General features: G+C 37.5%; 3 protein-coding genes and 1 pseudogene across 5 annotated transcripts; 2 read left to right on the top strand and 2 right to left on the bottom strand.

The window, feature by feature from the left end:
* Window positions 1-36,605: 36,605 nt before the first annotated feature.
* Window positions 36,606-37,148, top strand: LOC137765920 (protein Cripto-like; annotated as a pseudogene).
* A 5,110-nt stretch (window positions 37,149-42,258) lies between these two features.
* LOC137765744 (cell surface glycoprotein CD200 receptor 1-like) lies at window positions 42,259-74,333 on the bottom strand. Of its 2 annotated transcripts, XM_068545531.1 has the most exons (8): window positions 74,071-74,333; window positions 54,431-54,514; window positions 53,335-53,394; window positions 48,201-48,518; window positions 47,834-48,085; window positions 43,953-44,058; window positions 43,186-43,231; window positions 42,259-42,516 (listed from the first exon to the last, which is right to left on the bottom strand). In XM_068545531.1, the coding sequence occupies exons 1-8, from the start codon at window positions 74,135-74,137 to the stop codon at window positions 42,376-42,378; spliced, it is 1,074 nt and encodes a 357-aa protein (XP_068401632.1). In that variant the 5' UTR covers window positions 74,138-74,333; the 3' UTR covers window positions 42,259-42,375. The 2 variants fall into 2 exon arrangements, with proteins under 2 accessions (XP_068401632.1, XP_068401633.1); XM_068545532.1 differs by lacking the exon at window positions 54,431-54,514.
* Window positions 74,334-92,265: 17,932 nt separating this feature from the next.
* On the top strand, window positions 92,266-106,887 carry GTPBP8 (GTP binding protein 8). Of its 2 annotated transcripts, none has more exons than XM_068546752.1 (6): window positions 92,266-92,601; window positions 94,212-94,310; window positions 96,001-96,131; window positions 97,138-97,237; window positions 99,407-99,525; window positions 104,820-106,887. In XM_068546752.1, the coding sequence occupies exons 1-6, from the start codon at window positions 92,266-92,268 to the stop codon at window positions 104,908-104,910; spliced, it is 876 nt and encodes a 291-aa protein (XP_068402853.1). In that variant the 3' UTR covers window positions 104,911-106,887. The 2 variants fall into 2 exon arrangements, with proteins under 2 accessions (XP_068402853.1, XP_068402852.1); XM_068546751.1 differs by lacking the exon at window positions 104,820-106,887 and adding an exon at window positions 99,715-100,158.
* A 1,340-nt stretch (window positions 106,888-108,227) lies between these two features.
* Window positions 108,228-120,353, bottom strand: NEPRO (nucleolus and neural progenitor protein). The gene is made up of 9 exons (XM_068546750.1): window positions 120,178-120,353; window positions 118,394-118,548; window positions 116,426-116,505; window positions 115,909-116,040; window positions 115,357-115,434; window positions 113,835-114,196; window positions 113,439-113,500; window positions 110,965-111,224; window positions 108,228-109,270 (listed from the first exon to the last, which is right to left on the bottom strand). Exons 1-9 carry the CDS (start codon window positions 120,278-120,280, stop codon window positions 108,808-108,810), a joined length of 1,695 nt encoding a protein of 564 aa, XP_068402851.1. The 5' UTR covers window positions 120,281-120,353; the 3' UTR covers window positions 108,228-108,807.
* Between the last annotated feature and the right edge of the window lie 23,826 nt (window positions 120,354-144,179).

Raw genomic sequence — 144,179 nt, 5'->3', positions numbered from 1 at the left:
TTTGTACTTACTCTACATAAATTATATCATCCTATATGTATTATTCTATAACTTGCTTTTCCTTAATCAATATGCCTTGACGTTATTTCCATGTTGCTATACATAGCCCTATGTTATTCTTTCAATGATCATTTATTGAGCCTCTATTGTGTGCCAGAGTCTGCATATATGGCACTGGAAAAACAAAGTGTCTATTCTCATTGGTCTTACATGTTAGGGGAAAGATAACAGTCAACTGTACATGTGCATAAGTAATATAATATGAAGTGACTGGAATTAAGAAAAAGAAAATGGGGTAATAGGATAGAGACAGGGGTGGTTTTTTAGATAGAGGGGACCTCTCTGCAGAGGCAACTTCATTCTTTTCAGCTTCTACATAGCATTACATCCCCCTAAAGAAGGATAGTGAGGTTTGTTTCCCATTTTATTACAAACCATGTTGTAATATTTACTTCCTTGTGCACATGAACAATAGTCTTTGAATAGATACTGAAAACTAGAATCACTGGGTCATGCTTGCAAACTGCTCTCTGAAATGGCTGTATGATTTATACTCCCATCACAAACTGCTTGTTCCCTGTAACTCTCTTAGTTGAGTCTATCAAAATTGTTAATTTCACCAATCTGATATGTGAAAAAAAATGGTATCTTAGATTTTTTAGTAATTGGCACTTTGCTGATTCTTACTTAGGTTGAATATCATTTCATATGTTTATCAGACATTTATATTTCCTGTCTTGTAAAATGGCTTTTCGTATCCTATGTCCATATATCTATAGGATTTTTGTCTTTTTCTTTTGATTTTTTGGCACTAATGTGTTCAGGGTAGTAATATTTTATCTTATATATGTAGCAAATATTTTCTCCCATTATTTGTCTTTATCTTCATCATATAAAGCTTCTTTTATTCATGTAGTCGAATATATCCATATATCCCTATAATAATCATACCTCTTTTATTATTTTGAGTTTGTAAATTCAAATTCAGCATTCATTTATTGAGTATTCAGTGTGTGTAACTCACTGTGCTAGGCAGTTTAGAAGATATAAAAATAATAGAGACTTGACATCTGCCTTCATGGGTCTCACAATTTAGTGTTTATAGGCATTTGTATGCCTATAAAGCCAATCTGAAAAGTCCTATAAAAAGAATTAATTTGGTGGAGCAATGCCTAGCTCAGAACAAGGCACCTGGAAAGGTTTCACAGGTGCAGTAGCATTGAAAGGCAGGACTGGGCATAAAGGAGAAAGGCACAAGCCAGGCAGAAAATGCAGCCAGGAAGTGCTGGGGAGAAATTTCTGGGAAAGCTGGATAGTGGGTATGTGGGTAGGAATAAGAGAAGTAAACATAGTGGAAGACCAGATTGAAAAGGTAGGGTGGAACTATCCTAATCTTTTACCCATAAATAGGAAATATAGTAATAAATTCGACAACTCCTAGTTTCCTTGAAAAGTAGCCATTAAATAAAAGAAGAAGACTGTCGACTATGAGAATTGAAGTAAAGATTTGTAGTGATTGGCTGAACATAGATAGCCTCGCCCTCTGGCTTGATGACAGCCTGCAGATGGATTGTTCTGTGAACCTTCAGCATGTGCGTGTGCACTGCCAGTGTATCTGCTGCTTTTCGCTGGCCTGAGCCCTTACCTGCTACAGTTTGCAAGTCTTAAGTCTGTTTTACCATCCTGCAGAGGTAAGAGTTGGATAGTTTATGCATTATGACCTCACAGTCCTCTGGGGAAGCTGCCAAAGAAAGCATGTTTTGGATAGAAATCTGAAAAAAAAGGAAAAATTAAAAAAAAACCCCAAATTTAAATGCCCAAAATGAATTTGGCATAGGGATAAGGTTTCATATTCAGCTCCTCTCTAGGCTCTGCCATTTAATCATCCTCCAGGATGCAGGGGCTGCCACGGGGAACCATGGATAGAGATTAGGCCTCCTTGGGCCGCATCAGCAAACACCCTCCTCTGATAGGCAGTTGGAAAGTAATGGGATTTGGGTTTTCGTTGTAAGGGAACAGTGGAAAATGTTACAAACAGCTGACCTCCTTCGCCCCCACTGAAATGACTGCCTTCCTCTGCATATTTTATGTTGCTTTGGGGAGAATGACAAAAGACAGATGCTTCTTGCTGGAATGCTAGTTGTTTAATCATTCTTTCTAGTCCCAAGACATTTACTGTAGTTTCTTGGAGCTGACATCTTGGGCAGTTCCTTGGTTTTCAATATCTTGTAAATGTGTTGTGTTGTGATTTTCCATCACATGGAATATAAGAAAGTCTGTGGGTGAGTTTTCTTTAAAAGGTGTTATGTAGCAGATGGTGTCCTCGAGTCAAAAGCCTTAAACTGGGAGTGCATGAACTGTAAACAAACTGTAAGCTCTTGTATTCAGACACAAAATACACAACCTGGTCCATCTCCTGTCTCCCACAGTGCATTATTCAGGTCTACAGAGATGCTCCCGTCCTTTCCAAGGGTCAGCAGCAACATATAAAATTCGTCTTTCCAGTAGCATGACCTGTCCACACAGCACCAACAAAGGAGGAGACCTGCTTCCTTCCCAGGTTCTGTGGCCCCCATAGAACCCCAGGAAGCTTCAGAGTAGACACAATGCCCTTCGGAAACAAAGTAAAACTCTTGTGTTAGCCACAAACCACCTGTTCAATAGGTCTCTTGCTCCTGTTTTCATAAAGGTAACATAGAAGAGAAGCTGAAAAGATGCGCATTTTCATCATCTTAAGGAAAAAGGTAAATGATTAATCTCATAATCATATACAACTTTTTCCAGGAGGATCACATTCTTAACAACAAGCAAGTCATAATAGCAATTTGGAAAATGATTCATTTCTCCTCCCCTAAGAATCTTAATATTTGTTTTAGTGTATCTTGTTTAAATTTATTTTTTTCTGATTTGGGGCCTGTGTATTTTTTTCACTCTCTCTTGTTAAATTTGCGATTTCTCTTGATTAGTCCCATGGCCTCCTTCTACCTGTAGAGAGGTGATCATTTCTTTCCTCTCTGGTGATTACCATACCTTTGAGGAGCTCTCCTCCATATGTGGGAAGCTTAGTGTAGAGAGGACATGATTGGAAATGGGAATCTATGTCTGAGGTGTCCCTGTGTGGGGCCTCTATGTCTTAGGTAGAAGAAAAGTTTCAGGGAAGGCTACTTCATTCAATCTTTTCTACATACCAATGTGTGCATAAGGACCATTTGAAAGCAGGTAGAATGAATAATAAGAATTTGTGTTTCTATAGCACCTTTCCCAAGGACATATATAAATATAGAAGGATTATGCTCAAAACCCTCTCTTCAACTGTGTTAAAAGCAAGAATTATTTTCAGAGATTGGTTCAAGATGGTGGAGTAGAAGGACATGTGCTCACTCCCTCTTACAAGAGCACCGGAATCGCAACTAACTGCTGAACAATCATCAACAAGCAGACACTGGAACTCACCAAAAAATATACCCCACATCCAAAGACAAAGAAGAAGCCCAATGAGATGATAGGAGGGGCGCATTCACAATAAAATCAAATCCCATAACTGCTGGGTGGGTGACTCACAAACTAGAGAACACACCACAGAAGTCCACTGACTGGAGTGAAGGTTCTGAGCCCCACGTCAGGCTTCCCAACCTGGGGGTCCGGCAAAGGGAGGAGGAATTCCTAGAGAATCAGACTTTGAAGGCTAGCGGGGTTTGATTGCAGGACTTCGACAGGACTGGGGAAGACAGAGACTCCACTCTTAGAGGGCACACACAGGAGGAGTGACCCTGTAGGAGACTGAACCAGACCCACCTGCTAGTGTTGGAGGGTCTCCTGCAGAGGCGGGGGGTGGCTCTGTCTCACTGTGAGGACAAGGACACTGGCAGCAGAAGTTCTGGGAAGTACTCCTTGGTGACAGCCCTCCCAGAATCTGCCATTAGCCCCACCAAAGAGCTGGGTAGCCTCCAGTGCTGGGTCACCTCAGGCCAAACAACCAACAGGAGGGAACCCAGCCTCACCCATCAGCAGACAACCAGATTAAAGTTTTACTGAGCTCTGCCCACCAGAGCAACAGCCAGCTCTACCCACCACCAGTCCCTCCCATCAGGAAGCTTGCACAAGCCTCTTAGATAGCCTCATCTATCAGAGAGCAGACAGCAGAAGCAAGAAGAACTACAATCCTGCAGCCTGTGGAATGAAAACCACATTCACAGAAAGACATACAAAAGGAAAAGGCAGAGGGCTATGTACCACATGAAGGAAAAAGATAAAACCCCAGAAAAACAATTAAATGAAGTGGAGATAGGCAACCTTCCAGAAAAGGAATTTAGAATACTGATAGAGAAGATGATCCAGGACCTTGAAAAAAGAATGGAGGTAAAGATTGAGAAGATGCAAGAAATGTTTAACAAAGACCTAGAAAATTAAAGAACAAGCACCTAGAAGAATTAAAGAACAAACAAATTCAGGTGAACAATACAATAACTGAAATGAAAACTACACTAGAAGGAATCAATAGCAGAATAACTGAGGCAGAAGAACGGGTAAGTGACCTGGAAGACGAAATGGTGGAATTCACTGCTGCGGAACAGACTAAAGAAAAAAGAATGAAAAGAAATGAAGACAGCGTAAGAGATCTCTGGGACAACATTAAACGCAACAACATTCGCATTATAGGGGTCCCAGAAGGAGAAGAGAGAGTGAAAGTACCTGAGAAAATATTTGAAGAGATTATACTCGAAGACTTCCCTAACATGGGAAAGGAAATAGCCACCCAAGTCCAGGAAGTGCAGAGAGTCCCAGGCAGGATAAACCCAAGGAGAAACATGCCAAGACACATAGTAATCAAACTGACAAAGATTAAAGACAAAGAAAAATTATTAAAAGCAACAAGAGAAAAATGACAAATAACATACAAGGGAACTCCCATAAGGTTAACAGCTGATTTTTCAGCAGAAACTCTAGAAGCCAGAAGGGAGTGACACGATATATTTAAAGTGATGAAAGGGAAGAACTTACAGCCAAAATTACTCTACCCAGCAAAGATCTCATTCAGATTCGATGGAGAAATCAAAAGCTTTACAGACAAGCAAAAGCTAAGAGAATTCAGCACCACCAAACCAGCTCTGCAACAAATGCTAAAGGAACTTCTCTAAGTGGGAAACACAAGAGAAGAAAAGGACCTACAATAAACAACCCCAAACAATTAAGAAAATGGTAATGGTATCGATAATCAAACCCAACACAGGAGCACCTCAATACATAAGGTAAGTGCTAACAGGTATAAGAGGAAATCAACAGTAACACAATAATAGTGGGAGACTTTAACACCTCACTTACACCAGTGGACAGACCATCCAGACAGAAAATTAAAAAGGAAACACAAGCTTTAAATGACACAATAGACCAGATAGATTTAATTGATATTTATAGGACATTCCATCCAAAAACAGCAGATTACACTTTCTTCTCAAGTGCACACAGAACATTCTCCAGGATAGATCACATCTTAGGTCACAGATCAAGCCTCAGTAAATTTAAGAAAATTGAAATCATATCAAGTATCTTTTCCAACCACAACGCTATGAGATTAGAAATCAGTTACAAGATAAAAAACGTAAAAAACACAAACACATGGACGCTAAACAATGCATTACTAAATAACCAAGAGATCACTGAAGAAATCAAAGAGGAAATAAAAAAATACCTAGAGACAAAGACAACAAAAACACGATGATCCAAAACCTATGGGATGCAGCAAAAACCATTCTAAGAGGGAAGTTTATAGCAATGCAATCCTACCTCAAGAAACAAGAAAAATCTCAAATAAACAATCTAACCTTACACCTAAAGGAACTAGAGAAAGAAGAACAAACAAAACCCAAAGTTAGCAGAAGGAAAGAAGTCATAAAGATCAGAGCAGAAATAAATGAAATAGAAACAAAGAAAACAATAGCAAAGATCAATACAACTAGAAGCTGGTTCTTTGAGAAGATAAACAAAATTGAGAAACCTTTAGCCAGACTCATCAAGAAAAAGAGGGAGAGGACTCAAATCAATAAAATTAGAAATGAAAAAGGAGAAGTTACAACACCACAGAAATACAAAACATCCTAAGAGACTACTACAAGCAACTCTATGCCAATAAAATGGACAACCTGGAAGAAATGGACAAATTTCTAGAAAGGTATAACCTTTAAAACTGAACCAGGAAGAAATAGAAAATATGAACAGACCAATCACACGTAATGAAATTGAAACTGTGATTAAAAATCTTCCAACAAACAAAAATCCAGGACCACATGGCTTCACAGGTGAATTCTAACAAACATTCAGAGAAGAGTTAACACCCATCCTTCGCAAACTCTTCCCAAAAATTGCAGAGGAAGGAACACTCCCAAACTCATTCTACGAGGCTACCATCACCCTGATACCAAAACCGGACAAAGATACTACAAAAAAAGAAAATTACAGACCAATATCACTGATGAATATAGATGCAAAAATCCTCAACAAAATACTAGCAAACAGAATCCAACAACACATTAAAAGGATCATACACCATGATCAAGTGAGGTTTATCCCAGGGATGCAAGGATTCTTCAGTATATGCAAATCAATCAATGTGATACATCATATTAACATATTGAAGAATAAAAACCATATGATCATCTCAACTGATGCAGAAAAAGCTTTTGACAAAATTCAACACCTATTTGTGATAAAAACTCTCCAGAAAGTGGGCATAGAGGGAACCTACCTCAATATCATAAAGGCCATATATGAAAAACACACAGCAAACATCATTTTCAATGGTGAAAAACTGAAAGCATTTCCTCTAAGATCAGGAAAAAGACTTGGATGTCCACTCTCACTACTATTATTCAACATAGTTTTGGCAGTCCTAGCCACAGCAATCAGAGAAGAAAAAGAAATAAAAGGAATACAAATTGAAACAGAAGAAGTAAAACTGTCACTGTTTGCAGATGACATGATACTATACATAGATAATCCTAAAGATGCCACCAGAAAACTACTAGAGCTGATCAATGATTTTGGTAAAGTTGCAGGATACAAAATTAATGCACAGAAGTCTCTTGCATTCCTATACACTAACAAGAAAGATCAGAAAGAGAAATTAAGGAAGCAATCCCATTCACCATTGCAACAAAAAGAATAAAATACCTAGGAATAAACCTACCTAAGGAGGTAAAAGACCTGTACTCAGAAAATTATAAGACACTGATGAAAGAAATCAAAGGTGACACAAACAGATGGAGAGATATGCTGTGTTCTTGGATTGGAAGAATCAACATTGTAAAAATGACTATACTACCCAAAGCAATCTACAGATTCAATGCAATCCCTATCAAACTACCAATGGCATTTTTTACAGAACTAGAACAAAAAATCTTAAAATGTGTATGGAGACACAAAAGACCCTGAATAGCCAAAGCAATCTTGAGGGGAAAAAATGGAGCTGGAGGAATCAGACTCCCTGACTTCAGACTATACTACAAAGCTACAGTAATCAAAGCCGTATGGTACCAGCTCAAAAACAGAAATATAGATCAGTGGAACAGGATAGAAAGCCCAGAGATAAGCCCATGCACCTATGGTCAACTAATCTATGACAAAGGATATACAATGGAGAAAAGACAGTCTCTTCAATAAGTGGTGCTGGGAAAACTGGACAGCCACATGTAAAAGAATGAAATTAGAACACTCCCTAACACCATACACAAAAATAAACTCAAAATGGATTAAAGACCTAAATGTAATACCAGACACTATAAAACTCTTAGAGGAAAACATAGGTAGGAAGAACACTCTTTGACATAAATCACAGCAAGATCTTTTTTGACCCATCTCCTAGAGTAATGGAAATAAAAACAAAAATAAACAAATGGGACCTAATGAAACTTAAAAGCTTTTGCACAGCAAAGGAAACTGTAAAGAAGACGAAAAGGCAACCCTCAGAATGGGAGAAAATATTTGCAAACGAATCAAAGGACAAGAGATTAATCTCCCAAATATATAAATAGCACATGCAGCTCAGTGTTAAAAAAACAAACAACCCGATCCAAAAATGGGCAGAACACCTAAATAGACATTTCTCCAAAGAAGACATACAGATGGCCAAGAGGCACATGAAAAGCTGCTCAACATCACTAATTATTTGATAAATGCAAATCAAACTACAGTGAGGTATCACCTCACACCAGTTAGAATGGGCATCATCAGGAAATCTACAAACAACAAATGCTGGAGAGGGTGTGGAGAAAAAGGAACTCTCTTGCACTTTTTGTGGGAATGTAAACTGATACAGCCACTATGGAGAACAGTATGGAGGGTCCTTAAAAAACTAAGAATAGAATTACATATGACCCAGCAATCCCACTACTGGACATATACCCAGAGAAAACCATAATTCAAAAAGACACGTACACCTCAGTGTTCATTGCAGCACTACTTACAATAGCCAGGTCATGGAAGCAACCTAAATGCCCATCGACAGATGAATGGATAAACATGTGGTAATATATACAATGGAATATTACTCAGCCATAAAAAGGAATGATATTGGGTCATTTGCAGAGACGTGGATGGACCCAGATACTGTCATACAGAGTGAAGTAAGTCAGAAAGAGAAAAACAAATATAGTATATTAACATATATATGTGGAATCTAGAAAAATGGTACAGATGAACAAGTTTGCAAGGCAGAAATAGAGACACAGATGTAGAGAACAAACGTATGGACACCAAGGGGGGAAGCGTGGGGGCGATGGTGGTGGTGGTGGGATGAATTGGGAGATTGGGATTGACATATATACACTAATATGTATAAAATAGATAACTAATAAAAACCTGCTGTATAAAAAATTAAATTTAATTAAATTTAAAAATAAAGAGTTATTTTCATATTTCATGAGGGGACACCAGAATAAGGAGAAGTGCCTCAACTCTGCCAGCTTCACCCAGCTCGGAAACCAAGTCCCACCCTTCAGAGGTGAGGGACATCAATCAGTTGACCCACTGCTGCTCCAGCCTGAGGTCCCCTGCCTCTCTTTGGTTCTCCACTGTGTATAACCAATGTTCTTGGCTCCTTGTTTGATCTTAAAATCAGTGTTGGGTGAATCAGTCAGAAGACTTGGACATTCTGTTCAGAAAACAAGTTTATAAATTCATCAGGTTTTGCTGGATCTGCAAAAGTATCCTGGCATTCTCAATAGAATAGCAATCTTCTGTCCCCAGATGACTTCATGAAATGTGGGGCTTGTGTGAGGAGATGATACAGGCAGTTTCCCATTGCCCTGAAAGAGACACACCCTGTCACAGCTCTCTGCCTTTACCCATGCTGTCCTCTCTTCCCTGCCCTTGTCCACATGTAGCATTCCTGTGCATTTTTTAGAACTCATTGTGACTGTTATCATCTCCTTTATCAAGGCTTCACATGCATTCTCAAGTTCTGCTTTCTTAACAAAGTCCCAGTTTTGTTCAGGTCTCTCCACTCACTCCTCTCCCACCAGCATGAGTACCTTGTGAAAGGCACTGACTTTAGCCCAGATCCCTGGAAGGCCTCATCAGTGTAAGCATAATCTCAGCCCCTTTGCCAGAGATTGGATCTGTAGCTTTGACCAATCAGACAAGAGTGGAAACATATAAGGGCTCTTGGTCCTCACGAGTACGGTGGGATTTGAGGAAGAAATGCTCAGCCCTCTTCCTCTGGACATGCTGTGTCTGGCTGTGGCCTTGGGGTGGCTGCCATCTTCTCACTTCCAGCCTGAGGATGAAGCAAATACTGATGATAACAGAGCAGAGACAAGGACAAAAATCCGAGTTCTTCAAGGCTTTGTAGAGCCATTGAAGCAACCAGACTTGAGGTTGGACCTACTTCTGGATGCCTTCATATATAAGATAGTAAATGGCCTTATTAACTGCCAGAGCCCTACTTTCTGTTTCTTGCAGCAGCTGAAAGCCTCCTAATTTATCCAATGCTTTTCCTTAACTACAAGCCACACCTTCAGTCAGAATTGGGTATTTCTTCCTTTGATTGCTATAGCACTGTGTATATACCTCTATCAATACATCAATTCTGGGTTTTAATGATCCTCTTATATGTCTATCTTCCTTACTATGAAATCTTCAAGGATCATATTTTTATTTGATTCACATTTTACTTATTTATTTTTAGAGTTTAGTGTTACGGCTGACACATATCAAGTAATTAATGAATATTTAATGGATGAAGGAATGAATTTACTCAGAATATGTCAAGTGAGTGCCATAGGCAGCCTTAGGCATAAGCAATTTAAATAACTCCTTGAGGTCCTAGCCCTTTAGACCCTGCTTCCAGGACTGACTGATTTTTCCATCATCTGTCCATCTATCCATCCAATCCACAGAAATGCCAGGCACCATGCCAACCCCTAGGAATTCAGAGAGATACCCTGTCCGCTGCTGGTATAGATTCCATTCTGCCCTCCACAATGTAAATTGGGGGCCCTTTGGCCCTTTGATACCACTTCAGGTATAAACTCTTTCTGGGGGCATGTGGGAAGCTGGCAATGGACAGAACTATAGTTCTCAGTATAAACATATAGGTCAGCACTGACAAGGAAATGCTTAGTTTTCTGTCTAGGAAGTACAGGTGGACACACATCCAAGAGAGAAAAATAGCAGAGGGTGCTGCTTCCCATCTGAGAACTGGGGGCCCTGATTCTCACTGGGCCTGGTTACAGAGTCACTGGGCACATCTGCTGAATTGTCTTTCTGGCCGATTGTGGCTGTTTAGTAATGGAGAGAGCTTGCAGCTTCCTAAGAGAACACTCTCTAGAAATTTAAAGATTTCTGAGTATTCCTATTTGATTCCCTGTTTTTTCTTCTAGTCCAGAAAATTACATGCTACAAGCCACTGGGAAGAAGGCAGGAGAAGGCCAGACTCTAGATATAGCCAGGACCTTCAAAGATTCTGGAGTTCCTCTCCTTGTTATCAGGACATAATATGTTTAAGTGTTCAGAGTTCAAGTAGTATCTCTATTGGTAGACTGTGAACTTCTCCTAATCATCCTTGCAATTCCCAATGGTCCCTAAGAGTTCCAGTCTTCTGGGAAAATCTTTTCCTTTAATGTCCAAATAAAATAATGCAAAATAACTCAAATAACTGGCCACTGTAGTTTGGGGAAGTACAACACCCTCTCCAGCATTCTGAAAATACCTAATGGAGTACTTGCCTTCCTCTGCTGGCTTCTTGTCATCTCTCTCCCTAAACTTCGAATTCCAACTAATTCTTGGTCATCCTTGGTTTCTCACCACCACGCCTGCCAACTGCTGCCCTCTTTGTTCTGTTTCCCCCAGGATGTGGGCAGAGTTCCCTCTTCCTTCATTTCTAAAGCACTGTTAATCACATGAAGGCTATTGTATATAACAGATTTTAACTAAATATTAACAGAGAGGCATCTTTAATTCTAAAATTCTTTAACTATCCCTTCACAGAGAATTTATGACCAACCAATTCTCTTGTTGTTGCTAAGACCTGTTCTATTTCTTCTTTTACCTGATTCCTCAGGAGATTCCAAAATTCCTATTACTGGATCTCAGAAAGAACACTTTTTAAATTATGCTGATCATTTTAGTTCCCTTTATTTTGGTATTTCCAATGCAATCTACAACCTGAGCCCTACCTTCCCTGTCTAAACTGTTGGTGTATTTCCCTAAAAAGACAAATTTTTCTCTCATGTCTCTTTTCTTGCATCCAGATTGTAGAAAAGACTAAAGTAAGATTTAAATGAGCAATTTTTAAATCTCCTCATTGCACTTGTTTCTCAGTTTATATGCAATATACTCGGCATGTGAGGTTCTTGGCATGTGGCAAAACTCAGTCTTTAACAAGAGTAATATTCAATATTTCCTTGAAGATAGTGATTAATCTCATCAATATTTCATGTGTTGTTTCCCTTTTTCATCTTGTGATCCTTTTGAAGACTCCCATAAATTCTCTCTTGAACCCTAATTCTCAATCCAAACAAAACAAACTGCAAAGTCCACTTTGTGAATGCTCTCATCAGCAAGCAAAGCAATTTCACACTCCAGCTGGCTTCTGAGTAACACCCAATTGTCACTTTACACTGAGAGTCTTAGCTTCCTCTTTCGTAAAATGAGGAAGTTTGCCTACTTTTTCTGTAGCTTCCTTCCAGCTTTAGAATACCATGTATGCCTCTTAAAGATGATGGGGGAGGAGATAAGGGGTTGGATCCAGGAAGTGGAAAAGACCAGCTAATCTTATTTGTATCTCCGACCATCTGCTGCCATTAACACTAACAGCCGCTATTTGTTTTTTTTTTTGTTTGTTTGTTTGTTTTTAAATATAAAAAGATATATCTATTAGATGTGCAAGGATAAATTACAAAACTACAGTTATAATGGGTTACCTTAAAATACCCATTTTTAGAATTATATGAGATTATAAGGGAATTGAATAATGATATCAACACATTTTCTTGTATAGAGAGAGCAAGACAGAAAGAAAAATTCAGAAACATGTATCTCTCTTTTTTTTTTTTAAGTTTTTAGTAAATGAGTGATCTCAACTCTCCAGTTTAAGAAATAAGTGAGTACTAATCTTGATTTAAGCGCTAAGAGATCCTCGTATTTCCCCTTTCCCTGAAATAAGACTATTAATACTGACCCCTATCTGGTTTGATAAACAAAATGTTTCAACTAAAATTAAGTGATAGGGGTAATACAATTCAAGTTTGAAAAAAAGTTTTTTCTCCTTAATTTTAATTTAAACCATTTTCCCTTTCTTCTGTAACTGTTTCAAAACTACCCAAGAAGACCTAAGAATTAGTAAATGGAGGGAGAGTTGTATGGAAAAATTAAAGAAAAAAATGCAGGATTAATGTCTGAGGTTAGATTTTAGCTTGCTTGGAAATGTTAAAAAAAATTAAGTTGAAGCACCATCTAGTGGCTCTCAATTGTGTTCTATAAAAGTTGCTCCCAATTTCCCTCAGTTTAGGACCACAATTAATTTGTTGTGCATGTATATGTGTATGCACATATGTGTTCAGAAAAGAAAAAAATGTTTTTTGTCTTATGTAGGGGTAAGAGGTTGAGAGGGAGTAGCTTAGCTTTTTACTCTGCCCAGAAAATCTTGGCAGTGAGAATGGAACAGACAAGAAGCATGAACTTAGATTAATCTCTTCAGGGAATGATGGAGTCTTTTTCGTGGAAAAAGAATTAACACAATAAAGTCCCATAGATTTTAGTCCCTCTGTTTTTCCTGCTCACATCCTCTCTAAGAGCCCACAACAGTATCTTTATCTTCCCAATCCTATAATGCAGACATGTCCTTGCATGTCTAGGGATTAGCTGACTATTAGGTCATCTTTGCACACCCCCAGATTCCCACGTCCTTTCCTGTCACAAGCCTACAGCATTCCTTGAGCTTACACAGCCAGCAATTCCTCTGGAACTGTCATAGAGATGGCTCTCATACCTATGATTACTATATTCTGAAGTTACATCTGTTTCATTATCTCTATGGGAAGAATGAAAATAGACCATGACAATGCACGTGAATAGAATATAACTTGCTTCCTAATCTCTAGGGGAAGAACAAAAATAGGCCATGATAATGCACATGAATAGAACATAATCCATGTTGCAAGATTGACAGCAAACCTTATGATTGGTAAACTAGATATTTGTATCAATCAGATTAAGTTCAACTACACATGGAGTAAAACCCAAAATGACAGTGCCATGAAAAAAATAGCTTATTCTCTCTCACACAAAAGTTTAGAGGTAGGTAGTCTATGGCTACTCCATGCTCATCAGGGACCAGGATCCTTCCATCTTTCTTTTCCACCATCTTAATGAGTAGCTTCCATCCTCAATGTTACCTAAGACCCATGTTGGCTGCTGGACTTCCAGTCATCACACCAATGCTGCAGTCCAGGAGATAATAAGAAAAAGCAAAAGAGAACCTCTTCTTTCTCTTTAAAGAGCTTTCCTAAAAATATCACACAAAATGTTTGCTTACACTTCATTTTTGAACACTTTTGTGGGTGGTCATACTGAGTTGCAAGGGAAACTGAGAAATATCTTTTAGCTAAGTATGTCTCCACACTAAATAAAATTGGAGTTATATTATTAAGCAGTGTATCAGAAACCTAATGTCTCAATAATGCTCTGTAACAAACAACCACAAAAACCACTGTGACAATTGCTCAAATGATTAACTGGGGGGTCAGGTAGGCAGCTCCTCTGATCTTGACTGAGCTTCTTCTCACTTCTGGGAGATGGCTGATGACTATTGGATTGTGTAGGCTGGCCTCAACAGTGAAGTGGAGGATGAGCCTGGGGTGTCTCAGCTCTGTTCTGCATGTTTCTCATCCTCCAGAAGACTAGCTCAGGCATGTTCGTGTGGACTAACAATAGAAACTTGCAGGACTTCTTGAGACCTAGGCTCAAAACTGGTACATGCCACTTCTGCCTCATTTGATTGGCTAATGCAAATTACATGGGGTGGAAAAATACGCACTTTCTTTATGAAAAGAACTCTAAGGTTATTGACAAATTACATGAGTAGAGGGAGAAGAGAAAATCTGGAATCATGAATACAATCATTTACTGTGAGGAGAAAAGAGAAAATGAGCATTGAACCAGGCAGCTAGCAATCTGTGCAACAGTATCTTTGAGTCTGTGATTGAATTGTGGTACTAGGCTTTTTTCCATTTTATGCCCTGTCTTAAACGTGAGGGAATTATGATTTAAAAAGAAAGAGAAAAGAGCAAATATGTTATACATGACATTATTTACTAATTTATTTCTTGACTCATGTTCAGTTAACTAATGGAGTAGGTATTAATCTTAGCATTTGTCTTACTGTTTACTGTAGGCAGAGACTGGATGTATAATATATGTGCCCAAAACCTGATTCTATTTCTTCCAAGGTAGCTACACTACATTTTTCAGCTTCCATAGAAGTTGTGTGGCTATGTAACAAGCACCAGCCAATGGAATGTGACCAGAACCGATTACTACTAAAATCCTCCATCTCTCTCCCTTTCTCTCTCTCTCTCTCTTTCTCTCCATCTCTCTCCCATTCACCAGCTGAACGGAAAATACTCTGAGAAGGGCAGAGCCATAGGATAAAATGCTAGCTTACAGCAGAATTCTTCCTGCCACCCGCCTTAGCCCCACCAACCTGAATTGGAATGTGAAGTGAGCAACAATTAAATTTTTGTGTATGAATACACTGAGATTTGGGGGTTGTTTGTCAACATCTAGACTATCCTGCTTACGTTAGTATCCTCCAGGTAGTATGCATTCATTTTCTCTCTTAGAGTTTTGCTTAAAATAAAAGTAACAACCCAAACCACCTGCCACTTTACACAATACAATTTTCCTTTAACTAAAAGGACCTTTTTTTACTGTAGGATTGCCATAAATATCAATGAAGTTAAGGTTCTAGTTTACAGTGGCCCTAGAATATGTTAGAGTTTCACCAAGCACTCTTACTCTTACCACAGTTAACCCATTGTGTAGTGCAGACAAGAAACTGAGACACTGGAGCTCTAAAAGGTGAGGTGACATTCAGCACTGTCTCCAGTGATTCTAACAGTTCCTTATGTGGGATCATCTTATAATTTCTGCAAATATGCAGGTGCTGCTAAAAACGACTCCTGGCCATTTATTTAATGATCAGGTCAAACATGCAATACAAATACCTCAGTAATTGCTAGCAAGCGAGAAAAGGATGTGAGGTCAGCTATGGGCTGACTTGAAAGCAGTGTTTGTAGTGGTTCCAGCCATTGCAACGTTGATTAACATCTCAAGTGGGTAGAGGAAACAACTAGATAGGATGAAAGCACCATCCAAAGAATCCAATGAGTGTAGAAAAACTGCACAGCACTGTTATTTGCCTTTTGCTGAGCCATCTTCCTCTTTCGGCTGAGAAGCAGGGTTGTTTCTCGTTTGCAAATAAGAACTCAGTAGGGCAAGGGGAAAGTAGATGAGTCATCCTAGGCATTTATAATGGCAGGCGACAAGCTTTTGCATGTGTATATACATATACACTAAGAATTTGAAACAGGTTTGACACCTATCACACGAATTCTAAACACAAATGTATCTAACAGTAACAGGAGCAGTTGAGCTAGATGTTGAACCCGAAGACTGATCTCAACTGGCTGCTTTTTTGTGATATCAAGCCTAAATTAACTTCCAGATTTTTTTATTTTCTTGCTCTAGGAAAAAACATAAAATATAAAATTAAGCAGAAATGAATGCAAGCCTTCAGAAGTATAGAAACTGGAAGTATACACTGAAGGAGCCCCAGCTAAACTTCATTTCCCCCACAGAATTTTCAAAGGATGGTCTAGGACAGGTCTTTTCTCAGGAAAAAACTACAATGAAGCAGACTCTCTTGCCCCAGCGATGCAAGCATTTCTGCCTGGGATCTCAGTTGTTAACAAGGCTTTTATGTCAAAGAAGGAGCTGGGGCACAAACAGTGTGCCAAAAAATGGGTCAAGCTTTTCCCACGACATTGTAAACACAAAGTCTTATAATAATGTTTTCTTTCTAATGAGTCTGTATTTTTCACTCTTCATCTCCTACCTGCAATCATTTGTTCTCTGGAAGTAGATGAAGCCCACAGTGACTAGGATAACCAAGAAAAGAGAGAATTTCACGTAGAGAATGATCAGTAAGCCTGATGCTGGAAATCTCAGGGTTCTGACACCTTTAAGCATAGGCAACACAGACAGGGGTGAAGAGCCATTTGAAAAATTCTTCTAATGAAAAAATTAGAGTCTATAGTTTAAAAGAGCCTTTTACAATATTCCTAAAAGTTCACAGACTATCATAATCAAAACCCCTTCTAAATTACAATTTGAATTCTGCTAGTGTATAATTCTTTCAGGACAGAATTTAGGAATGGTGTCTTTGTTTTTGTACATGGTATTTTTTTTTATAGTTTAGACTGTTATATTATTTATTACTTCTTGATATCATTCTTTATCAGATAATCTTTCCCAACTCCAGACATTTGAAGAATAGCAATTGTTTATAGCTTGATTGATTAAAATGTCTTATAGGACAAAGAAGATGTTTTAAAATCACATTTCCATTTGCAATTTGAAACTTTTCTGCCAACTGGGTTTTTCCAAAGGACCTGCCTCTCTGAAATTCTGTTTCCTTTTCTATTAACTTTTGTAATAATCACATTGCAAAGAATTAATGAGATTAATTGAGGCATGTTTAAATAATCTTGTATAGTACCTCATTTGTTAATTTCCCTTCCTCTTGCTTTTCTTCAAAACCAAATTTAGGGCAATTTTAATTTAATAGCAAATCCAAGAGTTACCCTGAGTTCATTTAAAATGCTAATTAGATAACATTTTGTACACACAATCAGCATTATATTAATATTTTATTTTTATGGTATTAGAGTCAGCATGAGTCATTAACATAGTATGTTTTTAGTAAATATTTTCTGAATGAATAAATGCACAGTAAGCATTGTAAAAACGTCCCAGTTTTATAAAAAGGAAATGTACCTTCTAACTTCCTGTGTAAATGTTAGTCTTTTGGGGCATTATTCTTAAATATTTTGAGTACCATTTTATGGTACTTTCTACACAGTGAAGTGGTTTTGTTACTGAGTTGCTGTCACCCCTTTAGCAGGGTATTTTATGTCTTCCTACTTTCATTTATCCATCTGTGAAATGGCCCCAAGAACTGCTGAAAAGATAAAATGGGACTAATTAGGACCATCATTCTTAAGTCTTTACTCCTATGAAAATGGCAGCCAAAGAGTGTGTGAACTCTAAGTACTAGTCTGACTCTTCACTCAAAAGGTCATGTCATCCTGGTAAATAATCTGCTCAAGGTCTAAACTAGAAGACTATCTCCTAGGCACTGTCAGGGAAGAAGAAGAAGACACGTCACATCCCTCAAAAACCTCACAATCCAATTGGAGAGTCAGACCCAGACAAATGAAAAGATAACTTACAAGACACTGAACAGCGCTAAGTGAGCCTTACGGATTGTAAATCATCTAAGGAATAAGAAAGCTTAATCAACTCTAACTGGGAGGTCAAGGTGAAGTGGAATTTGAACTGAGCCTTACCGATAACAGGATTAAATAGGTTAAGAGATGAAAAAAAGACTTTTCAAGGGAAAGAAACAATATGAGCAAAGTTTTGAAGATGAGTTAACTTTAACCATATTTGGAGCATAGAGTGGGATATATAGAGATGAACTCTGTGATGATCTGAACTTAAGTCTGCAGTTATTTGTGTCAGGCACTGTGCCAAACTCTGGGGATATAGAAATGAATGATATGGTTCCCATTCTCAAGGAGCTTACCCAATACTGGGAGTTAGAGAAGTGGGCAGTCAATTAAAGGGCTATAGAAGTACTCAGACAGAGGCATGCATGAGGCTTTATGTGAGCACAGAGAAGGAACAGCTAACCAAACTTCAGGGCAAGAGAAAATTATCCCAGAGGAATTATATCAAACTAAGTCTTAAAACTTCAATAGGAATTGATCAAATGGAATGGAAGAAGAGAGTTGGGGAAAGAAGTATACTATGAAGAAGTAGAAATTACTTGTAAAAGAGAAAGAAGACCAAAAGAGGATAACACTTTTGAGGAGCCCAAAGAGGCCCATATGCACGGGGTACAGGCTGGAGAATAGCAAGACACAAGGCAAGGAGAGCAGCAGGCCAAAGTGATTTAGCTTTCCATGAGGCAAAGAGACGCCACTGGAGGCACTTAAATAGGGGAGCAGCATGTTTTTCAATTTGGAAGTCACTGGCCACAGTATAGGGGAATGGAGGGAGGTAAGCTGGGGGACAGAAGACCTGTTTAAAGGACACTGAAATAACCCTGGTGAGAGATGATCGTGTGCTTAAGTAGTGCAGTCAGGAGAAAGAAAAAGGTCTAGATTTAAGAAAGAATTTAAGGTAAAATCAGCATAACATAGTAACTGATTTTCATTATGGGAAATAAGAAAAAGTGCTATTGTGGGATATTTTTAATTTTCTGGCTTGGGTCATTTATCAAGACATAAAATATAGGTATGGAGCTACAGAATGAGTAGAGGAGAGGAATTATGTTTCAGAAATATGCACATTGGGGTGTCTCTGATGCATTCAGATGAACCTTTTCAATTGGAAATTGATTTTGATCATGGGGTAGCCAAGGAGAGAAATCTGGGCTAAAAATATAGATTTAAGAGTCAAGAATTAGACAATGGCAGAAGCCATGGGTAAGGATGAGATCTCTCAAGGAACAGGGGTAAAGGTGAAAAGAGAGTCAGTGATGGAACTCATAGAAATGCCTTCCTTCATGGAATGAGTAGTTGAAAAGGTATCTATTAAAGAAGACTAAGAAGTTGGCTGAAAGTTAATAAGAGAACCAAGTGAATATGGGAGGAAAACAGATGAGAAGGGAGGAGAGACCGCATCAAATATCACAGAGAAGCTAAATAATAACAAGGAATTTAAAAATTTATATTTTATTTGGCATCTGGGAGAACTTCAGTGCTTTTTGTTAGAACATTTTATGTGCAGAGAGATGCATGTGAGTTAAGGAGTAGATGTGAGGTGGCGTAGAAAAGACAGTGAATATAGAATCCTCCTTTTTTTTTTTAGATTTTTTAAATTGAAGTATAGTTGATTTACAATGTTGTGTTAGTTTCAGGTGTACAGCAAAGTGACTCAGTTTTAAATATATACTTTTTGAGATTCTTTTCCATTATAGGTTATTACATGATATTGAATATAGTTCTCTGTTATATACAGTAGGTCCTTCTTGTTTATCTATTTTATATATAGTAGTCTGTATCTGTATCTGTTAATCCCAAACTCCTAATTTATCCCTCCTCCTTGCTTTCCCCTTTGGTAACCATAAATTTGTTTTCTGTGTCTGTGAGTCTATTCCTGTTTCGTAAATAAGTTCATCTGTATCATTTTTTAAGATTCTACATATACGTGATATCATATATTTGTCTTTCTCTGTCTGACTTACTTCACTTAGTATGACAATCTCTAAGTCCATCCATGTTGCTACAAGTAGCATTATTTCATTCTTTTTTGTGGCTGAATGGTATTCCATTGTATATATGTATTTAGGTTGCTTCCACGTCTTGGCTATTGTGAATAGTGCTGCTGTGAACATTGGGATGCATGTAACTTTGGGCTTTTGTGAGATAGTTGGATCTGAAGTGAGCATGGGTCACATCTACCCCCAGGGTATGCTGGCAGCCACCACCTTGGTGGGAGGTAGGACTGGAGGTGGAGGGGTAGAGCCAGAGCCAGATGTGAGCCGGAGTTTCTCCTGTGCCCAATGGCAGTCACCACCGTATCAGGGGCAGGGGCAGGGCCCAAGGGTTTGGAGCAGAAGCCCTGAGGGAGCTGGGTTTCTTCCCATGTGTGATGGCAGTCTCTGCCTTGGTTGGGGTACTGGAAAGGGCCTGAGGGCTTGAGACTGCATATCAGTGCTGGGTCACTTTTTCCCCATTGTGCACTTTGGTTAGAGGCTGGGTCAGGCCAGAGGGTTTGGTGCCTCACTACTGAGCTGATTTTACTCCTGCTGGCAATGTCAGTCTCTACCCTGGAACTAGTTTAGCTCCTCCTAAAGGTGTACCAGAACATGTGTGCTGGCAAAGGCTGCCTCCACCCTTGTCCGAGGCAGGGTTGGGTCCGAGCTGGTTCTGTTTCCTCTAAGTGTACATACTCTCCTTGGTAAAGGCAGCCTTCACCCTAATGGAGAGCAGGACCAGAGCAGGAGGGGCTACAGCAGGCACCCAGTGTGGCTACGGTGCACACTGGGGCTGCCCTGGCAAGCTGACCAGAGCCCCGGCAGTTTTCAATCTGCTTCTTCCATGCTGTTCCCGGGAGTAAGCAAGCATGTGCAGCGCTTTTCAAGAGTGTTATCTTGGTTTCTTTCAGCTCTCTAGTAAGTCCCACTGGTTTTCAAAGAGGATTCATCTTCCCGGTGTTGGACACTTGTGCTAGGGTACCTCAAAATCCTTGCTCCCCAGGGAGGATCCCTGAGCCCATGATGTCCCCCTCCTCTTCTGTTTCCCTGCTAAGGGTTGGGTCCTGAACTGATAGCTTCTCCTCCCTTCCTAACCAACTTCATGGGGATCTTTCTTTACAGTGTTGGTTGTAGAAGAGCCTTTCTACTGGTCTCCAAGTTGTTTTCAGTAAGAGTTGTTCCACGTGTAATGGTATTTCTGATGTGTTCACAGGGGAGGTGAGTGCAGCATCCTCCTATTCCACCATCTTGATCTCCCTCTTCATGTTTAACTTATTGAAGACTCACCAAACTGCTGTTAACAGTGACTGCACCATTATACATTTCTACGAGCAATATGTAAGTGTTCCAATTCCTGGGACTTCCCTGGTGGTCGAGTGGGTAAGACTACATGCTCCCAATGCAAGGGGCCCAGGTTCGATCCCTGGTCAGGGAACTAGATCCCGCATGCATGTGGCAGCTAAGAAGCCCGCATGCCGGAACTAAAGATTCCGCATGACGCAACAAAGATCCTGCATATCACAACTAAGACCCGGCACAGCCAAAATAAATAAATAAATAATTTTTAAAAAGAGTTCCAATTCCTCTACAACCTTGCCTACACCTGTTTTCCATTTCAGTAGTAGTAGTAGTAGTAGCATCCTAGTGGGTGTTAAGTGGTATCTCATTGTGGTTTTGATTTGCATTTCCCTAGTGACTAGTGACATTGACCATCCTATCATGTGCTTGTGCCTACTTGTATATCTACCTTGGGAAAATGCCTATTCAAGTCTTTTACCCATTTTTAAATTGGGTTGTTTGGTTTTGAGTAGTACAAATTGTTTATATATTCTGAATACTTAAACCTTATCAGATATATGATTTGCAGTTTTTTTTCACATTCTATGCATTGTTTTTCACTCTTTTGGTAGTATATTTTGACATAAAACTTTGTGTACAAAGTTTTTAATTTTGGTAAACTCTGATTTCTCTATATTTTCTTTGGATACTTGTGCTCCTGATGTCATATCTAAAAATTATTGCCAAATCTAAGGGGATTGAAGATGTTTTCTTCTCAGAGTTTTATAGTTTTAGTGCTCATACTTAGGTTTTTAAAATCTACTTGGGGTTAATTTTTTAATATGATGTGAAATAGGGATCCAAGTTTATTCTTTTTCATGTGGTGATCCATTTGTCCCAGAACAACTTGTTGAAGAGACTTTTCTTATGTACAGTGAATGGTCTTTGCACTTTTGTTGACAATCAATGGGCCATGGCAGAATGGTTTTATTTCTGGACTCTCAATTCTTTTCCATTGGTCTACATGTTTATTCTTTGGCCAGTTCCAAACTGTTTCAATTACTGTAAACCTGTAGGAAGTTTTAAAATTGGGAATGTCAGTTCTCCAACTTTATTCCTTTCTCTCAATATTGTTTAGATTATTTGGGGTCCCTTGCAATTCCATATGAATTTGAGGTTTTTACATTTCTGGAAAAAAAAAAGAGGCTACTGGAATTTTGATAGAGATTACATTAAATATGTAGATGTCTTTGAAGAGTATTGTCATTTTAACAGTTACTACATCTCTTATACATGAATACAGAATGTCTTTCCATTTATTTAGATCTTTAATTTCTTTGGGCAGTTTTACAGTTTTCAGTGTACAAGTCTTGCAACTCCTTGATTAAGTTTATTCCTCAATATTATATTCTTTTTGATGTTATTGTAAATAAAATTGTTTCCTTAGTTTTCTTTTAAGATTGTTCATTGCTAGTGCATAGAGATACAATTCATTTTTGCATGTTGATTTTGTACTGTGCAACTTTGCTGAATTTGTTTATTAGCCCTAATTGTACTGGTGGTGGAGTACTACGTTTAGGATTTTCTACATATAAGAAGATCATGTCATATGTGAATGGAGATAGTTTTATATCTTCCTCTCCAATGTGGACATCTTTCATTTCTTTTACTTGTTTAATTGCCCTGGCTAGAACTTCTGGTATAATGTTGAAATTCCAAAAAATAGAAGTAGCAAAAGTGGGCATTCTTGTCTTGCTCCTGATCTTAGGGATAAAGCTTCCAGTTTTCATCACTAAATATGATATTAGCTCTGGGGGAGGGGTTATAAATTCCCTTAATTATGTTAAGGAACTTTCCTTCCATTCCTAGGTTGTTGAGTGTTCTTATCATGAAAGAGTGTTGGATTTTGTCACATGCTTTTTCTATATCAATTCAGATGATCATGTGGGTTTTTTTCCTTCAATCTAATCAAATGATGAATTACATTGATTGATTTTCATGTATTGAACTAACCTTGCATTCCTAAGATAAATCCCACTTGAACATGGTGTATCATTCTTTTAACATGCTACTGGATTCAGTTTGATAGTATTTTGATGGGGATTTTTACATCTATATCCATAAAGAATATTGGTCTGTAGTTTTCTTTATTTGTGATGTCTATGTCTGGTTTAGATATCAGGGTAATGCTGTCCTCATAGAATGAGTTGGTAAGTGTTTCCTTCTTTTCTGTTTATTAAAAAAAAAAAAATTGAGAAACATTGGCATTAATTCTCCCTTAAATGTTTAGTAGAATTCACCAATGAAGCCATTTGGCCCTGGACTCTTATTTGTTGAGAGGTTTTATATTACTGATTCAATCTTTTTACTTATTATGGATGCTCAGATCTTCTATTTCTTCTTGAGTCAGTTTTGGTAATGTGTGTGTTTCTAAGGGTTTATCAATTTCATGTACGTTATCCAATTTGTTGGTACACCATTGTTCATAGTATTCTATAAATAGTAATACTTTTTATGTCTGTAAGTTTGGTAATACTGTCCCTTTCATTCCTGACTTTAGTAACTTGAGTTTTCTCTCTCTTATTTTTTAGTCAACTGGCTAATTTTATTGATCTTTTTAAAAAACTACCTTTTGGTTTTACTGACTCTATTGTTTTCCTATTCTTTATTTTGTTTATCTCCACTCTAATCTTTATAATTTCCTTCTTCGGTTAGCTTTGGGTTTAGTTTGCTCTTCTTGTCTTGTTCCTTAAGGTGTACATTTAGGTTATTGATTTGAGATTTTCTTCTTTTTAAACATAGGGTTTTACAGCTATAAATTTGCCTCTGAGCACTGTTTTCATTTTCCATAAGTTTTGGTATCTTATGTTTTTATTTTTATTCATCTCAATGTATTTTATAATCTCCCTTGTGATTTCTTTTCTGTCCCATTACTAGTTTTAAAAAATGATGTTTAATTTCCACATATCTTTGAATTCTCTAGTTTCATTCAGTGATGGTGGTCAGAGAAGATACTTCGTATGATTTCAATCTTTTTAAATATTGAGACTTGACTTGTGGCCTAACACATAGTCTATCCTGGAGAATGTCCCATGTACACTCAACAAAAAATGTGTATTCTGCTTTTTGGGGGTGGAGTGTTCTGTATTTCTGCTAGGTCTAGTTGGTGTATAGTATTGTTCAAGTCTTCTGTTTCCTTATTGGTTATCTGTTTAGTTGTTGTATTCATCATTGAAAGTGGGTTATTGAAGTCTCCAGCTATTATTGTAGAACAGCCTATTTCTCCTTTCAATTCTGTCAAATTGTGTATATGTTTATAATAATTATATCCTGCATATGTTATATCCCACATACTGACTTTGTTCTCAAAACTTAGACATTTTTATTTGCATTGGAGGTAACCTATTTCCTATGTGCCAAAATCTGTTCACTTTCAAGGTCACTTTTGGAGACTCTACAGTCTTTCATCAACATGGCTTAAGCTGCTTCTGCTTGGACCTATCTGGGGCTCCAGGTAGTCTGTCACCCTCCACAATCAGCTTGCCTCCCTGCACTTCTTCCCCAATTCTCTGGACAGCCTTTCTCATCTTTCTCTTCTACCTGCCTTTCTAAAGTGCATATTTAACACTGAAATAGTTACTTACATGAATTTCCTGTTCAGGTTGATTCTTATCACAGATATTTCCACCACTAATACAAACATTTTATCTAATAGCTTTAAACACATGAATGGAAATATACCACATACGCACAAACCAAATATTAGGTTTTCACAGTGTGGTCAGTTGTGGTTATCATAAACATCATGGCTCAGAAGAAATTGTTCTTTGCTTATTTCTCATCTGAACCACAGGCAAGGTGGTTGGTTATGTTAACGCTATAATTGCTATAACTGTTCTAACATTTTAGCAATATATTATTTAATCAGTAGTCTCTAAATTGTTGTGACTATGAATAAGACTTTGTTAGTATGTTTTATTTTATTTTGATCCTGAGAGGGTTTGTTTTTTTTTATCTCTTTTTCTCAGAATGAAAACTAGCTCTGCTAATAACTCCATGATTACACTGTCAGATATAATAGATCCTACCACACATTCAGTGAGTGGCATGACAGAGAGATAGACATATTCTGGACTAGGGTGAGCTACAATGGGTTATTGTAGATGGTGATATCCCACCAAAAAAAATATAAATAAAAATTTTAAGTCATGATTGGTTGATGAACAATAAATCCATTTAAATATATAGTTAAAACTAAATACTTGAGAGAATTATGTATAAAGAACACAAGTGTTTTAAACCTTCAAAATGTAAAAATAATATATAACCAACAAATCAGAAAGTGGGAAGAAAGGCTGTTTGAAGAAGTGTAAAGTTGGTCTTTATCTTATCTCCCTGTTGGCAGGGAGTCAACAGACACAGTGACAGTGAAAATACAGGTTTAAAATGTACAGTTACATCATCCTCTTAATATTGTTCACAATCTTTTTTTAACTTACAGAACTCCTTTAGAAATGAGTGTCTCATCTGGTAAGGATATTTTTTTTCAGCATGTAGGGGGCAATAGTCCAAACTCATTGGAATAGACACTTTCTCTACTTGGCATGCTGTGCTTTTGTTTTGGTTTTTAGTTTATTGGCTGCCTTATACATCATTATGATACACCAGAAAATACTGCTTCTGAAAAGGAGCTTACTTTTTTATATTTAAGCTAAATTTTTTTAGAGCAGTTTGAGATTCACAGAAAAATTAAGAAGAAAGTACAAGGAGTTCCCGTTTGCCCTCTACTCCCACACGTGCATAGCCTCCCTGATCGCAAATATCCCCAGCAGAGTGGTACATTTGTTACAATCAGTGAACCAATAATGATGCAGCATTATCACTCAAAGATCATAATTCACATTAATGTTCACTTTTGTATGTGGTAGAGACATTTTTATCTCACATTCAGTAATGACTTCTGCTTCTTTCACTAGCTTAAAGTAACAATAAACATAATAATTTTTATTTAAAGTAACTAATTTTTATTTAAACATGCTTATATGAAATAATTTTTATAAAATAATTTCTGTCTTTCTTTCTTTTTGCATATAGTCATAGAAAAGTGTTCAGCTATTGTTAACACTGGTTGTTTTGAGTGGTGGAATTTGAAGAAATTACATTTTTCTATATTGCCTGAATGTCCTATAATAATGTGTTTCATCTCACAAAAATAAAATGTCATTATTCAAAAAAAAACTAAAGAGAAAATTATACACCTTAGGGACCACTGATAAATATTTCCACAGTAAGTGTTAATGCTGATTTATAACGTATTTGGCAGAATTGACTTAGAAAGCTATCTTGAAAAACAGCAGGAGACTTGAAAACAAAAGAGAAAGATATAGTAAACAATTCGATTTAGGAAGATAAGAATAAGTGGGATAAATGGAATACTTCAAATGTTTATTTAGGCTAAAAATGGAAAGTATTTACATCAAACATAACCCATCCTTAAGGCAGGTTAGACCAAGTCCCATAGTGTACTCGTCTGCTATGGCAGCAGTAACAAAACACCACAGACTGACTGTTTGGCTTAACCACATGGTGTTTGTCCAAAAGGCAGGTTATTAAGGTTGGAAGGTGTGTTTGTTGGTAGTCAACAAAAACTGAAGTTATGCTTGTGTTAATTTTAAAGAAAGTGGCCAATAAAAATCTAAATGTTTATTTATAAAACACGACAAAAACAAAGAAAGAGAGGAAGCTCTGAAGCTAAGGAATGAGTTTTAGTCTTTAACTACCAGAACCTGTTATAACTCTAAAAAAAAAAAAAGAGAGAGAGACTCACAGCCAGGAACTCAGTAATTTACAATCAATTCAGGTAAACCAAATGATACAGCTTATGAATTTTCATTATTTTTTCACACTTGATAATATTTTATAATTTTATATAATTTTCTAAAGTTATGTTTTCCAAACTTAAAACTAATTCAGTCATAAGTGATCCTAATATGTATTTCATATCGGCTAAAACAGCAATTCTCAGGCTTTTTGGTCTCAGGATTTCTTTATACCCTTAAAAATTGTTGAGAATCCCAAAGAATTTGCCTTAGAAAAATTTGGAAACACACACACACAAATACACAAATACTCCATAAGCCATTAAGGCAATATTATCAACATATGCCACGTAGCATCTAGAAAACTAATGTGCACTCATGCAAGATAATGTAAGCACCAAAAGCAAATAACATATTAGTATTATTATGAAAATATAAACAACCTTGAAGACCTCCTGCAAGGGTTCCTTGGACCACATTTCAACTAGAGCTAAGCTAAAACAAGCTTGAAAGCTCAAAGATTATTCTTCTTTTATCCATTTGTGTGCCAAAAAATGTTAGGGAGGAGGAAAATGTAGAAAAAAGAAAAATGTGATTTGATTTATTTAGTCCCGTTATTTTTCATTTAACAATTCTAGTTGGCAAAGCAACTGTGAATAAAAAGCTATTTACACTTTGAAAGAGAAACCTGCTTTTTTTTATTATATGTTCTTTTCCCCCACAAAGATCACTGCTGTACCTTGACATATCCAAAAATGCATGCATATGAGACATAAAAGCTTTTCACATAAATGGTCAGTTACCCCCAATATTTAGTTCCATCCTTGTCAATAAGAAAAAAATAGTTTAAGTGACATGTGAGGCATATGGTATAGTGCCTGGCAGAGTAGTAAACATTCAAATAATGACAGCTATTGCTGTTTGCTGTAAGTATTGAATACTGAGACTACAGGGGTAGCATAGCAGGATCACAAATTTTGTTGCCTATGAGTTTCCCATTTAAATAAACGTACTTTTAATTCACAGTCCATTTTAATTAACTAATAGATAACTTGCATCCAGTAAACTTCCAGAAAGCAATGGATCCCACAACAGGCAGAATGCCCAGAAGGAAAGAGAGACTTATGCAGAGTCCAGTGGGTGGAATAACCTGGAGGCTCAAGACCTTTAAATACAAGCACAAGTAATGCCTTAAAGGTACATTCCTTACTGACAAGTCAGGTGGTTCTATAGTGTATTATTGATACTAATAATGCTTTTTGCTCAGAGTAGCAAAGGAATCTGGAAAAAGGTGTTTTGCTTTTCTCTTAAAAATTTAAGAATTTCTAGTGAAATTTTGCCTAATGTTCCACAAAAGTTCCTTGGAAAGGAGTCTGTAAATAAGACATCAATTGTTAGCATTCTGATCAAAATATTTTTGACCAATGTGCTATTTAAAATTATTTAAAGAGTTTTATTCTTAGAAAATGAATATTATGATATTATACAAAAGAACATCAGTAAGGTATTTTGGGATATTTCCTGATATGATTCACAATATTTTTTTAAAAAAATAATCAAAAGCTGCCTGAAAAGCTAGCCCTCTCCATTCCTACACAGTTCCTCTACTCTTTCCACCACCCCCCAAAACTGCTTTTATGACAGTCATCAGTGATCCACTGATTGATTCAAAGAACATTTAAAATTCCTATTCCACCTGACATCTTGAAGGAACGTGAAATTTTTGCTTCTTCCTCCCTCAAACTCTTCTGTTGGTTTCCATAGATTTTCTTTCCCCATGGACTGCATTCTGCCTCTTTTATTAGATTCTATTCTTTGGCCCACTCCTAAAAATGTGGTGTTCCCCAGATTCCATCTTGTGCTTGCTTCTCTATCCAACTCAACATCCTTCCCTAAAAAAATTTGATTCATTCCCATTGGCTTATCCATTGCTTGAAAGATGATGACTCCTAATCTGAATCCCACTTTAACTTCCTATGTTTCAAACCTGTGTTTCCAACTCATCTGTAAAACAGATTGAATCCAAACAAATCATCTTCACTTCCTTCTTTGCATTCCTTATGTAAGCAATGGCATCATCATGTACATTTACTGACATAAAATACCCAGTCATGTAACTCCTACTTAAGTCCCGTATTTAATTGATATAAAAATCCTATTGATCCTGCAACCAAAATACCTTCCAAATATTTTATATTACCATTATTTATGTCCAAGTCTAGCCCTTATTATCTATGTCCTAGACTATTAAAATAGACTGCAAACTGATCTCCTTGCCACTAACTTCTTTTAATCCTAGTCCATGAAAACCATATCATGTCATTCCCTTATTTGAGAACCCCTGTTGCCTTTCTATTGCTTATTGAATAAAATATAAATTCCTTAGAATGGCATAGAAGGCTCTTCACAACTGGGCCTTAGTTTATTTTTCAAGACTTACATCTAGTCGAGAGATTAGAAACACTGGTCAAATCTAAACTGCAGATACTTGAATTTGTTTTGAGCTCATACAACAACATTTTTCAAATGAGAAAATTTTACATAAAAATCTAGGTGTCAAGCTCTTTTGAGAAATTTTAAGATGTGGCAATATTGAGCCCTCATTTTCTAATGGAAATCATCTGCTGGACCTGAAGTGTTAAATTATTCTTATACATTCTCACATGCTTTACATGGAATATTGCTCTCCATTTTGCCACAGTTTACCATCTAGCTCACTTAGACTCCTCTATGTTAGCTGTCTGTCTCCTAAAACTCCTTAACACCGCTTCCCTAGTCACCATCCACTCTCCCCACACTGCATTTCTTTCAAGTGATTTCAAGTAATTTGATGATTCTAAGTCTTCGTATATTCAGTCATCTTTATTTAAAATGCCCTCAAACAGATGGAGAGATAAACCATGTTCTTGGATTGGAAGAATCAATATTGTCAAAATGCAATCTACAGATTCAATTCAATCTCTATTAAATTACCAATAGCATTTTTCACAAAATTAGAACAAAAAATTTTATAATTTGTATGGAAACACAAAAGACCCCAAATAGCCAAAGCAAACTTGAGAAAGAAAAAATGAGCTGAAAGAATCGGGCTCCGTGACTTCAGACTATACTACAAAGCTACAGTAATCAAAACAGTATGGTACTGGCACAATAACAGATCAATGCAGCAGTATAGAAAGTCCAGAGATAAACCCACACACCTATGGTCACCTAATCTATGACAAAGGAGGGAAGAATATATAATGGAGAAAAGACACCCTCTTTGATAAGTGGTGCTGGGAAAACTGTACCGCTACATGTAAAAGAATGAAATTAAAACATTCTCTAACACCAAACACAAAAATAAACTCAGAATGGATTAAAGACCTAAATGGGGGCTTCCCTGGTGGCACAGTGGTTGAGAATCTGCCTGCCAATGCAGGGGACACGGGTTCAAGCCCTGGTCCGGGAAGATCCCACATGCCGCGGAGCAACTAAGCCCGTGAGCCACAACTACTGAGCCTGCGTGCCACAACTACTGAAGCCGGTGCGCCTAGAATCCATGCTCCACAACAAGAGAAGCCACCGCAGTGAGAAGCCCGCGCACTGAAATGAAGAGTAGACCCCACTCACTGCAACTAAAGAAAGCCCGCACATAGCAATGAAGACCCAACACAGCCAAAAAAAAAAAAAGTAATTTTAAATAAATAAATAAATAAAAGGAAGCAACACCTAAATATTGGTATATAAGAAAATTTGAATTTGTATATGCTGAAAAAATTCATTTAAAAAAAAAGGGGTAGGGGAAGGGATAAATTGGGAGATTGGGATTGACATATACACACTACTATATATAAAATACATAACTAACAATAACCTGTATAGCGCAGGGAACTCTACTCAGTACTCTGTAATGACCTATATGGGAACAAAGTCTAAAAAAGAGTGGATATATGTATATGTATAATTGATTCACTTTTCTGTACACCTGAAACTAATACAACATTGTAAATCGACTATACTCCAATAAAAATTAACTGAAAGTAAAATAAAATGCCCTCTTTTTACTTTGTCAGCCTAATTAACTTTTTAAACTCTTATCTATCCTCCAGGCCTCATTCAAATTTTATCCCTTGTATAAAGTACTCTCTAAATTCTCCCCACTCCCATTTACCATTTAAGGGTCACTGTTTCTTCTATAATTCTGTAATTTTTTACAGCAACCAACAGGAGAATTGGCAACACAATAACTAGAAATAATAGGATAGTACCAAAACCACCATAAAATAACATAAGGTTAACAAGGTTAAAAAGGGAAAAGAGGAAACAGAAAATAAAATGAAAGAACTGAACTTTTAAAATGAAAAATACAATTATTGGCATTAAATCTCAGTGGGTGGATTAAAAAGCAGATTAGACACAATTGAAAAGAAAAATTCTAAAGTGGTAACATAACCTGATAATTAAAATGCATTGTCAGAATGCACTAAGAATTGATAAACAGATAAAAAATTAAAGTGGAAAATTGTTCTGAGAAAATCAACCTCAGTCCAGTAATAAGACATAAGGCCAAGTAAAACATGAAAGAGGGAATAAAGTAAATGGAAGACAGAATGAAAAAATTCAATGTAAGTCAATTAGAATTTCCTGAGGAGATAACCGAGTACATAAATAGGTGATGACTTGTTTGGTAAGAAGTTTTGATAATCAGATCAGTTGCTGCAAGCCTACTCACCTATGGTTAGACTCTTATTCCCATACAACTGTAAAACAAAGCAGGTCACATAAGATACATTGTTGCCTACCCAGTGGCATGTGCTCTGGACAGTCACTCCTGTTAATCTGAGATTCATACTCAGTGATGCAATCTCCTTCTGGGGCTCAGAAAATCTGTGCTGCTGGCTTCCCTGCAAGTGCTTTGCACACTGAAGTTTTATTCTTCCCCAGAAGAAGGGTCACCTCTGGAGATGCTGTAGGTGAGGACAGAAAAAAATTGTTCAAGTTTAATATTAAAAAAGCAACAAAGTTTTATCCATGAATATTTATTAAGGATCTACTTATAGTGCATGTTGGTTAAGGGCATGGGCTCTGGAGTTAGATTATCTGGGTCCAAATTCTGCCACAACTGTTTCCTAACTGTGTAACCTTGAACAAGTTTCTGTGCTTACCAAATAAAAGAATGATACTAATTTGTAATGTATTAATTATGTAACAGTAGGAAACAAAAATTCTGCCAATTACTCATGACATATTCTCTACTGTAAGATGCATCTTGTGCTGGTATATCCTCCATATTCTCCTCCAGATCAGTCTCCAATCTCTTCTGCCATTCTCTGGGTCCTAAGAGGCTGACTTATTGGAGGAATTGGCAGTAAATGTAGGTCAGAGGTGGGAGGAAAGTGAGGTCAGGGTATTATATCTTTCCTGTGGTGGTGTCAGGGTTTGCCTATATACCACTACAACAGCCATAGTCCTCTAGGCAGCCCTCTCAAAACCACTGCTTTCTTCAGGTTCCTTCATCGTGTAACTTCAGGCCAAGGAGCAGAATGTCTTCCAGAGGGTGCAAGCCACCAGGTCCTTCATTATCTCTTATTGGTTAGGGAAACCACATCTTTTTAAAGCATGCATACTTTTATAAAACTCTCCTCAAGTTACTCAAAGTGTGCTGTTTGTTTACTGCTGCTGCTCTGACTGATACACATCCCACTTTGGAGATATTAAAATGTGAAAAAAATATTGCAGCTAAGATATAGTGAAACATATCACTTAGCTTCTCTGTGCCTCAGTTTCATTTCTCTTAAATAGGAATAATATTCCTCTTAGAATTATTATGACTAAATGCACTAATGCATGTAGAGTACTTAGAAGAGCATGTAGCATGTAATAAGTTCTCAATAAATATCATCATTAGTATATTTAAAACATTGTGATAGGTGCCATGAATTATACAAAGATGGGTAAAAGACAAAGCATCCTGGTCATCTTAGTAAGTGACAGCTTTAAGTCAGTTATTTTGACCTAAAGCCCAGTATTCTTCTATCAAAACTTCCTTGATAATCCAAAATAACTGGAAAGAAGATCACTCTACCTTAGTGCAAAAGCACTTTTAAAACACTTTTTAGAATAAATGGTGTTATTAGTTTTAATTATGTACAGTAACACAATGTAATAATTAAAATGCATTGTCAGAATGCACTAAGAATTGATAAAAAGATAAGAAATTAAAATTATCTTGAATGTAAAAATGGTAGTTATTTATAAATAAATAGATTCTTCAAAAGATTAGATAGAAAAGAGATTAGAAAACTAATCTTCATTGAGCATCCACTATGTGAGAGGCACTTCAAGACTGAGTACTTACAAACTGTCTAACAGGGAGAAACGGCTGTCCCGGTTGTACAGATGAGGAATCTACCTCTGAAGGGCAGAGCAGAGACTCAAACCCAAAGCTTCCACAGACAGCAGGGGGGAGCACAGGGAACAACCATGACTTTTCTATATCACACTGCCTCTGGAATGCTTCAAAAAATAAAAATCCCCTAACATGGCTTAAATAACACATACCCACTTATAAGGAGATGTACGTTTATGTGTGAGTTTGTTCTTAGACTCCTTTTTGGGGTTTCTGTTTGTTTCTTTGTTTTTGCAAATGGCACAAAGATGCAGTCTAAGAATTATCACAGGTGTCTTTTTTCAAAAAACATGACTTCTTTAACGCCTTGCTACTGATTATGATCTACAGACCAACAGCAGCAGTCTCACCTGGAAGCTTGTTAGAAATGCAGAACATTAGGCACCCAGACAAGGACTGTTATAAAATTGCTAGCCAAGGAAACTAGAAAGAGAAGAATAAAACTGAGCATTTTCAAAGACAGAAAAATTCTAGTGGAAAACAATCTAAAGTATCTTTCTCATCATGGTTTCCTCTACTTCACTCCAATACCTTTCACCCTTCCCCCCACCACTCCCAACAGACTTACCAGCTGTGAAAGGGAGAAAAATTGTGAAAAGTATCCCAAAAGCTGAAGACATATTCTGAAGGGGGTCCCCGCCTTCTTTTTTTTTTTTTCCTATCCCTACCTCTCTGTTTTCCTTCCACCATACCATTACCTAGCTGTGGTCTTTTTCTTCTCCTGATCGCTCCCATAAGCACTGATGAGAAATCCCCTACTGTCTTACTCCACTGTCTTTCTGGCTCGTGAGCAATTTAAGAAGAAGCATTTCCTGTTTGGAGAGTTGAGGTGATAATGACTGAACTTCCTGGTTTGTGCTTTTATACATTTATTTCTCTCCAGCGAAGCATATATATTTGACCCACTATTCAGATCCAATGGTAATCACTTGAGTTATATCCCAGATAATGTTAAAATGATTCTTGGGGCTTCCCTGGTGTCACAGTGGTTAAGAATCTGCCTGCCAGTGCAGGAGACACGGGTTCGAGCCCTGGTCCAGGAAGTTCCCACATGCCGTGGAGCAACTAAGCCCATGCACCACAACTACTGAGCCCGTGAGCCACAACTACTGAGCCCGTGTGCCACAACTACGGAAGCCTGCGTGCCTAGAGCCCGTGCTCCCAACAAGAGAAGCCACCACAATGAGAAGCCTGTGCACCGCAACAAAGAGTAGCTGCAACCAGAGAAAAGCCCGCGTGCAGCAATGAAGACCCAACACAGCCAAAAATAAAATAAAATAGATAAATTTATTTTAAAAAATGATTCTTATGAAGTATGTATCAGTATATTCTTTTTTTTTTAATTAATTAATTAATTTATTTATTTATTTATTTTTGGCTGCGTTGGGTCTTCGCTGCTGTGCACGGGCTTTCGCTAGTTGCGGCGAGTGGGGGCTACTCTTACTTGCAGTGCGCGGGCTTCTCATTACAGTGGCTTCTCTTGTTGCAGAGCACAGGGTCTAGGTGCACAGGCTTCAGTAGTTGTGGCTCGCGGGCTCTAGAGCACAGGCTCAGTAGTTGTGGCGCACGGGCTTCGTTGCTCCGTGGCATGTGGGATCTTCCCGGACCAGTGCTCGAACCCATGTCCCCTGTATTGCAGGCGGATTCTTAACCACTGCACCATCAGGGAAGTCCCAGTATATTCATTTTTATAAATAAAGAAGTAGAGAAGTTAAGTAACTTATCCTAACTTGATTAATGACAGAGCTATATAACCCGGATAGAAACCGTGATCTTTTCATGGATAGTTTTCCTTCCCTTGCATTGTATTGTGTGTGTGTGAGTGTGTGCATGTGTCTGTGTGTGTCTATATATATTTGGTAATTTGTTGTGTCGTTTATGAGAGACGACAAACATGATCTCTTCCTCTAGAAGTATGCACTTTAATACAAAAAACACTGAGGCAGAGAGTATTTAAAAGTAAAACACTCCAAAAAACCATAATACAAATAGTTCTCCACTCATATGACCCCCTTCCAAGTAAAAAGCTTGGGCTGGGGCTAGAGGTCAGTCTGCATTCAGGAATTAAAGCCCAGCTGGGGAAATTTTACTTTGATCCATCCAAGAAATCCTATGCACAAGCCCTGGACTTCTGTCTTCCACAGGTGAGGAGGGGACCAGGTACCATGATAATGCTGCATCTGGCATTTCTGAGGCACCTCCAACCTGGCTCCAGCGCAGCTGCCCCCTTGCTGTTTCTGAACATGGCCCTAGTGGAATGTCATCCCTGCCACAAACTAACAGAGGACACCACTGCCCACTGCACAAGCTCAGACCTTTTGTGGGAGAGGCCAGGTCCTCCTTGCCTCCACCCGACCTGCCTAAACATTCACCCTTACGCTTTCACACCCTGCTGATGATGTTACCCTCTTCTACTTCATAATTTCCACTTTATTTCTTTTTTCTTCTTTATTCTGTTTGTTTCTGGCTAAGGCATTTTAGGATATGCTGTCTTCTGCCACAAAATAGAGGGTGGCGGGGTAGGGGAATCAATCTACAGATTCAATGCAATGTTAACCTGGGTTTTCTATGTGGAAGGAGACAGTGAAGACTGAGGGGCTGGACTGGTAGGCAGAAGTTTCTGCTTATAAATTCTCCTCACATCTTCTTGAACAGATGATAATCCTTCCCTTTGGGTTTGTTCTATTAACAAATGGTTAACATAGGTTTCAGTTTGATTATCCAAAGGAACGATTAATGAAAACTTCTTGTGAAAAACATCAGGATCAGCTTCTTGTCACCAGATAGATAATTCCTCTACATATTTGAAGATGAAAGTTGGGATTCTTTTAATTGGTGAACTTTATTACTGTCAATATCTTGGTTACTGTCAATATAGTATAATTTAGCAGAATGTTATCATTGGGGTAAACTGAGAATGGTGCACAGGGATCTCTTGTGTTATTTCTTACACTTACATGTGAATCTATAATTATTTAATTATTTCCATTAAAAAAAATTGAAAGTCAGGTGTGGCTGAGGGAGGAGAATCTCCCTGAAGGTTGTAGTCAAAGCGTTTATTAAGACTGACCTGTGAGACATGGACTGAAGGAAGATGGCACGCTTCTCTTCCAGTGTGATTTTGATCATGGCCTTTTCCAGAGCATTTGAACTAGTTGCTGGATTGGGCCACCGTGAACTTGCCCATCCATCACGGGGAGACCTGGCCTTCAGAGATGACGGCCTTCAGTCCTGGGAGGAGCCTGCAATTCATCATCAGCCTTCCCAGTTTGTACCATCCATGGGAATCCAGGACAGTAAGGAGCTAAACAGAACCTGCTGTCTGTGTGGGGAGACCTGCATCCCGGGGTCCTTTTTGCCTGCCCTCCCTCTTTCTATGGACGGAACTGTGAGCATGACTTGCACAAAGAGAACTGTGGACCTGTGCCCCGTCACACCTGGTTGCCCAGGAAGTGTTCCATGTGTAAGTGCTGGCATGGCCAGCTTTGCTGCCTTCCTCAGTCATTCCTATCTGGTTGTGATGGATGACCACCTCACAGCTTCTGGGACTCCAGAATTAACACTGTCTGCATGTGCTCTTATGCTACCTGGCATCTGCCTTGCTGTACAAAGTTATAATTAACCCATATTTGCATGAAACATTTGTCATGCAAATTTCATGACCTGTAAAAGCTGTCCTTCCAACGTCCCACCTGAGAGATGATGATTTGTTAGTTGCATTGAAATAGTGAATAGATTTCCCTAACACAGTGAAATAGTGAATAGATGGTCCCTAACATTTCCTTACAGTACCAACTACTTTCCTCTGCCCTGGCCTCTCCAAAAAACTACTTAAAAAAAAAAGTAACCCATATCTTGTGCCCAAGTCCTATGTTTCTTGATACATGTAACTCTAGCAAGGGCTTATTAATAGTTTCCTTTAAACAATTGAATTCTATCTTCAGATTATTAAAGGTTACTCCCAGTGTGGAACTGAGTATAAAGCACTGAATAGAGTTGATCAAAATCAATTAAGATAATATCTTGAAAAGGAAAGGAAAGGAAGTATCTGTAAAGGGAGCAAAGGAGAAGAGAGGGGCAGATATCAGAGGTGAGAGACAGGGTGCTGGAGAAACTGAAGTGTGCATGTGTCCCTAGGAGACTAGACATTAAAGTGGGAACAAATGAGAAAGAGTTGAGAAAATAAAATGGATTACTTGGTTGATCGGATGGGTATAGAGAAGCAAGTTAAAAAGCTAAGTTGAAGGACAAGTTTCTATCATCTATAGGAAGCTGTATAAGACAAGGGCACCTGTTTTCTCAAGGATTTGAAAAGAGAATAAAGTCTCCTTGAAAAAAAATTCTATGTAAATTCCCCCAATGTATTAAGAGTGCTTAATACATTATGATTTCTCCATACTATGCAATTATTTTAACGGTGGTAAAAGATAAAATGTTCACAATATATTTAATTATAAACGAGGTGATAAAACTATACATTGTAAAGCCCATTTTAAAAATATGTATCTGGTGTGTATCTGGTGTGCCTAGTAAAAGTGGGAAGTACGCTGAAAAAAAATTGAAACTGGGGTCTATATCTTGAATCTAGATGTTAGTAAATTTAGGATAATAGAAAGGAAGTTGGTTGCAAACTTACAGACCTTACTGGCCTAATTTCAGAAGCTGCAACACATGGATGGAATAAAATAATTTGAGGTATTATTATATACATGATCCATCCATAAGGGATACCTCTAATTAATTAGGATATTCTGTAGTTCATCACTACACCTAAGTTTTAGGGGAATTCACACCCTTTCAAAATTGTTCTTTAGTATCTCTGACAGAGATTTAATATAGTATTTGGGAGTTGGTGGTTGTCATTTCTAACATCAGTCATAGGAAGTTTTTTAAAAACAAACCCATCACCTCACATGGTACCTTTCTTTGTATACTTGAAATTAGCAAGTTTATAGTATACAATATAGTATCATTAACTATAGTCACCACGCTGTACATTAGATTCCCAGAACTTATTCATCTTATAATTGAAAGTGTGTACCCTTTGACCAGCATTTCTCCATTTCCCCAACATCCCAACCCCTGATAATCACCATTCTACTCTGTTTCTATGATTTTGACTTTTTTTCCCTTAGATTCCACATATAAGTGATACCATGCAACATTCGTCTTTCTCTCTCCGGCCTACTTCACTTAGCATAATACCTTCCAGCTTCATCCACATTGTCACAGATGATAGGATTTCCTTTCTTTTTAAAGGCTGAATAATAATCCATTACATGTATATACCACGTTTTCTTGATCCATTCATCCGCCAACACACTCTTAGGTTATTTCCATACCTTGGCTATTATGAATAATGCTTCAGTGAAAATGAAAGTACAGATATCTCTTCAAGATAATAGTTTCATTTCCTTTGGATATATACTTAGAAGTAGGATTAGTGAATCATGTGGTAGTTCTAGTTTTAATTTCTTGAGGAATCTCCATACTGTTTTACATAGTGGTTTACCAGTTTACATTCCCACCAGCAGTGCACAAGGGTTCCCTTTTCTTCACATCCTTGCCAGCATTTGTTACCTCTTTTCTTGTTGATGATAGCCATCCTAAAAGGTACAAGGTGATAGCTCATCATGACTTTGATTCGCATCTCCTTGATGACTAGTGATGTTGAGCACCTTTTCGTGTACTTGTTGGCCATTTATATGTCTTCTTTGGAAAAATGTCTACTCATGTCCTTTGTCCAGTTTTAAATTAGAGTATTTGGTTTTGTTTTGTTTTGTTTTATTTTTGCTATTGGGTTGTATGAGTTCCTTATATATTTTGGATATTGACCTCCTATAGATATATGGTTTGCAAATATTTTGTTCCATTTTATAGGTTGCCTTTTCATTTTTTAGTGAGGCATAATTAACTCATATAACATTATATTAGTTTCAGGTGTACAACATAATGATTTGTTACTTGAATATATTATAAAATGATTATCACAATAAGTCCAGGTAACACATGTCACCACACAGTTACAATTTTTTTCCTTATGATGAGAACTTTTAAGATTTACTCTATTGGCATCTTTCAAATGTGCAACACAGGGTATCATTAACTATAGTCACCATGCTGTACATTATATCCCCATGACTTATTTATTTTATAACTGGAAGTTTGTACCTTTTGAATCCCATCACCCATTTCACCCATCCCCTACCCCCCATCTCTGGCAACCACCAATCTATCCTCTGTATCTGTGAACTTGTTTGGGGGTTTTTTGTTTGTTTTCTTTGTTTTGTTTTGTTTTAGATTCTACATAAGTGAGTTCATATGGTATTTATCTTTCTTTGTCTGACTTATTCCACTCAGCATAATGCCCTCAAAGTCCACCCATGTTGTCACAAATAGCAAGATTTCATTCTTTTTTTATGGCTGAATTATAGTCCATTGTAGGTATTTACCACATTTTCTTTATCCATGCATCCACCAATGGACACTCAGATTGTTTCCATGTCTTGGCTATTGTAAATAATCAATCCAGCAAAGCAGAGTAAAAGAAAAAATAAAACAGAGCTGGGGGAGGAAACATAGTAAATGAGACATGTAAAGTAAGATTGTAGAAATATGGCCAAATATGTAAGTAATCACAACAGATGCGAATGGTTTAAATTCTCTTATTAAAAGTTTAAATTCGCCCTCACACTGGTCAGAATGTCCGTCATCAAAAAATCTACAAACAATAAATGCTGGAGAGGGTGTGGAGAAAAGGGAACCCTCCTACACTGTTGGTGAGAATGTAAATTGGTACAGCCTCTATGGAGAACAGTATGGAGGTTCCTTAAAAAACTAAAAATGGAATTACCATATGACCCAGCAATCCCACTCCTAGGCATATACCCTGAGAAAACCATAATTCAAAAAGATACATGCGCCACAATGTTCATTGCAGCACCATTTACAATAGCCAGGACATGGAAGCAACCTAAATGCCCATCAACAGAGGAACGGATAAAGAAGATGTGGTACATATATACACAAAATATCATGTGTCAGGTGTCATCATTAGTTTTACATCCAAAATAGACTAAAAGTCCTTTTAAGGATAAAGCCTAGAGGAACCAAAATGTCTTCAGGGAGACAAACATATTAACAAAACAAAATAGCTGTCTTAAACGTTTCAAATGGCACAATTAAAGAATGAAATGGATTTTGTTTTAATTTCTACCATGTTGAAAATTTTTAATTTTCAGTATCATTTTTTCCTGTTATGGAGTAAATAGACATATTTTTCAAAATTAAAACATATATTTAATAATATTAAAAATGATTAATAAACACATTCCCAATATATTGTTCCATAGAAAAATGTAGAAAAGGGTCATGTCATCCCATGGCTATTCCCTTAGCACATATCATATTTTATAAATATCCCAAGTCCTCCATAATGCATATTTAGCTGGTTATAAAAATTTGTTATTTGATAAATGCATCACAATAAAGTGCACATCATAAAAATACACATTTCCAATTTATCACATCTGCAAAACTATTAGGGATTAGATAGCAATACCTCTATAGAGATATAAGTTCAGAAGAAGCTAATGTCCTCACATGTCTGTCCTCCCTCTCTCCCTCCCTCCATCCCTCTCTCCCTCTCCCTCTCTCCCTCTATCTCTCACACACACACACACACACACACAAGCATGAAAGAAAAATATAAATTCAGTTTTATTAAATAGTGAAATTCTTATTATAATCTTATATCATATTAGCTAACAGTAGGTGGCATTTTACGGATATTAAAATAACAGAAAAGGCACATTCAAACAGGGTTGGAGGGGATGTAAATTGACACAGTTTGACGTATTAGTCAATAAAAGAAATGCACAAACCCTTTGACCTGGCAATTTCACTCAAGGAAATTATCTTACAGATATATTCAAACACATACAAAGAGATATAGTCACAAGAAACATTCTATGTAGTATTGTTTATAATAGCAAAACAAACAAAACAATCTAAATGTCACTCAAGGAAATTATCTTACAAATATATTCAAACACAAAGAGATATAGTCACAAGAAACATTCTATGTAGTATTGTTTATAATAGCAAAACAAACAAAACAATCTAAATGTCACTCAAGGAAATTATCTTACAAATATATTCAAACACAAAGAGATATAGTCACAAGAAACATTCTATGTAGTATTGTTTATAATAGCAAAACAAACAAAACTTAATCTAAATGTCCACCACTAGAGTTGTGGTTAATTAAATTAAATTCCATTACATACAATGGAATTTTTTGTAACCATTAGGAAGAATGAGGTAGTTCTGCTTGTGTTGATATAAAAGATCTTCAGGATATATTATATTATTAGCTTTCTGTAAGTACAGAACAAAACTACGGTATGTTCCCATTTGTGTCTTGACAAGGATATGTGTATGTATATGTAAATGGACATATAAGTGTACACATATACCATGCACATATAGATATGACATATGCACATAGAAATTTTCTAGAAGATTACATAAAAACTGTTGGTTAATTGTTCCTTCTGTGGAGTTACTTGAGGTAACTCAGTTTTCATCACCTACTGTATTGAACAATTTGAATATCTTATCATGAGCATGAGCTTTCTTTGTAATAATATCAGTTCTTCAAAGAACTACCTAGTAACAGCTAAAATTCTAAAATTTCAAATGTATAAGGATATGAATGCAAATCCTCTAGAATGTCTCTGTCTTCTAAGAATCTTTGAAAAGCTAATTTCAAACTAGTTCTTCCATTCCAGAACTCCAAGAAAATCAAAACAGTATCTGTACTGTATCTTGATTCATTTGTCCTGGTGCTACACTTCAGGAACATATACAGTATGGAGACTCATCCCATCAACTTCACTTTGTAACACCTTAGACATCTTCACCCTGTTTGTAGTATCATAAAGTGGATTGTTCTTCTCTGTGTAGCTGGCATAAGGCTGCATTTCATCCTAAGAAATAACCCAAAGTTAAAATCAATTCAAAAAAGCCAGAAATCAGTAACCACCTATGTTTTTCTAACAAGGGCCCACAGCTTTAGTGTCTACCAATAGTAGTCTCTGGGCTTACATGAACATAAGAGCAAGACTTTTCTAATATTTTATCAAAAAATTATTGATTATTTAAGTCTCAGTGTGACATGATAACAGTTGTCTGAAAGTAGGAGTGGAGAAGAATGGAGTGATATGAGAAGTATTTCAGAGGAGAGTGTCAAAGACTTAGTAAGCTATTGGCTATAAGAGATTATAGAGCTGGATAGGTTTTAAGCTTGGATAAGAGAGAAATGATGATGTTATTGAAAAAAGGAAGTCAAGAATTAGAGATGGTTTAATGGGAGAGGAAATACCAATTCAACTTCTCCAAAGATTACAGCCCAAATGAGGCAAACATTATGTCTTTTGTAGGATGCAGTTCTTGAAATAAAAATATGGATTTGGAGTGTATATAAATAGTACTTGGTGGATAATTAACAAAATAAGTACACCTGACAGCACTGTAAAGTTAGAATTTTTGCTTTTCAACTAAAATACTAATAATGATGCAAATTACAAATTATGTGACTAGATTTTCAGACTACATAGCTTAAAAGTTTGTAAATATTCTTTTTAATCTTATCTTACCTCCTCAACAACTGAAGTATGTTCTGTTTCTTTCAATTTACGTTTTCTGCAAAAATAAAAATTAGCTGGAGTGAATGTCAGAACATTATTATTCAGATTGAAAATGGAAAAACAAAACAGTATGCTATTGACAATTGTGGTTCATTTTGATAGAAACTTTAATAAATCAGAAATGCACTACCAGAAATGAGTGAAGAATGCTGCTTGTAAGTTAATTCATCCAAATAAGATAATTCTGGATTTTGGAAAGGGAAGTGAAATTATGCAAAGAAGCTTGATATAATAGAATATATGTGACACCTCATATTTGGTGTATGAAATGAATTATTATAATTCTTTTCTCAAATAGAAAATAGCATGCACTGTCTCTCCCAAGATCCTGCCCTAAGTGGGCTATGCTTGCATGTCTAATTCACTATGCTTGCATGTCTAAGTAACCTAGAAAAATCTCCCTGGTCATTAGCGTAGTCCAAGTCCGTTATCTTCAGGACACACTTATTGATTATGAGAGAACTGAGGTTAACATCTTTTTTTTTAATTTTTATTTTATGTTGGACTATAGTTGGTTTACAATGTTGTGTTAGTTTCAGGTGTACAGCAAAGTGATTCAGTTATACATGTACATATATCGATTCTTTTTTACATTCTTTTCCCATTTAGGTTATTACAGAATATTGAGCAGAGTTCCTTTTTTACCCAGTCAATTCCATTTTTCTGACTCTTTTCTAATCCAATAACGCTGGAGAAGAGAAAGCATCAGTCAGTACCTGCAGCCGCTGATTTTCAAAAGCCAAATGGATCCAACGATGACCAAGATAATAAAAATAGGGGGGACGATACGTAAAATTCTTAAGGGTGCTGATGTTTTGGCATCTGTAAACGTAGACACAAAAATATATGATTTACTATTATTCAGCAGTAGAAAGAAATGAGCTATCAAGCCATGAAATCACTGAGGAAAATTAAAAGCATATTACTAAGTGAAAGGAACCAATTTGAAAAGGCTAAATACTGTATGATTCCAACCATATGACATTCTGGAAAAGACAAAACTATGGAGTAAAAAGATCAGGGGTTGTTAGAAGCTAAGGTGGAAGGAGAGATAAATAGGTGGAACATAGAGGACTTTTATGGCAGTGAAACTACACTATATGATACTATAACGGTGAATACATGGCATTTATACATTTGCCAAAACTCATAGAATATGCACCTAGAATGAACCCTAATGTAAACTATGGACTTTGAGTGATAATGATGTGTTAAGGTAGGGTCATTCATTATAACAAAGGTACAACCGCGGTGCGGGAGATTTAGATAGACAGGGAGACCATGCATGTGTAGGGTCAAGGGTTATATGGGAACTCTGTACTATCCACTCAATACTGCCATCATCATAAAACTGCTCTAAAAAATAAACTCTGTTTAAAAATTATATATATAGCATGGTTCAAGAATGTCTCACAGTACATGACATTCATTTCTGTGATTTTATTTGAAAAATTTTGATCCATTTATAGTTCAAATAATTGTTATAATTAAATTGCTTTATCATTTCAGACTCTTAAGTTTTCAACAAGACATCATCTTGTATCACTATTTTGTTGCTTTAAGGATTCATGTGGCGAATTCCTGTAAGAGAGATGTGAAATTCAGACCTCTCTGTTATAGTAATAGAGTGTTTCTCATCTCCAATATTCAGAAATAAATAGAGTTGTAAGGAAGGTATTTGGAAAAATAACCCTAATTCTGAAGTCACCTTTCTTCCAGGGCATTGAAACTGAAATGAATGCATGGCAGCAACTTTAAACTATTCACTGACTGCTGGCAGCAATACAAAGCTCAATCTGATAGGAGGACAAGTCAACCAAGGAATTGCCAGCTCTGAGAGGTTTTGAGACTGTGCTCCTGGTGTTTCATGAACGCGGCTGGGGCAGCAGAGAGAGGTGAGTGGAGGCCTCATCCAGTCCCTCCACCTTCCTTCAATACTTTGTTTTTAAACATTGGATTTTTATTTGAAAAAGAGTTTGGTTTTGCATTTAAAAATGACAACATTGTTTTGAAACCCTCTCTTTCAAACTAATGGGCTCTTTTATTGGAAGTGCACTAGCACAGGTGAAGGTCCACCCTGCAAGGAAGACATATCTGCACTGGGTAGGAGTGGACTAGAGAGTCCCTCCAGTTCTGAGATTCTATAAATATGACATCATATTGTAATACTGGGTGGCCGGACTTCATACATAACCAGTGGCAATTACTCTTCTCAGTAAATACTGCTAAACTATTAATATGTATATAAAACTTTAAGAATAGATATTAGAAAATTGTGGTTTAAACCCACGCGTTCTCCTCTTCTCCTTTCTTAACACTTACTAAAATATCAGCAGAGAATTTTTTAAAGTATAGACTTGAAAGGACAAAGAGAACATGGATGAAGACAAGAGCAGATGAAAGATTGCAACTTGTTTTTAGGGTGAAAAATGAACAGAAGAATGGCCAATAATTCAGAGTGAAATAAGTATAAACCTTAGTGAACTCCAGGAAGGCTAGGAAAGACCAAAAATAGGGAAGGGGGAATGTAGGGAGTGAACTGTGGAGCTAAAGTTGGAAACTTCCTTGAAGGTCTGTGTTAAGAACAGATGGGCTGCCAAGTCTCCTCCCACCCCATGCAACCAGGTCATCACACCTTCCCCGACCAGCAGAAAACAGGAAGTGTGGCCCAAAGAAGATGAACTGGAGAAACTCCAGAGTGTCAAGGATCCAGACATAATGGAGGGTGAAGATGAAGTGTCATTAAAAGAAAGTTGAGTTCTGAACAGGCATACACACACACACACACACACACACACACACACACACACACACACACACACTCTCTCTCTCCCTCTCTCTCTCTCTCTCTCTCTCTCTCTCTCTCTCTCTCTCTCTCTCTCTCTCTCCCCTCTCCTCCCTGCTCCCAGAACACTGATAGTCAGGATTATCCCTCCCAGGCAAGAGACTGGAGAGTTATTTTCTGCAGAGTCTGAATAGCCTCAGAGAAAAGACCTTCAGGTACATAAGGAAATAAGGAATCCCCAATTTTAAAACAATCACCTGTTTTCACCCTATAGAAACCTACTAGCGAACAAACCCACTCACAGATAATATAGCTTCCGATCAGCTCCTTAGTGCTCACTTTGAAGTGAACGGATAGCCAAGGAGTTAAGGAAAGCCTTGTATGTGGAAGAAAGATGAAAACAAACAAATGTCAGGAAGGCAGAAGGAACTCAGATTACACAGACGTGGCATCAACCAGAGGACTGAGGGAAAGGGAACATCCAGGACAATAGCTATGCAGCATGTCTCGTGACCAACCAGGCCAGATTAGAACAAGAGTGTGTAAAAACTCAAGAAAGAATGTCTTCAAGAAAAAAAAAATGGAACTGAAATTACCTAACAAATCTGACCATGTGGAAAGCAGTATTAAGAGGCGTTTTCTAGGGTTTTGTTTTGTTTTGTTTTTAGTGTTAGTGATAATTAATAATAGGTACATGCATTATTAAGGAAATGAAAAAGGAAAGCAATTAAGGCCAGGAAAAACAAAAAGTTATTCAAAAATGAAAGTATGAGTTTATTTCTTGATTCAGAGCTTAACAAAACATACGTGTTCAAAATAATGTAAACACTGGCTATTTAATTTAACCAAAAATTGCTGTTTTACTCCATATGAATGGTGAGGGAAGAGAAGGTAAAGTTAAATCCTCATCTACCATAAGAGGAAGTGGGTACACTAGGTTTAAATTTGCTATATTAAGAAATAGCAGCACAACCATGTTGTTTATAAAAACTGAGTCAATTACTAGAAGAAACACTTAAAGATCTGAAAGTACTTGTCTCTAGAGAGTTGTGTAAGAATGGAGAGGTGGGGTTGGAGAGGCAGAGAGATAGCTAACGTTTTTCATGGTAGCCTTATAGAACGACATAGACTTTAAACTATATGAGTTATGTTGATTAGAATAATATTTTTTATAACAAGAAATAAGAGTAGATGGGAGCAGAGAGTAGAGAAACTAAACTGTAATGAACTGAATCATAGATGCTATTATAAGACATTAAAGAAATTTCCCTGGAAGAGCCTGGAGGAGAAAATTCTACCAGACTGAAAATTCATGAAGATAATTTATGAGCAACGTTATTCTTCTAATAAAATAATAATTATTTGTTTAAAATTACCCGTTATCCTTCTATTAAAACCATAAGTATTTATGTAAAAGTACACTACACAAGCCAATTTAGTAGTACAGAAGAGAACATTAAAAGAATAATAAATTGGGAAGTTCACTAGTGGCCTAGTGGTTAGGATTCGGGCTTTCACTACCATGGCCCGGTTCGAATCCCTGGTCCCGGAACTGAGATCCTGGAAGCTGCGCAGCATGGCCGAAAAAAAAAAGAAGTAGAATAAACTGCATTCGATAATATGGCTTTTTACAATACATTTTTGTATTATTCTTCCAGACAATCTCTTTACTTTAAGGAGGAAAGGGAGATAAAGTGGAGGGTGGAAAGGACATCCTTCAATGAAATTTCTCTGCACACTCCTTTTTCCTTCTTAAGGTAACTCTTCTGAAAGAATGGGAAAATCAAAAACAAAACTAGAAAAATTACTAACCTTGATCCAGCTCTATGGACAGACTCCTGTTGCCAGTCAAGTGGGAGACAGAGCAGGACACATTAGGTACATGGCGGCCCTCCCAGTGGCATGTACTCTGGATGGTCACTGTGCCATTGCCCCAATGACGTTTTTGCTCAGTGACACAATCTCCCTCTGGGGTCCAGGAGATCTGTGCAGCTGGCTTCCCTGCAACTGCCTTGCACACTGCAGTTCCATTCTCAGTTTGAACCAGGGTCACCTCAGGGGGCACTGCAGAAATGTAGGGGAAATGCTTCAGTCTTAACACATGGGACATGGAATTTAGAGATTTGTTTCAGCCCAAAATCTGGTTATCTGAAACACCACAATATATGACATTCCTTACCTAACACTTGGAGGTGATATCCACGATGGAAATTCCCATCAGGTGTTACCATTTGACACCTGTAATACCCATCATGAGTGATGGCCACTGGATCAATCTGAAGGGCAGGATTCTCATCAAGTCTGGAGGCCCAGGTTATTCTCTCGTCGGTACAGTTTCCTCCCTTGGTCTCATTTGTATCACCCCTGAAGGCTCTGAAGCAGGGCAACTTGTCTCTGAGGACTATTTCCCATGTTGTTAGCAGCATACTTGTCCACAGCACAGGAGGGCAAGAGAGCACAGCCTTTGTACCCACTAGTACTGATAGTGAAGTGTTAACTGTACACACACACACACACAGACACACATGCACAAGCACAGAGAATAATAAGAGAAAAGCTTGATATAGAATTTCAGTGTTAAAATATATTCACAGCATATTACCTGAAATTGTACTTGAACATTACTTTGCTGTGGTCTTATTCCAGAAATATTAGACTTACGTAAGAAATTAACATTCATGAAATATACATAAAGTATTAAACCCATCCAAAGATTAACCAACTTCCTCCAGTATTATGCATCATTAGGAAAACAACATGAATTATATATGTGACAAAATTGTTTAAAGTGTTATGAAATTAATTCAGGAGATTTGATATCTATAAGACAAACAGATGAGAATGCAGAATCTAAATTAAAAGACAAAGGCAGTTTTCTAAATCTAATCTTTTGGCTTCAGAGACTATTAGATTTATCATACAACTCATGCTCCTCAGGGGGAAAAAAAATGGAATAATTAGTGATGTGGTTTTCTCCTCCTAAGTTTTGATGAAAGTGAAAAATCGGTAACATCAGAACTAAAAACCTATCCTTAAGGGTGGCAATTCAGACAAACATAAATGTGGAAAGATATGGTACTTTCATTAAAAATAGCTAAGATGGCAATCAGGTTGAACAAGTTGGAAATTATTTTGTTTAATTTTTATTCAGAGAATCACAAAATCAGTTAAATCAACAGATTTTATTTATTTATGTAAAGAATAAAAATTTCCTTTATTCTTCCTAACACCTCAGATGTACTTCCTAAGTCTACAAAACAACACTGAAAAGCACTTGCTCTGTCTTTCAGATGTAAATATGCACACTTAAGTATGTATTACATACAAACATGCATATTTTAATTTATATATATATATATAAATGGAGAGGTATATTGCATATCATACTGTGTATATTGTCCTAAGTCTTTTGCTTTTTTGTTGATATATAATAGACCTATCACCATATCAGTATACCTACATCGATCTCACTCTTTTTTTTATTAATTAAGTTTTATTGGCGTATAGTTGCTTTACAATGTTGTGTTAGGAAAACTGGACAGCTACATGTACAAGAATGAAATTAGAACCCTCCCTAACACCATACACAAAAATAAACTCAAAGTGGATTAAAGACCTAAATGTAAGGCCAGACACTATCAAACTCTTAGAGGAAAACATAGGCAGAACAATGTTTGACATAAATCGCAGCAAGATCTTTTTTGATCCACCTTCTAGAGTAGTGGAAATAAAAACAAAAATAAACAAGTGGGACCTAATTAAACTTAAAAGCTTTTGCACAACAAAGGAAACCATAAACAAGACAAATAAACAACCCTCAGAATGGGAGAAAATATTTCCCATGTCAGATGAAGCAACTGACAAAGGATTAATCTTCAAACATACAAGAAGCTCATGCAGCTCAACATCAAAAAAACAAACAACCCAATCCAAAAATGGGCGGAAGACCTACATAGACATTTCTCCAAAGAAGACGTACAGATGGCCGACAAACACATGAAAAGATACTCAACATCACTAATTATTAGAGAAATGCAAATCAAAACTACGATGAGGTATCACTTCACACCGGTCAGAATGGTCATCATCAAAAAATCTACAAACAGTAATTTCTGGAGAGGGTGTGGAGAAAAGAGAACCCTCTTACACTGTTGGTGGGAATGAAAATTGATACAGCCACTATGGAAAATAATATGAAGCTTCCTTAAAAAACTAAAAATAGAACTACCATATGACCCAGCAATCCCACTACTGAGCACATACCCAGAGAAAACCATAATTCAAAAAGACACATGCTCCCCAATGTTCATAGCAGCACTATTTACAATAGCCAGGACATGGAAGCAGCCTAAATGTCCATCAACAGAGGAATGGATAAAGAAGATGTGGTACATATATACAATTGAATATTACTCAGCCATAAAAAGGAACGAAATTGGGTCATTTGTGGAGACATGGGTGGACCTAGAGAGTGTCATACAGAGTGAAGTAAGTCAGAAAGAGAAAAATAAATATCATATATTAATGCATATATGTGGAATCTAGAAAAATGGTATAGATGACCTTATTTGCAAAGCAGAAATAGAAATACAGAGGTAGAGAACAAATGTTTGGATACCAAGGGGGAAAGGGGTGGGGTGGGAGGAATTGGGAGATTGGGATTGACACATATATACTATTGATACTATGTATAAAATAGACAGCTGATGGGAACATATTGTAAAGCACAGGGAACTCTGCTTAATGCACTGTGGTGTCCTAAATGAGAGGGAAATCCAAAAGGGAGGGGATATATGTATATGTATGGCTGATTCATTTTGATGTACAGTAGAAGCTAACACAACATTGTAAAGCAACTATAATCCAATAAAAATTAACTAATAAAAATAAATAAATAAATAAACAGATTTTAAAATAATCTGTAATTTCTTTAGTTGGACCACCTCACAAAAATGAAAAATGATGATGCCAAGTGGTAAGAGATGCTTAGAAGTATTTTTCTAGAAAAAAAGTACTATAGTATATAAATACAAATCAATGCAAAAACAAGGATTATTTTCCTCTGTAAATTTTCTATAAAAAGAATTTTATTGCAAGCATGTAATAGTATCAAATATGGCCTTTCAATGAGTTCCTCTTCCTTCCTATTCATTCACACATATACTCCCTGACAGTTTGCTGTGAACCTTGCTCACAGATTTTGTTTCCATACGTTCAATATTATTATCAGTATTAAATATAGCATTGACCTATTTTTCCATATTTTAAAGTACAAATTAAGACCGGCAAGTATCTCCTAATGTAGAAGCTCACACTTTCCCATAAGCTGACATGTGTCCCTGACAGAAAGGGGTTTGCTGACAGGTGATTAGGTGTATCTGTCACAAGTCACCTGTAACAAAGGAGAGTGTCATTGATTTCATCAGTTTAACATGAACAGAACCAGCTGTGGTATGGCAAAATTTTTATGTGGATGAAGCTTATTTTTTCTAAACTTTGCATTTAATATTTCTCCTCTCCTCTTTTCGTGCCATCTGCCTCCTCTGTGATGTACTCAACCCTTTGCATTTCATGGCCAAATAAAGATCATATTACTAGATGAAGGAAGAGGGAGGATTTTAATGCAGATCTAAGAGGGCAGGTAAATCCATGCTCTTTCCATCACTCCAAGTGGCATCCCCTCATAGTGAGAAACTCCAATTTGGCAAAGGCTTGGAGAGAAGCAAGAACATGGCTTGTGAGAGAACTGCTAGAGGTTGGGTGTGGGAAGCATATATGTGCATAAGGGAATCGTGATTAAGATAAAACCAGAAAAATAAGAGACTGGCGAGACAGCAAGTTGTGAATGTCCTGGTGTTCTTGGGATTTGGAAGTTTAGCTTATAAGCAGTATAAGGCTTTAATGTTTTGCCTAATATTTAACCTCAATATCTGACTCATTTTTGTAAAAGAAAGTTTGTGCTAATCAAATAAACATGTATTTGAACAGGGGCTCAGTATCCAAAGAAGTAACTCTGATGGTGAGGATTCCAAGCACTGCAGATAGTCTCTGTTCTTTCACCTTCCTACATTCTATAAACTTCAGTCAATCACCCTACACCTATAATGATAGTTCTTATGTTATTGTTATTTTTTCACCCTTTCTTCATCCTCTTTTTTCCTTTTTCATACCTGTTGTGATAAGTTACACAATGGCCAGTACCTCTACAACACTCAGTGGGTTTGGCACCTGTCTGACAGATATATTCTCCATATGCTCCTGTGATCAGCTAGGGTGATTTCACTTCTTGCTTCACTGAGAAGATAGTAGATTCTCATCTCTGCTCCCAAACCAGCAGTCACATCCCATCTTTTCTGCATCCTTTGTCTACAAATATCTTCCAGTCTCATCCAGCCTTATGCACACTGACAAATTCTTATTAGCTTTGGGGCATTTCCTTTCTTTTCTCACAACCATAACCTAGATTAAGTCCTCATTGCCATGTACCTGGATTGCTGCAAAGGCCTCCTAACTTCTTTCTCTGTCTCAAAACTCTTCTCCTTTCAGTTCATACCTTACACTGCAGCCAGTACATCATTCTGCAACACAGATGTGATTCCCTCAACTCTAAAACCCTCCAGAGATCTCTCACTGCCTGAAGAATAAGTTTAAATGTCTTCGTATTGGCTTTGAAAGCCCTCGTTTTCACATTGACTCACTTTGCAATCTTATCACCCACTACATTCCCCCAAACTGCAGAAAAAAGCACCGAGCACAATTCCATTTCTATGTCATTTCTCACATCGTTTTCACTCTCTAAGGTGCCCTACGCGATGCTCTTTTTCTATTAAGATACTCTACCTTTAAGACCTGATTCACATGCTACATCATCTGTGAGGCCTTCTCTAAGCCTTGGTGCTTAATCACTCCCTCCGTACACTCCTGGTACACTCGATGTGAGTGCTTACCTCCTCTGCCTGTGTGATAACTGTGCTCCTGTCGGGGTTCCCCCACAAAACTGAGCTCCCTGGGGGCTCTCTGATCGTCTTGCTCATCTTGCTCATCTTTATGTTCCCCACAAAGCCCAGCACAGTGCCTGATAGAGAAAGCTCCACAGTCTTCCAGTGGAATTGAACTGTTTTAGGGGTAGATGGGTGAGGTCATTCAGGTCCCTCATCCCACAGCATTCAGATCACCATATTCTTCAACTGGGCACGAGGCTGGCACTTGGTCCAGACCATCGACTATGTTTCTAAGGAAGCTCAACATTCCATGCTTCAGTACTGGCCTCAAAAAAACAAACAAACAAACAAAAACCAAAAACAGCATACTACCTTCTGCAGGAGGTGTTACAGTGCTCTGCTTTCTGTCCATAGATGAAGTAATTGTTGAAGCTAGAAAATATTCAGAGGAAAGTAGGTGAAATCAATCTTAGATATTTAAATGGAGTGAAAACTATTATTTCTCCACAAGAGCTTGTATACAACATAATGGAAAATCAATGAACCATAACTAAAATTACACAAAAATCCTTGAAAAAGAGAAATTAGAAGCTGTTCCATCACTATATGGAAAAAAACATGTGAACATTTGAAAATTACATTTATAAGCTGTTAATCAATGATTCCCCATTTATGTGACACCTCATTTTATATGTAAAACTATTCTGTACAAGGTAACGCAGCCTCCACCCGTTCCCTAGCCATAATGGATTCGTCCATCATGGGCACCTCACATGATCTGGGCTGATGATAGTCCTTCCAGATGCCACACCCTGATTAAAATTGTCTGGTCCAGTGGTAGGCACCTCACCCAGCAGGACAAATCAGAGTACATTCTCAAGAATTTGGAAACCAGAATTGAGAAGAATAGTTCATCCCTCTTTCTTCCCCATTTTTCTACTGTGACGGTTAATTTTCTGTGACAACTTGGCTAGGGCACAGTACCCAGGTACTTGGTCAAACATTATTTGAGATTTTTCTGTGAAGGTATCTTTTATCAGTAGACTTTGAGTAAAGTAAATTACCCTCCATAATGTAGGTGGGTCTCATCCAATCAGTTGAAGGTTTTAATAGAAAAAGACTAACCTTCTGGGAAAGGGAATTCTGCCAGCAGTCTGCCTTCAGACTCAAACTGCAACTCTTCCCTGGGTCTCTAGCCTGCTGGCCTACCCTGCATATTTTGGACTTGCCAAGCCTCTGCAATCGTGTGAGCCGATTCCTTAAAGTAACACAACCTCTCTCTCTCTATCTCTCTCTGAATCTCTCTCTACAGGATGTATGCCCAACACACATGTACATCCTGTTCTGTTTCTCTCAGGAACCCTGACTAATACACCTACCTTGGGGTTAAAAAGTAAAACTATACATAAAAACTATACAAGCATCAAGCATTCTTCTATTAATATTATCATTAAAAGGTGAGCATTACCCCAACTGTAATTGTCCTTGCCCATCTCCTGCATTAATGAGTTGTTTGATGTAACAAGATCTTCCATTACTGCACTTATGCATTCTGAAAAGATATATGGAGTAAAGAGAGGAATATGCATTAGTATTTCTGACTCCTACCTAAAATCACATTTTTTTCACATCCTTTGGGCTATTTTAGGGTTGCAGTTGCCAATAAATAATGTAAATTATGACAGGCAAGCAAAAGTCTCAGAAAAATTTGTCTCAGTATGACCTTTTGACTTGATCTTCCTACCTGTTTGGCATACCCCTACTTTCAGTCCAGAGTGCCCCTTACCACCCTCCTGTCTTTATATTCAAGTCAAAGTATTTCTTCTCCCAGGCTTATACGCATTTAATCTATCTCCAATTGTGAAAAAGTGTTGTACTATCTGGTACAGATTTTTTCAGGCACCAGTGATGAGGTAGAAGAAGTTTAGAAGTGATGTGTTGGTTGGATGCTGGTATAGAGCAAAAAAAGGAGCTTCCTAAACATTGTTGAGATCACATCACATAGACAACTGTCTATTAAGTTCAAATTTTATCAGGTGAGCTCTAAGTGAGAATAAGCATTTTTAGGGTATCAACTCCTGGCAAATACTCACTAGGCATAGAGACATCATAATAAACAATACCTTCTTCCCTCCATGAGCCTAAGGTCCAGGCGAGAAATTAGCTATGTAAACAATAATAACATAAAGTTGTTGGTATGATGATAGCAGTATACATAATGTCCAGAAGATAAAAAGAGATGTTTCATTCTAAGAGTGCAGTAGTAAGAGATTAGGAAAGACTCTACAATAGATGATATTTGAGCTGGATCTTAGAAGATCAGTTTTCCAGGAAGGTAGAAGGAAAAAGAAAATTGCACAAAGAATGACATTTAGAAGAAGGCATGAAGCCATGGGATCTTCAAGGAACTACACATTATGTATTGTATTGCCATTATGTGAGAAAAACTGGATGTGTGATTAGAATTGAGGTTGGATCTTGGCGGGCTCTAACTGTGGAAGACACAACACTCCTAAAAGTTTTCACGAGGAAATGATACACTTCTAATGCATCTACAATGGACGTATCTGTCCAGCAAAGAGAAACATTTTACAGTAAAATTCAGTGCACAGTGTTTTTCTGGAGAAATTTTGAATACACTACTTCTCTTAGCTACCATTTTCTTTTACAAAACATTGATAAATAATAATTTTTGAACACTCACGTTAGAAACAGATTTTTGGTAATTTGCACATGTTATTCATTTTAGTCTCTCCCATTGACAGGTATTATCATCCTCATTTTAGAGATGAAGAAATATATATTCACAGTGATGAAGCAATTTGGCCAAGGCCGCCCAACTTGTAAGCTGCTCCAATTGCCCAATTATTTTCGTGCGAGTAGTTCTTCCTGCAGTGAGTAGGAACCAAGGGTTGGATCCTAAGAAGTATACCAGGATAAATACACTACCCAAATTAACCCAAATTGAGAGAGTTGGAGAAGAAAGTCCAAGCCATGTTTCTGAAGAAATACTGATAGACAACGGTCTGAAAGAGCACATCAAAAGGCAAGTCCATAAAATCAGGATTATAATGGCACATGGATACAAGCATTATGAATGCTGGATCTGAATGGGAATAGTTAAGCTAAGGAGGAAGATTTGAGACAATTGCCAAAATTCATGGGCCGAACCCACCACTCCCTCACAAGATTGTAAGCTCCAGGAGGGCAGGGATTTTCATCTATGTTGTTCATTCTTCATCCTCAGTGCTTAAAAGAGTGATTTGCACAGCTTCCTGGCATGTGGCTGGCTCAAGGTGGGTTAAAAATAAAGGTCAACACAACCCTATAGCAAGCTGGGCTAAAGATACGGAAAGTTAGTTTACAGAAAAAGAAGTATACATGTCTCTTAGTCATTTAGAAAGAAGCACAGCATCATTTATGTAAAAGAAACGCAAATTAAAACTATGCAGAAATGCCATTTCTCACCAATAAGATAGTCAAAACCCAAAAGTTTGACAACATACTCTGTTTTGCACAACTGTAGAGAGATAGGCATGCCAATATACTGCTGGTGGGAATGTAAAATGTTACCGATTCGATAATGGAAAATATGACAGTAAATAGCAAAGTTACATATGCATTTTCCTTTTGACGCAGCCATATCACTTCTCAGAATCTATCCCAAAGATATGCAGGCAACAGTATGAAAATATATATATACAGAAGACTCGTCATCACAACATTGTAATAGCAAGGCTTTTAGAAATAACCCAAATAGCCACCCATAGGGAACTAGTTGTCTAAATTATGGGACATCCACAAAATGAAGTATAATGAAACTACTAAAAAGAATGAGAGATATCTTTATATTACTATTATGGAGTGATCTCCAGGGCATATTGCTAAGTGAAAGAAGAGGGACAGATAAAAGTGTATACAGTATCACATTTTGTGATATGCAGCTAAAGCAATGCTTACAGAAAAATTAATAGCTTTAAATACTAATTACAAAACAAGAAATATCTAAAATCCACTTGAAGAAGCTAAAAACAAAAGAGAAAGAAGAAAATAATAAAAGGAAGAGCAGAAATCAACAAAACAGAAAACAAGCAAGACAAAAATTAGCAAAATCAAAAGCTGGTTCTTTGGGAGTTTCCTGGTGGTCCAGTGGTTAGGACTCGGTGCTTTCACTACCAGGGGCCGGATTCAATCCCTGGTCGGGGAACTAAGATCCTGCAAGCCGTGGCGTGACAAAAAAAAAAAAGAAAAAAAAAAGCTGGTTCTTTGAAAAGTTCTTCAATATTTATAAACCAATAGCCATATTTATCAAGAAAAAAACAGAACACAAATATCAGGAATGAAAGAAGGGACGTTAACATAGATACTACATTCATGAAAAGAATAACAAGCAAATATTAACTACTTTATGCTAATCAAATTCAGTAACAGATGAAATGGACAAATTCATTGAAAGACACAGCTTTCAAACCTCATTTGGGATTAAATTGATAATCTGAAAAGCCTTATACTTATTAAAGAAATTAAATTTGTTGATAAAAATCTTCCCGTCAGATTGGTTACACTGACAAATTTAAGCAAACATTTAATAAAGAAGAAATATCAGTTCTACACACAAACTCCCTTCAGAAAATACACAAGGAGGGAACACTTCCCTACTCATTTTATGAGTGTAGAATAAACTGTTCACCAAAACCAGGCAAACACATTACAAATAAGAAGGAGACAGCAGTAACCCTTAAAAACTTTAAGACACAAAAATTTTTCACAAAGTATTAACAAATCAAATCTAGCACTTGTAATACAACATGATCATATAAGGTTTCTCTCAAGAATGCATGTGGATTGAATACTCAAAAATCAATGAAATTGACCACATTAACACAATAAGGGAGAAAAAACATATGATCATTTCAGCAGATGTAGAAAAAGCGTTTGACAGAACTCACCATGCATTCACGATTTTTAAAACTCTAGGAATAGAAATAAACTTCCTCAAACAGTTAAAGAGCATCTATGAAAATCCTATAGCTAACATCATACTAATAACGAAATATTTCCCCTCTAAAATCAAGAACAAAGCAAGAATTTCTGCTCTTACTTCTTTTCAATTTTGTACTACAGGTTCTAGCAATTGCAATAAAGCAAGAGAAAAAAAAGGCATATAGATCAGAAACAGAAACATAAAACTGTCTTTATTTGCAGATGACATGATTGTTAGAAATCTATAAAACAGCTCCTAGAATTAATTGAAATTAGCAAGGTCATAGTATTAAAATAATATTTTAAAAAAATATATTTTTATATACTAGCAACACATAATTAGAAAATAAAATTTTTACATCAATTCTATTTATAGTAATGTAAAAGAAAAAACTTAGGAATAAATTTAACAAAAGATGCACAAGGCTTATACACTGAAAACTACAAAATATATTACTGAGATAAATTAAAGAATACCTATATAGATGGAGATAAATATTTGTTCTTGGATGGAAAGACTCAAGAGGTCAACTCTCCTCAAATTGGTCTACAGATTCAACACAGTCTTAATTAAAATCTAGTAGCCCCGGGCTTCCCTGGTGGCACAGTGGGTGAGAATCCACCTGCCAATGCAGGGGTCACAGGTTCGAGCCCTGGGCCGGGAAGATCCCACATGCCACGGAGCAAATAAGCCCGTGCACCGCAACTACTGAGCCTGCGCTCTAGAGCCTACGAGCCACAACGACTGAGCCCACATGCCACAACTACTGAAGCCCGCGTGCCTAGAGCCCATGCTCCGCAACAAGTGAAGCCACCGCAATGAAGCCCGCGCACCGCAACGAAGAGCAGCCCCCACTCGCCACAGCTAGAGAAAGCCTGCACGCAGCAACGAAGACCCAACACAGCCAAAAATAAATAAATAAATTTAAAAAAAAATCTAGTAGCCTTTTCTGTGAAAATTAAGAAGCTGAAATTTATATGGGAGTGCAAACCTACAATAGCCAAAGCAACAGTTAATAAATGAATAAGACTGGGAGACTCATATTACCTAAGTTCAAGCTTTACTCTGAAGCTGCACCGATCAAGGCAGTCTGGCATTGGCTAAAGGATAGGCACATACTTCAATAGAGCGGAATAGAGAGTCCGGAAATAGACTCACACATTTGTGGTCTATTGATTATCACCAAAAATGTTAAGGCAATTTAAAAGGAAAAGAAAAGTCTTTTTTACAACTGATGGTGGAACAACTAGATATCCGTATGTAAGACGAAAAAAAGAACTTTAACCACTACTTAATAGCATACCCAAAAAATTACCTTAAATTTGATTATTGACTTAAATGTACAAAGCTGAGACTGTAATACTTCTAGAAGAAAACATAGGAGATAATCTCTGTGACTTTGGCATATACAAAGATTTCTTATAATACAAAATAACAAACCATGAAATAAAATTTGATAAACTGGACATTATCAAAATTTAAAACTTTTGCTCTTTGAAAAAGAACATTCAGAAAATGAAAAGGGAAACCACAGATTAGGAGAAAGTATTTATAATACATGTATTTAACAAAAGACTGCTATGTAGAATATGTGAAGAACTTTTACAATTCAGTAATTTTAAAAATCAATATTAAAAAACAGGCAAATGACTTGAACAGACACTTCACCAATAAGATATTCAAATTGCCAATAAATACACAAAAAGATGTTCAACATTAGTAATCGTAGAGGAAATACAGATTTAAATCACAGTGAGATAATGATTACACACCTGTAAGTATGGCTAAAGTTAAAAAGACTGATAATATATATTGGCAAGAATGTGAAGCAATTGGAACTCTCGCACATTATAAATGGGAATGTAAAACAGTATAACTACACTAGAAAATTTCTGGCAGTTTTTCAAAAGTCAAACATATGCCCACATATAACCTCACCATTCCAATCCTAAGTATTTACCCAGGAGAAATAAAAACATATGTCCACACAAAGACTTGTGCATGAATGTTCATAGCAGCTTCATTCACAAATAACCAGAAGCTAGAAACAACCCAAATGCCAGTCAGCAAATAGATAGATTAGTTATCCATACAATGGGATACTATTCAGCAATGAAAAGGAATACACACAACATTGAATCTCAAAATCATTCCCTTGAGTGAAATAAGGCAGACACAAAAGAGTACACTACACACTACACAAAAGAGTACTACTAATGTAAAATGCTAACTAATTTATGGTGACAAACGGCAGATCAGTGGTTGCCTGAAGATATGGGAATGAAGACAAGGATGGACTACCAATATACATGGAGGAATATTTTGGGAATGATGGAAATGTTTTGTATCTTGTTTGTGATGATGATCACAGGTATATACAACTGTCAAACCTCATCAAAATGTACCTTTTAAATGGACGCAGTTAATTGTACATAAATTATCCCTAGATTTAGTTAAAAATAATATCAGAAACATCAGGTTGTAACACACATAATATTAGAACATGCATCTACACAAATAAACATAGAAGAAAATACAAATGAAAAACGCTTGGTGCTGAAAATAATGTCTAAAAAAACCCTTTTCCATCTAAGTCAAAATCATCAGTAGAAGTAAGATGTTTTGTGATTTGACTACTAATGAAACCTCTTAGTCACTTTGAGCACTCGCTTTGAGTTTTCTTTCCCAAATCGTCCTTGTCATATGCCTGAGCAAGCATATACCACCCACACAATAGACACTGTATAGGCATTGACTGTGCAAACCCATACTCCAAAGGCTTCCTCCAGTGAGTGAAAAAGGCTCTCAGAAACAGCGCATGGTTTTCTTGTGCTACTTAACAGTTTTTATCTATTGTAAAATCCTGTGCTCTGCTGGGCTCTACTGACTAAAAAAGTTAGAGATAGGCATTTCTGATAATTTCACCATTCTCAATAAAAACCTCTGATTCAGTAACTGTTATTAACCAAAATAGAACATGGATTATGCCATACTTAAATAGTCAGTATAGTGACTTAGATTATTATTTCTAATGTATGAAGATGGAAAACAAAAAATTAAAGATTTTTCTGCCCTTTCATTCATTGGCAAGGTTTTGGGAGAATACAAACAAGCAGTAAGGAGTCTGATCAAATGAATTTTAAGCTATAAGAATTCTAAAATTGAAGCAAAACTGTAGCTTAAAGTATCTGGCTATGCTCTAATAAAATGACCATATAGCTGTAAAAGAGAATAATGTAGAATAGCTTTATTTTTACATGTCTTCTGATATTTCTCTCCAAAACTTGAGGCTTCTATGCTAGTATTGAACTAATTAGAAGTCATTCTTATTGCTTATTATGGTCTTTGCATCTTGTCATCTTTATTGTTATTTAACATTTAATGAACTTACTATCAACTCTTTAAAAGAAGGAACATAGAATACATTGAAATATATTGGATATATTTCAATACACTGAAATCTGTGGGAATATTCTGATATTTTACACAAGGAAAATATTTGGTGTTTCAAGCTTTCAAACTTCAAAACTCTGCAAGTTATAATAAATACAGAACTGGATGATTTTGGATTAAGCAATGGCAGGAAAATATGAGAGATACGAGTTTTACTTCTTACTCTGCTTCTTCCCTGAATCATTATAAATAATTAAATGAATTTATTTACTCTAGTTCTCTCCTCTGCAAAACATAGACTGTCATCCTTACTTAATAAGTAAGGAATAACTAGTGAAAGGTATCCAACGAACATTACAAACTGAGGTTTTAAACCCAGTAAAAAGGAAACCGTACATCTCTCCTAAAGATTCAAGTTTCATTTAAAATAAGTGCAACTCTGAGACTGAGATCTTAATCACACAAAGAAAATTAAAATTACATTGCCAGAAGAACTTTATTTAGTTATACTGAGCACATAACTTTTTCTAATCACCAGTATGGTGAAGTAAATACAGTATAGAAAACTTTACTATAACTTTTTGGCTCCAGAAAGCTTAAAATATCAACCTTAACATTTTAGTTTGTATGTTTGTATTGTGTTTTATAAAACTGCATATTGTGGATATAGGTTAGACATAAAAGTATTATTTCCCAACAGTTTTTAGAGTTATGAATGGATTCAAGCAAGAAGAGACATTGAATTGTTTTCTTTAGAGGTCCTGAAAATAAGATGAATTGTCATCCAAATAGTCTAATTCTATTTCTGCCTCTAATGCAATGATTTTCATGTTGGGAACTAGTGGAAGTCCATGATAATTGGCCAGAAAATCCATAAACTTTGTAACTTTGGGGGAAGGGATCCTAATTTACAATTTTTTTTCTGATATATAATTTAAAAGTACTCCCACCCCTGTAAGAATAATTGAAAGCATAGCCAATTTTCCCCCCAATTTTATTTTCTAAATAGGAAACAGGAATAGTTGGAATAACAGACTCATGTGATATTTTTCTCTACTAAAGCTACCTGAAAAGTAATGCACTAATTTTACGAGAAATTTTGGAAGAAAAGAAATAGGTTTTTTTCTGCCTTCTTTCACTAGCTTTCATTGAGATGGTATCTTAGTGACCACCTATGACATATATAAGAGCTTTTGGACTGGTGGAGGGAAGCTGGAAGCTGCATTAATAATATTTATTTATTCAATTACAATAGCTAAGCACTCAATAAATGCCCATTTATCATGGAGCTTTCAATCTAATGGGGACAATACACATTAACCAAATAATCAAATAATTATGTGAAATTGCAATAGCAATAAATGAAAAGTACATAAAATGTACCTTGAGTAACTTATCCTAGTACTGAGGCATGGTAGGCAGCCTCTAAGATGGCTCCTACTGTTCCCCCTTCCTGGTATTCGTGTCTTTGTAAAATCCCCTTCTCTTGAGTGTGGGCTGGATTTACTAACTCACTGCTAACAAATAGAATACAGCAGAAGTGATAGAATGTCACTGCCAAGATTAAGTTATAAACAGACTGTGGCTTCTATCCTGGTGTTTTCTCTCTCCCTCACTCTTGGCTCACTGTGAGAGTATAAATATTTGTTAGGGGGTAATTTATTATGCAGTAATAGGTGATTAATACATGGCCCAATGAACAAGAAGCTGATAATAAGAAAGAGAATGAGAGGAGAACATTCCAAATAAAAGTACTTTTATGTGCAGAGAACATGTATCTGGAGGGAATATACTAGATCTGAAGAAAGACCAGGGCTAAAAAAAAGATAGTTTCAGCTTTTGCTATAAATCTAGTCTCCCATAATGATTTCAGGATTTTTTCCCTGAGACAAATGTATTTTCCTATGGAAAGAGAAGAGAAAAGCAAAATAAATGTTTGCCATTTTGGCAATATAAAATGAAACATGCCTTTTAAAATTAAAACTATCTCCTTCATCTGTCTCATAGCTTAATATTTCAATTAACATGATCCTTGCCTCCAAAAAAGGAAAGAAACTGAAATGCAAAGTAAGAAATTTTTTATTTTAAATCATATTTGTTATTTCTGCACCAGAATTTTTCCAGGGGAAAAAAACTATTTTGTAAACATCTGAAATTGTATGATAAAAATTATTTATATTAATGAACAGCAGCTACAAACTTAAATATAGCTAAATCTCAAACATAATACTGAGTAAATAAATGTAGTTATAAAATAATATACATAGTATGATTCCATTTATGCACAATACCAAAAAAAAAAGGCAAAATAAGTTTTATTGTTAGGGACTACATATGTACATGGTAAAATGTAAAAAAAAAACAGGGAATGATTGTACCCCAAAGAGAATGATTATCCCAAAAGATAATGGCTACCTTTAGAGCAAAGTTTGGGAGCTACAATTGAGGAAGGATTGGCAACAGTCTATGTCTTAATTTACATAGATATTCACTGTATAATTGTTCTTTAAAATGCACATATATCATACACTTTGCAATATATATTATATATGTCACTATACAAGAAAATTAAAGTAAGTACAAAGAAACACAAGAATACTTACTTTTTTTAACATAATAATGTCAACAATTGATCCTGGTATCACAACATATATTTCGTGTTCTTACACTTTATGAAAGTGATTTATGTTTTAAAATACATTAATTTAGTAGCAGGCAACACCTAATTAGGTGTTCAGTAAACAAAATATTGGGTAAAAACCCAAAGTTTTAGCAGAGACAAAATAGAAAAAAAACACCAAAATTAGAGTAAGAAAATCAACTAACATTTTGGCTCTTCCATTTATTACCTCTGTAATCTTGCACAGATTACTCTCTGAACCTCAGCTGCTTTATCTACACATATGGGAATTTAGTATCTGATGACAGTGGTCATTTAAATTCGTAAGGGGAAGGATGATTATTTATACCACTGATAAATGATACTAGGAGAACTAATTAGCTATTTGGAAAAGAAATATAGATAGGACACAATGCTAATAAAAACCATATTTCTGGGAATAATTTTTGTGTGTGTGACGATAGTCACAAAGTCTGCATCATTTTATTAGGACACAGTATTAATAAAAGCCATATTGTTGGGCTAATTTTTTTGAGGCAGTTACCATCACATAGTCCAAAACTAGTTAATGAAGACAGATTTGTTCCCTAACTCATGGAAGATGTTGTACAAATGTGTATCAGTGATCACAAGGGTCAGTGTGTTCAGTGGACAGATCATGAATATATATGCATATCAAATATACAAAGATACAGACATACCTCCTTTTACTGTGCTTCACTTTACTAAGTTTTTTACAAATTGAAGTTTTGTGGCAACCCTGTGTTGTCAGATGATGGTTAACATTTTTTAGTAATAGCGTTTTTAAATTAAGGTACGTACATTGTTTTTTAGACATAATGCTATTGCATACTTAATAGACTACAGTATAGTGTAGACATAACTTTTATATGCACTGGGAAACCAAAAAGTTTGTGTGACTCGCTTTATTGCAATATTCACTTTATTGTGGTGGTCTGGAACTGAACCCACAATATCTCCAAGGTATGCCTTATGTTCTAGGATATTAATTCCAGCATAGTTTTTAATTCCAAGAAAAAAAACTAGAAACAACCAAAAAGTCGATCTGTAGGGGCCAATTAAATAAGCTATAAAATAATATCTATGAAAGAGCTTTGGAAACTGCAAAATAATTATTGATACGGTTTTTTTTTAATGTTTGTAAAATTCAGACACAGTATTAAGTGCTTTATATACATCATTTAGCTTAATCCTCACAGCAACCCTAGACGCTATCTCAGGGTTTTTGGGTAAAATCTCCCAATTTAAAAATATTGGCAACAAATTCAAATTTTTAAAAATATTACATGAACCAGTCAAAAGTCTCTTCAAGCCAGATCCAGCCCATGGGCTGCCAAATTGCTGTCTCTGTGGAAATTAGAGAAGAGGCCACAACCAGAGTCTTGAAAACATTTAAAATTAGGGATCTGTTGGAGGAAGTGAAGTTAGCAGAAATGATGAGGAAAAGTAGAAAGTAAATGCAGTGTCTTGAAGCCAGGGAAAGAGATTTCAAGACAGAAATAATCAAGGTCAAATCATGTATGAAAAGTCTTAAAGTAAGGACTAAGAGGCTTTATGATTTGCTAACAAGGTCATCAGAGACATTTAGGAGCTGTAAGAAAGTAGTGTTATAGTACAGTGGGAGGGGCAGAACAGACTGCAAGGGGCCAAGCAGAAGCAATTGTCAACAAATGTAGACTTGCTCTTTCAAGAAGTTTGACCTTCAAGGTATGGGAGAATGGGACAGTGGCTTTATCCTTTCATGTCAAACCTGAAAGAGAGACATGGGGCAATATCTGGAACTATGAGGACTGAGAGGGTATTTAAGAAGAGAGGAGAACATAGCATATTTGTAGACAGAAAGAGGGAGCGCTAGAAGTTACAAGAATGAAGGAGGCTAACTGGTAAAGCAGGATCCTAGAGGTAGGGGGAGGAGATGAGACAAACACAAAGTGGAGGCTTGCTTTTGAAGACTGACACTTGGTTTCTGAGAGAGAAGCATAAAGGGCAAGAGTGGTTACAGATACAAGAGACATTTTGAGGAAGTTTAGGTTGACAGACGTTTTCTGAGTATACGTACTCAGCTTCAGGTAGCTGTGCAGAGCTCTGGGGATGGTAGAACGAATAAGGCAAGGCATTAGCCCTCAGAAACCTTATCATTTGGGGAAGTTAAAGTCCACATTGAATGATGGGTAAATCTGAAGGTGAGCAGAATCTGATCTATAGCAGCCTGTAGATCTGGGACAACAGAGATAGTTTGGGTAATGAAGAAAGACCTAAAACAGTGTTCTTAATCCTAGCTCCCATCAGAATAACCTGCAAAGATTTGTGAAAGTCCAGATGCCCTGAAAGGTCTGATTAAGTAGGCTTAAGATACCACCACTGTATCTTTAATATTTTAGGCCCTGCGGGTGACTCTGTCTGGCAACTAGCTTAAAATTACTGGCTTAGAACAACCTCTGGGTAACATGTAGGAGAGAGCCAAAAAAAGCAGAGAGAATGATATTTTGGAGAATAAAAACAACTAGATTTAATAATTTTGAATCTACCACTATTTACTACTTGAACCTGTTTTCAAAAATTGTCAATACCACAAAAATAAATCCTATAACCAGATACTCCCATATTACGTAATAGATAAATTGTAGGGAAAGATGGCATAGTATTTCATGGTAAAGTAACAAAATAGCAAAGACAAAGAAAAGAAATCACTAAACAATTTAAAACTGCATATGCGAACACCCTGTTTGGGAAAACATCTTTACCGAATCACTGACTGTTCTCCAATGACACAGTTTGAACATACTCAGGCTCCCCCTATGTTGATAGAAAATTAACATAGAATTAGTGGTCTAAGCCCACAGCCTCAGTTTGCCCCCCACCCACTCCATCCTCTATGTCAGCAATTTGTGGCTCTTATACCCTTCCATTCAAACCACAATTTTGAAGGTCACCAGGCCCTTTACAGTCAAACTTTAGACCTTTCTTCAATGCTTCTGTTCCTGAGTTGCTTGGCGTATTTTGATGCTATTATTTTCCTCTCCCTCTAAAACCCCTTCCTTCACCTCTACCACTACCCTGTGCTTCTCTCTATCTGTCTCCTCATTTGCAAGCCTGCCTGTCTCCTCAGGCACCTTAATAAAGGTATTGCCCCAAGTCTCGCCTGCCCCTCTTTCTCTTTATACCTTCTCTCACCATCCTTTCCCACCTCCAGAATTTGAATTGGACCTCGGCACAGTTGCTTTCTCCTTGTTTTACCACTTCAGTCACAGTGTAGCTCCCTCTGCCCTCATACAGGCTGTTTGACTCTCTGGAATGTTCATCCCCTCAACCCTCCTTGCCTAGCTATTTTCTGCTCATCTTCATCTTAAACCTCACTTCCACAGGGCAGTCTTCCCTGACCCTCAGACCAGATCAGACTTACCAATTACACATTTCCATGCCACCCTATACTTCTCTTTACACATTTTATATTGTTTAATTATTTGCAATGATTTAGTTAATATCTACCTTTCTTACCAGATTCTAAGGTCCATGAGAGCAGGATCAATGTCTGTCTTATTCAAGTATCTGCAGCATGAAGCATAGTGTCTGACACATGGCAGACACCCACTTACTTATTGACTGACAGAAAAACTAGCCCACATGCTAGCCTTGACTTATTTTTCCTAAACAAAAATCTCAACCCTTAAGCTGCTATTTCTCTTCACTTGAATGCTTGCTGTTACTTCAAGTACATCACATCTAAAAAACCATAGATTCTCCCACATATGCTTGCCACATCCATTTTCCCCTCTATTTTTGGTGCTATGGAGGATTTCCAAGCTCAGCTCATCCACTAAAAAGTTGGGTTATGTCTTTAGTAATTCCTTAAACATTTCTGGGCTTTATTTGCCCATGTATAAAATGAAAGAATTTAATTTGAAGGTTTCTAAAATCCTTCCTGTCTGAAAACTCAGTACTTCTCAATAGTGTCATGCATCTCCTTTATTTCACAAATGAGGAAATTACTGTTTAAAGGGGGGGCAAGTAATTTCTTAAAGATGACATAGCTAGCGGTTAGAATTATATCTCATGACGGATCTTTAAGTCCAATACAGAGATATATAAGAATCTAGAAAACAAGGGAAAGGGGAGTGAGATTTTCTTGAGAAAAATGAAAAGCACCAAAATAGTCAAGGCATGGATGAAATTTAGAAAACAAAAAGGCATTTAATAATATAATACATTTGATCTAAATGTCCAAGACAATACAACCAACCAAATCAATATCACTTGGTAAAAACACAATGATATTAAAAAGACATAGATTTGAAGAAAGTTCTACTTTGTTTATGGACAAGTAAGCTTCCACACATAACAACCACAAATTCTGGACAAAATAGAAAAACAACTATTTGAAGCCACTGGCAAGTAGAAAAAGCAAGAAGATTCTTGAGAGGTATCAATCCTTGAAAGAAAGAAAGTTTCCCATATTTACCACTTCTAGTCCCAGGAAAGGCTGCAGTTGGCATGACACTGGACAGCTAAAACTCTAATAGAAAACCCACAGTTCTCTGAAGAACAAGAAGATAAATTTCGGGGCAGCCTTGGTCTCTTGAAATTGAGAGAGACAGAGAGCTAGAGTTCTAAATTCTGTGTATAAACTGTACCCACCTCTCTGGCTGACCCCAAGCCCCACATGGCAGGGCACACTTGAAGCCAACTAGCTAAAAGTAAAAGCACCGAGATTTAAAATACTGTCCAAGAGATGGGACTTCCCTGGTGGCCCAGTGGGTAGGGCTCTATGCTCCCAATGCAGGGGACCCGGGTTCAATCCCTGTTCGGGGAACTAGATCCTGCATGCATGCTGCAACTAAGATTTCGCATGCCGCAGCTAAAAGTTCACATGCCACAACAAAGATCCCGCGTGCCACAACTAAGACCTGGTGCAGCCTAAATAAATAAATAAATAAATTTTTTTAAAAAAATAATGAAATAAAATACTGTCTGAGAGAGTTTTTAGTTTGAGTTCCACCAAGGTAAATGTTTTCTGGGGAAAAAAAATCAACAAAGTAATATAACAGAATATAGACTCTAAGATGTAATATTCACAATCTAAACAAAATTACTCACCCTACAGAGAACCAGGGAATTGTGGCCCATTCTTAGAAGAAAAAAAAAAACGTTAAAGGGAAATCAACCTCAAATTGACACAGATACTGCAATTATCAGAAAAGGACCATAAAGTAAATATTAAACTATGCTCAGTGATATAAAAGAAAATAGACTCACAATGAATGAAAAAACAAAAAATCTCAACAGAATGAAAAGAGACAAGTTACAAAATAAATGGAAACTCTAAAATTGAAAAATACAATATCTGAAATAAAATATTCAGTGGATGGCCTTAAGAGAAGTGAGAGAGGGAAATTGTTAGCAAACTTAAAAATATATCAATAGAAGTTATCCAATCTGAAGAGCAGAGAGAAAAAAAAATTGAAAAAAACAACCTATAATAGCTATAGGGACCTGCAATGAAGTAGCATAGAAAGTTGATAGATAAAATATTTGAAGAAAATAGTGATTAAAAATTTCCCTAAATTTGCTGTAAAGCATAAATTTACAGATTCAAGAATCTCAGTAGTCCTCAAGCAGGATAAATATGAAAATAACTATACATAGACACATTATGTGTGGTGAAACTGCCAATAAGGAGAAAATCTTTAAAGCGGCCAGAAAAAAAAAGACTCATTATAGTCAGAGGGGCAATGTTTTGAGTCTGCCAACTTCTCATCAGAACTGGTAAAACAACATTTTTAAAGTGCTGAAAGAAAAAAAAGTCAACCAGAATCTACATCCAGCAAAAATATGCAAGAATAAATATGCAAGAATGAAGCATATTCAGATAAAAGGAAACTAAGAGAACTCCTCACCAGCAGAACTACACTACTAGTGATGATAATAGAAATTATTTAGGTTGAAGGGAAATAACACCAGACAGAAACTCAGAAATTCAGGGAGGAATGAAGAGCCCTGGAAATGGCAGCTATGATGGAGATAGTATGTGTACCCAGAATCCTATTCGAGGAATGAGTTTCTGCTCCTGCTGCTAGGAGCACTGTCAGCAGACAGCCTTCAGTTCTCAGCATCTTCGGAGATCACCTCAGTTATCTCACGCACAGTCAGACTTTTCCCAGGGCAGCCGTTGACTAATTTGGAGGTATAAAGCCCCAGCCATTTTGATTCAATGCAGAGTCTCTCTGGAGCCACTTTAACTCTAGAGACCCCCATGAGGGGTCAGATGAGGGTCATGGTTAAGATTGCTGGTGGACTTCTCCCTCTGCTCCCTTGTCCTACTTTCCAGATGTTTCTTCCAAGGGCCCTCGCTAATAAACATTCTCTGCTCAAAACTCAACTTTTAAAGTTTATAACTATAAAAAAAAGTAATGGTTTGATTCTTAGGAGCAGTTAGCATCACACAGTCCAAAGTCATTTCATAACCACAGATCTGCTCCCTAATCCCATTTAGGAATTATCAAATGTGTGTTGATGACAACAAGGGGGAAGAGGCAAAAGTATATATTAAAAGTTACTACATTTTAATCACTGTACAGATTGATTTTTCAGATACAACATAAAACCAAATGAAAACTGAATTATCTTATTAACTAGCACCATTAACTGAAATACTCATGACTTTATTGGGAAGGAATTTATCTACTGTGGAACTCTCATTTGTTCCCATTTCCTTATTTCTATCCTCAACCTATTAGCATCCTTACATCCAACTTCTCATCTTACTCTGCAATTTCAGAAGAGTTTCTATCCTCTTATTAAAAGTGAAGCGTTCCATTTATACGGCAGATTGTCTCCCTTCCCATCTCTTCTCAGATCTTACTCTCTGTTATAGAGAGGAAGAAATAATTATCACTCCTAGGACCCAAATCCAAAAATCTCTAGAGTTTATTCTATTATTTTTATCTCTTCATGTGTACTCTCTTTGTGGGATCCTCCATCCACAAATTCTGGATGTGCTATACTTCCAAGTACTCTTAGGGATTTTCATCCTATGTGTTTGCCCTCTCTATACTGAATTTAACATCTTCCTCTGCAAAGAAACTTCCCTTCTCAGCTGCCAATGTCTCTCAGTAATATCATGGGCCTTCCTAAAATGTAAACTCAAGGGTAGGAGCTCTTGCCCCTGCTTCAGAACAAAGCTTTACCAAGTGCCACTCCCACTCAGTGAGATACCGATGCCACATTGTTCTCCAAAATATTGTTTTATTATATTATTTTCCTGACTAGTGTACAGTATCCAAGTTTCTTTGTTTAGAGATCAAGGACCCCTGAAATTCAGCCTTATTTCCCGCAGTCATATAACAACCAATCTCTGATCCATGAAGCTAAGAGTTCTTTTTCTCCCTGAACAACCTTGCCTTTGATCATGCTACACGTCTCCTCCTCCCACTTTCTATCTCTGCCTTTCCGCATCTATCCAAACCTTTCAAGACCCATCTCTTCCATAAAGGCTTCAATAAGTCCAACCCACCATAATTTCTCCTGTCTTTGGATTTTTACTAGGTTCATACACAATTTCAAGACTGACTGAAAATGTTCTCCGTTTGTTTCATCTTAGCTTGATCTCTCTAATTTAGATTGCTAACAATTTTTAGGCCCTATTCCCACACACACACACGCACACACACAGACACACACACACAGACACACACTCTATATACGAGACTATATAAAGACTTTTGGTTCATTTATTAATTGTTTAAGCTTGGATGTTTAGAGGAAACCACACCTAAAAATTACTATAATGTGTAAATTCACAGCTATCACAAATTAGAAAAGGAAGAGAAGACTGAAATTAATGAGGACAAACACCTTCTTTTTCTCAATTGCTTTTAATCTCTTTTTCGGTTTTTTGCAAACCGCTGAAGCTACCAAACAGCCCTGCCTTGATTTTTATCATCTCCTCTTCTTGTTACTGCCTGCCCCCTACTGGGAGATAATAACAAATGGTCAAAATTAGCCCAAGAAGAAAAAAGGTGGAGGATTCCTTTTCAGTAACTCATAATCTCAATATCTGTGACTTTTATAAATGATAGAATCTTTTATAAAAGATTTTAATGGGGACATCAAAATATAATTTGAACACAAGAAAAAATCTAGAAGACAATAGAATAAAATAAAAAAGAAGAAGTGGTGTGGGGTAAAGGGAGTTTGAGGGAAGGGGACCAGACACAGGGTTGGAGAGCTTTACTCTGCAGTGGATGATTAGCATTGTTTTTATTTTTCCCTCTCAGGTATTTTCTTAATAAATCTTGTCTATCAACTACCACACTGCTTGAATTTATAAACAAATAAGTAAAACAAAAAAGTAAGTGGATTTTTAAAAATAGTATGCTGTTTACAGTGAAGTCATTAGCTCTCTTTCTCCTTTGTGAGTTTGTCTTGTATAATAAAGTGAGTTATTTCTGTTTGGCAGCATTAATAACAAAGAAGTGTTAGTGATAAAGATATAAACTCATGCCCCAAGTGCTTTGCATATCATTATTCTGAATTATTTCATGGTCAATTTATCATGCCAAATCACTGCATATAAAGTAATTTGCTTTTCCATATCTTTATCCTAAACGTTCTGATAACATTATAATTATAGAAGCACAGACTTCAGAGACTTGATATTTGTTAGTATCGCCTAGTTGTGGTTAGAAACAGTTTTAAAATCCAAACCTTTAAAGCATTAAATTCAAAATTATTGATTATGTTTTACTCCTGATCTGTTTTCTTTTACCCAAAAGTCATAGTGCAACTTGACATAAATAGCTCATTGCCTAGCTGACGTTCCCTGCCAAGTTGGGTCCTGCGCAGGTTTCTTTAAAAACTTTCTACAACAAGACCTCGACTATTGAAAGATTCAGATCACTTGATTTTTTTTTTTTTTAAGTGAGTAAATACTCCATTCAGTTTATAACTAAGTATTGGCTTAGTGGCACTTGTTAGTGAAAAGCATAATGGCTAAGTATTGAGGAAAACTGCCCATTCAAATGTTTAGTGATACTTAACAGATGTATATTATTACTGGGTATGACTGTCATATACTAGTAACGTAACCTTGGACAAATCATTTCACCTCTCTATGCCCCAGTTTCTACCTTTGTAAGATGGAGAAATGTCTTCTATGCCTGCTTCACTGGGTTGCTGCGCAGATCAGAGGAGAAAAAGTCTGGGAAAACGCTCCATAGAAAAGTACAGTACTACAGTATAGTTACTTTACGTGTGCTCACCAGTAAGATTAACATGCAGAAAAACAGATGTTTTGCTGGAAGATAGACAGTATTTTAAAGTCATTTATATGAGAAAATATACTTTTCTTCCTTCCATTACCAAACTATAAAATTTAAAACCAAATGTTTCCTTGCAGCTGCTTCCATCTACTAAAAGTGAAACCTGAAAACTCCCTCCCACTCCTACCAACCCTCTATCGTGAAACCAGGACAGCCCCGCAATAGCCCCAAGTTCCCCACAACTCCTGCAGGAACCTAGATGTTGAAGAACGTGTCTTCTAACCCAGAAACTGTCTCTGACAGCCCACACATGTTAAAGATAAATACAGACCTACATCACAGATGCACCACCAAACTCCTGAACGTATTATATTTTTAAAAGTGCCTGGTCATCGAAAGTGACAAGAAAGCAATAAACTTTCCTAATTTACACTGTTAACAATATGGACATAAATAGGTTGGGATTATTATTTAAGTTTTTTAAGAGGGGGAGACGAAAATAGCTCCACTTTTTTCAGGTGACTTGAATTGCTACTAGAAATTAATTCTGTCTCGTTCAAAAAAGGGGGAGGGGGAATAAGGAAATGGGCAGTGGGGCAAATTATAGAGATATGTATAGTGTAGTAGGACACAAAATAAAATAAGTAAGGCAAAGTGGAAAATAAGAATAATAAAGTGAAGTAAATATAGAAGGAAACCCCGTCCCCCATATCTCAGATTGCATTTATCGTGCTCTGCTCCATGAGAAAGGCAAAGAAAGCTCAGGAAAAGCTTAGACCAGGTTTCTCACCAGTCATTCTCCTGTCACCCTCCCAAAGTGAATTCAAACCCACCTGCAACTAAGAAGAGAGTCAAAATCAGTAGTAGCTGAAGATCTGAAGTTATCCAAGTGCAGAGCATTTCTGTTTTCTTATTTTCTGCCCTTCACTCAGCACTGTTCCTCCACACAGGTGTAAAAGGAGCTATGGACATGGTGAGGCTCTCTTTGGTCCACTTCTCCGTGCTGGATCCTCTTAGCCCGTTAGCAGCACGACACTTCTTTCCTCCTAGCCCCTTCCTTCAACTCTATGTGTTTCAGCCTGATTAGTAACTTGGAACAGAAGAAACTTCTCTGGAACTTGACACAGCAATAGATTTCCTGTATGAAGCACTGAAGCAAAGACGGAGGAAGTGGATTGATTGAGTTATCTTTCAGCTCATTGGTCCTCTTCTCACTTCTGCTGTACACAGATAAACTTTACAGTAAGGCATTGAACGTGCCCAAGATAAACTGATTTGTCTAAATTTGGTTTAAAAAGCAAAATAGGATATTTCTCTATATTTGACCCATCCTGTAAATTTCCCAGTCATCATAACTTTTAGCAGTTATCTCCAGTTTGAAGAGGTGTATAGCCTCAGTAATCAAGTTTAGAGTAAAAGATTTTCCCTTGAAAATTCTTATGTGATTACTGTCTATAATGGGAGTCACATACAACTCTAGAAGCATCATAAGTGTATTACTTTCCTATTACTACTGTAATAAATTACCACAAACTGAGTGGCTTAAAACAGCACAAATTAATTATCTTACCATTCTAGAGGTCTGAAGTCCAAAATAGATCTTATAGAGCTAATATAAAGGTGTTGGCAGGGCTGTGTTCTTTCTGGACACATGGAGAGAATCTATTTTTTGCCTTTTCCAGCTTCTAGGGGTCACTTGAATTCTGTGTCTCATTCCCACCCCTGTTCCTTTGTTATATCTTCTCTGGTGGTAACTCTCCTGCCTCCCTCTTATAGAGACCTTTGTGATTACATTGGACCACCCAGGTAATCCAGGATCATATCCGCATTTCAAAATCCTTAACTTAATCACATCTGCAAAGTCTCTTTTCCTGTGTAAGGCTACACATTTACAAGGGGTTAGGACACGGACATCTTTGGGGGGAGCATAATACTGTCTATCACAATTCAGTACTTATTCCCATTCACTTTCATGTTGGAAGAGCTAGAATGATCATTTGAACCAAATTACAAATAAATACTCATCTTTAGTTGCCACACGTCTGGAATTTAGAGTTACAAAAAAAAAAAAAAAAAAAAACACCTGCCTTAATGTGACTATTCATAGGTATTTAGATTATGTTTGGGAGGAAAAAACTCCTCTATGTGCTAAGAGTTTCCTACCCCAAGGCAAAACTCCCCAGGAAGGGGAAGAAAACATTGCAAACAGGAAAAAAATTAAATAACATGCATTTTTTTTCTTTAAGCTAGCAGTTCCATCTTGCCTCTTGCCAAAGAGTAAACTATATATATTTCCCCTCTTCCCCTTCTCAAGCTTTCCTTCCAGTGAGTCAATTTAAGACAGTGAAATCAGGTGCTTGAGGGCATGGAATACTTAAAAAGACCATGGGTTGAGTCTCTGCTGGATGATTACTAATCTGATGATACTAGGCAAGTTTCTTAATTGAGTCTATGACCTAATTTTTCCACTTAATATTATATTGATATGAGCATTTTCTCATGTCATCAAAAATTCTTGATGATCATTTATGTTAATGCCTGTTCAATGACACAGCCAAAACTAAAGCACAGAAGGGTTACATGATCTGCCTGAGGTCCCAAAGTGACTTGGTGACAAAGCTGGGAGTAAAACTCACATTTCAAGTTCACTAGCCCTCTGTTCTTTCCAGTTAACTCCTCTGGTTTGAAATTTCAGGCAACAACTTTAAATAGACACACTCCTATGCCCTCATCTCAGGTCCAACCACAATGTACAATCAGCATTTTAAGAGTCAAGTGCGCGGTGTGAAAAACCATAGAATTCTCAAAGTAGATTTGGTGGGATGAGACCTTCTCTTCACACTCTTACATCCCCTCCATCCCAAAACCCCATCCCCCCAACCTCCCAACTCCCACCTTGACCTATTATGCAGAGCAAGTATTTAGAAAAACAGTAAAGAGACCAAGAGTTTGTCATCATAACCATCCACCAAACATAAGCCGTGAAAGTCAACAGAATGAGAGAAAAATGTGCTTGTCTTGTATATGCAGGTCTCTGAAAAATCTCAAGGATTCTCCTTAGGTGTGCTCCTTGGGTCCCAAAAAGCAGAGCAAAAGATGGAAACAAGATCAAGAGAAAGGTACCCCTCAAACCAGAAACTCAAAACCTTTTACTCCACCAGTCTTCCAACTCCTCTTCAGTACTGCCAATTACGAATCAGTGCCCACAGAGACAAACAGAACAATGTTATGCAGGTTAATGTTGTAGTAGCCAAGACAAAAAGGCCTAGTAAGCTTTAATAAGTTAGAGCTGCTTTAAGACATAATGCCCCCAAATTTGCACTGTTGATTTACTAAAAAAAAAAAAAAAAAAAAAAAAAAAAAGATTCATCTGCCTATAAATGCTTTTGAAGTAAACTTCTTCCAGTCAGGTGTATCTCTTTGTCTCATGTCACAGTCATGCTTAGCCACAACTGAAACCAGTCAAGAAGATGTTGTCATCTTGCCCTTGGGACCCCTCCCCATTATATAAAGGCTTTGCATGGACCTTGAATATTTACTGCACAGACTCTAATGGCCTTTTATTTCTGACCCCTTGTTCTCCATTGCCTGCTCTTTCACCTCTTGGATTTGAGTCTTGACTGCCTATAACTGAAGTACCTGCCTGCTCCTCCTTCCTTAGCTGAATTTTCTGGATGTGTATCCTTGTGGTAATGGGCCAATGCCTACTTGCCTTGTCATTTTTGCTCTCTGTGAACATTCTGGCTTAGATATGTGGCCTGACTTACCCTTCCATTTGCATATGCATACACACGCGCACACACAAACTCACATGCACACTACTAAACACTTAATCCCAAGTCCCTCAGTTTACCCTGTCCTACTGCCACCCAGTTGCTAATGTAACTATTTCATGGAGGTGAAAGAACAATGCCCAACAATGTGAAGAATTTCAAAGAATTCGAACTCTACAATGCGCCACTCTTTATTTTATTTCCTCCCTGCCCTCATGGTACAATGGTTAGAGATCTAAGGCTAATGAATTACCACAGAGCCACTATAATTCAATCTCTGATTGCATAAAATGACCGGTCTCCTAGCCATTTCCTATTTCCCTATTCTCTAATTCACTTTTCTGCAATCTTCCCTGACCCAAGCTCTGAAGACCCATCTGAAGTCCTGGATCTTCTGCCATGCACAATCATTAAATGTACTGATGAGTAACTTTAAAAAGCTTCACAGGGCTTCCCTGGTGGCGCAGTGGTTGAGAATCTGCCTGCTAATGCAGGGGACACGGGTTCGAGCCCTGGTCTGGGAAGATCCCACACGCCGCGGAGCAACTAGTCCCGTGAGCCACAACTACTGAGCCTGCGCGTCTGGAGCCTGTGCTCCGCAACAAGAGAGGCCGCGATAGTGAGAGGCCCGCTCACCGCGATGAAGAGTGGCCCCCGCTTGCCACAACTAGAGAAAGCCCTCGCACAGAAACGAAGACCCAACGCAGCCAAAAATAAATAAATTAAAAATTTTTTAAAAGCCTCACAAAATGTATATTTCTATTTTTTACATTCTACTATGTCATTGATATTTACCTTGAAAATTTTCACTTTGAATATAAGCTATACCTCCATAATTCTCCTTTAAAAGTTAGAAGATAGATAAGAGCTAATCATTATTTTTCAATATAAGTTCATAAATTGTACAAAAAGAAAATTTAGAAATAAATATTGGAAAATAAAATGTATGCAATATCAAATAAACAAGTAAAACCAGAACAGAGAAATTAGTAACCACATTTTATATATTTATATTTTGTTAAAATATCAATCCTAGACCTCACTGGTTGTGTCCATAGTAAATAGTTAAGATCCTGTTCTACGCATTTTATAAATATGGCCTCATTTAACCCTCTCAACCCTATGAAGTAAAAACATTATTATCCCCATTTTACAGTTTACTAAAATCAGAGATGTTAAGTAAATTGTCCAGTCATACAGCTAATAAGTGATGGAGATAGGATTCAAGCCCAAGAAATCTCACTCCAAATCTGTCTATTAATTATGTGGCAAATTACTTTACTACCTATTTTTTAACTCTGTCTTGACTCTAATACATCTCCCACACTTATCACCCTTCCTAAATCTATTCATCTATTCTCTCATTCTTTCTTCCATTTGGGCACTCTTACAACTTAATAGTTTGTTTTGAAGAGAGAGAGAGAGAGATACATGGACGTATGGATGGAGGGAGAGAGGGAGAGACAGAGACGGAGAGACAGAGAGACAGAGACAGAGAGAGAGGGAGAAACTCTGTGCTCTGCCTCTAATCACTATTTGCAGTAAGATCACTCTCTGCTGCCCCCTGGGGATAATTTGGTAAAACCAAAGCTAATGTTTTTACAAACAAATTTGTTAGCAAATTCAGTAACAGCTACACTTTGAGATTTTGATTACAAAGTATGTTAACATTCTAAAATGTTACTCCACTTCCCAAAGAGAACTTGGATATGGGGGAGTGGCAGGAGTGCTGGCCAGAGAAACATCCCTTTTCTGTGGCATTAGAAAGGGGAGGGACAGCTGGGGACCTACCCAACTCATTTCCCCCTCCTTCCAAACTCCTGACCAGCCCCTCAATCAGTGTTTGAGCCTCCTAATTCTCCTTACGCACCCCTTGGTGAATCTTGGTGACGATTTTGGCAACTTCGGGTAAAACTGGCAATTCTCAGAGAAGAAAAAAAAAAAACGCTTCAGAGGAAGTTATGTTATTTTCATCTATGCGTGACAACTGGGAAGGGGAAGTCCAGAAGAATACAGAAATGAATTGAAAAGAATGAAAAGCCAAGTCATACACCTTGGTTAAAACCAATATCCAGGCAAAGTATTCTGAAAAGAGACACATAGTATCTAATTTCCAAAACGCCCTAATTACTAGAGTCAAGAAGGAGCAGGAACTTTTAAAAATAAATTTTCCAGACTGAGCTAAATGGGATCACCTTAAAAGTTTTAGACAGTATTAAATTAATAAATTATTTCTGTGCAACTTTCTGGTAAAAGAATATGAAACATGAAAATTATATCATTCATAGAAGCTGGTATCTCTACAATTTCATTCAATTTTCAATGGAACTTTTTCAGGGAAATGACAAATGTTCTGTTGACCATGGTTTTATTATATCAGTGTCTTAAAATTTGTATTCCCAAACTACATATTTGACCATACTGTCTATCTTTTATGACATCATATAATGTTTTCAATGATTAACCAGAATGTAGTTTAAGTTGGTTAAACTCTCATTAAATTTGGAAGTTTAAGAATGTTAACAATTTTTTTCCTAGTTTTCAGAGTAGCTGTTAAGACCATGGTCCCTAAAGTTGAACTTCCTGGGTTCAAACTTCAGTTTTGCTGCTTAGTTTTTGATTACTGCATTTTTTTTTCTGTTCTGGAATGTCTATTTGATTCTTTTTTTCAAATCTGCTGTCATTTTTTAATTTCTCATTTTCTGCCCAAATTTTTGATTTTGTCTTTTGTCTCCTTGAACATAAAAAGAATGTTTTAAAGTATCTGAGCATTCCAATGTTAGAGTGGCTGTGAATAAATCTCTATTACCTATTTTTTCTATTGTTTTCTTTCTGTGATGTCGGGTTTCCTCATGTGCCAGGCATTGTGTGTTGTTTTCCAAAGTGTAGAAATAATTTGAGGCCCTGTATGATTGTATCTTTCTCCAGAGAAGATTTTCATTTACTTCTGCCAGGAATCTGAACATTAGCAATCTGGCATCATCTTAATCCAATGTTAAGGACAGATTCTCTAGGCCACCAGGGGCCTGAAAGCTGGGTTGCAGTCTACGTGAGGAATGGTTTTACTTTCTCCTTGCCTCCCTACCTCTCCTGCCCCAAGAAACTGTAAAGCACTACTTAACTTTTCAGCCAGCTCATCTAGATCAACAAATATCCCCAAGGTAAAAGTAGTTACAAGTGCTAGCCTCACCAATCTGTATTTCTTTCTTTTTCTGGATCTTGACCAGGTAATTCTGCATCACCTTGTGAGTTCTCTGATACCTTCCAACAGATTTATTATTATTATTATTATTACTATTTCTAGCTTTTCTCCTTGTCTTCAGTGAGAAGGTTGGTCTAAATTTCTATCTGCCATTACCGGATATAGAAGTCCCATCCTTTGATTCTTTACTTTTCCTTATCTCTCACAATCCATCAGCAAGTCTTTTTGTTTCCTCCTTTAAAGTATTTCCAAGTGGCCGGGGGCGGGGGTGGGGGTTGGGGTGGTGGTGTGATGAATTGGGAGATTGGGATTGACATATATACACTAATATGTATAAAATAGATAACTAATAAGAACCTGCTGTATAAAAAAATTAATTAAATTAACTTTAAAAAAAAAATTTCCTAACTTGGCCATTCTACCAATCTCCACTGTACTGGATCAGAAAAAAAAAAAAGAGAGAGACTAAAGTTCTTAATTCAAAAGCGCTTTTTTAAAAATTTAACTTGTGGGCAGTAGCAAAAAGATAAACAGATACCAGAAGCTGAAGAACCCTTGCATTTGGTAGCTGCTCCATTTTATCACAACTTTCCACAGTCTGCTCTATTAAAATCTTTGTTTATTTTGGTCACTTGTAGACTTGACTATCTTAATGAAACATAAAAGCTCAGATATTCCATACATCAAATTTAAGAATTTTAAAAGTCATAAGTCCTACATTATTTTTCCTTGAAATCATTTATGCTGTATTAATATCTGTCTAAATTATGTTTCTGTGACTATTTTCCTACTAGTGACGTTTCTTTCTTGTATGCTTTAATTCATCTTATTTAATATACTGCCAATAATTTTGGAGTGGTTTAGTATGACTTGAAAGTATGTCTAGGGGAATTTTCTAAGGAATATTTTTATGATCATCTCACATCTGTCGGTGGGGGAGAAGGTTATGAGACTGTTTGGATGTTGAATGCTCTGTATCAAAAAAAGGAAGTAGATAAGATCTATCTGGTTTAGTGTTTCTATATTTTACTTAGGTGAACATGATAAAGCAATCATACCTATAAGAAGTGGTGCCCTGGTTCTAACAAGTTTGTCCTAAGCCAATTATGACTGAGCTCCTGCTGGAGATGCACCAACCTTGGGGAGAATGAATCAGAGATGAGCTTCACCACCTGTTGATATATAAACCCTAATTTTTCAAAATGAAAACCCAGAACCAACAGCAGTGGGAACACAGCAGCCACGCTTCCATCTTCCAAAGCAAATCATCACCACAGTATCTATCGTGAGGCACCTCCATCCAGAGGGAGGAAACCCGGACCATTAGAATGTCTTGGGAGATACATTTGGGAGAAGGGATGTGGGCAGTGATGTGAAGGGTAGGCTGCTTTTATCTTTGTCCATTGTGCATGTATTAAATAATCTCTCTTCTAAGATAATGCATTTTATGACTGCTTAAATTTGGTTTGCTGACATGAGAGGATCAAGAAAAAAGAGAAATAAACTATTACTACCGCTAAAAGAGTTAAGCTTTCCCAGGAATATGTCATCAGGTATTTAACTTAAATTTTAACTTGGGCCCATTTGGAAGCAAATAACAACTCCTTGAGCCCTGGGGTATCAGTATTATTGAGAATCAGACTCAATACACAGACTGGAACTAGTTTTGGGGAAGTGACATGCTGAAAGGAATCTTTTTAAAAATCTTATTTATAGTCTCTTATTCCACTGTTATTCTTCTTCCAAAAGATTGTCCCTTTATTCAAGTATAAATTTAGGTAACTCAGTTATGCTCTATATACACCAATTTGTATCTCTATTAAATGGGATTAAACACAATGACTTTAAGAGGCCATTTGAAATAATTCTCCTAAAAGGCAAAGAGATGCATGATATAAAATATACTTTCTATAAAAAGAAACAAAAAATGGAGAGGGATCAAAATATACTTTTAATGGTTATTATTATAAAAGTAGTAGCTTCTTTGCGAAAGCAATTTAAACAGTAGCACAAAGTTATATAAAGTAAAAAATGAAACTATTCCTCCAAATGCTCCAATTTCTACCTGCCTTCCCATTCCCACTCTCCATTTGTGGTAGGCAGAACAATGTTTCCCCCAAACATGTCCATCCTAATCCTTAGAACCTGTGAATAGGTTTCTTATGGCAAAAAGGACATTGCTAATGTGATTAAGTTAAGGAGTTTAAAATGGGGAAATTATTTTGGATTATCTAGTTGCATCCAATATAATCACAAGGACCCTTATAGGGGAAGGAGGGAAGGAAGCAACTCAGAGTCAGAGGGATGAAAGATGCTACATTGCTGGCTTTGAAGATGGAGAAAGGAGACAAGAGCCAAGGAAGGCAGGCTGCCTGTAGAACCTGGAAAAGGCAAAGAGGCAGATTCTCCTCTAGAGCATCTAGAAGGAACACAGCCTTGCTGACACCTTGATTTTAGCCCAGTTAAAGGCATTTCAGATTTCTGACCTCCAGAACTGTAAGATAATAAATTTGTAAGACAAAAGTTGTTTTAAGCCATTAAACTGCTGTATTTTGTTACAGCAGCAACAGAAAATTAATACACTGTTTAACCAGTGTTATGCTTGTATAGTCTTCCACAACAGGTACAAAGGCCTGCTATGATTTTCTTTTATTATTCTTTCTCCTTTATCAGTCCACTCCTAATATTTGTTGGGCCCACATGAGAGTACAGATGGGGGCCCACATAGCACATGTCTAAATATTTTAAAGTTATAAGTCAAGCTAACAAATTGTTAAATAAAGTGTGTTTTATCCTCCTACCTTAACAAATAGAACTTCCAAGCAAAAAAGTTTTAAAATATAAACCTATGATTTGTATAAGGCCAAATGTTGGCAAAATATCAGAGATGGTCAAATTCAATTACTATTATGTAAGTCTGAGTCTTCTCTTGATGGTCTATCTATGTTTGAAAGAGTCATAAAACATATATAATTCATAAGCCATTGTGTAATTATGTCATAAATCCTTTTCTTGTTTCTATACAATTCAGTTTTCCTCCTCAGTAAACTGACCATTCATGTGCTTTGCCTAGCCTTTTCTCTTTCTACTTGAGTTAACTATAATTTTTGTTGATATATTGAAGTTCCTTATATTCAAGATGTTAATCACCTCAGCTACCTCCTGGCTCGGGCCCACCCCATCTGTCTGCTTCCAGTAGTTTAAAAGAGGTTAAAAGGCTACATATTTTATTTTAAACTTTGTCTCAAAGACAGCATATAGAATTACCTAATGAATTTGAACGTTGCATTTTCATTGTGTTTGTTTTTGTTGTTTACCAATGTGAGAATCGTATCATTTTATGGGTTAAACTATTTATATTTATTATATTGCTGTGATATTAGATCATATTTCAGCCATCTTATTTCCAGTTATCTATTTACCATACTTTTAAAATTTACGCATCTTTTTCTAATACTCCTGTTAGAAGAATTCCATTTTCTTATTCTATTTTAAAAGATCTACATCCTGTTTTTATTCTTACAGTGGATAGCCCAACCTAATAAGATTCGGATTTATGCTTATTTTTTCTATAAAGTTTTAAAGTTTATCAATATCTAAAACTTCTTTCCACTACGAAGCCAAGACAAATACCCAAGCTCATGTTCATTTTCCTATGGTCTTGTGCACCTCCAGTACACACACACCTCATAATGATATCCTCTGTAAATAGGCTACTCAAAATATGGTCCCTGAACCAGCACTAGTCTACAAACTGTTTGATATCAGTTTTGATATTTTTAGAAAAAAGAACTTTGTGCCAGAGTCTAAATCATCTGTATTTCTAAGCACACAGTTTAGTCCAGCTTACTTTTTTTTTTTCCCTAACAAGATATTATCAAAAAAAAAAAGGAAGCGGTGTATTCATTTATATTCCTGCATATGCTTCTTGTCTCATCCAGATGGATAACAAACACTTCTTGGACTTGCACTTAGAGTAGCAGTGGTTTAGACTAGAGTTTTAGTTCTGGGTTGTTAGAATATGCTTTTGTGTGTCATTGCTTATTTAGTCAACAATAAAATATACTGAGCTTGATGTTCATTTTCTCCAGTACTTTAGTAATGCTACTTTATTATTTTCTCGCATTCAGTGCTGCTACCCAGAAGATTTAATCTGACTCCTATTGCTTGGTAGTTGACCTGCATTTATCCTCTGGAAATTTTTAACATTTGCTTTTCGTACTTGGTGCTCTAAAATGTTAATTTAATATGACTAGGCATAAAGTTTCTTTCATCTATTCTGTTGTATGAGCCCTTTCAAACTGAGGTTTCACATCTCCCATTCTGGAAATTTTTTCAATAATTATTTTTTAAAATACTAACTTTTCTCCATTTATTTTACAGTGACTCCAATAATACTGATACTAACATTTCTTCTTCTACTCCCCACAGCTCTTAATTTTTTTATGTTTCATTTTATTACCTGTCCCCAGCACTTTCCTAGACTGTTCTTTAACTTGATCATCCAGCTCACCATTTGTTTTGGCTGTATTCATTCTGCTATTCAATTATCAAGCCCATCCATTGAGATGTTTACTTCAACAATAATACATTCATATCCAGTATCTCCAATTGGTTCTTCTTTGAAGCTTCCTGTTTCATGTTTTTCATGTTCCCCCTTATCTCTCTGTGAATATTTACTGGTTTTATTTTAAATTCTTTGTCTACCAGATCTGTTCATTCTGATTACCTCTAGAATGATTTTTTTTTTACTTTTATCTTTTTTTTTTTTTGGCTTGTGGGTTTGTAATGTAAGTTTGTGAGCTCATATTATCATGGTAAAATCAGTTAGCTACATTGGCAAATAACAGATACAGATACAGGGTGAGAAGTGTGAATTAAGCCCTAGCTTGTAGTAGTTGGGCAGTAGAGGGGTACCCCACAGCATGAAGACCATCTTGCATTACATTCTGGGCTCAGCCACTCCTTCTATGCCCTCCACCCATGAGATCTGCCTATCAGGTAACTAACTGCCTTGTACTTCTATCCAAGCATCCTTTCTAAAAGTAATCACAAAACATTCTTTGAAATGTATTGTCCAGCTCATGAAGGAGGGTGAGTAAGGAGGTTGGAGGGAATATTCCAGAACCTAACTGCACTCAACTGCAGCTAAATACCCCAGGATTCACTTAGTTACCCTAGGCTCTGCTGTTCATACCAATTCAACCATTAATGTTAACTGCACTGCTCTTAGGGTCTCCATACTTCATGACAGGTAGATGGCACAGCAATGTTGATTATAACCTCCTTCAGCATAAAGAGTTCTAGTTTTGCCATGTTTCACTCAAATGACTAGAGCAGGTTTGTCCCACCTTTCTCAAAAATCTCTAGAAAAGTCATTTGTATTTAGAGCAAAACCTGAAATATAGCTTTTCTACAAGCATATGATCTCACAACAAGTGCAGATAAGAAACTCCTCATTAAGAAAATTTTTTTTAACCTTTTAATCTATGTGCAGAAAAGAGTTAACATAGCAGGCCTGTGACTGCTATCCTTAAAAAGGCTTGCTTGCAAGATTGGCATCTGAGAACTTGATTAGGAAACGTCCCCTAAATGATAACAGTGGCTCAGTGGACCTAAACTGTTTGTACAAACAATGTGGTTTAGGCTGAACATCTGCTTTCCTTCTGTGAGTCTGGAATTTCAGTGACCACAGTCAACCACACAAGCACTATGTGCTATATATGACCAGCCCATGATAAAGCACTGGAGTCCTAGGCTCAGGTGAATGTTCCCAGTGGACATTTCACATGTGTAGTTATAGTTCACTGCTGGCAGAATTAAGTGTATCCCGTGCAACTCCCCTGGGAGAGGACTCGTAGAAGCTTGTGACTGGTTTCCTCCAGACTTCACCTTGAGTGCCCTTCCCTTTACCAATTTTGCTTCGTATCCCTTCACTTGGATAAATCATAGCCATGAGTACACCCATATATTGAGTTCCATGAGCCCACCTAGTGAATCACCAAATTTGGAGAGTAGTCTTGGGGACCACTGACACAATCTACCTGTGAGTGAGTTAAAGAACCTGAATCTATCTCAACATCTCTGCCTCTGGAATGTCATCTCATCTATTCAGGGTGCCAGAGAACACACCATTCACTTCCAGTAAGGCAATGAAGATATAAATTAGAGGCATACTATTGATACAATGTAAACTTGCCCATCAAAATGATCTTGCCTAATAGGTAATAAGAATTAAAATGTTAATGAATTATCTGTGAGAACAGCAAAATGCTTTTTTCCAACAACAACAAAAATAAAAACTGAATAATATAAAAACACAAGTTGAAGAGAGTTCTAAAATATTTTAATAGCACTAGTATGGCAGAGAGAGCAAATATGCAGTTACAAGTGAGAACAACTGACTACATAAAACAACTGTTTTTCTCTTTATTGAGAAAAACAGCCTTGAAGGAAGTGAAGCTCTACACTCCTCCTCCTCCAAACCCAAATCATTCTAAGAACTCACCTCCTACACATGATCAAGGTCTGATATTTAATCTCCAGATCTTTCTAGAAATCTGTTAGTACAGTAGGCATAACCTTAAAAGAAGGCTCAAAAAGCTTCTCTGAAGGCAAAAAAAAAAATCTCTCTGTTAGAGATATTCTCTAAAGATACATTAATGAAATCTAAACTGAAACTAAGTGATTGATGAGCTCCCAAAGAAGAGCATTATAAGAATTATGTCTCTGTTGTTTCTTGAATGATGGTCAAATAATAAATTTCAAGAATAACAATTTATAACCTAATTAGGAAATTAGGTGGACAAATCATACATCATGTTACATATGTGTGCCGTAAATTTGGGTCAACATGTTAGGTGATATGTAGTTTAATTTTTTAATCAGCTGTTGCACAGAAAAATTTAAAAAGTAAAATTAAATGCATTTTTAGTTTATAGCATTCACTCAGACAGTAGTTATTACAATTCAAGCAATTTAAGTTACACATGGAAAGCTCTTCCATGTTACTCTCATTCATACGTGTCTTCCTAATACAAGACTTTGAGATCCGAATTAGATTGTAACCATGTTTTTCTGATTCCTGACACCCAGATCAACTCCTGGCATGGCACGCAACCAATAAACGTTAATTACTGTTGTTTAAAACAAGGGGGAAAGTATGGTAGGAAAAGGTCTTGTGTAAATTGGACACTGAGACCTAATCCATTACCTCTCTCTGCGTTTTCCTAGAATCTCTGCCCTTGCTTCTGTTAGAGCTTTCAAACCATTTCTAGCCTAGGATGAGAGTTAATCTATGTGTATTCTATGCTTGCTAACTCTCTGATGTCACCGATTCTGCCTACAATGTTTTCCTTCTTCATGTCTTTGATGGATTCTCTAAACTTAACACTTACAGGACTTGGACATAAATTGAGATCACTCTGAATTCTATGAAGGTTCGTTATAGAGACAGACATCACTGAAGGAATAACTGAGATGATCCTGTCCTAATGGTAAGATCCCACCCCTGTTCTACCTATGTTCCTTCCATTCTTATTAGATAAACATGACAGTATAACTATAGCATTTAGGTCAGATAGGTTTTAGCAATGAAAGCTGATTCTAAGGAGTGTGTATAAAGTATGTAATACCTTTCCAAATCATATTAAATAGTAAAATCTTGTTAACTTTGTGGTGAACTACCTCCTAAGCTGTCGAACAGAAGGTACTTTTTCTCAGAAGGATGACTATAAACACATCCTGAACTCTGCTAATTTTCATAACATAACCAGATTACTGACCTTTACCAAAGATCATGAATATCCACTGGATGAGGAACTATCCTGAGTGGAAGGAAGATTCTTAAGCCTCCTAAAGTCCAGCTGTTACATTAAGGGAGGGTAATAGTTTGGCCCTGCTTAACCTGCAGCCACAGGCAATCTAAGCCCTAAAGCTTTACCATGACTCCTCTATAATAGGGTTGAAATTTACATAGGACATTCCAGCTATCCTGCATGGTAGTCTGAGGGCTCTGAATTTCCACAAGGAACCACACATCATCTTAAAATCTCTATTAAACAGGACTCTTGGCTGCCATCAAATCCAAGTCAAATCAGTTTCAGTAAACAAGGAGAGGAGCATACTGACTTGTGTGATTGGACAGCAGAGGGACAGAGAACATGATATTCAACACAGGTCATCAGGAGTCACGCCACCTCCCATCCCCACCTCTCAATACTGTTTTTCTTTCTGTGTTAGCTTCATTCCCTCTTAAATCCCCATAGGTATCCTTCATGTAGCAGTGAAGAATAGCCATAAGCCATCATGAGTGTTGGCCTCACATTCCAACATCATGACACAGGTTTAATGGTAGAGCCAGCTGCCTGTCCAACTTTAACATAATGACTGGCTTGGTTGCGATCACCTGCACATTAACCAAGTAATTGTTATTGTCATAATACACACAATGTATAACCAAATCCCACCTCCTGCGACCAGAAGAGTGGAGTTCTTTAATTGATGGGCCCATTAGAACCACATAGAGTGGATGTAGGAGGGTCCTCCCTACACAAGGGATGCCAACCAGCTAAAAATAACTTATGCATACATTCACTTCAAATGTCTATATCGAAGCCAAAGCTGGCTAGAGTCACTGCCAGCATCCATCTTTTTTACTCCATCCTGGCCACATTGGCCTCCTTGCTATTCTTCAAACAAGCCATACACACTCCTGTCTCTGAGCCTTCACACTTCCACCTGGAATACTTCTCCCAGATAATCATATGGTTATTCCCTCACTTCCTTAACATCTGCGCTCAAAAGTCACCTTATCAGTGAAGATCACACTAAAATGGCAACATTCCTATGTCTCTACACACATACACATCTAACCTCCCTACCCAGCTTTAGCTTTTTCCTAAGCATTTTTCATTATCTAATATACCCTTATTTTACTTACTGTCTCAAGACCATAACATATGAGAACAGAAACTTTTTTGTTTCATTTACTGTCTTATACCTCCAGCTCTTAGTACAGTGCCTAGCATGAATATTTGATGAATGAACAAATGGTGGAATTGACCAGGGGTGCCTTATCACTCTCAGTATGAGATAATGTACACTACAGTATTATACAGGAAGGAGTACAGAACAGTACAGTCCATGAATACAGTCCTCATTTATCAGCCTCCCTGGGGTACCACAGCTTAGCGAGTATGTCTTGACCTCAGTGCTGTGGAACTAAACCAAGTGTGCATTTTCCACAGTTCTCTGGGAGGAGTGCTAAGATGCCCTTAGATCAATTCAAGCCCTATCTCACATACTTGTTATGTCTATGGAATCTGCATGACTAAGTAGCTGCTTGGTTTCCTAATTCACACTCCTTTTTCCCACTAGGACTTAAATCCTATTCTGAATGGTATCCCTGACACCCTGCCTATCCAGGAGGATCCTGACTCCCAATCCAAAACCGTTAGCTAGGGTACTACTTCATGCAGACAGACCACCTGGAACCAAGATACTGCCCACAGTCAGAGGCAGAATACTGCCAGAAAACAGATAATACTATTACAACATTCATCCACCAGACTGGATTCCCTTCAATACTGATTTGGCCCGATTTTCCTGGACTTTGACAATTCCCTGTGTACCCTATGATTTCCATTGCAGCTCCACACGGAGATATTTCCCCTACACTAATTCCTCCGGTTTCTAGCTTTTTCCCTCTGACTAGCGGGCCTCACAGCTATGAATGCCTCATGCAGGATTACAAAACGAGTACTGTTATGTCTATTAATCCCTGAACACCTCTCAAACCCTTGTAAGAATTGGCAAAAGTCCTTCATGCTCGGGTTTATGTCCACACCTGGGACCCCAAAGTTAGAAATGAAATGGCACATATGAAAGCACTTTCAAAGTTCAGAGTTGTCTGCAAATGTACCCACATACACATTCAGTGAAGAAAAGATAGACTATTTAATAAATATTGTTGAGACAAATGGCTAACCATTTGGAAAAAAATAAAGCTGAATTCCTAGCAGACTCTTTTCATTATAACAAATTGCAATTATATTAAATATTTAAACTGTAAAAAAAATTAAACTACTAGAAGAAAAGAGAGGTTCATTTGTTTATAATCTTAGAAAATTTTTCTAAACATAACATAAAGCTTAGAATACATAAGAGACTGTTCAGCTTAGCCACCTACAAATTAAAAATCTGTACAATCAAAAGTACTATTAGAAAGTCAAAAGTAAACAAGTTGGGAAAAATATTTTTAAAACATGACAGACAAGAGATCAACATTCTCAATAACGAAACAGTTATTACAAATCAAATTTTTTAAAGTGAATAACCTAATAGAAAACATGATGTTTACAACAAATAAATACAAATGACCAAACAAAATCTCAAAATATGTTTATCCTCTTTAATAATCAGGAAAATATTAACTAAAACAAAAAATATTTTTTTTATTTTTTCGTCTATGTATGGCAATATTATATAACATTATAATACCCTACTTTTATAATGCCTGTTTTGATGCTAGAATACTCTGTTATTAGGGAGTAATTTGTTGCAATTTCTTTAGATGATTTTTCTACAGAAATATGAAAAATAAAAGTGCACACACCTTATGCACCTATCAAGTCCTCTTCTAGGAATTTATCCTACTTCCACAAGTGTGCAAAGATATCTATTCATGAGTGCTCACTGTAGCATTGTAATAACAAAACCTAATTAGTGATCAATAAGACACTGGAGAAATAAACGGAATAATATGCCTCCATTAAAAACAATCATGTAGGAAAATGTCACTATGACAATGTGAAAACCACATGTGAACAATGATAACAAGAGAAGAGGCCACCCTCTCATATCTAACTAGTGCTTGGAGTGAATGAGGACTTTGTGTTTTTATGGTAGTTTAGGGTTAGTTTGTTTTTTGTAAAAAAAAAAAACAATCATGTAGGTCGGTACGTATTGATATAAAAAGACTTCCAAATATATTATTTAAAAAATTTTAAAGGCTTTAGAACAGTATTTTGAGTTAAAATACATTCATGGTACTATATATATCCAAAATGCCTGGATGTTTACAATGAAGTGTTTTCTTTGGAGGAGTGAGACTAGGGGAAGGAGGAAAGCCTCAAAGCCTAATGCAAAGATCAACAAAAAATTAGCCGGCCGGCAGATCGGGCTACTCTCCAAGTCGTTGGTCCTGTTCATTAACTTTTGTGTAACATTAATTCAAGAATTGCCCTTATTAGTCACTGAACAACCTGGGGAATCGCTCAAAAGACCGTGCGTTAACATTGGTATGCTTTTTGCTGCTAAGGTTTTAGAAGACCCATCGTCTTTTAAGCAGGAATATCTTACAGATATTCATTTTATCATGATCCCTGTATCTCCCATTCCAGCAGTGATCGGTTTGAATTGCTTTTAAAAGAAACTTTTGAAATAAGATGTCATTACGTAACTTCAATGAAACAACTCGAACACCTGTGCAAACTGTTTTTTTTTTTTTCTTTTATTCTGTAAGAAATCTCTAAAATTTAATGACATTTCCTGCAACTATAGAGAAGGCTGAATGAAATATGAACAGGCGCTTTTTCAACTACATTTCTCACCAGCCCTTTTCATTTTTGCGAAAGTGTTTTTCCTAGTGATTTGTACAACGTCAACGTCCGTGAGACAACCAGAAAGTGTGAAGAGCAAACCGGCCTGAAATCCACCAGAGCTTCACACGTTTTCTTCTTCATTTGAGCCTCAAGGCTCACACAGCCAGATATGTCTCTTCACCTCTGAAAATCGTTAAACAGCCTCCCCACAGCGACATACAAGTCAAAGGCACAGGTGTCAGGGCCAGAGTGTGAAAGGCACCCAGAGAACTCTTTTCCCCCTGCGAAGCAACACCTGCCTCCGGCTCTCTGTACGCGAAGAGCTTAAGCGGGAACCAGCGAGGCCAGCGGAGACTACAATTCCCGGCAGGCGTAACGGGAGCGGGGTCACGCACGCGCAGTTCAGACCTGCGGCACGAAGGCCCGAGGCGGGGCTTCTAGGAGAGGAAAATGGCAGCACGCTGGTTGCGGCTTGACGTCGGCCGGCTGTTTGCGGTGGGGGCAGAGCTGGGGAGCGGAAGACGAGCTTACAGCACGTCCCAGGCCTTCGCGGAGGTTCTACGGCTGCCCAGCAAGCAACTGACGAAGCTCGTGTTCCCACTGCAAGAACTCGAGCGGCATTTCGTCCCGGGCTCGAGGCCCGACCTTCACCTGAAGATCTTCGACCCGAGCCTGGATGACATCGCGAGGGCGGAGAGCGTCTTCACGGCCTCCTCGCGGAACCGCATCGAGTACCTCAGCTCCGCCGTGCGTCTCGACCACGCCCCGGACCTCCGCCGTCCTGAGGTGAGAACGGCAGCCGGATGCGGGTGCTGAGGACTTGGGCTGGGATTTTGCTGTCATCTCTTTCTTGTCAGCAAACCGGAGAGATTTACTAACTTTCTGTGGACGCATATCATTATTATAACAAAGTAAGCAGATATAGTTTTAATTATTTTGATAGTGAATATAAAACACTTTAAAAGGCGTTTAAAAAATTAACTATCTTTTTTCTAATTAATTGCAGTAGAGAATATATGCCGAGACAAATTAGACAAAGTGAAGAATATGAAAAGTATAGTAGTTTCACAAATGAAGTGATTCTTATCAGTACGTAATTTTCACCCAATCTAAATTTCCTATTGTGGCAAAAAAAACTTATATATAGATGGCAATAATGTATAAGATTTTTTAAAACAACTTAAGTGAAATTCAGTGAGTGTGCATTTTGTTCATGTCCTGCAGTTTACTATTTTGTTCTGTCTGTTAAATGAAGGCTCTGACCTCCTTACATACTTGTGATAACGGTACCACTGCACTGAAACTTTTCTGCTAATATATTTAGAACTGCTGTAATAATTTAAGAGTACATAAATCACTTAATGATTTTGAGATAGCATCGATTTTCAATTTTCTAAATTACTGGACTTTTTGTGTAATTGGCTTTTTAATTCAGCTTTATTATCTGTATATTATCATTGGATTTAATCTGGGAGAGCATTTGAAATTTTTCCAGGACCCAAATCAATTCATTCTGAAGGACTGACCCCAGTTTTGCAAAATATGTAGCATTGCTGGCCCCTGCCCACTAAATGCCACCCAATCCTATTGATAACCAAAAATGCGCTTACAAATTTCTAAAACACCCCAGGGGGCGGTACCGCCCTCATTTAGAAGCACTGATTTTCCAATACTTCTTTACTTTACTTCCAATACTTCCAATACTTTACTTTCTTCAATACTGTATTAAAAAGACGAGCCATGTGTATTAATGGTTAATATTAGGAATATTTTGTTGCTTTCTACATTCAGACTAAAGGAGAAAAGCTTAATTGGAACAAGAAAGGTCAAGAGAAAGGAGTAATTATTAATGGTGTTATGGTGTACTTTGAGAGTTTGTGGGGAAATGGGGTTCCAAATGTAGAGCCAGTTTTGTTGAAACACGTCTAGTTTTTAACTTCAAAAAAGCTTTGTAAATATGGAATTCTTAATAAATGTTGCAGATATTCTTGAGTGGCATAGTGTAATTAAAAGCACAGGTTCTGGATGTAGATGCCCTGAGTTCAGATTCCAGTTTCTTCACTTTCTGGCTTTATAATTTTGGACCAGTTTTTTAACCTCTCTCTGCCTCTAGTTTTATCACCTGTAAAATGAGGATACGAATATTTTCAGTCTCATAGAGATATTGTAAAAAGTAAATAAGAAAATATGTTAAGTGCTTTTAAAACAGTACCTGCCACATTGAAATCATTTAGTAGATAGTAGCTGTCTATTAGAATTTGAGGTTTGACTAACCATAAGCCACTTTTTATGGTTAGGCAAGACTGAGTAGTATTCACAGATTTTTGCAGCTAATACATTATATAGTAATATATATATAAACTAGTACTCAATTATCTTCTTTTTGCTTGTATAAGGTGTGTTTTATAGGCAGAAGCAATGTTGGAAAATCCTCTCTAATAAAGGCTTTATTTTCACTTGCCCCAGAGGTTGAAGTTAGAGTCTCCAAAAAACCGGTATGTTAAAATTTAAAATATATCTAACTATCTCTGAATTGACTAAGATGAATAATAAATGTTGGGGGGGGGGGTAGAAGAAACCATCATTGCCATGTTCCTAGAAAAGTGATTTCTTTCACACAAGTACTAATGTAAGACATTTCATTAATGCCTGTGTATTTCTCTGAAGAAAAGAAAGTGTATCTGGAGTTATTTTAGTACTCTTGCCAGTATCTTGGGGAAATCTTCCTTAGTCCAGTCTTTTCCAAAGGGTTGTTCTAGTGTCATTCTATATTTGCTTCTTTGAGAATGATCATCTACTTCTACTTTGATTTTAAAGAAAACAGCTTTAAAATGTATTATTTTTTCCTCCTGTAATCTTTTATGCCTTGCTAATTCATATATGTACACCCATCAGGCACTTCCCAGTTTACCCAGGGCCAAATTAGGTGCCTAATATCCCAGCCAGCCTGCTGTACTAGCTTTCTGTCATTTTCTAATTTCCTCTGCTTCCTTCTCAATAATGCAGACTCTACCAGTATTTAAGATATCCTCTCCTCAAAACTCACCTCAGTTCCCCTCACCTTATTATCTATTCTTGGCAAAATGTTCGCACCAACCTAATGCTCACTGCCCCTGTTTCCTTGCATTGGAACCCTTCCCTGAGGCTTCACTGGTCTTCTCTTGCTCTGCAGTTCTTCCTATGGTTGATTCCCTGATACCATCCCTGCCAATTGTAGTCATTTGTTAACCCTCCTAGCCTTACTCCCTCCTGCCCTGCCTCGCCAAATACCCCAGCTAAACTCTCACTTCTAGGTAGGGTTGTTCCCTTTCTGCTGTGAGAGGACAATGGAAGAAATGTATTCTTGACATTCCTAATCTGTAATTCTAAAATTATTTTCCTATAGGGAGACACAAAAGCTGCCTGGCAACCTAAGCATCATTTATAAAATCTTTCCTCTGAAAATATTTCTTCTAAGTTCTAAACAATTGACTTTTAAAGTTCTTTGTGTTAATCTTTCCTTTTCTGATTAATAATGTCCATGGACACGAAACCACATGAATAAACCACTTTTTTTTATCATCTTTACATCAGTTTTAGTTGCACATTTTACAGTTGTACATGCTTTTTAAAAAATGCTTAACGAAAGCACTAAACCCGTCTAATAAAACATGCAAAACATCTTGATTTTAGGAAAGTTATAGTCTAGGCATAATAAACTATCAGGCTTTGCATCTAGGTGTTAGGCAAACTTGTATGACTGATAGTAAGCATTTAATTTAACCTATCTGTGCCATAATTCATTCCTCTTTATAGTGGAGTTATATTGTTCATCAGAGAATATTGACTAATGCAGTCGTACTATTTAGAACAGTATAACTTTTTCACTGAGAGGGAGCTAATGAAATAGGAAAGACTCGAAAATATTTTGCCTACGTGATTTCTAATATGGAATCTAAAGTTCTTAAATCGTATAGATTCTCTTTAAAAAATGAATTGGAGGGAAGAAGTAGTATCATCTAAGCTTATCTCCAGCCACTTGTCTTCTGTCTTCTTTTCCTGTATCATCATCAGCATAGGGTTATATACAGAATACTTTTATGTTTTTAATAAGTAATTGTTAATTGAACAGAAAATATTTTGAGTCATGAAATATATAAAGGACATATTTTAAGAAAGCTTTTATTTTTCCATTTACTTTATCAGGGCCACACAAAGAAAATGAATTTTTTCAAAGTTGGAAAATATTTTACATTGGTGGACATGCCAGGTTATGGCTATAGAGCACCTGAAGATTTTGTTGACATGGTAGAAACCTATCTAAAAGAACGAAAGAAGTAAGAAAAACATTTTTCTTATAATTGTTACGTTGAATCCCCAAACGTTCTCATGACTAGGACATTCTACACATGCTGAACACTTCAGTTTTATCAAATGACTTTTTTAGAAAGTCCACTTTATTCTCATAATATTCTACAATACAGTATTTAGGAGCAAGGTATATACTGCCTGCTTAGTTTTTTCCTGTAAGTTAGCTTAAACTTAAATTCAGTTGTTTTCCTAAATTGAGACTATCAATAGTAATTCAGCAGACTTTATTAATTTTTTTATACCAAACTCTAAGCTGGCTGTTTTTAAAAATGAAAATTTTTGGTTAATGTGGTAGTTACCAGATTTAAATAAACTTCAGTAAATTATGATTATCCTTAAAATACTTCTGACATCACAGCCTCTGTAAATACTACCTTTTTTTGTCGCCATAGGTAGTCAAGTAGCAGGTCTATGTTTCAAGCATTGCACAATATATAGAAAAATTAATGTTAACCTTTTGAAGCAAGGTACAAGTTTACAAGTACCTTGCTTGTTGTAGCTTTACATAGAAACTAAGATAAAATACTTGCAAAAGAAAATACAAAATATAACGTGTTTGGTTTCTGTTATCTGTTAGTCTTAAAGTAATATTTGAAAATTTAGACATTTTTATGGTAACTTATAGTTAATTGGGTTCCTGTTTCTTTCTCCCACTAGAGTTCAAGCTCTTAGAGGAAGGGGCTCATTCATCTTTGTATCCAGTTCTAGGCAGAATATCTTATGTCCAATATATGCTATTGAAATAAATTAATATTAATGAATTTAGTTACTGAATGTAAACAACATTGAGACCTGTTGGACTGTAGGATGGACTTCACAGTGAATTGAGAATGCATTTTGCTTAAAGAAATTTTTAAATTTTGAACTGATAATTATTCAAAGTAAAATTTCTTAGTATAGTGAAGGTTGGGGGGAAGAAATGAATGAGTATATTTTATATTGCTGTTAATCTTCTTTTCTGCATTCTTATAGTTTGATGAGAACATTTTTGTTAGTGGATAGTGTTGTTGGAATTCAAAAAACTGACAACATTGCCATAGAAATGTGTGAAGAATTTGCATTACCTTATGTGGTAGGTATTTCTTTTGAATCATAGTTGCAATTAGAAATACAAGTTCCCTCTGTGTCTGTGTGTGTGTGTGCATGTGCACATGTGTACATCTTTTTAATGGAAGAGTAGGTCTTGCCTCCTCAAAAGATAAAGGAGTACCTTTTAAACAATCTTTTCAATTATCAGCCATTAATACTAAAATAAGTTCTGTGGTACTTTTATTCCCTTTTCCTTCTCCTAGCTTTTAAGTTTTCAAAATTATAGTCAAAGTAAAAGTTTTCTAAACTGTTCATTTAGTGTTCCTAAGTGCTTTTCTTTGTTTTTTTGGTTTTTTTAAAATGACAATATAAATATTTGCTAAGACTCATTAGTAGCTCCTTAACAGCAGCTTGGCAGATAGTACTTATCAGAATGTAAACAAAACTGCAACTGAAAAATTTGCGAAACTAATCTGGAATTTAAGAACATCACAAGAATATAGTAGGCTCCAGCACACATAAGTAGGATGTTTATATTCTTAAGGAAAACAAAATTTCTTATGAGAATATCTTACCAGTTGTTACTGTTGTTTACCCTAGAATAGAATACAGATTGGTAGGTTGGTATCCACATTTATTTTGCTTTGTAGGTTTTCCAGATAAAATGGCAGTCTGAAAGTTCCTCTCTAAGGAAAAGAGCCCACTGACTATAATTTGGTTTCAAAACAATGTCTGAAAACCACTAAAATGTAGTGGTTTTGGAGTTTAATGCAAATCAAACCATGTTACCAGTCAGAAACTTTTTTGTATTCTTGGGGTTACGGAATTCTTGGGGTTTGCAAAAGCCCTGTGAAACATTAGAGATAATTTATGGTTATGAGGAGCCAAAGGATTGATAAACATAGTCTACGTAGTAAAAAAAAAAAAAAAAAGCCCAAATATTGCCCAACCGGTTATATTAAGTGATAGTGATAGTACTCCTAATTTGATACCATAGATACCATTTTGTGGAATCATATATTTTTCTCATTTTTAACTTTAAGGAAATATTAACCTTTCTTCTTTGGAAAAGAAGTTGTGATAGAGGAATTATGTCTCCTTTTAAATATCAGCATATTTGCTTTTATGAAAAAAGACTTTCACTTTCTGCTTCTCACTCCTTCTGCCATTAATATTTTTTTAAGTGAAGTATAGTTGATTTACAATCATTAATTTTTTTATAACTGAAAAGCATAAATGATTAGTCAGGAAATTTAATTTTATAGAAACTCCCTAGGAAAACCTCTGACAGATACATCAAGCTTTTACTTTTTAATTGATTTTGTAATCATCCATGCATTGACCTTCCTCTAGTATGTATTGATAATTGTCTTTGAGTAAGTAAATTATTCAAAGTATTTATTGTTGAACCTAGTAGAATCTAGGCTTACTTGGAATATAACTATATATCGATATAGCTTGGAATATAACTATAGTGGCTACAACCTACAAATAGCCTGATTTCTAATTTTTCCTTTAAAGTTTACATATAAGGCAGAACAATTATGTAGTTCAAAAATGATTATAAGTTGGAGGTTTTATATGGATCAACCTAATAATATTCACTTCTGTATCTTAGACCACAAGATATATAGTGATCGTATGAAACATTTGGCATATGGCAATTGCAAATATGGCTCCAGGGTGCTTTTCACTGGTCTTGAATCCAAGATATTATGGCCCTGTGTAGTTAAAGCATCGGAAACAGCAAACTTATACAGTGTATGCTTTATATATTGCATACATTAACTCATTTAATCTTCTCAGCAACTCCTTTAGGAGGTATTGCTTTTATTTTATAGATGAAGAAACAAGTACAGAGAGATTAAGAAACTTGCATAGGTCACCTAGTTGTTATTGAAATTTGTAACTAATGTATAAAACTGTATATTAAGAAGTAACAGTTGACCCTTGAACAGTGTGGGAGTTAGGGGCGCCAACCCTGCTTGCAGTCACAAATCCAAGTGTAACTTACAGTCAACCCTCCCTATTCGGGGTTCCTCCATATTGGCAGTTCCACATCTGTGGATTTAATCAACCACAGATCGTGTAATATTGTAGTATTTATTATTGAAAAAATCTGCATATAAGTGGACCTTTGCAATTCAAGCGCATGTTGTTCAAGGGTCACCTGTACTTTATTTCTAATGCTTAAATATTTGTTTTCCTACAGATGGTATTGACAAAAATTGACAAATCTTCCAAGGGACATCTTTTAAAACAAGTCCTTCAGATCCAGAAATTTGTTGACACTAAAACACAAGGATGTTTTCCTCAGTTGTTTCCTGTAAGGTAAGAGTTGAATTGTCTTTATGTACTAACATATAACTTTATGTACTAACAACCTTTAGTATTAAATCAGTGTAGCTGAGGTATCACTTAAAATTAGAGGAGTTTGGAAGGCTGTGCACCATAATTTATTGGTACAACCCGTCAACACTTTCATTTTTTTCTTCCCTCTATTCTTTCTTTTTTCTGCAGATTCTTGCTGAATCTTCCCTGTAGTATCTTCATGATCTTTCTACCTCAGCCTATTTCAACCCTAGACCACAGTAGAAGTGAAAACGTTTTACTTTTTAAATCACCTAAACAACAGCCATAATAAAGATACTATCATCTCCTTCTCAATTCTAAAGAAAAACAACTCATCTTTATGGTAGAAAGCTCATTCAGGCTGTGAAGGATAAGAATTTTCCTTTTAAAGGACGATGTGCAAAGAAGAAATGCTTTGTATAAGTTAGAATTAAGCATCAGTAGCAGACAGGATGGTTATTTCCTGAGCAGCAATTTTTGAGATATTAGATGTGGTTTAGCAATGAAACATGAGTTTGTCTTTTCAGTGTACAGTTTGGGTACAGTAAGTAACCTATATACTAGCAAAAATGCAGTGCCATTTCCCTGTGATTTTCTGACTCTAACTTCTTTGAGGCACTATGATAGTTTCTATGAGAAAATAATGAAACCAAGTAGCACTTAGTTGTATATGAAACTGTCCTCTAAGCAGTCATTCTTCTTCCTACAAATCCAGATCACAATTAAATTGTTTGTAATTATGAACATGCCAGTCTAAATCCATCTTCATTCTTTCCTACAAAATGCTTTTCCCCCTTGTCTTACATTCAAGTATTTATCCTGTTCATTTGTCTGTGTCCCATATATACAGTGGAATCTCCTAGGGGCAGGAATGAAATCCTAATTCTTGTTAGAGCCCTGAGCATTGTCATAGAAATATATCTGTTTCTTTTAAACATTTAATAAGAAGGAAGTGAGACTTCATCTAAAAAGGCAAAACAAACATAAGATGGGCAAATTATGGCCTAACAGCAGCATTTATTGAAAAAAAATGTTTTAGTTGACTGTAAGCTGAGTTTAATAGTATAATGGGACTGGGGAAAAATTGACAATGTTTTCTTGAGCTACATTAGTAGAATTATAGTGTTCAAAACAAGGGAATGATCAAACAGTAGTCTCACACTGCTATAAGCTGTATGCTACCAGATCAATTGAGCTAGATTGTGGCTTGACATTAAGAACAACTAGAGCTATCTGAAAACAGATGGTCTTGGGGGAGGTTATGTCACTAGATCATTCAAAACACTTAATTGATCCACAAAGTAAGCATCCCTGTTTCACAGATACGATTACAAGTCGGAGAAGTGAAGTAAGTTACAGAGAGGTATTTGCTGAAATAGAAAGAGCATGAAAAAAAAAAAGCATGGACCTCAGGGTCAGACAGCCATGGTTTTGCATGGTTCCTCTACTTCTTGGCAGTAGCTTTTAAGCAACTTATTTCATTTTCTGAGTAAAAAAATATGACAGTTAGAAGGATTAAATAAAATGCATTGTGACTGATGGACACACATTAGCCACATAATAAATGTTAGTTTCTTTCCTTCCCAAAGGTCAGTCAGTCAGTGAATGGCAGGGTTAGGCCAACAACCCAAACTATCAGATTCTCAGTACTTTTTAGAGGCATACCCTTCTTTAGATGTGCCAGCATTTTCTGCTGCATGACCTTGGAATCACTGTGCCACTGTATCACTAAGTGACTGAGGCACTGCAGAAGCCACACAGCACTCAAAGTCTTAAGAATTGAGACACACGCAGGAGGCTGCTGGCTTTCAAGAACTTCAACATTCACCATACCACAGTGACAACATACAGGAAGTTGTCAGGTTGTACTCTGTAGTTCTCAAAACCCAATTCAGAAAGTAGAGTTGTTTATACTGCTTGCTTTTATTTGCTTGACCAAGTCCCAGTACATCCCTCCAAAAGAGAATTTGGCCTACTCACAGAATAATTATTATAAAGTAAGTCAGGTTTTATTTCCTTGTCTTCCTGTATGATCTTGGTAGGAGAAAGGTGGAAGTGTGGGTAGACATGTAGTCCAACAGGGTTTGGCCGTTAAGCCTGTTGGCAAAAGTTAAGTGCTAACCTTCATGTCTGAACTCTGCCCCAGCTGAGAAGAGAAATAAAATTGGTGAAAGACCCCTAAAGATTGATGCTGGGATCAGTCTGTTTTTATAAATGGTATGGAACAAATATATAAGTAGGCACAATATAATTGTTTCTGTGGTTTTCAAGCAAATGAGAACTGAATCTTAAGGACAAGAAAATCATATGAGTTAACAGAAATGTTGCAAATCAGTTCACGGTGCCATAGTTAGTGTGTGGACTATCCAACTTGTATCGCTCCTTTAAACCGTACATGTGCAACTTCAGTTATAACTGAGAATCATTATGGGCTGTTCTCAGGTAGGCAGCTTTGGTCAAAAAGTCTAAAATGCTGTACTTTATCAAAAAGAGAATTAGCAATACAGAAGAAAATATTTTACCTGTTTTATATACAGGTATACACCATACCTGTATCCATAAACGTCATAGTGTTTCCATAAAAGTCCATGTATCCCAAGAAACCATGTGTTCACTTCCATGCTGACAGATGGATGAAAGGATATGGATGGATACAGTAAGATAGATCTAATAATAGACACAATAATGCTGACGATTTTTTTAAAAAATCATGAAAAAAGGTCTACATTATCATGGTAATTGAATCTTTGAGACAAAAAGAACAAATTAAAGAGATCAGAATTTTAGTCTGGGAAATAAAAAGCAAAACAGAAGATATTCCAATGGCATTTTTCACAGAAATAGAACCAACAGTCCTAAAAGCTGTGTGGAACCACAGAAGACCCTGAATAGCCAAAGCAATCTTAAGAAAGAACAAAGCTGGAGGCATCACACTTCCTGATTTCAAACTGTGTTACAAAGCTAAAGTAATGAAACAGTACGGTATTGGCATAAAGACAGACACATAGGTCAGTGGAACAGAATAGAGAGCCCAGAAATAAACCCATGCATATATGAGCAATTAGTTTACAAAGGAGCCAAGAATATACAATGGGGAAAGGACAGTCTCTTCAGTAAATGGGGCTGGGAAAATTGGACAGCCACATGCAGAAAAATATGTTAAGACCTGAAACCATAAAACTCCTAGAAGAAAACAGGCCCTAAGTTCCTTGACATCAGTGTAGGTGATCAGTTTTTGGATCTGACTCCAAAAGCAAAGGCAACAAAAGCAAAGATAGGTAAATAGGACTACATTAAACTAAAAGCTTCTGCACAGCTTTTAGTTTTAAAAGGAAATTATCAACAAAATGAAAAGTCAGCCTACTGAATGGGAGAAAATATTTGCAAGTCATATATCTGATAAGGGGCTAATATCCAAAATATATAAAGAACTCATACAACTCAATAACAAAAAAAAATCGGGGCTTCCCTGGTGGCGCAGTGGTTGAGAATCTGCCTGCTAATGCAGGGGACACAGGTTCGAGCCCTGGTCTGGGAAGATCCCACATGCCGCGGAGCAACTAGGCCAGTGAGCCACAACTACTGGGCCTGTGCGTCTGGAGCCTGTGCTCCACAACAAGAGAGGCTGCGATAGTGAGAGGCCCGCACATCGCGATGAAGAGTGGCCCCCACTTGCCACAACTAGAGAAAGCCCTCGCACAGAAACGAAGACCCAACGCAGCCAAAAATAAATAAATAAATTAATTAATTAATTAACTAATTAATCGGATTAAAAAAATGGGCAGAGGATCTGAATAGACATATTTCCAAAGAGGACATACAGATGGCTAACAGGTATATGAAAAGATCCTCAATATCACTAATCGTTATAGAAATGCAAATCAAAACCACAGTGAGATATTACCTCACACCTGTTAGAATGGCTATTATCAAAAAGACAAGAAATAACAAGTATTGGCAAGCATGTGGCGAAAAGGGAATCCTTGTGCACTATTGGTGGGAATGTAAATTGGTGCAGCCACTAAGGAAAACTGTATTAAGATTCCTCAAAAAACTGAAAATAGAACTACCATGTGATCCAGGAACTACACTCCTGGATATATATCTGAAGAAAATGAAAACATTAATTCGAAAAGATATATGCACTCCCATGTTTGTTACAGCATTATTTTCAATAGCCAAGATATGGAAACAACCTAAGTACCCCTCGGTGAATGAATGGATAAAGAAAATGTGGTATTATACGGTTGACTCTTGAATAGTGTTGGGGTTAGGGGCTCTGGCCCTTGGCCCAGTCGAAAATCCAAGTATAAGTTATAGTCGACCCACTATATCCACATTTTCTCCAAATGCCTGGATTCAGCCAACCAGGTGTAATGCTGTAGTATTTACCATCGAAAAAATCCACATATAAATGGATAAATGCAATTCAAACCCATGTTGTTCAAGGGTCATTGTGTATACACAAGTGGAATACTATTCATTTACAAAAAAGAAGGAAACCTTGCCGTTTGCGACAACATGGATGGACCCTGAGAGCATTATGCTAAGTGAAATAAGTCAGAGAAAGACAAATACTGTGTGATCTCACTTACATGTGGAATTTAAAACAACAACAACAACAAAACAAGCTCATAGATGCAAAGGAGAGATTGGTGGTTGCCAGAGGTAGAGGTTGGGGGTAAGAGAAATGGGTGAAGGTCAGAAGGTACAAACTTCTAGTTCTAAAATAAGCCGTGGGGATGATGTAATGTACCGTATGGTGACTACAGTAATACTATATTGCATATTTGAAAGTTGCTAAGAGAGAAGATCTTAAAAGTCCTCATCACAAGAAAAGAAAATATTTTTTAACTATAAATGGTGACGGATTTAACTAGACTTATTGTGGTGATCATTTTGCGATATATACAAATACCAAATCGTTGTACCCCTGAAACTAATATAGTGTTATGTGTCAGTTATACTGCAATAAAAAACAAAACAGAACAAACAAAAAAACACTTTTAGTCTGGAAAATAAAAGGCAAAACAGTAGATGTGAAATTTTTAGAATCATGAAGGACATAGATCCGATAATGTGGATCTCCAGATTTAGAATACTTCAAGAGGCTGGGGGAAGAGAGGAAAAGTAGGACAGATTAAGACATTCTGTTTCATACATGGAACTCACAAGAGTTTGTAAACAGATTTTGAGTTAGATGAATTCAGATCTGTTACTACCTCTGAAGTAAGGAAGAAAATGATTTTGCTTTTTTTCTTTTTTTTCCACAGTGCTGTGACCTATTCTGGAATCCATCTCTTGAAATGCTTTATAGCAAATATAACAGGAAATCTGAAGACTAATGGCTTCCAGTTTAGCTGAAGATTCAAAATTGTCTATGCCAACTGAAGTTAAAGACTTAGAATTTCAACATTGTTTTAAATGTTGTGTATCTGTAACTTGCAGAAGGATCACTTCAGCTTTAAAACCTGCATATTCCCAAAGCAAGAATGAATTTGTGTCTGCAGCGGGGGAAAGGTTTATACATGATTGAATTATGCTGTTCATTAGAAGAGGTACCAGCCGTTTTTCCTATTTTAACAAACTGACAAACAAGAGCATATAGAGGTCCATAAAATGAAAATCTGTTTCCTACCGTGTAGACAAGGGTTTGCCATATTATTTATTGGGTTTTTGTCTTTTAAAGGAATGTCTATTATGTATATTTTTTAAAAATATTACAATGGACTAGGTAAAAAAGGGGCTACTTTTCTGTTAAGCACTAATAGGTAGGTTGAAGATAAATTCTTATATGTATGGCTATAACTTATCTTTTTTTAGAGACCTTATTTGAATATAAAAAAAATTATTCTTGATAAAATTTCAGTCGGTCCATAGTGGAAATACCAGTTATTTCAGGCTGGGGTCAGTCACCTTCACAGGGTTCAGAATCAGAAGACCAGAATTCAAGTTCCAGTTCTCATATTTATTATATGTTGGACGTTGGGCAAATTACTTGAGTTCTCTGAACTTCTTTTATAACTCTACCTCAGAAGCTATGAAGATTAAAATATGAAAAGGACATCTGCATATTGTACGTATTTGTAAAGCAAAACCAACTTAAGTATATAGCAAAATTCACAGGTAGATTTATCACAGAAAACATCCTGTCATGGAGGAAGTAACATTTTATCTAATGAAAGACCAAAAAAAAGTTTTAGGTGAGAAAAGTGATTTGCAAAGGGCAAGAGAAAAATGTTGATCAGACAGTTTATAATTGGTTCGTTAAGATTCAGAATGGGAAGACAAAGCCTTACTTTGAACTAATGTTAATGGAAAATATTTTTCTGAAGATGCTACTGACCTATTCATATAAGTGGCTTAGCTTTTCAAAGTGAGGCTGAATATTAAAATGTTACAGCAATAGCACTGGATAAAAAATTAACTCTGTAAAACAACTTTGTGACTTTTTTAGAAAATTCAATTCTGGATATGTTTTCAGTTTTATAGTTAGTAGTGCTGGTTTATTCTAATCAGCAGTGATTTAAGCTTAAAAAAAACAAAACAAAAAACTTTTAAGGGTTTCCCTGGTGGTGCAGTGGTTAAGAATCTGCCTGCCAATGCAGGGGACACGGGTTTGAGCCCTGGTCCGGGAAGATCCCACCTGCTGCGGAGCAACTAAACCCGTGCACCACAACTACTGAAGCCCATGCGCCTAGAGCCCGTGCTCCACAACTAGAGAAAGCCCACGTGCAGCAACGAAGACCCAATGCAGCCAAAAATAAATAAATTAAAAAAAAACTTTTAATATACGCATTCACCAAGTAAAATATATAACAGAATTTCTTAAAAGGCATCTTTCTGCCTGCCAGTGTTTTTTTACTGCTTGTCTTAGCCTTGGTTCTGGTTCTCCTAAAAGCATGGCCCAAGACAAAAGCTTGCGTCCAATAGTTTACTGGGGATGTGATCCCAGGGAACAGGAGTGAAGGGGAAATGAAACAGATGGCAGGAAAGCCAATCAAGGATGCATCGAGTTGGAAACAACATAGTACTAGGGCTTGATCTTGAGGAGCCTTATGAAATGTGCCTCTGAATTGTCTTTGAAGGGGGGTTAGAGGACGGCCCCACACCTCTCCCAAGTTGTATATGCCCAAATGCCTAGCAGTTCCTGTAGCTTGTCAGAAGCCAGGAGGCAAGGTGCAGTTGCCCAGTCCTGCTTGAAACTGGTTGCCATACTAGTGGCTCAAGTAAGAGGCCAAGAGGATTTGAAGTGACATATGGGAGGTCAACCACACTGCTCTTAAAATGACCAGAGTGTTTTAATGCCACCCGAAGTGATTAAATTGGTATTCACTATGATGACGCTAACAGTATTTTCTAATCTAATTTACTGGATAAGTTATGGGTTTGTATATTTAAGATTTCACTTTTAAAATTTTAAAACATTTGAATTTAAGTTGTTTGGAAAAACTAACATATAGAATACTATGTTCCTTATATATAAATTATCATTTTATGGACACATGAAGCTCTTTACATTTTTCCCAGAATTTTAAGGGGCAGATGGGATAAGGAGGAGATAAAGAAACATACTCCAAAGGAACATTAATGAAGTAGAAAAAAAATGCTAGGCTTATGGTCTAATCCAGTTTTACCTTAGACAATTCACTGAACCACTCTGTTTTTTCCAGTGAAGGATGATCTCCAAAGCCTCTTCCAGCTGTGAAAGTTTATGATTCTTGGACAATAATGCCACTTCAGATGGAGGGACCTAAGCCCAGGGAAACCTACTAGCTCCACACAACTAGTGGAGGCATATGCAAATAAGGTAGACGCAAGACCGGACCTTAAATCTTAGAAGCTGGTGGCTATTTCTAGACTTGTCATGAATGAGACTTCCTTGGTATTGTCCATGTTTTAAAGCACTAAGTAGCTCTACCACCTGGTAGGAAACCAGGAGAAATTTAAACAATAAAAAGTGGCTAGAGATTGATTAAGAACTCTGAATTAAATAGGATATTTAGCAAGGCTTCAGAAAAGGAAGCTAAACCAGCATTTATCTAACTTTGCATTTCGGGATACTTGCATCAAAATCACCTGAGCCCCTTAATAAAAATGCAGGCTTCTGGTCCTATCACCTACCCATATTTATCGATCTCTTTGGAAGGGACCTGCATTTTTAAACCCACCAAGTGATTCCCAAGACATCCTACAGTTTGAGAACCTCTGATACAGTATTGTAGGTTAAGTGGGAAAATATACAGAAAGCAGATGAGGAAAGAACAAGGCCAGATAAAGAACAAAAAGGATGCTAAAAAATGATAGGATGGCTGAGGAAAGGAAGGATGCAGTATATACTAGGGCACTGTTTCATTTTTCTATAAATTACTGTATATAAACAGAAAACTTAAGCCTACAACCTGCTGAACAAATAGCTTATTAACCTAATTCTAGAAAACTAGAACATTTGAAAGATACCTCAAACTTCACATCATTATTTGAAAATATGTAAGATTTACCTTCTCAGAGCAATTGTATGAGCAACATACAAATAATCAGATGACAACATCAGCACCAAATTATGAATTTATTTTTAGCCTCATTGGGTTGGTTGATTTTGTGTCTCCTTAGCTTTATCTTTTCATCTAACTTTCTCACCTACTTCGACTTTGTGTATAACCATAAGTCATATTACATCCTTTTTGGAAAAAATTTTATTTGTACTCAGTCGCTAGCACCCAAATAAATAAACAAAAGCCCCCACAAACTTTGTAGAACTCCAAAAGCATTTTAATATGCCCTCCTATGCGGTAAGGTTAACAAATGAAGTGAAATAATGGTTGTGACCACTCCCTGGTAATAGTGGCAAAACCTCGATGATAATTCTAACATACAGAAAACGGCACAACTGTTAAAAGCTACAAACCTTGGTGTTCAGAAGAGCACTTACCTACAATGGAGCCATGAAGGCTAAAGTGACCTTTTTGGTGATTCCTTGCTACTCCCCACCCCTGCTCCCCATTTACCTAAGGCACAGTGTAGGTTTTGCAAACCTAATTATTCAGGTCCTAATTAAGTCAAAAATTGACTGTTAGTCAAATATTTGTCAGTTAAATGACACAAAGCTATGGCAAGTGTTTACTGAACTAAAATGAACTGCTCTACAATGTTGCACTTAAGCAGCTCCTCTGAGTCCAAATGGTACTTCCAGATCTCAGCTGTTCTACTTAGAACACTGGAGCAGTTGGTTAACCAGTTAAAAGTCTCACTTATGAGCATCTAAACTCCCATTAAAGCAAAAATATCATCAATGTCGTCTGTCCCCTTAGTGATTCCTGATGTATTATGTTTATTTATTTGCATCGTTGTCCAAGAATCAGTTTCATTTTCATTGCTTTCTATAAGATTTTCATGAATTTGTTTCTCCTTAGTTTGTATGACAGGACTTGAAACTCTTCTACTCAACACTTGCTTATTGTTAGGGTAGAGATCAGGTGTATGAACTGTAGGGTGTGAGAGTCTCCCTTTAATGATATCGGTAGCACTCTGAGTCCCTTGAGGGGGCTGCTGGGTTTCCTTTAAAAGAGTCGACTGCAGCTTTCTCTGTGGTTTCCTTCGTTTCAATGAAAATTTATTCTGTGATCTTCTTTGTCTCAGATGATCCTTCAAAGTTTTGCTACCTGAGCCATGAAGAAGGCAGTTGCAAATTGATGTTTTTATGCACTCTAGTTTCTTTGGCAAACTTTAAGACAGAGAGAGGAAAAATTGGAGATTGTTAAGATGCAGAAAAACATTCTCAGAAACTTTTGTCTCCTTTTTACCAACTTCCAATTGAAAAATATATAATTTATAAGTCCTATGCCTGTGTACAACTCCAGAATTATAAGGAAAAATAAGGAAATAGGAGCTTCAACCCAAGTCTGTGTTTTCAGAGCACAACTTCCCTCTGATTTAGATTGTGAGCAAATGTGTCCCCATTATGTTTCCAAAGTAAAGTAGCTCCTACAAGCAGCAAGGTAACTGAATGGTGAGATACCTCCATATTTTAGTGCCAGAGCTCTTCCCCGATAATTGCTAATCTGTTCATAATATAATAGGAATGGAACTGGGGAAAAGATGAATCACAAATAGAAAAATTGCTAGGATGCATCAACCCACTTCTGGATTAACAGCTTCATATTACAGCAGGAAATGAACAAAGAAAAAGGACTAAAAGTGAAGAGGGAGTTTATGTAAAATGAGAAAACAGGGCTCCTGGCATAGACATAATGACAGCCTTGAGCTACCCTAATTGTGATTCATGTATCATCTTCAAATTTGGGAATTTGGAACTCAAATGGGCAGTTATTTTAGGTGTTTTGCTTTTGAATAGGGTACACTGCCACAAGGTACATCGGTACCCTGCTAACTGCCTGTTTGTGATAGACTGCAAAAGATTAGCATGAGCCTGTACCTCCTACCCTACCCTCTTCCTTTTTAAACAAATATAGAACTTTGAGGAAGCCCATTTTAATGTACTAATTCATGATCTCTGTTTCCAAACCATTTTGTCTTACCATAAGCAGTAATCTTTAATTGAGGAGAGGGTAGGTGTACTTCCCAATTGAAGTGGAAATAGGAAGAATGAAAACAGAAGGATCAGAGGATCTGCACTGAGTTCTAGATCTCCAGCTCTAATACCCTGAGTAAAATCCTCTATTTCCTCTTCTATATAATATGAATAATACTACCTACCTCACAGAGTTATTGTGGACATTAAATAAACTTCAAATGTACTACAAATATATTACTGAAACAGCAAAACAGGGCAGAATGAAAGAACACTATATTTTTGTGGGGTGCAAAATAATGGTCTAATCAAATAACTACCAGTTTCTTACCCTCTGCATTAACTTTTAATTATCATCTCTGCCTCATCTACCTCTGACTTTACATGCAGTCTTGAACAGAACACCTCCATCTTAGGCTGAGTTTCTACTCTAGAATATAATGTAAAAACCCTTAACTTCCCCAACAGCTTTTAATGAAAACTTGATATAAAACCTTCAATATATATCATATTTTTTACTAAAATAGGAATATCTTTTCCATAAATTTTTAAAGAAAATTTAACAAATTTTAGACTGTGATTCACCCACGGGAACCATTATAAAGCCCTGAATAGATACAGTAAGTCCCCTACATACAAACGAGTTCCATTCCGAGAGCACGTTCTTAAGTCCAATTTGTTCATCAGTCCAACAAAGTTAGCCTAGGTGCCCAACTAACACAATCGACTATATAGTACCGTACTGTAACAGGTTTAACAAAACTGCACTTTGAGTAGATCTCAATTTTACACTACTGGACATTAAAAGGGCTAACTTGAATATATATACTTTTGCCCTATATGATAATAGAAAAAGTAAAGAAATACAATTTTTGTAATGTACCTACCTATAGCCTTGAGCTTCCACATGTTTAAGCCGGTTACTTTTAAGAAGTTTATTACCCAGAAAGGTGGTCTGAGCCTTGAGTTTTTTGCTCCTACACCACAGAATTGCCATTTGGATCTCTTCAGAAAGTTGTACAAAAGTCTCAGTTTCTCGGAATCTTTGCACAAGACTTTTTACACAGGGAGTTCCTATTGCTTTCCGAGAAGAAAGTTTGGTTGCCTTTAGTTTGGATTGAGAACATTTAAACTCAAAACTGTTCTCCTGAAATATGGAACGATGAGAAAAATATATTGGATTTGTTACTGACTTATATAACAACAGAGAGAAGTTGACTCACAGACTATAAAAGTTTGAAAATACGTCTTTTTAAAAGAAGGAAAAAAAGTTTTTTCAGCTCACTATGCTTTCCTTTCTTCTTCTTCTTTTTTTTTTTTTTGCCATGCTGCTCGGCTTGTGGGATCTTAGTTCCCCAACCAGGGATTGAACTCGTGCCCCCTGCAGTGGAAGCGCAGAGTCCTAACCACTGGACGGCCAGGGAATTCCCTTCCTTTTTCTTAAAAATGTTTTTATTCACTGCTCCAAACACAAGATTTTTTTCCCCTCTGTGCTACAACAGATCCCATCTATAGCTGAATTCAGCTGTACACAGGTAACAATATAAATATTTGCATACATATCTATTTATTTAACCTATACATATGAATAAAACTCCACATGATTATGGTGAAAGCCTATCTAGTGGGAAAAAAAAACCACTGAAGAGCCCTCTTCCTCTAATACTGGACTACCACAACTTGTTTTTCATTTATTTCTATATCCTGAGTCACCCTCCTCAATGATGGGTCATAAATGTTATTGAAAACATGTGAAAATGGGGATGATTGCTGAATGTATGTTAAAAATGCTTAACTGAGCAACATTTCCAACTCCAGTTCAACCATCTTTTGATGTGGCACCTTTGGTCTCTTCAACCTCATCTTTCTATATCAAGTCAAGTTTGAATTTTATCAACTTTTACCGTTTATTGAAATATGCCACCTACTAGGTCTGCTTCCATCCTCTGTTCAAAACTTACCTTCTTCCAAATTTCTCACTCTCAAGAACATAAAGCAGTAGAAAATATGAAAGCAGAGACCTATCAATACTTTGTGTTGGTGATCCATAAAAGTTTGACCTAAAAGCAAGCTAAGCATATTGGTGCTAAACGCTAAAAATATGGTAGTCATTGGTCATGAATAAGAGGGATGCTGGAAGCAGCTCACCTAGGAACAGGTGGACAGACTGCAGAAAGTTTCAAGAGTCACAGAGAGCCATAGTTATTAAGAGAGAGCTGACGAAACTATTTGGAGGACTGGTGTAACGACAAAGGACAAAGACTATGAAACCAAACTGCCTGCATTCAAATCCCAGTTCTGCCCCATATCTGCTGTGTGGCCTGCGCAAATTTCCTGTCCTTTCTGTGCCTTAATTTTCTCATCTGAAATATGGAAACAGTAATAATAGCACCTAACTCACAGGGCTTTTGCAAGGATTATATGAGTTAACACATACAAAGTGTTTTGAACAATGCCTGGCAAAGAGTAAATGCAATGTAAGTATGATGATGATGATATCTTCCTCTGGAACTTGTGAATCGGACAAAATATAAATGCAAACTGGAATCCTTGTAAGCCTTCAAGAAAGTACTGACTCATTAGAAATGATTAAGAATTCTTGAATCGAATGGAAGAAATAACCCATGAAGGAACCCAGAAGAAAGCAATTTTGAAAAGAGAAAGGGTAAAAGAAGTCAAGAAGTTACTGATGAAAGAGGATGACATTGATGTACTTATCCACGTGAGGTCCAGAACAAACAGAATTAGCAGACACTGGCCAAGGAGAGGAATCATGTTAAAGCTCGAACGCTGACAGGAAGAAAGAAATAGAAGCCTCATGACAAAGGATGAGGATGACGATAATGACGATGAAAGTAGCTAACAATATCTAACACCAATTAAATGCTTACCACACTTTAGACTCTGTGCTGAACACTTTACATGAACTAAAACTGGCACAACCCTATGAGGTACATACTGTTATTAGAAACAGAGGTATGGACAGGCCAAGAAACTTACGTAAGTCACAGAACTAGTACAAACCAAAGCCAGGACTCAAACCACTTCTGTCTGACTGTAAAGCCCATACTCTTAAGCTGCAGTACAATCCACTCCTATGATGGAGCCTAGGATCACTTTAAAATTCTAGCAAAACTCTTAGTAAAATGTTTCTGAAGGCATTGTATTAACTGAATTAACTAGATGCACTCAAATCCCTTGGGAATGCCTCTATTCATTCAGAAACACACTGAGAACTAAGATGGCACTACTCTTAGAGCTGGGGATAAAAACAGAAGATTCAGTCTGTGCCACTGGTAAGTGGCATCTACTCTACAAATTAGCAGAAATCATAAGCTATATTAAAATAAGCCAGACAAACCTGAATAGCTTTGTGTTTCAGCTGTTTGCAGAAAGCCCTCACGTCAAATTCTGATGACTTTTCTGTGAAGATGGAAAGATCACAGATACAAAAACTTAGGCATACTATTTTCAAATCAACAAATTCTTAAGTGCATGACTACATTTCTTGCCAAATTACTACAAGAGAAACAAAGGGAATTAAGCAAGCAAAGAACTATGAAGCAACAACAGAAACAACTTTATATGCTCAAGCTGAGAAAACACAGGTATTACCATACCTCTCTAAGAATAACCAGAGTTAAAATTAAGAAAGATGCTGAATTTCTTCCTACACAATGCATGACTACATTGTAATTTCAAAAGTTTTTTTGTTTGTTTGTTTTTTTAGAGTATGTGCCATATCAAAACAAATTACCTTTTAAGATTTTCTTATTCTTTACTGGCTGTCCAAGATCCACATTATTCTGAATATTGATCTTCATTTGTTTAGCTTTTTTGGAAATTCCAAGTAATGGTTCTTCACTGGACCTCTGTGATTGCTCTTTTGTTAAAAATAGTTTATTTAGCAGTTTAGTTACTCCTTTAGCTGCAAAAGCTGTAGGCATTTTTTTCTTAAAGATTTCAAAGTAGGGCTCTCCTAAAAATTCAGCAATATCAGAAGGAAAGGTAAAACCTTTGAAGTAAGGCAATGGTTGAATCCTGGAGACCTCTTGAAGTAATCCAAACAATGGCTCATATAAAGAAACCAGCCTTTTTAAAACATCTTTATAGAGAACCCTAGAGAAAGAAGTAGGATCTCATGAATTAGCTAGTAATTATCATTTGCAGATTATATAATAGTAAGAGAGTCAAAGCTGAAAATAATGCCTGTCAATCTGCCACTATAGATTAAAAAAACGCTAAAGCGGATACTTGCAAAGAGCTAGATTAGTCCAGCCTAAACAGAAAAATGCGAGTACAAAATGCTATATAAAACCAAATAAAGTACTACATGGAGAGATATCTCAAAAGATGTGCCTCAAAATCTTAAGTGTGGTTTTATCTAGACGATGAGATTTTAGGCAAATTTCAGGTTCTTTGCATTTTTTCTATTTTTTAAAGTTTCTTAAAATAACCATGTATTATTATAATCAGCAAAAATCAAAGCTATTTTCATTATAGGAATAATGAAGGTTTGACATTTTAAAATAATATGATTAGTAATTCTAACACTGTTAGTGCTAAAAACAAGCAGAATAAAAACTAAGATGATTGGAAATAGTACTTGAGATATCCAGGTTAAGATATCAAAGCAAGGTTTAGAGAGAATTTTCTCTCTCTTTTTTTTGGTTTTCATTCAAATTAGAGCTAATCACCCCAATTGTTTAAAATGGCCAAAAATAGGTCTCCTTATAAATATGGGCAGATTTTGAATCCAATTAGCCACCAAATAAGTTTCATAATATATATTGTGAGCTGCAAGGGAAGGGCTCTTTGGTTTGCAACTAGTATTATCAGTGTTCTTTCCATCAAATAACTATGGCTCAAAAAGCAGTGGTGGTTCAGGTGGAAGAAAGGAATCTAGAAAACATAATCTAGAAAACATAAGGAAAACATAAGGAACTGCTCAGGAACACCTTCATTTTAAATGGCCCAGCTGCTGAATGATTAGAGGAACCTTTTTTTTTTTTTTTAATTCCAGCTGCTAATCCTAGGAATTCATTTGCCTAGTTGTTTAGTGTTGAGGTGATCTCATGGATTCAGATTCAAAGCCTAATCCTTTGACATAACCATCAACACTTAGCTTCCCAATCTACCCCAAATAAACTCTGATCAAATGAAGAAACAGAATTCCTGCACCTTCAGCATCCCATGGGAAAGCAAATATGAAAACTACTAATGAGAAACTTAGTCTGAGTTAGAGAAATGAAGGATTTCAAAGGTACATACATACATACCATAACCTGCTCACCAGCCCAACCATCACAAGGTTTAAAATAATGAATTCTTGCAAACCTAGATGTTTCACAGTCAAGCTGGAGAATCAAGTTAAAGTTGGAAAACAGAATCAAAGGAATTTAGGTTTTTTTAAGTTACATTTATGAAAAAAACAGACTGGAAGTAGAAAGAATTTTCTTGAAGGAACTAAAACCTTAAAACATGTTCTATTTAAGTCATGGAAGCTTAAAAATAAAGTAATATACACTCTGCTAGAGGAAAAATAAAGTAATACACACTCTGCTAGAGGTCTCATTAATAAATTTAGTTTCTAAGATTAAGAATTTCTAACAGTCAGTGCCCTTAGGATAATACATACTAGGTAGAGACAGAAGTCTCTGGCAATGGCTATATCAGGCAAATCCCAGGAAAAGGAAGCCAAAGAGCAAAATTTTAAGAATTCCCATAATTTATAACTCCTACAGACTCCCTAGCTTTCAAACAGAAATACTATTAAATATATCCCAACAATTCCAATTCAGAAGAAGGTACTTTAGTTGATTCAAGGATACAGAAATGTCTTGCAGCAACAGTCCAACAAGCGAAGTAGCAACTTGCAGGCTCCCAAAATCTTCATCAACACCAGTTCCACCACTGGTTGGCTAGGGATGACACACGCTTTGGTATTTACAGGCTGATTTTCACTTGGCAAAAATAGAGAAGCACATTACTTTCATTCTTAAATATAAAGCACTTATATAGCAATTTTCAAGTGCAGACTTGCTTTAAGCTCAATTTGAGGTAGTTATGTTTAATAATGACTCACTGAAGTTGACTGACACTTATGTTTCAAAATAATCTACCATGACCCAGATTTCAGTGTCACACTATTCCCTCCCACTGGCCGACAGAGGGAGATTACCACAAAATACCAGGGGCCCTTTGTTGAAACAAATTTGTACAGCTAAGGTATAATTGTTTATATTCTAACAATAAGTGAAGAAAGTCTAAAGCAAGGTCACAGCAAGACACTGGGTTCCCATTCCCAGCCCACCAAAAAGCCCATTACAAAGCAACTGGACCACTTACTTAGAAGAAAATGACTCAGAGAGATCTTGAATTGAACCTTCCAAATTCATGTTTTTCAAGCGTTTTAAACATTGTTCAACCTGAAAGGGGAAGAGCAGCTCAAATTCACATGTTTATGTGCGACACAGACAAAGCCACTGATGTGACCAGGAAAACAAAGAAATACAAAATTTCAAAGTATGGAAATACACTCAATACCAAAGAATACCTTTTTTTAAGGGTAAAGAAACCCATAGCCCAAAGCAATTGCTTCTGGTTAAAAATTTGAAATTTATCCAGCCAAATAAATTTCTCAAATCAGGTTATGACTAAGAATTTATTGTACTACATGCCAGGACGTGCTTGATGCTATAAAGGGGACCAAGGTTAAGTATAAGATTATTCTCGAGATTATATTTTTCTGAAGCAACATGATTTCTAATAGTGAAACTATTAAAACAAGATAGTAAATTATTAAGTACTAAATTTCAACAGTCTGTAAGTGCCACAGACATAAGGGATCAAGTGATAGAGGGATTGGGCATTGTAAACATACGGGACCAGGTGAGCAAAGGCTCAGAGGAGGGAACGAATGTGGTGAGTAGGAGAACTCAGAACAGTTCAGGCTGTCTGAAATACAAAATATGTGAAGATGAAGACCAGAGAGAAGCCTGAGTTAAGGAAAACTGAAGAGGCCAGATCACGGGGGATCTTGTAAGTTAACCTAAGAGGCTTCCTCTTTATTCAGGAGACAATGGAGAACCATTAAAAATTAAAGCTGTGTTTTAGGGTGATTAACCTGGCTTTGGTACACATGAATATGCCAGAGTGGAGGAAAGACTGGAAGATGAAAGATCAGTCAGAATTGCAAGACAACTAAAAATTGATAAGGTCTGAAAAAAGAAATGGCAGCCAGAACTAAAAAGGGACTAGATGCAGAGAAAGTTTTGACTGATCAGTTGGCCGGATAGGAGAGCTACGTAAAAGAAAGCAGCAGAGAAAACAGAACACCAAATTTTTCTGACTGGATAATTATTCGCAACTTGGAAGCCGGGAGGAGAAATACGTATGTTCAATCTGAGATGGTAAGTTTGGTTTTGGCGTTAAAGACTCAGAAGGAGATAAAAGCTGCCCCAGAGAAGAAAACTTAAGAAAGACCATGATCCCAAATCTTTCTTTGATGAAAAAATCTTCATCTTTTTTGCCTTAAGTAATGGGAGTGGAAAACTAACCAGAGAGCATGAATCTGTAAGGTTAGAGACTATGTCTGTCTTTTTCACCCTGTACACCTAGCACGAAGCACAGTGCCTGGCACATAGAAAGTTTCAAAAATACTTGGAGAATTAATAAAATGAATGAACGAATGGACACATAAGGAACTCAGGTTAGGAGGCTCTACTCTGTGGTGTAGTCCCTGAGCTGGAGGGCCCAATTTTGTCTTAAACTCCAAAAGTTACACAAAACCACTTTGCACAACTTGTTATATACTCATTAAATATATTACCGATTAGATTATATACCCCACAATAAATAGACCGCAACTTTGTTCTTTTTATGATTTGGGAATTTTGATTATGGTCAGGAAAATTGTTTCTTAATCCAAAACTCTGTCTTGATCAAATTACTCAATCTTTAAACTAGGCAAAGGCATGGTACTTTATTATAGATTGCATATAATGAAGAAAATTTTTCATAAAAATTACCTACCTATAATAAGAAAAATAAATACATAAAAAATAACCATAAAAACAAAAAATTACCTACCTACCAGAAACAAGACTGGGAAAGAATCCAACATAGTTCCTTTTTAAATAAACTTTTTTGAAATGCTTTCAGGGGGAAAAAAAAAAAAGCCCACATGCAATTGCAAGATGACCTATAATCACAAGTAAGTTACTGCGATTAAGTTACAAAATACTAAATGGCAGTGTGATCTCCATCTTCATCAAGTAAACATGTTGAGTATTAAACACAGGGCTCCCTCCTTACCTGTTTGAGGGCCAAATGGGGCTTGTGGCGGCCCATTCTGTTGTGATTGCTGTAAAGGACTGCACATAATACATCTGTTTCTGCATCTAAGATTTGGCTCTTCAGTGACAATGTAACGAGACAGCATTCTTTAATTACAGCTGCAATGCAAAGGTCTAAAGCAGAGGTGTTTCGTAAGACTTAATATGCATTTCTACATTAAGTATATTCTATAAAAAATACACTGAAAGAAGCATCTTTCCTTATGTTTAAGGAAATCAAGAACAAATTAACATAATCAGCCTCACCCGTAAGAACATAATTAATGTTTCCAAGTATGTGATAAGTGACACAGGAAGGAAGTGATCTTACAGTGACAGATGATATCAAGTCCAGGAAATCATTAAGAGAACATGTGTTAAAGTAGAATGTACATCTTTACACAACATTTTATCATGATTTTAATAATCTTTCATACGAATACTCTGCAGCCAGTCATTTGGTGTACACTTAACACTTCAAGTACCTTAAAGGTGGGACATGTTGTATAGTTCTCTACCACTTTAAGAATATATTCAGAAGAGAAATCACTATAACAACTGGAAATTATATTACATAATGAATGTCTGACTGAACACGGGGTGCTTATTTAGTAAAACAAGGTCACAGCCTCCTAGTCTGAAAAAGCTGTGAATAGAGGATGGAGTAAATGTGTTCTCTATGGCTCTAAGGGTAGCAGTAGCATCCTAAGTGGCAGTAACACAAAGGAAGACTTACACACAACGTGGAGAACTTTCTTACTATACGAACTATTTGAGGCCAGAATGGGCTGCCTTTGGGGTGGGGAGAGACTTGGTGAATTTCCACGCCTAACAGAATCCTGTTAAAGAATCTTTGAATAGAGAAAGGGGTAAGATTAATCTGTAAACTGAGCAGGATGGATGGATGGGGAGGGGGATGTGATGATTAGATAAGTTACAAGTATTTAATAATAACAGCTGTCATTTGAGTGTTTACTGTATCAGGCATTGTTCCAAATGCTTTACCTATAATGTTAATTCTTTCATCAGAACAGCTCTGTGAGGCAAGTACTATTTTTATCCCCATTTGAAAATGCGCTGAAGCCCAGAAAGGTTAAACAACGACATTCCCCACTCCTCACCCCAGCTCCAGCAGAGAGAAGAGCCAGGATTCAAACCCAGGCAATTTGGCTTCTGAGCCCAGCGTGTACTGCCCTACTGCCTAATAACGGCAATGCCACCATACATTGATAGAACACTTTAGACCACGCTCTCCTAAATGACATCATTAGATCCTCCCAACAACCCGGTGATAGGGAAAACTAACCCCATTTTACAGATAAGAAACGGGGGATCCAGAAAGATTGCGGTTTAAGTGCAGAGTGCTTGAGTGACGACCCGCAGCCTCTCAGAGGCAGAGGTCGAGAAAGACTGAGGGGTAACCACGGCACTTGGTGGCCTGAGTGAACGCAGGGTCCCCAGGCAGCAACTTTTCCTGACGCTAGCTGCGTCCGCCCTCTTTCCCCATTTCGGTGCGGGGCTGGATCTTGGGCCTTCGGCGCCCCAGCCAGGCCCTGCGGTAGACTCGGTGGGTCCAGCGAGGAACGGCGATGCCAGATGCCCTGCAAGACTCCTCAGCAAACTCCAGAGCCCAGGCCCCTTCTGGCCACGGCCCTGCGCAGCGTCCCGCGGGTTCCGGAAGTCCCGCCCCCACCCCCACGCACGTGCTCCTGCCTGACACCTCCTCCGGAAAAGCCTGCGCCCCTCGCCGGGCGCCTCACTCACCCAGCGCCGCGCCGGGGTCCTGTACGATCACTGCGCTGCGGCTCCCCGCCTTAGGGATCCTCACGCGGTTCCATGGTTCCGGGCCCGGCAGCAGCGCAGCCATCTTGGGAGGCAGGAGAGGGACTGGGAAAGGCGGACCTGGGCGAGGCCCAGTGGAGCGACCGAAGGAGGGGCGATGAGCCGACGTCAGGGGAAGGTAGAGGGCAAGGGGTGGGGCGGGGGAGGGGGCGGGGAAAGGGGAGGGTCCTTCACGAAATAGTGGACCAAGTACGGTGAACCTGAAGAACCCCCAGAGTCATCCAGCCCCTGGTCTCAAATACCTGGCCGCGTATCAGAATTACCTGGGAGAATCTGGGGGAGCCGCATCCCGCTACTACTCAGTCAGAATCTCGGAATGGGGCGAGGAATCCGCCTTGTGTTTATGCTTCCCCACGGGATTCTGAAGCACAACCAGTTTTGGAACTATTAAAAGGTATTCTACAGATGTGGAAAGTGAGGCCCGCAGTTGAGTTGGTGCATACACCCCCATCTCCACCTCAACCATTAGCGGAAAAGGAAGACATGAAATAAAGAGGCTTCTGCAAAGTGCGTATTTGTAACGCAGAAGTAATTTAAGTTAGTCGAGGAAGGCTCTACCTGGAGCAGCAGCAAAACCACGATCATAGAAACTTGGAGGCCGTCTGACTCTCCATCAGCCCCATCTTCTGTCAGTGTCCAAAACAAGACGATATTCCAAGCTTTCCTGATCCTCACCTCATTTATAGCTTTCTGATAGTTCATTTATCTTCAGCTACCCTGATGCCAGCTTACTTAAGGCCCCCTGCGCAACATATTAGAGAGGCAGTTAGTGGGTTTTGAAGACAGACCAGCAAGGTTCTGATTCTAGATCTGCCCTATACTAGCTCTATGATCTCAGGAAAGTTACCTAACTCCTCCAAATCTTAGTGTTCCTACAGGTAAAATGAAGATAATAATACAAACTTGTAAAGTGCTCACAGTTAAAAAGTGCTTTAGAATAGTGCCTGGCATACAAACAGTATTTACTCTTAGCAGAATTAGTATTGTTGATATTGTTTTTACTGTTTAATACAGACAGCCACGCCAAACTGAAACACTTTGCATGCTCTCTGTGTGTGCCTTTGTACATATTAATTTCTCTATCTGGGCCATTTCCCTGAAACACAATCTCCCTCAGCTCTGGCGTCATCACCTCTAGGTAATTCTTCCTGAGCATCCCATTCCCACTCCATAGCTTGATGTAGCGACGACTTTATGTACAACCGTAGTGCCCTGTGCTGGCCTCTGTATTAGCCTCCTATTGCTGCGGTAACAAATTACTACAAACATAGTCACTTAAAACAACACAGTTATTATATTACATTTTTGGAGGTTAGAAGTCCAAAATGGATTTCACTGGACTAAAGTTGGCAGGGCTGGATCCTTCTGAGGCTCTAGTGGAGAATTCATTTTCTTGCTTTTTTCAGCTTCTAGAGGCCACCTGCATTCCTTGGCTCATGTCTCCATCCTCCATTTTCAAAGTCAGTAGCATAGCATCTTCCAATCTCCCTCCAGCCTCTCTTTCTCTCTCACCCTCCTGCCTGCCTTCATCTTAAAAGGACCCTAGTGATGACACTGAGCCCCCCAAAATAACCCAGGATACTCTCCTCATTTCAGAGTCTTTAACTTAATCATATCTACACAATCTGTTTTGCAATGTAAGTAAACATATTCATAGATTTGGGGGATTAGGATGTGGCTGTCTTGGGGGATGGGCATTATTCAGGCTACCACAGACTCTCACAGAAGTTACCTCACTGTGTTGTATTAATTTGTATATTTATATGTCTCCTTCTCCAATGGCATGTGAGCTGACTGAAGGCAGTACTACCAGTGTAGCTTACTGATCTTTATATCACAATGCTTAGCTCAGAGCCTGGTGTGTAGTAAGACCTGAATAAGGCTTTAACAGCTTTATTGAGGTAAAATTGGTATACAGAGAACTGCACATAGTTAATGTGTACAATTTTACTAGTTTGTCAATATTTACTGGCTAAATAAGAGACTAGATGATGCTTGAATAGAGTTTTTGAAGGACGAGTAGGAATTTCCCAGGCAGATAAGGGAAGAAGACATTCCTGACAGAGAGATGGTAAACAGCATGGGTTGGAAGAATCATTAGTCCTGGCTGAGTCAGTATTGCTGGAGCATGATGTGTTCCGAGGGACGAAGCTGGGAGTAGTGGTGTCAGATCAGGGACAGAATTTGGATTTACCCTGAAGGCTGGTGATTCCCAAACCTGGCTGATCATAATTACCTGGATAGTCTTTTAAAAATATTTAGAAAATTTTCAGGCTCCCCTTTGGACATTCTTATTCATTAGGTCTGAGTAGGGCTCTAATCTGGGTTTTTCAAAAGCTCCTTGTGATGGTGGTCTGCTTTAGGGATCCCTTTCTGGAGGTGACAAAGGAGTCACTGAGATTGAGGCTGGGCAATTTTGGCACCTTGCATCAGAGGACGAGCGCTCTGGAGAACAGATTTGAAGATAAGACTGGAGGAAGGGACCTAAGGGGATCTGTTACAAAAGCTGAGGCAGGAGATAATGAAGGCCTGAATTCAAACACTGGCACTGAAGATGGACAGTATGACTTATTTAGATGTCTAGTATTTAGGTATTTATATGTCTAGTATGACTTCCAGACTTTTTCCTTGAGTGTGAGATGTGGCATCCAAAAGAAGAACAAATTTAGATACACCTAAATAATAGGAATAATGAGATAACTTTTTATGTACTGAGTTTGAGATTGCCCATGGGCTGCCCACAAGAGTATGTCCAATTCGCCAGTTGAATAAATGGAACTGTAGCTCAAAGGGTAATTACAAAGGGAGGGAGTAGAGATGATGAATATAGGATAATGTTTTTAGCAGCTTAGATGAGACGGGAAGACAGAGTTTATGTGATGACAGAGAGATGTAGGATCAAGCAGAGTATAGTTTTGTTTTGTTCTCATTTTAAGGATAGTGTATCAGTCAGGGTTCCACCAGTCAAACAGAACCAGTAGGCGATGTATATATACTTTTGAAAGGAAATTGGCTCACATGACTCTAGGGGTTGAATAGTCAAATCTGAAGTCCATAGCGCAGGCCGTGGTAAATGGCAGTCTGGAAACTCAGGCAGGAGCTGAAGTTGCAGTCTACAGGTGGAATTTCTTCTCCTTCCTGTCCTGTTCTATTCTCAAGGTCTTTTAAACTGATTGGATTAGGCTCATCCAGATAACCCAGGATAATCTCCTTTACATACAGTCAACTGGTTGTGGTTGATAATCACATCTACAGAATGCCTTCACAACAGCACCTAGACTCATGTTTGATTGAATAACTGGGTGCCTCAGCCTAGTCGAGTTGACACATAAAACTGACCATCACAGACAGAAAGTGATTTCATCACCTGAACAGGCTAAGAGAAATGGGCCCAAAAGAGTAAGAGAAGCTGGGCCTACTAAAGAGATAAAGGTGAGAGAATTGATGAAGAAAGATCCATTATTCGTTCAACGAAGTTTGTGAGCATCATCCCAGAGGAGACAAGCAAAGGTGGGATCAAGAGCTTAGGTAGAGGGGTTGTCTTAAAGATCAAAAAGCCTTTATCCTCTGAGCCAGGAAGAAAAATCAAGATAGCTTTAGACATGGCTATGTTTGGGGTACGGTAACAGAAAGATGAGGGAGCTCCTATGTTGTCAGTGAAGGAGGATCATTACCAAGAGGGGAGGGCAGGGAGATGGGTTCTGGGCGAGCAGTGGATATTTAAAATCAGAGTTTCCTTGAACTGGGGGATATGGAAGAGTCGTGTGTTCTGTATGTTAGGGAGAAAGTAAGGATTTACGGCCACGTTTTTAAAATTTCAAATTTGCAAAGAAAGACTGCCACAGACACAAATGACCATGAAATAGAACCTTGTCCATCTCATTAGCAATTCAAAAAATACAGATTAAAATAATTTCGAGGTATTGTCATAGAGACAGAGTAAAAGCATGGTGTCTCATGTTACTAGGACTTTGGACAAAAATTCAGATACAAAGTGATCCTTTGTTGTTGTAATCATGAAAATGGAAAATGATATATTCACACAATGAATCAGTGGTTTTCTAATATTTTGGCAGTGGAATTCTTTTTCCCCCACAAAATCTTAACACAGAAATCAAATATAAAAAACAGTAAAAGCAGAACTGTAGTGGTTAAGGGTACAAGGGAGAACGCAGGGTCCTCCCATAAAGGCCTCCTGCCCAGGCTCCTAGAAGTACCTCATAAGACACTTCCTAGGAACAGTTTGGAATCCACTGTTGTAAATAAATAAATATGTATTGATGTGTGCAACTGTTTACAATACATTAAGGTGTTTTCTAAAGCAGTTTAGAAAACTCTATGTACAATGTGATTACATGCAAAAATATACCTCCACACATGAGAAAAAGGTCTGGAAGGATCTAAATGAAGGTGTTAACAATGATTATCTTTTCAGCAGTAGGATGGATCTTTTTTCTTCTATGAGCTTATTTGTACTTTCTAAAGGAGAGAAATACATGTTGGTATTGTAATAAGAAAAAATTATTTTTAATGTTAAGTGTGTATCAAACTCTTAGGATGTGTGTGTGTGTGTGTGTGTGTGTGTGTGTGAGTGTGCGTGCATACACCAGCATATTCGGACATACATTTTTTGGCCCATCCAGCTATGGTCTAATCTCATGCTTCTATACTTTGTGATGCGGGGCTGGGATTCTGCAAAGCCACACGGTCTTTGCCGGCTGGTGGTTATACCCATATGGACCACTAGAGGGAGATTGGAAGGCAGGAGGAGGCGAGAGGTTCCTGTTTGTTTTCTTATTCCTGGTAGTGTTGCCAGGCAACAGCTCTTCATCCCAGGTAATGACAGTTGCTTCTAGTCCCTGACTCATTTTTACACACTGGAGAACTAATTGACCCCTCTAAGGTACTGGCAGCACCTGGATGATGTTCTATTGTCAAAGATCTGAGTCCCAGTTCTGCAGATCACTTCCTCCAAAAATCTAAATTCTAGTGTTCTCCTTGCCTCCCCAGCTCCAGGGCTTGTAACTGCTTTCAGCAGTTACCTCTGTGTTACCTCAGTGTTGCATGTGTGCTTTTAAGTTCTTAAACATCTATTTAACCAGTTCACTATATTAAATTCTCTCTGGTGAAATACTTAGTATGAGTCTGTTTTACTAACATGATTCTTAAACAAGAAGTGGTCCTAAGAAACAGCCCCTCAAAATGGGATTCTGAGGTTGCTCTGAGCTTGTCCTTAGCTTTGAACACCATAGTGATCTCTTTAGCAAGGGGAAATGGGATTTGAGTATCCATGATACGCTGTGGCATCATACTTAATCACCTGTGGTTGATTGTGATGAAATGCCTTCTGTGGCCCTGAGAGGGACCAGATGACCGTTATGATAGCAGTGATGCTTCTACAAGAAATGACAAGCTCAGATCATTAACTCTTAGCTCAAGTCACAGAGAATCAGAGAGTTTCTATAGTGGCTCTAAAAGAATCACCTATTTCTTATAGCTGCAGGGCTGACCTTGACCCAGAATTTAATTTTGTAGGTTACAGAATTTCAACCAGAATTAAATTCATAGATTTGAAAATCTTGTATGTGAAAGTTAGGGCACTGACTGGTAAGAAGAACTCTGAGACTTGGAATAGGAACCATCTAGTTTGACTTGGGAAAAGCTGAGAATCTTGGAGTTGCTTGCCTTCTTGTGTCTGAGGGAACTTGTGTTAAGACCCCATAATAACCTCAAGACCCACTCCAACTACTTCTCGTTACCTCTAGAGCTAACCCAGTTCAGATCTCAGTTTGCTCCAAGGGGACAAGTACAAAGTCTGACATGGAAGGAGATGGTTTACTCCAAAATAATTGCAAAATGTTGCTAATTGACAGAAATGGAAATAATAGGGGATTTTAAGTTATTAGACTAAAAGAGGAAGGAATATAAAACACTGGATTAGACCAAATGTATTGATATGGGTCATTATTACAGTTACTAAAGATCTTAGTTAGGGATTTACCCTGTGGTCCAATGGTTAAGACTACACACTTCCACTGCAGGGGGTGCAGGTTCGATCCCTGGTTGTGGACCTAGGATCCCGCATGCCGCACGGTGCAACCAAAAAAATTAAAAGATCTTACAGTTAGAAGCGTGTCTAATGATTTTCTTGGTTGCTTGAAACTTGAGAGAGATTGGAATGATGGGGTGCATATATAATCTGACTTGCACACCCACCCACCCCCATTATGTCCTCTGAGAGGTCACTCACCCCACTGAGGCATTGAGAAAGGCATTAATGACGGGCTACTTTTGTGTCCTCACAAAGTTCTGTGATGGCTGTCTTCTGTAGGCTATGGTGATGGTAGAAGATACCGCCATTGAAATCGGCTCCATGATTTCAGTGAAAACGATGGGATCCCAGAATGACAACGGCCAAGTGGCAACAATTAACTACAAGAGACAAGAGACAAGGTTAGTGCATTTACTATAACGGGCAACAGAGACAAAATGTTAACCAAATTTTTTGACTAGCAGGAATCTTTAGTAGTAGCTAATTGATCGTGGTGTCTGTAGGAATTGAATAGATAGCAGCCTATTAAAATATTACTTCATTTAGATAGCAGGGACCAGAAACCTAATCTGAGCACCAAAATGGAAGGGAGACATGACTCCTTACTCAATTTCCAGACTTAAGTTCAGCAGCACAAAATCACTTGATGAACAAGGAAGCTGGTACAAAGATGCTTATCAGTGTCATTTACAGGAACAAAACTTTAGAAACATATAAGTATCCATGTATCAGTTATTTATTGCTGGTTAGCAGTCAACATATTCACGACTTAATCATTTTATTACTTACAGTTCTGTGGGTCAGGAGTTTGGGCAGAGCTGAGAAGGGGTGGCTTGTCTCTCCTCCACATAGTTTTGGCTGGGAAGGCTCTACTGTGTCTAGAGGACCTACAATGGCCTTACTCACAAGTCTGGCACTCCCATTGGGATGGCTCAAATGACTGAGGGTGAATGGGATGGCTGGGTCTCTCTTTTTCCATGGCATTAGCTGGGCTCACACATATGTGTGGGGCTTTGGTTCTCCTCCATGTGGTTTCTCTCTCCACATGGCATCTCATCCTCTGGGACCCATCTCCCCATGTAGACTCCCTCTCCAATAGGATAACCTGGACTTCTTTACGCAGCAGATGGATCCACCCTGAGCAAAAGCAGATGCTGTACAGCCTCTTAGAGTCTGAACTCAGAAGTCCCCAAATGCCACTTCCATCACACTTTATTGGTCAGAACAAATCAGAAGGGCAGCACAGATTCAAGAAATGGGGAAACAGACACGAGCTCTTGTTGGAAAAAGCAGTAAAGACGTATTGCAAAGAGGTGTGGACACAGAGAGACCCAATTCAGTCACTGGGTCCATTTTCAATAACCTATTACAGGCTAACAAGAAACATATCTCTTAAAAAATTAAGGTACATCCATACAGTGAAAAACAGAGTAGGCAAAATTGCTGTAACAAACAGACCCCCAAATATATAATGGTTCAAGCACAATAGATGTTTATTCTCACCCACATTGTGTTCAATACATGATTATTCAAAATTTTAGGCTCCTTCCATCCTTTGACTTTGAATTCCCCTAGGGCCTTGTCATCATCTGCATCTAGCTGTAAGAAGAGATAACATAAAGGAGACACACCTGCCTCTTATAAAAGCATTGGCCCGGGAATAGCACACATCACATGCATTCCTATTCTTCTGGCTACATGTAACTGCAAAGGAGCCTGGAAATGTAGTCTAGCTGCATGCCCAAGGAGAAGGAAATGGATTTTGATGAACAGCTAGAAGACTTTGCCACAATCATTTTTTAAAGATAGGCAATGGCACAGGGAAATGCTCACATTATATCAAATGAATGGAAGGGATTACAAAACTTTATATGACTCCAAGTTGGGGAAGGGGCAAAGAGAAATGTATATCTGGAGTGAAAATGGTACCAAAATATTAATGATTTTTATTTCTGGTTGGTGAGAGTACAAAAGTTTTATCTTCTATTCTTTTCATTTTCAGAATTGTGTTCAGTGAACACAAATGACCTCCATAACATGATAAATAATATTTTTAAATGTTAAAATATCTAAATTATAGACTCAAAGCACTCTTTTAGCATCATTGCTGACAATCAATCTGTCTCAACTCCTAGAAGCTCACAGAAATGTAAAGAAAAAATGCCCATTGATAGCATTATTGTTGCCACTCTGTTTTCTGAAGCATTTAGGGACCAGCATACAGTTTTAATACAGACAATTCCTAATTTAGAAAAGCCATTTCTAAGTGCATTGTTTGAAACTGAACATCTTCGCCCATAAAGTAAACGTAAAACATGATGATGAGGAACCAGAGCCAGCCCCCCAAAGCCGCTTTCCTCCAATCACTCATGTGATTGGTTCCGGCCAATGATGTCCCGGCCGTTGGTTCTATAGAGAACAACTATGGATTCCAGGATTGTTACAGAAAAGTGCTTTCCACCGTCAAGATTAAAACAGCAGGAGCACATCTTCCCTCAGCTTGGGTCACCCTCACCCCCAACAAGCTCTGGCACTCAGAGTGGGAGCTTCCATCCTGCCATGTTCCCAGAACCAGTTTCTCTACCAGGTGGGAAGTGGGAGCTGGGATCTCTCAGCAGTGAGCCCTGGCACGGCGGGAGCAAGAAGGTGGAGGGGAGAGCTGGGTTCTAGGCCTGGGCAGGGGTCCCCATGCGGCATGATCACATTAAGACCCAGGGTTCTGAGGGAGATATAGTGGTGGGGTGTCAGATTAGGATGATGGGAGAAATGCTAGGGACTCCTAAGATGGGGAAGAGATGTTTTTCCCATTCACTTTCCCCTCATAGACGTAGTGATCTTGAATACTTTAGTTCCTCTCCATCCCAAGTCCTCTGTCATCCCAGTTCCTTCACTGTCCTTAGCTCCAGTAACCTTCCCACTCACTTCACTTCAGTCACATGCTCTCAAATCGTATCCCAAATCTTGCCACCATCCAGAATTAGTCCATATCTGATACCATAAATTCAGACATTTTTCTTTCTGATGATAGCGTCCTATCTTTTCAACTTTCTTACTCAAGTTATTTCTTATAAATCTGATCTTAAACCTTACTGGATCACCAGTCCTTAACCTCTTACTGTCTTCACATCAGTACCCTTCCACCTTCACCCTTCTTTGTATACAGCTTAGATTCTCCCAGTCCATTGCACGCCAATGTTATCAATCCCCTCTCCCCATTACACTTCCATCACATTTGCCTAGCCAAAGTCCAACCCTTTATTAATTCCACTCTCTGAATTTTCTGTAATTATGGGGAAAAAAACTGAAGTCCTCAGACAAGAACTCTCGCAACTTACTAATGCCAAACCTACAAATTTGCGTGTCCCTCCACCATCCTATCTTCCATTCCTCCAGTTACAATGCATAAGGCGATCCTCCCCTCACCTGAGGTGAATCCCTTCACTGGCTGTCTCCAACCAGTAAAAGCTTTTTCAGAAAAAGGATCATGTGTGCTTGTTAACTGCTGCCTTCCAGGACCTAGCAGAGTATCTGGCATATAAAGTGCACAGTATTTATCAAATGAATAGCTTTGGTGAGTTAAGGAAAAGATAGGGACAGAGAAAAGGAATAAAAGAGTTATTCTTCCTATCCTATTTTACTGTTTTTGGTCAGAAGAGAGAAGAGTATTTTGAGGAGGAGAGCAGAATTTTTCTCATACATAAAGGACAGAGGTTGATCAAGAATTGACAGTATTTGAACTGTTAATAATTCTTACATTTCAAAAGTCACCTGAGTGGGTGAAAGTCATTTCCATGGCACGTATTAGCTATGTATAATTTATTTTCCTGAGAAAAATTCTTCCTTTAGAATAAATTTCCAAATAAATTCCTTTAGAATAAATTTCTGTCATCTAGAATAATTTTATGTACAAATCCTATTCATCCTTTAATTCCTAGTTCCGATGCCCCTTGTTCACCTCCCCCAAAATCTGGAACCTATCTCTTCCATCTCTGAACTCCCATCTCACTTTCTCTCTACCTCTCTTATGATACTGACTGCCCACAGTCTGCCTTGTTCTTGAGACATTTGTACCGAGTTCTGTAAGCACTTTCATGCAGGGATGTATATCCTCCCTCCTGCTGGCACATGGGTGCTCAGTAAATACTTGTTGAATAAATACTGAATGAATTAAGTAATGAATAAAAAAGTCTTTCAATAAGAACCAAATACTAGCCTGGCATCAAGAATTTCTTAGTTCAAGAAACACAATAGCTCTAGAAGTCACGGGAACACATTTGAAAGGCTAGGCATACGTATGCATAATGTGTTAATAACCCATACGATAGTCTCCAAAAATTTTCCTTGATTCTAAAAGGCATCCTGTCACAGGTTTTCATTTAAAAAGCATGCTTCTACCTGACTATACTTTTTGAAAATGTTGGCATTTTTAGGGCTGTTGAAAAAACAAACATTTTCTTTCAAAATGTAATATGCACGCAAAAGCCTTAAGGAGACAGCCTCTGACTTGTACTCAGGAACTTTCAGAAGATATAAGACTAACATGTTTCATTTGAATTCCTGAAGTGAATTTTGGTTTGGATTTTGATCTGAATGTGTAGGTATAAATCCCAGTTTAAGATCTGGAGTATGTAGGAATTACAATTTTCTTGGGTCAAATGCTGATTTTCACTTTATGGAAATGTGTAAAGATAACCCCTTACAAGAATCTTATAATTATCTAAAGATACATGAAGTGATGATTGAAGAAAAGGAAGAGTTTAGAGAAAAAAAGATGAGAAATGAGTTCCCAAAAAACAAGTAAAAAGAGAGTGGAATTAGAGCACCCATTATTGAGAAATCAGACTCTTATAGAGCAACCTTTCAAACTCCATTCAATATATATTTTATTATAACATTTAGCTTCACAATAGAGTATGACTTAATAGCTTTAAGTGTAATTATTCCCCACGGACCTTTTCACAGACACCTTAACAGCATTTGCTGAGGAAATCCACAGTCCGCAGTTATGGCTTGCTCAATACCCACCTCTCCACCAGAGGGCAGCAAGAGGCTGTACCCAGATTACTCTCTGATGGCTCCTGGTTTAGTTAGAAGCCAAGCAGAACCTAATCTACACTCCAGCTCGCCAGTGGAATCCCAGCTTCACAACCTCAGACAGAATGGAGACAAATCGACTTATCCCTGGCAGAAGAGATTCAAATTATCAAAGAATCCAAGAAACGTCTTACAGCAAAGTAGATGCACATGACTTCAAGGCTTTGCCCCTAACTTGGAAGCAAGTCGTGTGACCTGAAGGCATAGTTTTGGCCAGGAGTGGCATAACCTAAATTTATTTTCAAGGCGCAGAGTCACTTGACCCTGGGAATGGCAAGACTTTAAAAAAAAAAAAGTTGATAATCAGATAATTGGATATGTTTTTTTCTGCATTTAAAGACTCAGTGCCCAAGAACTGACCTTGGAGAAAGTAAAATCATTATTCCTGCTCTTTGACAGCCTTGAGGCAAAATTTCCAAGTCAAATTTACAAGGTGTATAGGGATTTGGTTGCTTGTTTTGCTTTCTTCTCTCTTGCCAGTTACCTCCTGAGATCCGGGCATGGATCAGTAAAATCCCTCTGCCGTGGCTGCCAGCAAGCCTGTGCCTGATTTGGCGCCTTTCTGAAAAGATACCAGGGCCTCTAGTGGAACATAACACCCTAGTACTAAGCCAAGGGACAGAGCCAAGCCACATTTCAGTGTCTGCCGCTGAACCAAGCTCCGAGCAGGGGCCATCTTTTCTGCCCAAGAAGTTGCTACTGGACTCTTTCAAGTGTTTGCTTTTGCGACTAAACTGGTCAAGAAAATGTTTTTTAAAATTAGGGTTCACTCAGAAAGGAGATAGTCTGTCTACGCCCGACATTTTCAAGAGACACATCATCTGTGCCCCCAGATACACTCACAAAAACACACATACACAGATGCACACTTGCCAAGAAACAAAAAGTTCTCAGGAGAATCATGCTCCTGAAAGCTTTCTCTCTTTTACACCAGTATTTACTGCTGTCTCTTCTCATACACTCTACTATAAGAGATGCTGGTATAGCAAGAATTTTGCCTCAGGAATATATAAGAAAACATGATCAGGGCAGTAAGCAGATGTATTCAAATAGTGACAAGGTACTCAAGTGTGATAAAGCCAATAAATGGAGTCACATCTAACTCAGGTCAACTCTAGAATAAAAATGAAGGATATTAAAATTGGCATGGAAAATCTCCCCCCATGAGCAAGTAGGCATCACAAGAACAGGAATGTTTAGTTCCTTGTTCTAACAAGAAGCTATTCAGTTCCTCATTCTGACCTAAATGCCTAGAACAGTTCAGATGCTCAATTAATATGTCAAATGAAAAAAGTGCTTAAGAAAGTTACCGCATCAGAGACCAACATCTCTTAGTAAGTCCATTTCGGATAATCTTTCACCCCCTCCAGCATGAAAGCAGATCATGATTTCTTCAGTTGAACACTAGCTGATGTAGTTGTCTTGGGCCAAGGGGCCATGTTGTATGCATCTTTAACAACAGTCATATCCAGAGAGGCAAGCTGTTTACCCCAGAGAAGCCCATGGGCACAGATGCTGACTGAATAAATGAAGATTCCCATCTCACACTCTCTCTGGGGTAGTGTTGCCAGATTGAGCAAATAAAAATAGAGGATGCACAGTTAAATTTAAATTTCAGATAAGTGAATTTAGCATAGGACAAAGACTTATACTAAAAAAAATTCACTAACTAAAATTCAAAATTAACTGGGTGTCCTGTATTTTATCTGGTAATCCTAATCTGCAGCATATACTGCACCATTTTGCTCTTCCTGAGCGAAATGGTGGGAGAATTGTCTAACTTTTAAATTGTTGGACTTCCCTGGTGGCGCAATGATTAAGCATCCGCCTGCCAATGCAGGGGACACGGGTTCGAGCCCTGGTCCGGGAAGATCCCATATGCCCGTGTGGATCCCACATGCAGAGCAACTAAGCCCGTGTGCCACAACTACTGAGCCTGTGCTCTGGAGCCTGCGAGCCACAACTGCTGAGCCCATGTGCCACAACTACTAAAGCCCATGTGCCTAGAGCCCATGCTCTGCAACAAGAGAAGCCACTGCACTGAGAAGCCCACACACCGCAACAAAGAGTAGCCCGCAGTCGCCACAACTAGAGAAAGCCCTCATGCGGCAACAAAGACCCAACGTGGCCAAAAATAAATAAATAAATAAACAAAATTCTAATTAATTAATTGTGACCTTTCTCTCGGGTGACACAGATTGTATGTTTTTCTTTAACACCTTTATTAGAGTATAATTGCTTTACAAGTGTGTGTTAGTTTCTGCTTTATAACAAAGTGAATCAGCTATACATACACATATCTCCCCATATCTCCTCCCTCCTGCATCTCGCTCCCACCCTCCCTATCCCACCCCTCTAGGTGGTCACAAAATACCGAGCTGATCTGCCTGTGCTATGCGGCTGCTTCCCACTAGCTATCTATTTTATATTTGGTAGTGTATATATGTCAATGCTACTCTCTCACTTCGTCCCAGCTTGCCCTTCCCCCTCCCCGTGTCCTCAAGTCCATTGTCTACATCTGCGTCTTTATTCCTGTCCTGCCCCTAGGTTCTTCAGAACCTTTTTTTTTTTTTTTTAATTTTATTGTGACTATCAGTTGACGGTCAACTGGAGGCTCCTCTCATTTAAATCTTTATTTGCTCTTGCTAAAATAAATATTTTTATGGGGGAAAGCAGTCCTTTAAGAAGACCTTCTGGGGACTTCTCTGGTGGCACAGTGGACAGGACTCTGCACTCCCAATGCAGGGGTTCGGGGTTCAATCCCTGGTCAGGGAACTAGATCCCACATGCATGCCTCAACTAAGAGTTCTCATGCCACAACTAAGGATCCCTGGAGCCACAACTAAGGAGCCTACATGCTGCAGCTAAGGACCTGGTGAGAGCCACAACTAAGGAGCCTACCTGCTGCAACCAAGACCCAGCACAACCAAAATAAATAAATTAATTAATTAATTTAAAAAAAAAGACGACTTTCTGTCTTCAATCATAAAATGAGATTTAAGAATAAAGAAAAAAATAAGATGCAAATATAATTCTGACAAAGTAACAATTGTTCTCCAAAATAAGCCCCCAAATTGAAATTAAAATGCCTAGGGGACATTTATAGTTAGCACAAATACTAAAGGAATAAACAATAATTTTCAATTGATCAGGTAGCATTTTGTGAACACTTCTGGCTTTTAGAATGAATAAATAGAAATGTTAACAGGAGGTGGGGAAACATCACAGAAGCACTGACTTTTAAAAAAAAAAGGAGGAGTCACATATAGAGAAGCAGTCACAAGAGCCTCTACAACTAAAGGAAATGAGAGTTGGGGGTAGGGCAGAGTTAGTAATACATAGCAAAAGAGGGCTAAAATATTTTTCTTTTTTTTTTTTTGAATTTTTGAATTTTATTTTTTTATACAGCAGGTTCTTATTAGTTACCCATTTTATACATATTAGTGTTTATATGTATACACTATATACATATACACTATATACATATATAGATTCCATATGTATGTGTTAGCATACGGTATTTATTTTTCTCTTTCTGACTTACTTCACTCTGTATGACAGTCTCTAGGTCCATCCACCTCACTACAATTAACTCAATTTCATTTCTTTTTATGGCTGAGTAATATTCCATTGTATATATGTGCCACATCTTTGTCCATTCCTCTGTCGATGGACACTTAGGTTGCTTCCACATCCTGGCTATTGTAAATAGAGCTGCAACGAACATTGTGGTACATGACTCTTTTTTCTTTTTTCTTTTTAACATCTTTACTGGAGTATAATTGCTTTACAATGGTGTGTTAGTTTCTGCTTTATAACAAAGTGAATCAGCTATACATATACATTTATCACCATATCTCCTCCCTCTTGCATCTCTCTCCCACCCTCCCTATCCCACCCCTCTAGGTGGTCACAAAGCACTGAGTTGATCTCCCTGTGCTATGCGGCTGCTTCCCACTAGCTATTTATTTTACATTTGGTAGTATATATAAGTCCATACCACTCTCTCACTTCGTCCCAGCTTACCCTTCCCCCTCCCCATGTCCTCAAGTCCATTCTCTGCATCTGCGTCTTTATTCCTGTCCTGCCCCTAGGTTCTTCAGAACCATGTTTTTATTTTTTATTTTTTTAGATTCCATATATATGTGTTAGCATACGGTCTTTGTTTTCCTCCTTCTGCCTTACTTCGCTCTGTATGACAGACTCTAGGTTCATCCACCTCACTACAAATAACTCAATTTCGTTTCTTTTTATGGCTGAGTAATATTCCATTGTATATATGTGCCACATTTTCTTTATCCATTCATCTGTCGCGGGACACTTAGGTTGCTTCCATGTCCTGGCTATTGTAAATAGAGCTGCAATGAACATTGTGGTACATGACTTTTTGAATTATGGTTTTCACAGGGTATATGTCCAGTAGTGGGATTGCTGGGTCGTATGGTAGTCCTATTTTTAGTTTTTCAAGGAACCTCCATACTGTTCTTCATAATGGCTGATCAATTTACATTCCCACCAACAGTGCAAGAGAGTTCCCTTTTCTCCACACCCTCTCCAGCATTTATTGTTTGTAGATTTTTTGATGATAGCCATTCTGACCAGTGTGAGGTGATACCTCATTGTAGTTTTGACTTGCATTTCTCTAATGATTAATGATGTTGAGCATTCTTTCATGTGTTTGTTGGCAATCTGTATATGTTCTTTGGAGAAATGTCTATTTAGGTCTTCTGCCTATTTTTCAGTTGGGTTGTTTGTTTTTTTGATATTGAGCTGCATGAGCTGCTTGTAAATTTTGGAGATTAATCCTTTGTCAGTTGCTTCATTTGCAAGTATTTTCTCCCATTCTAAGGGTTGTCTTTTCATCTTGTTTATGGTTTCCTTTGCTGTGCAAAAGCTTTTAAATTTCATTAGGTCCCATTTGTTTATTTTTGTTTTTATTTCCATTTCTCTAGGAGCTGGGTCAAAAAGGATCTTGCTTTGATTTATGTCATAGAATGTTCTGCCTATGTTTTCCTCTAAGAGTTTTATAGTGTCTGGCCTTAGAGTTAGGTCTTTAATCAATTTTCAGTTTATTTTTTTGTATGGTGTTAGGGAATGTTCTAATTTCATTCTTTTACATGTAGTTGTCCAGTTTTCCCAGCACCACTTATTGAAGAGGCTGTTTTTCTTCCATTGTATATTCTTGCCTCCTTTATCAACAATAAGGTGACCATATGTGCGTCGGTTTATCTCTGGGCTTTCTATCCTGTTCCATTGATCTATATTTCTGTTTTTGTGCCAGTGCCATACTGTCTTGATTACTGTAGCTTTGTAATATAGTCTGAAGTCCGGGAGCCTGATTCCTCCAGCTCCATTTTTCTTTCTCAAGATTGCTTTGGCTATTTGGGGTCTTTTGTGTTTCCATACACATTGTGAAATTTTTTGTTCTAGTTCTGTGAAAAATGCCATTGGTAGTTTGATAGGGATTGCATTGAATCTGTAGATTGCTTTGGGTAGTATAGTCATTTTCACAATATTGATTCTTCCAATCCAAGAACATGGTATATCTCTCCATCTGTTTGTGTCATCTTTAATTTCTTTCATCAGTGTCTTATAGTTTTCAGCATACAGGTCTTTTGTCTCCTTAGGTAGGTTTATTCCTAGGTATTTTATTCTTTTCGTTGCAGTGGTAAATGGGAGTGTTTCCTTAATTTCTCTTTCAGATTTTTCATCATTAGTGTATAGGAATGCAAGAGATTTCTGTGCATTAATTTTGTATCCTGCTACTTTACCAAATTCGTTGATTAGCTCTAGTAGTTTTCTGGTAGCATCTTTAGGATTCTCTATGTATAGTATCATGTCATCTGTAAGCAGTGACAGCTTTACTTCTTCTTTTCTGATTTGGATTCCTTTTATTTCTTTTTCTTCTCTGATTGCTGTGGCTAAAACTTCCAAAACTATGTTGAATAATAGTGGTGAGAGTGGGCAGCCTTGTCTTGTTCCTGATCTTAGTGGAAATGGTTTCAGTTTTTCACCATTGAGGACAATGTTGGCAGTGGGTTTGTCATATATGGCCTTTATTATGTTGAGGAAACTTCCCTCTATGCCTACTTTCTCGAGGGTTTTTATCATAAATGGGTGTTGAATTTTGTCGAAAGTTTTCTCTGCATCTATTGAGATGATCATATGGTTTTTCTCCTTCAATTTGTTAATATGGTTTATCACATTGATTGATTTGTGTATATTGCAGAATCCTTGCATTCCTGGGATAAACCCCACTTGATCAGGGTGTATGATCCTTTTAATGTGCTGTTGGATTCTGTTTGCTAGTATTTTGGTGAGGATTTTTGCATCTATGCTCTTCAGTGATATTGGTCTGTAGTTTTCTTTTTTTGTGACATCTTTGTCTGGTTTTGGTACCAGGGTGATGGTGGCCTCGTAGAAGGAGTTTGGGAGTGTCCTCCCTCTGCTATATTTTGGAAGAGTTTGAGAAGGATAGGTGTTAGCTCTTCTCTAAGTGTTTGATAGAATTCGCCTGTGAAGCCATCTGGTCCTGGGCTTTTGTTTGTTGGAAGATTTTTAATCACAGTTTCAATTTCAGTGTTTGTGATTGGTCTGTTTATATTTTCTATTTCTTCCTGGTTCAGTCTCGGAAGGTTGTGCTTTTCTAAGAATTTGTCCATTTCTTTCAGGTTGTCCATTTTATTGGCATAGAGTTGCTTGTAGTAATCTCTCATGATCCTTTGTATTTCTGCAGTGTCAGTTGTTACTTCTCCTTTTTCATTTCTAATTCTATTGATTTGAGTCTTCTCCCTTTTTTTCTTGATCAGTCTGGCTAATGGTTTATCAATTTTGTTTATCTTCTCAAAGAACCAGCTTTTAGTTTTATTGATCTTTGCTATCGTTTGCTTCATTTCTTTTTCATTTATTTCTGATCTGATTGTTATGATTTCTTTCCTTCTTCTAGCTTTGGGGTTTTTTTGTTCTTCTTTCTCTGATTGCTTTAGGTGTAAGTTTAGGTTGTTTATTTGAGATGTTTCTTGTTTCTTGAGGTAGGCTTGTATTGCTATAAACTTCCCTCTTAGAACAGCTCTTGCTGAATCCCACAGGTTTTGGGTTGTCATGTTTTCATTGTCATTTATTGTCATTTCATTGTCATTTCATTGTTTCTAGGTATTTTTTGATTTCCTCTTTGATTTCTTCAGTGATCTCTTGGTTATTAAGTAGTGTATTGTTTAGCCTCCATGTGTTTGTATTTTTTACAGTTTTTTTCCTGTAATTGATATCTAGTCTCATAGCATTGTGGTCGGAAAAGATACTTGATACAATTTCAATTTTCTTAAATTTACCAAACCTTGATTTGTGACCCAAGATATGATCTATCCTGGAGAATGTTCCATGAGCACTTGAGAAGAAAGTGTATTCTGTTGTTTTTGGGTGGAATGTCCTATAAATGTCAAGTCCATCTTGTTTAATGTATCATTTAAAGCTTGTGTTTCATTATTTATTTTCATTTTAATGACCTGTCCATTGGTGAAAGTGGGGTGTTAAAAGTCCCCTACTATGATTGTGTTACTGGCGATTTCCCCTTTTATGGCTGTTAGCATTTTCCTTATTTATAGAGGTGCTCCTATGTTGGGTTCATAAATATTTACAATTGTTATATCTTATTCTTGAACTGATCCTTTGATCATTATGCAGTGTTCTTCTTTGTCTCTTGTAATAGTCTTTATTTTAAAGTCTGTTTTGTCTGATATGAGAATTGCTACTCCAACTTTCTTTTTATTTCTATTTGCATGGAATATCTTTTTCCATCCCCTCACTGTCAGTCTGTATGTGTCCCTAGGTCTGAAGCACGTCTCTTGTAGACAGCATATATGCGGGTCTTGTTTTTGTATCCATTCAGCCAGTCTTTGTCTTTTGGTGGGAACATTTAATACATTTACGTTTAAGGTAATTATCGATATGTATGTTCCTATTCCCATTTTCTTAATTGTTTTGGGTTCGTTATTGTAGGTCTTTTCCTTCTTTTGTGTTTCCTGCGTAGAGAAGTTCCTTTAGCATTTGTTATAAAGCTGGTTTGGTGGTGCTGAATTCTCTTAGCTTTTGCTTGTCTGTAAAGGTTTTAATTTCTCCATCGAATCTGAATGAGATCCCTGCTGTGTAGAGTAATCTTGGTTGTAGGTTTTTCCCTTTCATCAATTTAAATATGTCCTGCCACTCCCTTCTGGCTTGCAGAGTTTCTGCTGAAAGATCAGCTGTTAACCTTATGGGGATTCCCTTGCATGTTATTTGTTGCTTTTCCCTTGCTGCTTGTAATATTTTTTCTTTGTATTTAATTTTTGATAGTTTGATTAATATGTGTCTTGGCGTGTTTCTCCTTGGATTTATCCTGTATGGGACTCTCTGTGCTTCCTGGACTTGATTGACCATTTCCTTTCCCATATTAGGGAAGTTTTCAACTATAATCTCTTCAAATGTTTTCTCAGTCCCTTTCTTTTTCTCTTCTTCTTCTGGGACCCCTATAATTCAAATGTTGGTGCATTTAGTGTTCTCCCAGAGGTCTCTAAGACTGTCCTCAGTTCTTTCATTCTTTTTTCTTTATTCTGCTCTGCTGTAGTTATTTCCACTATTTTGTCTTGCAGGTCACTTATCCCTTCTTCTGCCTCAGTTATTCCTTCTAGAGAATTTTTAATTTCATTTATTGTGTTGTTCATCATTGTTTATTTGCTCTTTAGTTCTTCTAGGTCCTTGTTAAACGTTTCTTGTATTTCCTCCATTCTATTTGCAAGTTTTTGGATCATCTTTACTATCATTACTCTGAATTCTTTTTCAGGTAGACTGCCTGTCTCCTCTTCATTTGTTTGCTCTGGTGGGTTTTTACCTTGCTCCTTCATCTGCTGTGATTTTCTCTGTCTTCTCATTTTGCTTTACTTACTGTGTTTGGGGTCTCCTTTTTGCAGGCTGTAGGTTCATAGTTCCCATTGTTTTTGGTGTCTGCCCCCAGTGGCTAAGGTTGGTTCAGTGGGTTGTATAGGCTTCCTGGTGGAGGGGACTAGTGCCTGTGTTCTGGTGGATGAGGCTTGATCTTCTCTTTCTGGTGCACAGGACCGCATCCAGTGGTGTGTTTGGGGGTGTCTGTGACCTTATTATGATTTTAGGCAGCCTCTCTGCTAATGGGTGGGGTTATGTTCCTGTCTTGCTAGTTGTTTGGCATAGGATGTCCAGCACTGTAGCTTGCTGGTTGTTGCGTGGAGCTGGGTCTTAGCATTGAGATGGAGATCTCTGGGAGAGCTTTTGCCGTTTGATATTACGTGGAGCTGGGCGGTCTCTGGTGGACCAATGTCCTGAACTCAGCTCTCCCACCTCAGAGGCACAGGCCTGACACCCGGCTGGAGCACTAAGACCCTGTCAGCCACACGGCCAGGTACGTGGGGAGTTTCTTGCCTGTTGGGAAGTCTGAGGTCTTCTGCCAGCATTCAGTAGGTGTTCTATAGGAGTTGTTCCACATGTAGATGTATTTCTGGTGTATTTGTGGGGAGGAAGTGATCTCCACGTCTTACTCCTGCGCCATCTTGAAGGTCTCCCCAGATTGTATCTTTTTTACCTTGATGTACAAATGCCACTGTAGTATGATGATGACAATGGGTTCCATTTAATTCCTTTAGGTGTGCCATCGAAAATTCCAGTGTTTGGAAATGTCCTCTGAACTCAGAGTTTTGAACACCACTAGTATAGAGTCTTTGGTATCAGCCTTGTTTGATCTGAATGAAGGGTCTGCCCTATAACGTTCTTTATCCCCTATACTTTGGATGATAATTTCTGGGCAGATACCTTAGTTGAGAAGGTTGAAACTAGGCTTAGGATGTCCTGTGTTTCCTGAGTGATTTCCAGTGAATTATCAACCTCTTGATCATGAAGTGGTGATAAAACCCAATTCTGGGAGTTGGGTAGGAATTCATAATGCAAGAGTGTGGGGGGAAAGTATTGAATTAAGTAATGCTAGTATGTACTCAGTTTTTCCAACGTGAGTATGGCTTAGAAAAAGTGATCCCCAGACTTCTGTCCACAAACATCATGTATTGGTCCTGGACCAGAGCCAGTCTTTCCTGAGAATCCATACCTAGCTGTAAGCTAAACAAGTGATCAGTTCCTGGTTATAGTCTCAGAGGGACCTGGTCCACCTTTACCCAGAGCTCAGCCCTTGTACTTCATGGCTCAGCTCAGCAGAAAGCTCAGTGGATAACCCTGGGTGCCTTGGGTGGCAGTGGGGGTGGAGGTGGAGGAGTTGCAGGGGGCAGAGGAATTTAGCTGGTAATCAAGGAAGGAATACATAGGAATGAACTCTTTTCCATAAGAAAATTTTTGTTCAGCTGACCTCAAAGCTTAGTTTTAGAATTTCGTAAAGAAAATGTTCCTTTGTCACTTGTAAGCATTATTGCTTTTTATTGAACTATACTATAAATGAGTACCATTGAATAAAAGGAGACCAATTAAATGAATAAAAATAAAACTCTTACCTTCCTAGAAACCTCCATTATATTATATGGCATTTAAGACCTTTCACAAGTTAACACCAATCTATCTTTCCAACCTCATTTCTTGCCACTTCTTTCTAGGACCGTCATCCTCTACCCCAGGGTTGGGTCTTCATTGCTGAGCTCGGGCTTTCTCTAGTTGCAGCGAGCAGGGGCTTCTCTTTGTTGCAGTGCGTGGGCTTCTCATGGCAGTGGCTTCTCTTGTTGTGGAGCACAGGCTCTAGGCGTATGGGCTTCAGTAGTTGTGGCACATGGGCTCAGTAGTTGTGGCTCACGGTCTCTAGAGCACAGGCTCAGTAGTTGTGGCGCACGGGCTTAGTTGCTCTGCAGCATGTGGGATCTTCCCGGACCAGGGCTCGAACCCGTGTCCCCTGCATTGGCAGGCAGATTCTTAACCACTGCGCCACCAGGGAAGCCCTCTACTTATTCTTGAAAGCCTAAATCAAATGCTATCTATCTGTATAGTTTTCCTTACAATCTATGCCAGCATAATTTCCTTCCCTGCCTCTGGCTGCCAGAGGCACCGCACACATCTTTACTACTAGTACTAATGGTGTTTACCACACAGAGCTGCAATTATCCCCTCCTCTCAAGAGAGTGAGTTTCTCAAGAGCAAGGTCTCTATATCCACACTACCCAACACAGTGTGTGTGTGTGTGTGTGTGTGTGTGTGTGTGTTCTCACCAAATATACACAGCACTCAAATAGATGTTTATGTAAGCATAAGCCAAAGTTCTGAGTTATAACATTTACTCTGTATTTCCTAAAGGAATACATGGATTTTCATATTTATCAAGTAGATTAAATTAGACTAGACCCCACTAGACTTCTATGCTTCAGCAAATCTGGTTTACTCACCATTTTCCAAACACGCATGGTAATTTCCCATCTTTACACCACAGTTGAAATTTTCTTCCTCTGGAAGCGTCTATTCTCATTTCTCCCAATTAAAATCTTCCTAAACACCACCTCTACTTTTCACAACTCTAGACACACATGCACAAACTATCATCTCTTCCTCCTGAAAGCATCTTTGCTTTTCTTCTCTTCTTTTCTAGTTCTCCTCATTCTCCATCTTATTCCCAATGGTCTTCTCTTAAAGTTGGATTCTGCTCCTTGAAGGCAGAGACTCTATCTTCCTCTTTCTGCAGCTCCTCACCAAGGGACTTGCACATACTAGGCACTAATCAAGAATTTGTTGTATCAATTTACATTCCCACCAACAGTGCAAGAGTGTTCCCTTTCCTCCACACCCTCTCCAGCATTTATTGTTTCTAGATTTTTTGATGATGGCCATTCTGACCGGTGTGAGATGATATCTCATTGTAGTTTTGATTTGCATTTCTCTAATGATTAATGATGTTGAGCATTCTTTCATGTGTCTGTAGGCCATCTGTATATCTTCTTTGGAGAAATGTCTATTTAGGTCTTCTGCCCATTTTTTGATTGGGTTATTTGTTTTTTTGATATTGAGCTGCATGAGCTGCTTGTATATTTTTGAGATTAATCCCTTGTCAGTTGCTTTGTTTGTAGATATTTTCTCCCATTCTCAGGGCTGTCTTTTGTCTTGTTTATGGTTTCCTTTGCTGTGCAAAAGCTTTTAAGTTTAATTAGGTCCCATTTGTTTATTTTTGTTTTTATTTTCATTACTCTAGGAGGTGGGTCAAAAAAATCTTGCTGAGGTTTATGTCAAAGAGTGTTCTGCCTACACAATGGAATATTACTCAGCCATAAGAAGGAACGAAATTGTGCCATTTGCAGAGACGTGGATGGACCTAGAGACTGTCATACAGAGTGAAGTGAGTCAGAAAGAAGAAACAAATGTCGTATATTAATGCACATATATGGAATCTAGAAAAATGGTACAGATGAACCTATTTGCAAAGCAGAAATAGAGACACAGACGTAGAGTGGGATGAATTGGGAGATTGGAATTGACATGCATACACTATTATGTACAAAATAGGTAACTAATGAGAACCTACTGTATAGCACAAGGAACTCTACTCAGTGCTCTGTGGTGACCTAAATGGGAAGGAAATCCAAAATGGAGGGGATATATGTATACGTATAGCTGATTCACTTTGCTGTACAGCAGAAACTAACACAACATTGTAAAGCAACTGTACTCCAATAAGAAAAAAATACTCAGTTCATACCCAGAGACAAATGTAAGGGTATACAGAAAGGAAGGGGATTGCAACCCATCATGGGGAAGCTTTAGAAAGATTAATTCGCCTGGGTCAGGAAAGAGTGGAGGT

Source organism: Eschrichtius robustus, chromosome 6 (genome assembly GCF_028021215.1).
Source record: "Eschrichtius robustus isolate mEscRob2 chromosome 6, mEscRob2.pri, whole genome shotgun sequence".
Lineage (NCBI taxonomy): Eukaryota > Metazoa > Chordata > Mammalia > Artiodactyla > Eschrichtiidae > Eschrichtius > Eschrichtius robustus.
Note: the sequence above shows the minus strand (reverse complement) of the source record. Positions and strands in the feature narration are given on the sequence as shown.

What these genes read in the sequence shown, in the direction of transcription:
- LOC137765744 (XM_068545531.1), bottom strand. Translation starts at nt 74,137, where the DNA reads ATGCTCTGCACTTGGATAACTTCAGATCTTCAGCTACTACTGATTTTG. An exon ending in GACTCTCTTCTTAGTTGCAG is followed by an intron (nt 54,515 to 74,070) that starts GTGGGTTTGAAT and finishes ATATCTTTTCAG; the next exon opens with AATGCATAAGTGCAGTAATG. An exon ending in TGTAACACCTCCTGCAGAAG is followed by an intron (nt 48,519 to 53,334) that starts GTAGTATGCTGT and finishes GTGTGTGTACAG; the next exon opens with TTAACACTTCACTATCAGTA.
- GTPBP8 (XM_068546751.1), top strand. Translation starts at nt 92,266, where the DNA reads ATGGCAGCACGCTGGTTGCGGCTTGACGTCGGCCGGCTGTTTGCGGTG. An exon ending in TTAGAGTCTCCAAAAAACCG is followed by an intron (nt 94,311 to 96,000) that starts GTATGTTAAAAT and finishes TTACTTTATCAG; the next exon opens with GGCCACACAAAGAAAATGAA. An exon ending in AATTTGCATTACCTTATGTG is followed by an intron (nt 97,238 to 99,406) that starts GTAGGTATTTCT and finishes GTTTTCCTACAG; the next exon opens with ATGGTATTGACAAAAATTGA.
- NEPRO (XM_068546750.1), bottom strand. Translation starts at nt 120,280, where the DNA reads ATGGCTGCGCTGCTGCCGGGCCCGGAACCATGGAACCGCGTGAGGATC. An exon ending in CCCATTTGGCCCTCAAACAG is followed by an intron (nt 116,506 to 118,393) that starts GTAAGGAGGGAG and finishes TTCCCCTTTCAG; the next exon opens with GTTGAACAATGTTTAAAACG. An exon ending in TGAAACACAAAGCTATTCAG is followed by an intron (nt 111,225 to 113,438) that starts GTTTGTCTGGCT and finishes TCCATATTTCAG; the next exon opens with GAGAACAGTTTTGAGTTTAA.